We start from the raw sequence: 144,179 nt of genomic DNA, 5'->3' as shown, positions 1-144,179 counted from the left end.
TGGAAATATCTACACCACTGTCTCTATAATCATGGAAATATGTACACCGCTATGTGTATAAACATGGAAATATCTGCACCGCAATCTCTATAAACATGGAAATACCTACATAGACATCTGTTTAAACATGGAAATACCTACACAGTCATGTGTAGGAATATTTAAATATCTCCACTGCCTTCTGTATAAACATAGAAATATCTACACAGCCCTCTGTATAAATATGGAAATATCTGCATAGGCATCTGTGTAAACATGGAAATATCTGCACCGCTATCTGTATAAACATGGAAATACCTACACCGCTGTCTCTATAATCATGGAAATATGTACACCGCTATGTGTATAAACACGGAAATATCTCCACTGCTCTCTGTATAAACATGGAAATATCTCCACCGTTATCTGTATAAACGTGGAAATATCTACAGCGCCATCTCTAGAAACATTGAAATATCTACACTGCCATCTGTAAAAACATGGATATATCTACACAGTCATCTGAATAAACATGGAATTACCTTCACCACCATCTGTATAAACATGGAAATACCTACAATACCATCTGTATACACATGGAAATATCTACACAGACATCTGTATAAATATGGAAATATCTACACCGCCATCTGTATAAACATGGAAATATCTACACTGCCATCTGTAGAAAGATGGAACTATCTACACCGCTATCTCTATAAATATGGAAATATCTACACCGCCATCTCTATAAACATGAAAATATCTACACTGCCATCTCCATAAAGATGGAGGTATCTACTCTGCCATGTGTAAAAACACGGAAATATCTACACCACTATCTCTGTAAACATGGAAATATCTACACCGCTATCTGTTTAAACATGGAAATATCTACACCGCCATCTGCATCTCCATGGAAATATCTACGCCGCCATCTGTATAAACATGGAAATATCTACACTGCCATCTGTATAAACATGGAAATATCTACACAGCCATGTGTATATACATGGAAATATCTACACCGCTATCAATATAAACATGGAAATAACTACACCGCTATCTGTATAAACATGGAAATATCTACACCACCATCTACATATCCATGGAAATATCTGCGCCGCCATCTTTATAAACATGGAAATATCTACACGGCCATCTGTGTATAGATGGAAATATCAACACCGCCATCTGTAGAAACATGGAAATATCTACACCGCTATCTCTATAAACATGGAAATATCTGCACTGCCATCTGTAAAAACATGGAAATACGTAGACAGTCATCTGTATAAACGTGGAAATATCTACAATGCCATCTCTATACACATGGAAATATCTACACAGCCATCTGTATAAACATGTAAATATCTACACTGCTATCTCTACAAACATGGAAATATCTACAACGCCACCTTTATAAACATGAAAATATCTACACTGCCATCTCCATAAACATGGAACTAACTACTCTGCCATCTGTATGAACATGGAAACATCTACACCGCCATCTGTGTGAATAAGGAAATATCTACAATGCCATCTGTACAAAAATATAAATATCTGCACCGCGAGCTGTATAAACATGGAAATATCTACATCGCTGTCTGTATAAACGTGGAAATACCGACACCGCTGTCGGTATAAACATGGAAATATCTACAACGCCATCTATATAAACATGGAAATATCTACACCGCTATGTCTATAGACATGGAAATACCTACACCGCTATCTCTATAAACATGGAAATATCTACACCGCCATCTGTATAAACATGGAAATATCTACACAGCTATCTGTATAAACATGGAAATATCTACACCGCGATCTGTATAAACATGGAAATATCTACACCACGATCTGTATAAACATGGAAATATCTTCACCACGATCTCTATAAACATGGAAATATCTACACCGCTATCTGTATAAACATGGTAATATCTACACCACCATCTATATAAACATGGAAATATCTACACCACCATCTGTATAAACATGGAAATATCTACAATGCCATCTGTAGAAAGACGGAAATATCTACACCGCTATCTCTATGAACATGGAAATATCTACACCGCCATCTCTGTAAACATGGAAATATTTACACCACGATCAGTATAAAGATGGAAATATCTACACCGCGATCTGTATAAACATTGAAATATCTCCACTGCTATCTCTATAAACATCAAAATATCTACACCGCCATCTGTATAAACATGGAAATATCTACACTGCCATCTGTATAAACATGGAAATATCTACACCGCCACCTCTATAAACATGAAAATATCTACACTGCCATCTTCATAGACATGGAACTAACTTCTCTGCCATCTGTATAAACATGGAAACATCTACACCGCCATCTGTGTGAATAAGGAAATGTCTACAATGCCATCTGTACAAAAATATAAATACCTGCACCGTGACCTGTATAAACATGGAAATATCTACATCGCTATCTGTATAAACGTGGAAATACCGACAACGCTGTCGGTATAAACTTGGAAATATCTACAACGCCATCTATATAAACATGGAAATATCTACACCGCTATGTCTATAGACATGGAAATACCTACCCCGCTATCTCTATAAACATGGAAATATCTACACCGCTATCTGTATAAACCTGGAAATATCTACACCGCTATCTGTATAAGCATGGAAATATCTACACCACGATCTGTATGAACATGGAAATATCTACACCACGATCTGTATAAACATGGATATATCTTCACCACGATCTGTATAAACATGGAAATATCTGCACCGCTATCTGTATAAACATGGTAATATCTACACCACCATCTATATAAACATGGAAATATCTACACCACCATCTGTATAAACATGGAAATATCTACAATGCCATCTGTAGAAAGATGGAAATATTTACACCGCAATCTGTGTAAACATGGAAATATCTACACCGATATCTGTAAAAACATGGAAATATCTACACCGCTGTCTCTATAAACATGGAAATATCTACACCGCGATCTGTATAAACATGGAAATATCTACACCGCGATCTGTATAAACATGGAAATATCTACACCGCTATCTGTATAAACATGGAAATATCTACACAGCTACCAATATAAACATGGAAAATCTACACCGCCATCTGTATAAACATGGAAATACCTACAAAGTCATCTGTATAAACATGGAAATATCTACACAGCCATCTGTATAAACATGGAAAAATCTACACAGCCATCTGTATATACATGGAAATATCTACACCGCTATCTGTATAAACATGGAAATAACTACACCGCTATTAGTATAAACAAGGAAATATCTACACCGTGATCTGTAAAAAAATGGAAATATCTACACCGCTATCTCTATAAACATGTAAATATCTACACCCCTATCTGTATAAGCATGGAAATATCCACACCGCTATCTCTATAAACGTGGAAAAATCAACACCGCTATCTCTATGAACATGGAAATATCTACACCGCCATCTCTATAAACATGGAAATATCTACACCACGATCAGTATAAACATGGAAACATCTACACCGCTATCTGTATAAACATGGAAATATCTCCACTGCTATCTCTATAAACATCGAAATATCTACACCGCCATCTGTATAAACATGGAAATACTTACAAAGTTATCTGTATATACATGGAAATATCTACACTGCCATCTGTATAAACATGGAAATATCTACACAGCCATGTGTGTATACATGGAAATATCTACACCGCTATCTATGTAAACATGGAAATAACTACACCGCTATCTGTATAAACATGGAAATATCTACACCGCGGTCTGTATAAACATGGAAATATCTACACCGCTATCTGTATAAGCATGGAAATATCTACAATTCTATCTCTATAAACATGGAAATATCTACACGGTGATCTATATAAACATGGAAAAATTTACACCGCTATCTGTATAAACATGGAAATTTCTACACCGTTATCTGAATAAATATGGAAATATTTCCACCGCTATCTGTGTAAACATGGAAATATCTACACCGCTATCTGTATAAACATGGAAATATCTACACCGCGATCTGTATAAACATGGAAATATCTACACCACGATCTGTACAAACATGGAAATATCTTCACCACAATCTGTATAAACATGGAAATATCTACACCGCTACCTGCATAAACATGGTAATATCTACACCACCATCTATATAAACATGGAAATATCTACACCGCCATCTGCATAAACATGGAAATATCTACAATGCCATCTGTAGAAAGATGGAAATATCTACACAGCAATCTTTGTAAACATGGAACTATCTACACCGCTTTCTGTAAACACATGGAAATATCTACACTGCTATCTGTATAAACATGGAAATATCTACACCGCGATCTGTATAAACATGGAAATATCTAAACCGTGATCTGTATAAACATGGAAATATCTACACTGCTATCTGTATAAACATGGAAATACCTACACAGCTATCAATATAAACATGGAAAATCTGCACCGCCATCTGTATAAACATGGAAATACCTACAAAGTCATCTGTATAAACATGGAAATATCTACACAGCCATCTGTATAAACATGGAAATATCTACACAGCCATCTGTATATACATGGAAATATCTACACCGCTATCTCTATAGACATGGAAATAACTACACCGCTATTAGTATAAACAAGGAAATATCTACACCGTGATCTGTTAAAAATGGAAATATCTACACCGCTATCTCCATAAACATGGAAATAGCTACCCCCCTATCTGTATAAGCATGGAAATATCCACACCGCTATCTCTATAAACGTGGAAAAATCAACACCGCTATCTCTATGAACATGGAAATATCTACACCGCCATCTCTATAAACATGGAAATATCTACACCACGATCAGTATAAACATGGAAACATCTACACCGCTATCTGTATAAACATGGAAATATCTCCACTGCTATCTCTATAAACATCGAAATATCTACACCGCCATCTGTATAAACATGGAAATACTTACAAAGTTATCTGTATAAACATGGAAATATCTACACCGCCATCTGTATAAACATGGAAATATTTACACAGCCATGTGTATATACATGGAAATATCTACACCGCTATCTATATAAACATGGAAATAACTACACTGCTAACTGTATAAACATGGAAATATCTACACCACCATCTACATATCCATGGAAGTATCTGCGCCGCCATCTGTACAAATATGGAAATATCTACACGGTCATCTGTGTATAGATGGAAATATCAACACCGCCATCTGTACAAACATGGAAATATCTGCACTGCTATCTGTATAACTATGGAAATATCTACACCGCGGTCTGTATGAACATGGAAATATCTACACTGCTATCTGTATAAACATGGAAATATCTACACCGCTATCTCTATAAAGATGGAAATATCTACACCGTGATCTGTATAAACATGGAAAAATTTACACCGCTATCTGTATAAACATGGAAATTTCTACACCGTTATCTGTATAAATATGGAAATATCTACACCGCTATCTGTATAAACATGGAAATATCTACACCGCTATCTGTATAAACATGGAAATATCTACACCGCGATCTGTATAAACATGGAAATATCTACACCGCGATCTGTATAAACATGGAAATATCTTCCCCACAATCTGTATAAACATGGAAATATGTACACCGCTACCTGCATAAACATGGTAATATCTACACCACCATCTATATAAACATGGAAATATCTACACCGCCATCTGTATAAACATGGAAATATCTACAATGCCATCTGTAGAAAGATGGAAATATCTACACCGCAATCTGTGTAAACATGGAAATATCTACACCGCGATCTGTATAAACATGGAAATATCTTCACCACAATCTGTATAAACATGGAAATACCTACACTGCTACCTTTATAAACATGGTAATATCTTCGCCACCATCTATATAAACATGGAAAAATTTACACCGCTATCTGTATAAACATGGAAATTTCTACACCGTTATCTGTATAAATATGGAAATATCTACACCGCTATCTGTATAAACATGGAACTATCTACACCGCTATCTGTAAACACATGGAAATATCTACACCGCTATCTGTATAAACATGGAAATATCTACACCGCGATCTGTATAAACATGGAAATATCTACACCGTGATCTGTATAAACATGGAAATATCTACACCGCTATCTGTATAAACATGGAACTATCTACACCGCTATCTGTAAACACATGGAAATATCTACACCGCTATCTGTATAAACATGGAAATATCTACACCGCTATCTGTATAAACATGGAAATATCTACACCGCCATCTGTATAAACATAGAAATATCTACACAGCCATGTGTATATACATGGAAATATCTACACTGCTATCTATATAAACATGGAAATAACTACACCGCTATCTGTATAAACATGGAAATATCTAGACCACCATCTACATATCCATGGAAATATCTGTGCCGCCATCTGTATAAACATGGAAATATCTACATGGCCATCTGTGTATAGATGGAAATATCAACACCGCCATCTGTAGAAACATGGAAATATCTACACCGCTATCTCTTTAAACATGGAAATATCTGCACTGCCATCTGTACAAACATGGAAATACGTAGACAGTCATCTGTATAAACATGGAAATATCTACAATGCCATCTGTATACACATGGAAATATCTACACAGCCATCTGTTTAAACATGTAAATATCAACACTGCTATCTCTATAAACATGGAAATATCTACACCGCCACCTCTATAAACATGAAAATATCTACACTGCCATCTTCATAGACATGGAACTAACTTCTCTGCCATCTGTATAAACATGGAAACATCTACACCGCCATCTGTGTGAATAAGGAAATGTCTACAATGCCATCTGTACAAAAATATAAATATCTGCACCGTGACCTGTATAAACATGGAAATATCTACATCGCTATCTGTATAAACGTGGAAATACCGACACCGCTGTCGGTAAAAACTTGGAAATATCTACAACGCCATCTATATAAACATGGAAATATCTACACCGCTATGTCTATAGACATGGAAATACCTACCCCGCTATCTCTATAAACATGGAAATATCTACACCGCTATCTGTATAAACATGGAAATATCTACACCGCTATCTGTATAAGCATGGAAATATCTACACCACGATCTGTATGAACATGGAAATATCTACACCACGATCTGTATAAACATGGATATATCTTCACCACGATCTGTATAAACATGGAAATATCTGCACCGCTATCTGTATAAACATGGTAATATCTACACCACCATCTATATAAACATGGAAATATCTACACCACCATCTGTATAAACATGGAAATATCTGCAATGCCATCTGTAGAAAGATGGAAATATTTACACCGCAATCTGTGTAAACATGGAAATATCTACACCGATATCTGTAAAAACATGGAACTATCTACACCGCTGTCTCTATAAACATGGAAATAGCTACACCGCGATCTGTATAAACATGGAAATATCTACACCGCGATCTGTATAAACATGGAAATATCTACACCGCTATCTGTTTAAACATGGAAATATCTACACCGCCATCTGCATCTCCATGGAAATATCTACGCCGCCATCTGTATAAACATGGAAATATCTACACTGCCATCTGTATAAACATGGAAATATCTACACAGCCATGTGTATATACATGGAAATATCTACACCGCTATCAATATAAACATGGAAATAACTACACCGCTATCTGTATAAACATGGAAATATCTACACCACCATCTACATATCCATGGAAATATCTGCGCCGCCATCTTTATAAACATGGAAATATCTACACGGCCATCTGTGTATAGATGGAAATATCAACACCGCCATCTGTAGAAACATGGAAATATCTACACCGCTATCTCTATAAACATGGAAATATCTGCACTGCCATCTGTAAAAACATGGAAATACGTAGACAGTCATCTGTATAAACGTGGAAATATCTACAATGCCATCTCTATACACATGGAAATATCTACACAGCCATCTGTATAAACATGTAAATATCTACACTGCTATCTCTACAAACATGGAAATATCTACAACGCCACCTTTATAAACATGAAAATATCTACACTGCCATCTCCATAAACATGGAACTAACTACTCTGCCATCTGTATGAACATGGAAACATCTACACCGCCATCTGTGTGAATAAGGAAATATCTACAATGCCATCTGTACAAAAATATAAATATCTGCACCGCGAGCTGTATAAACATGGAAATATCTACATCGCTGTCTGTATAAACGTGGAAATACCGACACCGCTGTCGGTATAAACATGGAAATATCTACAACGCCATCTATATAAACATGGAAATATCTACACCGCTATGTCTATAGACATGGAAATACCTACACCGCTATCTCTATAAACATGGAAATATCTACACCGCCATCTGTATAAACATGGAAATATCTACACAGCTATCTGTATAAACATGGAAATATCTACACCGCGATCTGTATAAACATGGAAATATCTACACCACGATCTGTATAAACATGGAAATATCTTCACCACGATCTCTATAAACATGGAAATATCTACACCGCTATCTGTATAAACATGGTAATATCTACACCACCATCTATATAAACATGGAAATATCTACACCACCATCTGTATAAACATGGAAATATCTACAATGCCATCTGTAGAAAGACGGAAATATCTACACCGCTATCTCTATGAACATGGAAATATCTACACCGCCATCTCTGTAAACATGGAAATATTTACACCACGATCAGTATAAAGATGGAAATATCTACACCGCGATCTGTATAAACATTGAAATATCTCCACTGCTATCTCTATAAACATCAAAATATCTACACCGCCATCTGTATAAACATGGAAATATCTACACTGCCATCTGTATAAACATGGAAATATCTACACCGCCACCTCTATAAACATGAAAATATCTACACTGCCATCTTCATAGACATGGAACTAACTTCTCTGCCATCTGTATAAACATGGAAACATCTACACCGCCATCTGTGTGAATAAGGAAATGTCTACAATGCCATCTGTACAAAAATATAAATACCTGCACCGTGACCTGTATAAACATGGAAATATCTACATCGCTATCTGTATAAACGTGGAAATACCGACAACGCTGTCGGTATAAACTTGGAAATATCTACAACGCCATCTATATAAACATGGAAATATCTACACCGCTATGTCTATAGACATGGAAATACCTACCCCGCTATCTCTATAAACATGGAAATATCTACACCGCTATCTGTATAAACCTGGAAATATCTACACCGCTATCTGTATAAGCATGGAAATATCTACACCACGATCTGTATGAACATGGAAATATCTACACCACGATCTGTATAAACATGGATATATCTTCACCACGATCTGTATAAACATGGAAATATCTGCACCGCTATCTGTATAAACATGGTAATATCTACACCACCATCTATATAAACATGGAAATATCTACACCACCATCTGTATAAACATGGAAATATCTACAATGCCATCTGTAGAAAGATGGAAATATTTACACCGCAATCTGTGTAAACATGGAAATATCTACACCGATATCTGTAAAAACATGGAAATATCTACACCGCTGTCTCTATAAACATGGAAATATCTACACCGCGATCTGTATAAACATGGAAATATCTACACCGCGATCTGTATAAACATGGAAATATCTACACCGCTATCTGTATAAACATGGAAATATCTACACAGCTACCAATATAAACATGGAAAATCTACACCGCCATCTGTATAAACATGGAAATACCTACAAAGTCATCTGTATAAACATGGAAATATCTACACAGCCATCTGTATAAACATGGAAAAATCTACACAGCCATCTGTATATACATGGAAATATCTACACCGCTATCTGTATAAACATGGAAATAACTACACCGCTATTAGTATAAACAAGGAAATATCTACACCGTGATCTGTAAAAAAATGGAAATATCTACACCGCTATCTCTATAAACATGTAAATATCTACACCCCTATCTGTATAAGCATGGAAATATCCACACCGCTATCTCTATAAACGTGGAAAAATCAACACCGCTATCTCTATGAACATGGAAATATCTACACCGCCATCTCTATAAACATGGAAATATCTACACCACGATCAGTATAAACATGGAAACATCTACACCGCTATCTGTATAAACATGGAAATATCTCCACTGCTATCTCTATAAACATCGAAATATCTACACCGCCATCTGTATAAACATGGAAATACTTACAAAGTTATCTGTATATACATGGAAATATCTACACTGCCATCTGTATAAACATGGAAATATCTACACAGCCATGTGTGTATACATGGAAATATCTACACCGCTATCTATGTAAACATGGAAATAACTACACCGCTATCTGTATAAACATGGAAATATCTACACCGCGGTCTGTATAAACATGGAAATATCTACACCGCTATCTGTATAAGCATGGAAATATCTACAATTCTATCTCTATAAACATGGAAATATCTACACGGTGATCTATATAAACATGGAAAAATTTACACCGCTATCTGTATAAACATGGAAATTTCTACACCGTTATCTGAATAAATATGGAAATATTTCCACCGCTATCTGTGTAAACATGGAAATATCTACACCGCTATCTGTATAAACATGGAAATATCTACACCGCGATCTGTATAAACATGGAAATATCTACACCACGATCTGTACAAACATGGAAATATCTTCACCACAATCTGTATAAACATGGAAATATCTACACCGCTACCTGCATAAACATGGTAATATCTACACCACCATCTATATAAACATGGAAATATCTACACCGCCATCTGCATAAACATGGAAATATCTACAATGCCATCTGTAGAAAGATGGAAATATCTACACAGCAATCTTTGTAAACATGGAACTATCTACACTGCTTTCTGTAAACACATGGAAATATCTACACTGCTATCTGTATAAACATGGAAATATCTACACCGCGATCTGTATAAACATGGAAATATCTAAACCGTGATCTGTATAAACATGGAAATATCTACACTGCTATCTGTATAAACATGGAAATACCTACACAGCTATCAATATAAACATGGAAAATCTGCACCGCCATCTGTATAAACATGGAAATACCTACAAAGTCATCTGTATAAACATGGAAATATCTACACAGCCATCTGTATAAACATGGAAATATCTACACAGCCATCTGTATATACATGGAAATATCTACACCGCTATCTCTATAGACATGGAAATAACTACACCGCTATTAGTATAAACAAGGAAATATCTACACCGTGATCTGTTAAAAATGGAAATATCTACACCGCTATCTCCATAAACATGGAAATAGCTACCCCCCTATCTGTATAAGCATGGAAATATCCACACCGCTATCTCTATAAACGTGGAAAAATCAACACCGCTATCTCTATGAACATGGAAATATCTACACCGCCATCTCTATAAACATGGAAATATCTACACCACGATCAGTATAAACATGGAAACATCTACACCGCTATCTGTATAAACATGGAAATATCTCCACTGCTATCTCTATAAACATCGAAATATCTACACCGCCATCTGTATAAACATGGAAATACTTACAAAGTTATCTGTATAAACATGGAAATATCTACACCGCCATCTGTATAAACATGGAAATATTTACACAGCCATGTGTATATACATGGAAATATCTACACCGCTATCTATATAAACATGGAAATAACTACACTGCTAACTGTATAAACATGGAAATATCTACACCACCATCTACATATCCATGGAAGTATCTGCGCCGCCATCTGTACAAATATGGAAATATCTACACGGTCATCTGTGTATAGATGGAAATATCAACACCGCCATCTGTACAAACATGGAAATATCTGCACTGCTATCTGTATAACTATGGAAATATCTACACCGCGGTCTGTATGAACATGGAAATATCTACACTGCTATCTGTATAAACATGGAAATATCTACACCGCTATCTCTATAAAGATGGAAATATCTACACCGTGATCTGTATAAACATGGAAAAATTTACACCGCTATCTGTATAAACATGGAAATTTCTACACCGTTATCTGTATAAATATGGAAATATCTACACCGCTATCTGTATAAACATGGAAATATCTACACCGCTATCTGTATAAACATGGAAATATCTACACCGCGATCTGTATAAACATGGAAATATCTACACCGCGATCTGTATAAACATGGAAATATCTTCCCCACAATCTGTATAAACATGGAAATATGTACACCGCTACCTGCATAAACATGGTAATATCTACACCACCATCTATATAAACATGGAAATATCTACACCGCCATCTGTATAAACATGGAAATATCTACAATGCCATCTGTAGAAAGATGGAAATATCTACACCGCAATCTGTGTAAACATGGAAATATCTACACCGCGATCTGTATAAACATGGAAATATCTTCACCACAATCTGTATAAACATGGAAATACCTACACTGCTACCTTTATAAACATGGTAATATCTTCGCCACCATCTATATAAACATGGAAAAATTTACACCGCTATCTGTATAAACATGGAAATTTCTACACCGTTATCTGTATAAATATGGAAATATCTACACCGCTATCTGTATAAACATGGAACTATCTACACCGCTATCTGTAAACACATGGAAATATCTACACCGCTATCTGTATAAACATGGAAATATCTACACCGCGATCTGTATAAACATGGAAATATCTACACCGTGATCTGTATAAACATGGAAATATCTACACCGCTATCTGTATAAACATGGAACTATCTACACCGCTATCTGTAAACACATGGAAATATCTACACCGCTATCTGTATAAACATGGAAATATCTACACCGCTATCTGTATAAACATGGAAATATCTACACCGCCATCTGTATAAACATAGAAATATCTACACAGCCATGTGTATATACATGGAAATATCTACACTGCTATCTATATAAACATGGAAATAACTACACCGCTATCTGTATAAACATGGAAATATCTAGACCACCATCTACATATCCATGGAAATATCTGTGCCGCCATCTGTATAAACATGGAAATATCTACATGGCCATCTGTGTATAGATGGAAATATCAACACCGCCATCTGTAGAAACATGGAAATATCTACACCGCTATCTCTTTAAACATGGAAATATCTGCACTGCCATCTGTACAAACATGGAAATACGTAGACAGTCATCTGTATAAACATGGAAATATCTACAATGCCATCTGTATACACATGGAAATATCTACACAGCCATCTGTTTAAACATGTAAATATCAACACTGCTATCTCTATAAACATGGAAATATCTACACCGCCACCTCTATAAACATGAAAATATCTACACTGCCATCTTCATAGACATGGAACTAACTTCTCTGCCATCTGTATAAACATGGAAACATCTACACCGCCATCTGTGTGAATAAGGAAATGTCTACAATGCCATCTGTACAAAAATATAAATATCTGCACCGTGACCTGTATAAACATGGAAATATCTACATCGCTATCTGTATAAACGTGGAAATACCGACACCGCTGTCGGTATAAACTTGGAAATATCTACAACGCCATCTATATAAACATGGAAATATCTACACCGCTATGTCTATAGACATGGAAATACCTACCCCGCTATCTCTATAAACATGGAAATATCTACACCGCTATCTGTATAAACATGGAAATATCTACACCGCTATCTGTATAAGCATGGAAATATCTACACCACGATCTGTATGAACATGGAAATATCTACACCACGATCTGTATAAACATGGATATATCTTCACCACGATCTGTATAAACATGGAAATATCTGCACCGCTATCTGTATAAACATGGTAATATCTACACCACCATCTATATAAACATGGAAATATCTACACCACCATCTGTATAAACATGGAAATATCTGCAATGCCATCTGTAGAAAGATGGAAATATTTACACCGCAATCTGTGTAAACATGGAAATATCTACACCGATATCTGTAAAAACATGGAACTATCTACACCGCTGTCTCTATAAACATGGAAATAGCTACACCGCGATCTGTATAAACATGGAAATATCTACACCGCGATCTGTATAAACATGGAAATATCTACACCGCTATCTGTATAAACATGGAAATATCTACACAGCTATCAATATAAACATGGAAAATCTACACCGCCATCTGTATAAACATGGAAATACCTACAAAGTCATCTGTATAAACATGGAAATATCTACACAGCCATCTGTATAAACATGGAAAAATCTACACAGCCCTCTGTATATACATGGAAATATCTACACCGCTATCTGTATAAACATGGAAATAACTACACCGCTATTAGTATAAACAAGGAAATATCTACACCGTGATATGTAAAAAAATGGAAATATCTACACCGCTATCTCTATAAACATGGAAATATCTACACCCCTATCTGTATAAGCATGGAAATATCCACACCGCTATCTCTATAAACGTGGAAAAATCAACACCGCTATCTCTATGAACATGGAAATATCTACACCACCATCTCTATAAACATGGAAATATCTACACCACGATCAGTATAAACATGGAAACATCTACACCGCTATCTGTATAAACATGGAAATATCTCCACTGCTATCTCTATAAACATCGAAATATCTACACCGCCATCTGTATAAACATGGAAATACTTACAAAGTTATCTGTATATACATGGAAATATCTACACTGCCATCTGTATAAACATGGAAATATCTACACAGCCATGTGTGTATACATGGAAATATCTACACCGCTATCTATGTAAACATGGAAATAACTACACCGCTATCTGTATAAACATGGAAATATCTACACCACCATCTACATATCCATGGAAATATCTGCGCCGCCATCTGTATAAACATGGAAATATCTACACGGTCATCTGTGTATAGATGGAAATATCAACACCGCCATCTGTACAAACATGGAAATATCTGCACCGCTATCTGTATAACCATGGAAATATCTACACCGCGGTCTGTATAAACATGGAAATATCTACACCGCTATCTGTATAAACATGGAAATATCTACAATGCTATCTCTATAAACATGGAAATATCTACACCGTGATCTATATAAACATGGAAAAATTTACACCGCTATCTGTATAAACATGGAAATTTCTACACCGTTATCTGAATAAATATGGAAATATTTACACCGCTATCTGTGTAAACATGGAAATATCTACACCGCTATCTGTATAAACATGGAAATATCTACACCGCGATCTGTATAAACATGGAAATATCTACACCACGATCTGTACAAACATGGAAATATCTTCACCACAATCTGTATAAACATGGAAATATCTACACCGCTACCTGCATAAACATGGTAATATCTACACCACCATCTATATAAACATGGAAATATCTACACCGCCATCTGCATAAACATGGAAATATCTACAATGCCATCTGTAGAAAGATGGAAATATCTACACCGCAATCTGTGTAAACATGGAAATATCTACACCGCGATCTGTATAAACATGGAAATATCTTCACCACAATCTGTATAAACATGGAAATATCTACACCGCTACCTGTATAAACATGATAATATCTACACCACCATCTATATAAACATGGAAATATCTACACCGCCATCTGTATAAACATGGAAATATCTACAATGTCATCTGTAGAAATTTGGAAGTATCTACACCTCAATCTTTGTAAACATGGAACTATCTACACCGCTTTCTGTAAACACATGGAAATATCTACACCGCTATCTGTATAAACATGGAAATATCTACACCGCGATCTGTATAAACATGGAAATATCTACACCGTGATCTGTATAAACATGGAAATATCTACACCGCTATCTGTATAAACATGGAAATACCTACACAGCTATCAATATAAACATGGAATATCTGCAGCGCCATCTGTATAAACATGGAAATACCTACAAAGTCATCTGTATAAACATGGAAATATCTACACAGCCATCTGTATAAACATGGAAATATCTACACAGACATCTGTATATACATGGAAATATCTACACCGCTATCTCTATAGACATGGAAATAACTACACCGCTATTAGTATAAACAAGGAAATATCTACACCGTGATCTGTTAAAAATGGAAATATCTACACCGCTATCTCCATAAACATGGACATAGCTACACCCCTATCTGTATAAGCATGGAAATATCCACACCGCTATCTCTATAAACGTGGAAAAATCAACACCGCTATCTCTAAGAACATGGAAATATCTACACCGCCATCTCTATAAACATGGAAATATCTACACCACGATCAGTATAAACATGGAAACATCTACACCGCTATCTGTATAAACATGGAAATATCTCCACTGCTATCTCTATAAACATCGAAATATCTACACCGCCATCTGTATAAACATGGAAATACTTACAAAGTTATCTGTATAAACATGGAAATATCTACACCGCCATCTGTATAAACATGGAAATATCTACACAGCCATGTGTATATACATGGAAATATCTACACGGCTATCTATATAAACATGGAAATAACTACACCGCTAACTGTATAAACATGGAAATATCTACACCACCATCTACATATCCATGGAAGTATCTGCGCCGCCATCTGTATAAATATGGAAATATCTACACGGTCATCTGTGTATAGATGGAAATATCAACACCGCCATCTGTACAACCATGGAAATATCTGCACTGCTATCTGTATAACCATGGAAATATCTACACCGCGGTCTGTATGAACATGGAAATATCTACACTGCTATCTGTATAAACATGGAAATATCTACACCGCTATCTCTATAAAGATGGAAATATCTACACCGTGATCTGTATAAACATGGAAAAATTTACACCGCTATCTGTATAAACATGGAAATTTCTACACCGTTATCTGTATAAATATGGAAATATCTACACCGCTATCTGTATAAACATGGAAATATCTACACCGCTATCTGTATAAACATGGAAATATCTACACCGCGATCTGTATAAACATGGAAATATCTACACCGCGATCTGTATAAACATTTAAATATCTTCCCCACAATCTGTATAAACATGGAAATAAGTACACCGCTACCTGCATAAACATGGTAATATCTACACCACCATCTATATAAACATGGAAATATCTACACCGCCATCTGCATAAACATGGAAATATCTACAATGCCATCTGTAGAAAGATGGAAATATCTACACCGCAATCTGTGTAAACATGGAAATATCTACACCGCGATCTGTATAAACATGGAAATATCTTCACCACAATCTGTATAAACATGGAAATACCTACACTGCTACCTTTATAAACATGGTAATATCTTCGCCACCATCTATATAAACATGAAAAATTTACACCGCTATCTGTATAAACATGGAAATTTCTACACCGTTATCTGTATAAATATGGAAATATCTACACCACTATCTGTATAAACATGGAACTATCTACACCGCTATCTGTAAACACATGGAAATATCTACACCGCTATCTGTATAAACATGGAAATATCTACACCGCGATCTGTATAAACATGGAAATATCTACACCGTGATCTGTATAAACATGGAAATATCTACACCGCTATCTGTATAAACATGGAAATATCTACACCGCCATCTGTATAAACATGGAAATACCTATACAGTCATCTGTGTAAACATGGAAATATCTACACCACCATCTGTATAAACATGGAAATATCTTCAATGCCATCTGAATACACATGGAAATACCTACACGGCAATCTGTGTATAGATGGAAACATCAACACCTCCATCTGTACAAACATGGAAATATCTACACAGCAATCTCTATAAACATGGAAATATCTACACTGCGGTCTGTATAAACATGGAAATACCTACACTGGTATCTGTATAAACATAGAAATATCAACACAATGATCTGTATAAACATGGAAATATCTACACCGCTATCTGTATAAACATGGAAATATCTGCACCGCTATCTCTATAAACATGGAAATATCTACAAAGACATCTGTATAAACATGGAAATACCAACACAGTCATGTGTAGGAACATTTAAATATCTACACTGCCATCTGTCTAAACAAAGAAATATCTACAAAGCCCTCTGTATATATATGGAAGTATCTGCATAGGCATCTGTGTAAACATGGAAATATCTGCACCGCTATCTGTATAAACATGGAAATACCTACACCGCTGTCTCTATAAACATGGAAATATGTACACCGCTATATGTATAAACATGGAAATATCTCCACTGCTCTCTGTATAAACATGGAAATATCTCCACCGTTATCTGTATAAACATGGAAATATCTACAGCGCCAACTCTAAAAACATTGAAATATCTACACCACCACCTGTATAAACATGGAAATACCTACAATACCATCTGTATACACATGGAAATATCTACACAGACATCTGTATAAATATGGAAATAACTACACGGCCATCTGTATAAACATGCAAATATCTACACTGCCATCTGTAGAAAGATGGAAATATCTACACCGCTATCTCTATAAATATGGAAATATCTACACCGCCATCTCTATAAACATGAAAATATCTACACTGCCATCTCCATAAAGATGGAGGTATCTACTCTGCCATGTGTATAAACACGGAAATATCTACACCACTATCTGTGAAAACATGGGAATATCTATACCGCTATCTGTTTAAACATGGAAATATCCACACGGCCATCTGTGTATAGATGGAAATATCAACACCGCCATCTGTAGAAACATGGAAATATCTACACCGCTATCTCTATAAACATGGAAATATCTGCACTGCCATCTGTAAAAACATGGAAATACGTATACAGTAATCTGTATAAACATGGAAATATCTACAATGCCATCTGTATACACATGGAAATATCTACACAGCCATCTGTATAAACATGTAAATATCTACACTGCTATCTCTATAAACATGGAAATATCTACACCGCCATCTATATAAACATGCAATTATCTACACTGCCATCTCCATAAACATGGAACTAACTACTCTGTCATCTGTATAAACATGGAAACATCTAAACCGCCATCTGTGTGAATAAGGAAATATCTACAATGACATCTGTACAAAAATATAAATATCTGCACCGCAAGCTGTATAAACATGGAAATATCTACATCGCTATCTGTATAAACGTGGAAATACCGACACCGCTGTCGGTATAAACATGGAAATATCTACAACGCCATCTATATAAACATGGAAATATCTACACCGCTATGTCTATAAACATGGAAATACCTACACCGCTATCCCTATAAACATGGAAATATCTACACCGCTATCTGTATAAACATGGAAATATCTACACTGCTATCTGTATAAACATGGAAATATCTACACCGCGATCTGTATAAACATGGAAATATCTACAACACGATCTGTATAAACATGGAAATATCTTCACCACGATCTGTATAAACATGGAAATATCTACACCGCTATCTGTAAAAACATGGTAATAACTACACCACCATCTATATAAACATGGAAATATCTACACCACCATGTGTATAAACATGGAAATATCTACAATGCCATCTGTAGAAAGATGGAAATATCTACACCGCAAACTGTGTAAACATGGAAATATCTACACCGATATCTGTAAAAACATGGAAATATCTACACCGCTATCTCTATAAACATGGAAATATCTACACCGCGATCTGTATAAACATGGAAATATCTACACCGCGATCTGTATAAACATGGAAATATCTACACCGCTATCTGTATAAACATGGAAATATGTACACAGCTATCACTATAAACCTGGAAAATCTACACCGCCATCTGTATAAACATGGAAATACCTACAAAGTCATCTGTATAAACATGGAAATATCTACACAGCCATCTGTATAAACATGGAAATATCTACACAACCATCTGTATATACATGGAAATATCTACACCGCTATCTGTATAAACATGGAAATAACTACACCGCTATTAGTATAAACAAGGAAATATCTACACCGTGATCTGTATAAACATGGAAATATCTACACCGCAATCTCTATAAACAGGGAAATATCTACACCCCTATCTGTATAAGCATGGAAATATCCACACCGCTATCTCTATAAACGTGGAAAAATCAACACCGCTATCTCTATGAACATGGAAATATCTACACCGCCATCTCTATAAACATGGAAATATCTACACCACGATCAGTATAAACATGGAAACATCTACACCGCTATCTGTATAAACATGGAAATATCTCCACTGCTATCTCTATAAACATCGAAATATCTACACCGCCATCTGTATAAACATGGAAATACTTACAAAGTTATCTGTATATACATGGAAATATCTACACTGCCATCTGTATAAACATGGAAATATCTACAAAGCCATGTGTGTATACATGGAAATATCTACACCGCTATCTATGTAAACATGGAAATAACTACACCGCTATCTGTATAAACATGGAAATATCTACACCACCATCTACATATCCATGGAAATATCTGCGCCGCCATCTGTATAAACATGGAAATATCTACACGGTCATCTGTGTATAGATGGAAATATCAACACCGCCATCTGTACAAACATGGAAATATCTGCACCGCTATCTGTATAACCATGGAAATATCTACACCGCGGTCTGTATAAACATGGAAATATCTACACCGCTATCTCTATAAACATGGAAATATCTACACCGTGATCTATATAAACATGGAAAAATTTACACCGCTATCTGTATAAACATGGAAATTTCTACACCGTTATCTGAATAAATATGGAAATATTTACACCGCTATCTGTGTAAACATGGAAATATCTACACCGCTATCTGTATAAACATGGAAATATCTACACCGCGATCTGTATAAACATGGAAATATCTACACCACGATCTGTACAAACATGGAAATATCTTCACCACAATCTGTATAAACATGGAAATATCTACACCGCTACCTGCATAAACATGGTAATATCTACACCACCATCTATATAAACATGGAAATATCTACACCGCCATCTGCATAAACATGGAAATATCTACAATGCCATCTGTAGAAAGATGGAAATATCTACACCGCAATCTGTGTAAACATGGAAATATCTACAACGCGATCTGTATAAACATGGATATATCTTCACCACAATCTGTATAAACATGGAAATATCTACACCGCTACCTGTATTAACATGATAATATCTACACCACCATCTATATAAACATGGAAATATCTACACCGCCATCTGTATAAACATGGAAATATCTACAATGTCATCTGTAGAAAGTTGGAAGTATCTACACCGCAATCTTTGTAAACATGGAACTATCTACACCGCTTTCTGTAAACACATGGAAATATGTACACCGCTATCTGTATAAACATGGAAATATCTACACCACGATCTGTATAAACATGGAAATATCTACACCGTGATCTGTATAAACATGGAAATATCTACACCGCTATCTGTATAAACATGGAAATATCTACACTGCTATCTCTATAAACATGGAAATATCTACACCGTGATCTATATAAACATGGAAAAATTTACACCGTTATCTGTATAAACATGGAAATTTCTACACCGTTATCTGAATAAATATGGAAATATTTACACCGCTATCTGTGTAAACATGGAAATATCTACACCGCTATCTGTATAAACATGGAAATATCTACACCGTGATCTGTATAAACATGGAAATATCTACACCACGATCTGTACAAACATGGAAATATCTTCGCCACAGTCTGTATAAACATGGAAATATCTACACCGCTACCTGCATAAACATGGTAATATCTACACCACCATCTATATAAACATGGAAATATCTACAATGCCATCTGTAGAAAGATGGAAATATCTACACCGCAATCTGTGTAAACATGGAAATATCTACACCGCGATCTGTATAAACATGGAAATATCTTCACCACAATCTGTATAAACATGGAAATATCTACACCGCTACCTGTAAAAACATGATAATATCTACACCACCATCTATATAAACATGGAAATATCTACACCGCCATCTGTATAAACATGGAAATATCTACAATGCCATCTGTAGAAAGTTGGAAATATCTACACCGCAATCTGTGTAAACATGGAACTATCTACACCGCTTTCTGTAAACACATGGAAATATCTACACCGCTATCTGTATAAACATGGAAATATCTACACCGCGATCTGTATAAACATGGAAATATCTACACCGTGATCTGTATAAACCTGGAAATATCTACACCGCTATCTGTATAAACATGGAAATACCTACACAGCTATCAATATAAACATGGAAAATCTACACCGCCATCTGTATAAACATGGAAATACCTACAAAGTCATCTGTATAAACATGGAAATATCTACACAGCCATCTGTATAAACATGGAAATATCTACACAGCCATCTGTATATACATGGAAATATCTACACCGCTATCTCTATAGACATGGAAATAACTACACCGCTATTAGTATAAACAAGGAAATATCTACACCGTGATCTGTTAAAAATGGAAATATCTACACCGCTATCTCCATAAACATGGAAATAGCTACACCCCTGTCTGTATAAGCATGGAAATATCCACACCGCTATCTCTATAAACGTGGAAAAATCAACACCGCTATCTCTATGAACATGGAAATATCTACACCGCCATCTCTATAAACATGGAAATATCTACACCACGATAAGTATAAACATGGAAACATCTACACCGCTATCTGTATAAACATGGAAATATCTCCACTGCTATCTCTATAAACATCGAAATATCTACACCGCCATCTGTATAAACATGGAAATACATACAAAGTTATCTGTATAAACATGGAAATATCTACACCGCCATCTGTATAAACATGGAAATATCTACACAGCCTTGTGTATATACATGGAAATATCTACACCGCTATCTATATAAACATGGAAATAACTACACCGCTAACTGTACAAACATGGAAATATCTACACCACCATCTACATAGCCATGGAAGTATCTGCGCCGCCATCTGTATAAATATGGAAATATCTACACGGTCATCTGTGTATAGATGGAAATATCAACACCGCCATCTGTGTAAACATGGAAATATCTGCACCGCTATCTGTATAAACATGGAAATACCTACACCGCTGTCTCTATAAACATGGAAATATGTACACCGCTATGTGTATAAACATGGAAATATCTCCACTGCTCTCTGTATAAACATGGAAATATCTCCACCGTTATCTCTATAAACATGGAAATATCTACAGCGCCATCTCTAAAAACATTGAAATATCTACACTGCCATCTGTAAAAACATGGAAATAACTACACCGCCAACTGTATAAGCATGGAAATATCTACACCACCATCTGTATAAACATGTAAATACCTACAATACCATCTGTATACACATGGAAATATCTACACAGACATCTGTATAAATATGGAAATAACTACACGGCCATCTGTATAAACATGCAAATATCTACACTGCCATCTGTAGAAAGATGGAAATATCTACACCGCTATCTCTATAAATATGGAAATATCTACACCGCCATCTCTATAAACATGAAAATATCTGCACTGCCATCTCCATAAAGATGGAGGTATCTATACTGCCATGTGTATAATCACGGAAATATCTACAACACTATCTGTGAAAACATGGGAATATCTACACGGCTATCTGTTTAAACATGGAAATATCTACACGGCCATCTGTGTATAGATGGAAATATCAACACCGCCATCTGTAGAAACATGGAAATATCTACACCGCTATCTCTATAAACATGGAAATATCTGCACTGCCATCTGTAAAAACATGGAAATACGTATACAGTCATCTGTATAAACATGGAAATATCTACAATGCAATCTGTATACACATGGAAATATCTACACAGCCATCTGTATAAACATATAGATATCAACACTGCTATCTCTATAAACATGGAAATATCTACACCGCCATCTCTATAAACATGCAATTATCTACACTGCCAACTCCATAAACATGGAACTAACTACTCTGCCATCTGTATAAACATGGAAACATCTAAACCGCCATCTGTGTGAATAGGGAAATATCTACAATGACATCTGTACAAAAATATAAATATCTGCACCGCGAGCTGTATAAACATGGAAATATCTACATCGCTATCTGTATAAACGTGGAAATACCGACACCGCTGTCGGTATAAACATGGAAATATCTACAACGCCATCTATATAAACATGGAAATATCTACACCGCTATGTCTATAAACATGGAAATACCTACACCGCTATCCCTATAAACATGGAAATATCTACACCGCTATCTGTATAAACATGGAAATATCTACACTGCTATCTGTATAAACATGGAAATATCTACACCGCGATCTGTATAAACATGGAAATATCTACAACACGATCTGTATAAACATGGAAATATCTTCACCACGATCTGTATAAACATGGAAATATCTACACCGCTATCTGTAAAAACATGGTAATATCTACACCAGCATCTATATAAACATGGAAATATCTACACCACCATCTCTATAAACATGGAAATATCTACAATGACATCTGTAGAAAGATGGAAATATCTACACCGCAATCTGTGTAAACATGGAAATATCTACACCGATATCTGTATAAACATGGAAATATCTACACCGCGATCTGTATAAACATGGAAATATCTACACCGCTATCTGTATAAACATGGAAATATCTACACAGCTATCACTATAAACATGGAAAATCTACACTGCCATCTGTATAAACATGGAAATACCTACAAAGTCATCTGTATAAACATGGAAATATCTACACAGCCATCTGTATAAACATGGAAATATCTACACAACCATCTGTATATACATGGAAATATCTACACCGCTATCTGTATAAACATGGAAATAACTACACCGCTATTAGTATAAACAAGGAAATATCTACACCGTGATCTGTATAAACATGGAAATATCTACACCGCTATCTCTATAAACATGGAAATATCTACACCCCTATCTGTATAAGCATGGAAATATCCACACCGCTATCTCTATAAACATGGAAAAATCAACACCGCTATCTCTATGAACATGGAAATATCTACACCGAAATCTCTATAAACATGGAAATATCTACACCACGATCAGAATAAACACGGAAATATCTGCACCGCTATCTGTATAAACATGGAAATATCTCCACTGCTATCTCTATAAACATCGAAATATCTACTCCGCCATCTGTATAAACATGGAAATACTTACAAAGTTATCTGTATAAACATGGAAATAACTACACCGCCATCTGTGTAACCATGGAAATATCTAAACAGCCATGTGTACATACATGGAAATAACTACACCGCTATCTATATAAACATGGAAATAACTACACCGCTATCTGTATAAACATGGAAATATCTACACCGCCATCTACATATCCATGGAAATATCTGCGCTGCCATCTGTATAAACATGGAAATATCTACACGGTCATCTGTGTATAGATGGAAATATCAACACCGTCATCTCTACAAACATGGAAATATCTGCACCGCTATTTCTATAAACATGAAAATATCTACACCGCTGTCTGTATAAACATGGAAATATCTACACCGCTATCTGTATAAACATGGAAATATCTACACCGCTATCTCTATAAACATGGAAATATCTACACCGTGATCTGTATAAACATGGAAATATTTACACCGCTATCTGTATAAGCATGGAAATTTCTAAACCGTTATCTGTATAAATATGGAAATAACTACACCGCTATCTCTATAAACATGGAAATATCTACACCACCATCTGTATAAACATGGAAATACCTATACAGTCATCTGTGTAAACATGGAAATATCTACACCACCATCTGTATAAACATGGAAATATCTTCAATGCCATCTGTATACACATGGAAATACCTACAGGGCAATCTGTGTATAGATGGAAACATCAACACCGCCATCTGTACAAACATGGAAATATCTACACTGCTATCTCAATAAACATGGAAATATCTACACTGCGGTCTGTATAAACACGGAAATATCTACACCGCGATCTGTATAAACATGGAAATATCTTCACCACAATCTGTATAAACATGGAAATATCTACACCGCTACCTGTATAAACATGATAATATCTACACCACCATCTATATAAACATGGAAAATGTACACCGCCATCTGTATAAACATGGAAATATCTACAATGCCATCTGTAGAAAGATGGAAATATCTACACCGCAATCTGTGTAAACATGGAACTATCTACACCGCTATCAGTAAACTCATGGAAATATCTACACCGCTATCTGTATAAACACGGAAATATCTACACCGCGATCTGTATAAACATGGAAATATCTACACCGCCGTCTACATATCCATGGAAATATCGGCGCCACCATCTGTATAAACATGGAAATATCTACACGGTCATCTGTGTAGAGATGGAAATATCAAAAACGCCATCTGTACAAACATGGAAATATCTGCACCGCTATTTGTATAAACGTGAAAATATCTACACCGCGGTCTGTATAAACATGGAAATATCTACAAAGACATCTGTATAAACATGGCAATACCTACACAGTCATTTGTAGGAACATTTAAATATCTCCACTGCCTTCTGTATAAACATAGAAATATCTACACAGCCCTCTGTATAAATATGGAAATATCTGCATAGGCATCTGTGTAAACATGGAAATATCTGCACCGCTATCTGTATAAACATGGAAATATCTGCACTGCCATCTGTAAAAACATGGAAATACGTAGACAGTCATCTGTATAAACATGGAAATATCTACAATGCCATCTGTATACACATGGAAGTATCTACACAGCCATCTGTATAAACATGCAAATATCTACACTGCTATCTCTATAAACATGGAAATATCTACACCGCCACCTCTATAAACATGAAAATATCTACACTGCCATCTCCATAAACATGGAACTAACTACTCTGCCATCTGTATAAACATGGAAACATCTACACCGCCATCTGTGTGAATAAGGAAATATCTACAATGCCATCTGTACAAAAATATAAATATCTGCACCGCGAGCTGTATAAACATGGAAATATCTACATCGCTATCTGTATAAACGTGGAAATACCGACACCGCTGTCGGTGAAAACATGGAAATATCTACAACGCCATCTATATAAACATGGAAATATCTAAACCGCTATGTCTATAGACATGGAAATACCTACACCGCTATCTTTATAACCATGGAAATATCTACACCGCTATCTGTATAAACATGGAAATATCTACACCGCTATCTCTATAAACATGGAAATATCTACACCACGATCTGTATAAACATGGAAATATCTACACCACGATCTGTATAAACATGGAAATATCTTCACCACGATCTGTATAAACATGGAAATATCTACACCGCTATCTGTATAAACATGGTAATATCTACAAAACCATCTATATAAACATGGAAATATCTACACCACCATCTGTATAAACATGGAAATATCTACAATGCCATCTGTAGAAAGATGGAAATATCTACACCACAATCTGTGTAAACATGGAAATATCTACACCGATATCTGTAAAAACATGGAAATATCTACACTGCTATCTTTATAAACATGGAAATATCTACACCGCGATCTGTATAAACATGGAAATATCTACACCGCGATCTGTATAAACATGGAAATATCTACACCGCGATCTGTATAAACATGGAAATATCTACACAGCTATCAATATAAACATGGAAAATATACACCGCCATCTGTATAAACATGGAAATACCTACAAAGTCATCTGTATGAACATGGAAATATCTACACAGCCATCTGTATAAACATGGAAAAATCTACACAGCCATCTGTATATACATGGAAATATCTACACCGCTATCTTTATAAACATGGAAATAACTTCACCGCTATTAGTGTAAACAAGGAAGTATCTACACCGTGATCTGTAAAAAAATGGAAATATCTACACCGCTATCTCTATAAACATGGAAATATCTACACCCCTATCTGTATAAGCATGGAAATATCCACACCGCTATCTGTATAAACGTGGAAAAATCAACACCGCTATCTCTATGAACATGGAAATATCTACACTGCCATCTCTATAAACATGGAAATATCTACAACACGATCAGTATAAACATGGAAACATCTACACCGCTATCTGTATAAACATGGAAATATCTCCATTGCTATCCCTATAAACATCGAAATATCTACACCGCCATCTGTATAAACATGGAAATACTTACAAAGTTGTCTGTATAAACATGGAAATATCTACACCGCCATCTGTATAAACATGGAAATATCTACACAGCCATGTGTATATACATGGAAATATCTACACCGCTATCTATATATACATGGAAATAACTATAACGCTATCTGTATAAACATGGAAATATCTACACCACCATCTACATATCCATGGAAATATCTGCGCCGCCATCTGTATAAACATGGAAATATCTACACTGTCATCTGTGTATAGATGGAAATATCAACACCGCCATCTGTACAAACATGGAATTATCTGCACCGCTATCTGTATAACCATGGAAATATCTACACCGCGGTCTGTATAAACATGGAAATATCTACACTGCTATCTGTATAAACATGGAAATATCTACACCGCAAACTCTATAAACATAGAAATATCTACACCGTGATCTGTATAAACATGGAAAAATTTACACCGCTATCTGTATAAACATGGAAATTTCTACACCGTTATCTGTATAAACATGGAAATATCTACACCGCTATCTGTATAAAAATGGAAATATCTACACCGCTATCTGTATAAACATGGAAATATCTACACCGAGATCTGTATAAACATGGAAATATCTACACCGCGATCTGTATAAACATGGAAATATCCTCACCACAATCTGTATAAACCTGGTAATATCTACACCACCATCTATATAAACATGGAAATATCTACACCGCCATCTGTATAAACATGGAAATATCTACAATGCCATCTGTAGAAAGATGGAAATATCTACACCGCAATCTGTGTAAACATGAAAATATCTACCCCGCGATCTGTATAAACATGGAAATATCTTCACCACAATCTGTATAAACATGGAAATATCTACACCGCTAGCTGTATAAACATGGTAATATCTACACCACCGTCTATATAAACATGGAAATATCTACACCGCGATCTGTATAAACATGGAAATATCTACACCGCTATCTGTATAAACATGAAAATATCTACACAGCTATCAATATAAACATGGAAAATCTTCACCGCCATCTGTATAAACATGGAAATACCTACAAAGCCATCTGTATAAACATGGAAATATCTACACAGCCATCTGTATAAACGTGGAAATATCTACACAATCATCTGTATATACATGGAAATATCTACACCGCTATCTGTATAGACATGGAAATAACTACACCGCTATTAGTATAAACAAGGAAATATCTACACCATGATCTGTAAAAAAATGGAAATATCTACACCGCTAACTCTATAAACATGGAAATATCCACACCCCTATCTGTATAAGCATGGAAGTATCCACACCGCTATCTCTATAAATGTGGAAAAATCAACACCGCTATCTCTATGAACATGGAAATATCTACACCGCCATCCCTATAAACATGGAAATATCTACACCACGATCAGTATAAACATGGAAACATCTACACCGCTATCTGTATAAATATGGAAATATCTCCACTGCTATCTCTATAAACATCGAAATATCAACACCGCCATCTGTATAAACATGGAAATACTTACAAAGTTATCTGTATAAACATGGAAATATCTACACCGCCATCTGTATAAACATGGAAATATCTACACAGCCATGAGTATATACATGGAAATATCTACACCGCTATTTATATGAACATGGAAATAACTAAACCGCTATCTGTATAAACATGGAAATATCTACACCACCATCTACATATCCATGGAAATATCTGCGCCGCCATCTGTATAAACATGGAAATATCTACACGGTCATCTGTGTATAGATGGAAATATCAACACCGCCATCCGTACAAACATGGAAATATCTGCACCGCTACCTGTATAACCATGGAAATATCTACACCGCGGTCTGTATAAACATGGAAATATCTACACCGCTATCTGTATAAACATGGAAATATCTACACCGCTATCTCTATAAACATGGAAATATCTACACGACCATCTGCATCTCCACGGAAATATCTATGCCGCCATCTGTATAAACCTGGAAATATCCACACGGCCATCTGTGTATAGATGGAAATATCAACACCGCCATCTGTAGAAACATGGAAATATCTACACCGCTATCACCATAAACATGGAAATATCTGCACTGCCATCTGTAAAAACATGGAAATACGTACACAGCCATCTGTATAAACATGGAAATATCTACAATGCCATCTATATACACATGGAAATATATACACAGCCATCTGTATAAACATGTAAATATCTACACTGCTATCTCTATAAACATGGAAATATCTACACCGCCATCTCTATAAACATGAAATTATCTACAATGCCATCTCCATAAACATGGAACTAACTATTCTGCCATCTGTATAAACATGGAAACATCTAAACCGCCATCTGTGTGAATAAGGAAATATCTACAATGCCATCTGTACAAAAATATAAATATCTGCACCGCGAGCTGTATAAACATGGAAATATCTACATCGCTATCTGTATAAACGTGGAAATACCGACACCGCTGTCGGTATAAAGATGGAAATATCTACAACGCCATCTATATAAACATGGAAATATCTACACCGCTATGTCTATAAACATGGAAATACCTACACCGCTATCCCTATAAACAAGGAAATATCTACATCGCTATCTGTATAAACATGGAAATATCTACACTGCTATCTGTATAAACATGGAAATATCTACACCGCGATCTGTATAAACATGGAAATATCTACACCACGATCTGTATAAACATGGAAATATCTTCACCACGATCTGTATAAACATGGAAATATCAACACCGCTATCTGTATAAACATGGTAATATCTACACCACCATCTATATAAACATGGAAATATCTACACCACCATCTGTATTAACATGGAAATATCTACAATGCCATCTGTAGAAAGATGGAAATATCTACACCGCAATCTGTGTAAACATGGAAACATCTACACCGCTATCTGTATAAACATGGAAATATCTACACAGGTATCACTATAAACATGGAAAATCTACACCGCCATCTGTATAAACATGGAAATACCTACAAACTCATCTGTATAAACATGGAAATATCTACACAACCATCTGTATAAACATGGAAATATCTACTCAGCCATCTGTATATACATGGAAATATCTACACCGCTATCTGTATAAACATGGAAATAACTACACCGCTATAAGTATAAACAAGGAAATATCTACACCGTGATCTGTATAAACATGGAAATATCTATACCGCTATCTCTATAAACATGGAAATATCTACACCCCTATCTGTATAAGCATGGAAATATCCACACCGCTATCTCTATAAACATGGAAAAATCAACACTGCTTTCTCTATGAACATGGAAATATCTACACCGCCATCTCTATAAACATGGAAATATCCACACCACGATCAGAATAAACATGGAAATATCTAGACCGCTATATGTATAAGCATGGAAATATCCCTACTGCTATCTCTATAAACATCGAAATATCTACACCGCCATCTGAATAAACATGGAAATATCTACACAGCCATGTGTATATACATGGAAATAACTACACCGCTATCTATATAAACATGGAAATAACTACAACGCTATCTGTATAAATATGGAAATATCTACACCGCCATCTACATATCCCTGGAAATATCTGCGCTGCCATCTGTATAACCATGGAAAAATCTACACCGCGGTCGGTATAAACATGGAAATATATACACCGCTATCTGTATAAACATGGAAATATCTACACCGCTATCTCTGTAAACATGGAAATATCTACACCGTGATCTGTATAAACATGGAAAAATTTACACCGCTATCTGTATAAACATGGAAATTTCTACATCGTTATTGTTATAAATATGGAAATATCTACACCGCTATCTATATAAACATGGAAATATCTACACCGCTATCTGTATAAACATGGAAATATCTACGCTGCGATCTGTATAAACATGGAAATATCTACACCGCTACCTGTATAAACATGGTAATATCTACACCACCATCTATATAAAGATGGAAATATCTACACCGCCATCTGTATAAACATGGAAATATCTACAATGCCATCTGTAGAAAGATGGAAATATCTACACCACAATCTGTGTAAACATGGAAATATCTAAACCGCGATCTGTATAAACATGGAAATACCTTCACCACAAACTGTATAAACATGGAAATATATAAACCGCGATCTGTATAAACATGGAAATACCTTCACCACAAACTGTATAAACATGGAAATATCTACACCGCTTCCTGAATAAACATGTTAATATCTACACCACCATCTGTATAAACTTGGAAATATCTGCACCGCCATCTGTATAAACATGGAAATATCTACAATGCCATCTGTAGAAAGATGGAAATATCTACACCGCAATCTGTGTAAACATGGAACTATATACACCGCTATCTGTAAACACATGGAAATATCTACACCGCTATCTGTATAAAGATGGAAATATCTACACCGCGATCTGTATAAACATGGAAATATGTACACCGCGATCTGTATAAACATGGAAATATCTACACCGCTATCTGTATAAAGATGGAAATATCTACACCGCGATCTGTATAAACATGGAAATATCTACACCGCGATCTGTATAAACATGGAAATATCTACACCGCTATCTGTATAAACATGGAAATATCTACACAGCTATCTCTATAAACATGGAAATATCTACACCGCCATCTGTATAAACATGGAAATACCTATACAGTCATCTGTGTAAAGATGGAAATATCTACACCACCATCTGTAAAACATGGAAATATCTTGAATGCCATCTGAATACACATGGAAATACCTACACGGCAATCTGTGTATACATGGAAACATCAACACCACCATCTGTACAAAATGGAAACATCAACACCGCCATCTGTACAAACATGGAAATATCTACACTGCTATCTCTATAAATATGGAAATATCTACACTGCGGTCTGTATAAATATGGAAATATCCACACCGGTATCTGAATAAACATGGAAATATCTACACCATGATCTGTATAAACATGGAAATATATACACCGCTATCTGTCTAAACATGGAAATATCTGCACCGCTATCTCTATAAACATGGAAATATCTATAAAGACATCTCTATAAACATGGAAATACCTACACAGTCATGTGTAGGAACATTTAAATATTTACACTGCCATCTGTATAAACATAGAAATATCTCCAAAGCCCTCTGTATAAATATGGAAATATCTGCATAGGCATCTGTGTAAACATGGAAATATCTGCATCGCTATCTGTATAAACATGGAAATACCTACACTGCTGTCTCTATAAACATGGAAATATGTACACCGCTATGTGTATAAACATGGAAATATCTCCAATGCTCTCTGTATAAACATGGAAATATCTCCACCGTTATCTGTATAAACATGGAAATATCTAAAGCGCCATCTCCATAAACATTGAAATATCTACACTGCCATCTGTAAAAACATGGAAATATCTACACCGCTAACTGTGTAAGCATGGAAATATCTACACCACCATCTGTATAAACATGGAAATACCTACAATACCATCTGTATACACATGGAAATAACTACACGGCCATCTGTATAAACATGGAAATATCTACACTGCCATTTGCAGAAAGATGGATATATCAACACCGCTATCTCTATAAATATGGAAATATCTACACCGCCATCTCTATAAACATGAAAATATCTACACTGCCATCCCCATAAAGATGGAGGTATCTCCTCTGCCATGTGTATAAACACGGAAATATCTACACCACTATCTGTGTAAACATGGAAATATCTACACCACTATCTGTTTAAACATGGAAATATCTACACCGCCATCTGCATCTCCATGGAAATATGTACGCCGCCATCTGTATAAACATGGAAATTACTACACGGCCATCTGTGTATAGATGGAATTATCAACACCGCCATGTGTAGAAACATGGAAATATCTACACCGTTATCTCTATAAACATGGAAATATCTGCACTGCCATCTGTAAAAACATGGAAATACGTATACAGTCATCTGTATAAACATGGAAATATCTACAATGCCATCTGTATACCCATGGAAATATCTACACAGCCATCTGTATAAACATGAAATTATCTACACTGCTATCTCTATAAACATGGAAATATCTACACCGCCATCTCTATAAACATGAAAATATCTACACTGCCATCTCCATAAACATGGAACTAACTTCTCCGCCATCTGTATAAACATGGAAACATCTACACCGCCATCTCTGTGAACAAGGAAATATCTACAATGCCATCTTTATAAAAATATAAATATCTGCACCGCGAGCTGAATAAACATGGAAATATCAACATCGCTATCTGTATAAATGCGGAAATACCAACACCGCTATCGGTATAAATATGGAAATATCTACAATGCCATCAATATAAACATGGAAATATCTAAACCGCTATGTCTATAAATATGGAAATACCTACACTGCTATCTCTATAAACATGGAAATATCTACACCGCTATCTGTATAAACATGGAAATATCTACACACCCATGTGTTCAAAGATGGAAATATTTACTCCACTATATATATAAACATGGAAATAACTACACCGCTATCTGTATAAACATGGAAATATCTACTCCGCCATCTACATATCCATGGAAATATCTGTGCCACCATCTGTATAAACATGGAAATATCTACACGGTCATCTGGGTATAGATGGAAATATCAACACCGCCATCTGTACAAACATGGAAATATCTGCACCGCTATCTGTATAAACATGGAAATATCTACACCGCGGTCTGTATAAACATGGAAATATCTACTCAGCTATCTGTATAAACATGGAAATATCTGCACTGCTATCTGTAAAAACATGGAAATACCTATACAGTCATCTGTATAAACATGGATATATCTACAAAGCCATCTGTATACACGTGGAAATATCTGCACAGCCATCTGTATAACCATGTAAATATCTACACTGCTATCTCTCTAAACATGGAAATATCTACATCGCTATATGTATAAACATGGAAATATCTACACCGCGATCTGTATAGACATGGAAATATCTACACCGTGATCTGTATAAACATGGAAATATCTTCACCACGAGCTGTATAAACATGGAAATTTCTACACCGCTATCTGTATAAACATGGTAATATCTACACCACCATCTATATAAACCTGGAAATATCTACACCGCCATCTGTATAAACATGGAAATATCTACAATGCCGTCTGTAGAAAGATGGAAATATCTACACCGCAATCTGTGTAAACATGGAAATATCTACACCGATATCTGTAAAAACATGGAAATATCTACACTGCTATCTGTATAAACATGGAAATATCTACACCGCGATCTGTATAAACATGGAAGTATCTACACGGCGATCTGTATAAACTTGGAAATATCTACACCGCTATCTGTATAAACATGGAAATATCTACACAGCTATCTCTATAAACATGGAAATATCTACACCGCCATCTGTATAAACATGGAAATACCTACAAAGTCATCTGTATAAACATGGAAATATCTACAAAGCCATCTGTATAAACATGGAAATATCTACTCAGCCATCTGTATATACATGGAAATATCTACACCACTATCTGTATAAACATGGAAATAACTACACCGCTATTTGTATAAACTAGGAAATATTCACACCGTGATCTGTATAAACATGGAAATATTTACACCGCTATCTGTATAATCATGGAAATTTCTACACCGTTATCTGTATAAATATGGAAATATCTACTCCGCTATCTCTATAAACATGGAAATATCTACACCGCCATCTGTATAAACATGGAAATACCTATATAGACATCAGTGTAAACATGGAAATATCTACACCACCATATGTATAAACATGGAAATATCTACAATGCCATCTGTATACACATGGAAATACCTACACGTCAATCTATGTATAGATGGAAACATCAACACCGCCATCTGTACAAACTTGGAAATATCTACACTGCTATCTCTATAAACATGGAAATATCTACACTGCGGTCTGTATAAACATGGAAATATCTACACCGGCATCTGTATAAACACGGAAATATCTACACCACGATCTGTATAAACATGGAAATATCTAAACCTCGATCTGTATAAACATGGAAATATCTGCACCGCTATCTCTATAGACATGGAAATATCTACAAAGCCATCTGTAAAACATGGAAATACCTACACAGTCATGTGTAGGAACATGGAAATATCTACACTGCCATCTGTATAAACATAGAAATATCTACACAGCCCTCTGTATAAATATGGAGATAACTGCATAGGCATCTGTATAAACATGGAAATATCTGCACCGCTATCTGTATAAACATGGAAATTCCTACACTGCTGTCTCTATAAACATGGAAATATGTACACCGCTATGTGTATAAACATGGAAATATCTTCACCAAGATCTGTATAAACATGGAAATATCTACACCGCTATCTGTATAAACATGGTAATATCTACACCACCATCTATAAAATCATGGAAATATCTACACCGCCATCTGTATAAACATGGAAATATCTAGAATGCCATCTATAGAAAGATGGATATATCTACACCGCAATCTGTGTAAACATGGAAATAACTACTCCGATATCTGGAAAAACATGGAAATATCTACACTGCTATCTGTATAAACATGGAAATATCTACACCGCTATCTTTATAAACATGGAAATATCTACACCACGATCTGTATAAACATGGAAATATCTACACAGCTATCTCTATAAACATGGTAATATCTACACCGCCATCTGTATAAACATGGAAATACCTACAAAGTCATCTGTATAAACATGGAAATAACTACAAAGCCATCTGCATAAAAATGGAAATATCTACAAAGCCATCTGTGTATACATGGAAATATCTACGCAGCTATCTGTATAAACATGGAAATAACTACACCGCTAGTTGTATAAACAAGGAAATATCTAAACCGTGACTTGTAAAAACATGGAAATATTTACACCGCTATCTGTATAAACATGGAAATTTCTACATCGTTATCTCTATAAATATGGAAATATCAACACCGCTATCTCTATAAACATGGAAATATCTACACCGCCATCTGTATAAACAAGGAAATAACTATACAGTCATCTGTGTAAACATGGAAATATCTACACCACCATCTGTGTAAACATGGAAATATCTACACCAAGATCTGTATAAACATGGAAATATATACACCGCTATCAGTATAAACATGGAAATATCTGCACCGCTATCTCTATAAACATGGAAATATCTACAAAGCCATTTGTATAAACATGGAAATACCTACACAGTCATGTGTAGGAACATGGAAATATCTACACTGCCATCTGTATACACAAAGAAATATCTACACAGCCCTCTGTATAAATATGGAGATATCTGCATAGGCATTTCTATAAACATGGAAATATCTACACCGCTATCTGTATATACATGGAAATATCTACACAGCTATCTGTATAAATATGAAATATCTAAACCGCTATCTCTATAAAAGTGGAAATATCTCCACTGCTATCTATATAAACTAGGAAATATCTTCAATTCTATCTGTATACACATTGAAATATCTACACCACCATCTGTATAAACATGGAAATATCTCCACTGCTATCTCTATAAACTTCGAAGTATCTACACCGCCATCTGTATAAACATGGAAATACTTACAAAGTTATCTGTATAAACATGGAAATATCTATACCGCTATCTGTATAAACATGGAAATATCTACACAGCCATGTGTATATAGATGGAAATATCTATACCGCTATCTATATAAACATGGAAATAACTACACCGCTATCTGCATAAACATGGAAATATCTTCAATGCCATCTGTGTACACATGGAAATATCTACACAGCCATCTGTATAAACATGTTAATATCTACACTGCTATCTCTATAAACATGGCAATATCTACACCGCCATCTCTATAAACATGAAAATATCTACACTACCTTCTCCATAAACATGGAACTAACTACTCTGCCAGCTGTATAAAGATGGAAACATCTACACCGCCATTAGTGTGAATAAGGAAATATCTACAATGCCATCTGTATAAAGATATAAATATCTGCACCGCGAGCTGTATAAACATGGAAATATCTACATCGCTATCTGTATAAACGTGGAAATACCAACACCGCTATCGGTATAAACATGGAAATACCTACACAGCTATCTGTATAAACATGGAAATATCTCCACTGCTATCTCTGTAAACATTGAAATATCTACACCGCCATCTGTATAAACATGGAAATACTTACAAACTTATCTGTATAAACATGGAAATATCTACACCGGTATCTGTATAAACATGGAAATATCTACACCACGATCTGTATAAAGATGGAAATATTTACACCGCTATCTGTATAAACCTGGAAATTTCTACACTGCTGTCTCTATAAATATGGAAATATCTACACCGCCATCTGTATAAACATGGAAATAATTACACAGTCATGTGTAGGAACATGGAAATATCTACACCACCGTTTGTATAAAGATGGAAAGATCTACAACGTTATCTGTATAAACATGGAAATATCTACATCGCTATCTGTATAAACAGGGAAATATCTCCACCGCTAACTGTGTAAACATGGAAATATCTACACCGCTGTCTGTATATAAATGGAAATATATACACCACTATCTGTATAAACAAGGAAATATCTACACCGCCGTCTTTAGAAACATGGAAATATCTACACCACCATCTGTATAAACATGGAAATACCTACACCGCTACCTGTATAAATATGGAAATGTCTACACTGCTATCTCTATAAATAAGGAAATACCTACACCACTTGCACTATAAACATGGAAATATCTTCACTGCAATCTATATATACATGGAAATATCTACACCACCATCTCTATAAACATGAAAATATCTACACCGACATTTTCAGACACATGGATGTATCTACACCGCCATCTGTATAAACTTGGAAATATCTACACCACTATCTGTATAAACATGGAAATATTTCAATTCTATCTGTATAAACATGGAAATACCTACACCGCCATCTGTATAAAGATGGAAGTATCTACACCCCTATCTGTATAAATATTGAAATACCTACGCCGCTATCTCTATAGACATGGAAATATCTACACCGCTATCTGTATACACATGGAAATATCTCCACTCCCATCTGTATAAAGATGGAAATATCTACACTGCGAGCTGTATAAACATGGAAATATCTACACCGCTATCTGTATAAACATAGAAGTATCAACACCGCTATCTGTATAAACATGGAAATATCTACACCGCTATCTCTATAAACATGAAAATACATACACCACCATCTCTACAAACATGGAAATATTTACACCGCTATCTCTAGAGACATGGAAATATCTACACCGCCATCTGTATAAACATGGAAATATCTAGACCACTCTCTGTATAAAGATGGAAATATTTAAACCGCTATCTCTATAAACATGGAAATATCTACACCGCTATCTCTATAAACATGGAAATATCTACACCGCCATCTGTATTAACATGGAAATATCTACAGAGTCATCTGAATAAACATGGAAATATCTACACTGTCATGTATATAACCATGGAAATATCTGCTGAGAACTCTCCATAAACATGGAAATATCGGCACAGCCATCTGTATAAACATGGAAATATCTTCACCGCTATCTGTATAAACATGGAAATATCTACACCGCTATGTGTATTAACGTGGAAATATCTCCATTGCTATCTGTATAAACATGGACAAATCTCCACCACAATCTGTATAAACATGAAAATATCTACACCGCTATCTCTATAAACATGGAAATATCTACACTGCCATCTGTACAAACATGGAAATATCTACACCGCTATCTCCATCAACATGGAAATACTCACCGCCATCTCTTTAAACATGGAGGTATCTACAACGCCATCTACATAAACAAGAAAATATCTACACTGCCATATATATAAACCTGTAAATATCTACACTGCCATTTGTAGAAAGATGGAAATATCTACACCGCCATCTGCATTAACGTGGAAATATCTACACCGCTATCTGTTTAAACACGGAAATATCTACACCGCAATCTGTATAAACATGGAAATATCTACACCGCTATCTGTATAAATATGAAATATCTAAACCGCTATCTCTATAAAACTGGAAATATCTACACTGCTATCTGTATAAACATGGAAATATATACACAGACATCTATTTATTCATGGAAATATCTACACCGCTATCTGTATAAACATGCTAATAACTACACCGCTATCTGTATAAATGTGGAAATATTTGCACCGCTATCCCTATAAACATGGTAATATCAACACCGCAATCTGTATAAACATGGAAATATCTACACCATGATCTGTATAAACATGGAAATATCCACAAAGCTATCTCTATAAACATGGACAAATCAACACCTCTATCTCTATGAACATGGAAATATTTACACCTCCATCTTTATAAACATGGAAATATCTACACCGCGATGAATATAAACATGGAAATATCTACACCGGTATCTGTATAAACATGGAATTATCTCCATTGCTATCTCTATAAACATCGAAATATCTACACCGCCATCAGTATAAACATGGAAATACTTACAATATTATCTGTATAAACATGTAAATATCTACACCGCCATCTGTATAAACATGGATATATCTACACAGCCATGTGTATATACATGGAAATATCTACATCGCTATCTATATAAACATGGAAATAACTACACCGCTATCTGTATAAACATGGAAATATCTACACTGCTATCTCTATAAACATCGAAATATCTACACCGCCATCTGTATATACATGGAAATACTTACAAAGTTATCTGTATAAACATGGAAATGTCTACACCGCCATCTGTATAAACATGGAAATATCTACAGAGCCATGTGTACATACATGGAAATACCTACACCGCTGTCTATATAAACATGGAAATAAGTACAGCGCTATCTGTATATACATGGAAATATCTACACCACCATCTACATATCCTTAGAAATATCTGCGCCGCCATCTGTATAAACATGGAAATATCTACACGGTCGTCTGTGTACAGATGGAAATATCAACACCGCGATCTGTACAAACTTGGGAATATCTGCACCGCTATCTGTAAAAACATGGAAATATCTACACCGCAGTCTGTATAAACATGGAAATACCTTCTCCCCTATCTGTATAAACATGGAAATACCTACACCGCTATCTCTATAAACATGGAAATATCTACACCGTGATCTGTATAATCATGGAAATATTTACACCGCTATCTGTACAAACATGGAAATTTCTACACCGTTATCTGTATAAATATGGAAATATCTACACCGCTATCTGTTTAAACATGGAAATATCTACACCGCCAGCTGTATAAACATGGAAATACCTATACAGTCATCTGTGCAAACATGGAAATATCTACACCACCCTCTGTATAAACATGGAAATATCTACAATGCCATCTGTATACACATGGAAATATCTACACAGACATCTGTATAAATATGGAAATATCTACACCGCCATCTGTATAAACATGGAAATATCTACACTGCCATCTGTAGAAAGATGGAAATATCTACACCGCTATCTTTATAAATGTGGAAATATCTACACCGCCACCTCTAAAAACATGAAAATATCTACACTGCCATCTCCATAAAGATGGAAGTATCTAATCCGCCATAAACACGTAAATATCTGCACCACCATCTGTGTAAACATGGAAATATATACACGGCTATCTGTATAAACATGGAAATATCTTCACTGCCATCGGCATGTCCATGGAAATAACTACGCCGCCATCTGTTTAAACATGGAAATATCTACAATGCCATCTGTATACACATGGAAATAACTACACAGCCATCTGTATAAACATGTAAATATCTACACTGCTATCTCTATAAACATGGAAATATCTACACAGCCATCTCTATAAACATGAAAATATCCACACTGCCATCTCCATAAACATGGACCTAACTACTTTGCCATCTGTATAAACATGGAAACATCTACACCGCCATCTGTGGGAATAAGGAAATATCTACAATGCCATCTGTATAAAGATACAAATATCTGCACCGTGAGCTGTATAAACATGGAAATATCTACATCGCTATCTGTATAAACGTGGAAATACCAACACTGCTATCGGTATAAACATGGAAATATCTACAACGCCATCTACATAAATATGGAAATATCTACACCGCTATGTCTATAAACATGGAAATAACTACACCGCTATCTCTATAAACATGGAAATATCTACACCGCTATCTGTATAAACATGGAAATATCTACACCACCATCTGTATAAACATGGAAATACCTACAATACCATCTTTATACTCATGGAAATATCTACAAAGACATCTGAATAAATATGGAAATATCTACACCGCTATCTCTATAAACGTGGAAATATCTACACAGCCATCTGTATAAACATGGAAATAACTATACAGTCATCTGTGTAAACATGGAAATATCTACACCACCATCTGTATAAACATGGAAATACCTGCAAACTCATCTGTATATACATGGAAATATCTACACAGCCATCAGTATAAACATGGAAATATCTACACAGCCATCTGTATATATATGGAAATATCTACACCGCTATCTGTATAAACATGGAAATAACTACACCGCTATTTGTATAAACAAGGAAATATCTACACTGTGATCTGTATAAACATGGAAATATCTACACCGCCATCTCTATAAACACGGAAATATCTACACCCCTATCTGTATAAACATGGAAATATCTACACCACTATCTCTATAAACATGGAAATATCTACACCGTGATCTGTATAAACATGTAAATATTTACACCGATATCTGTATAAACATGGAAATATCTACACTGTTATCTGTATAAACATTGAAATACCTACAACGCCATCTGTAGAAACATGGAAATATCTACACCACCATCTGTATAAACATGGAAATATCTACAATGCCATCTGTATACACAAGGAAATACCTACACGGCAATCTGGGTATAGATGGAAACATCAACACCGCCATCTGTATAGACATGGAAATATCTACACTGTGGTCTGTATAAACATGGAAATATCTACACCGGTATCTGTATAAACATGGAAATATCTACACAACGATCTGTATAAAACATGGAAATATTTACAACGCTATCTGTATAAACATGGAAATATCTACACCTCTATCTCTATAAACAAGGAAATACCTGCAAAGCCATCTGTTTAAACATGGAAATACCTACACAGTCATGTGTAGGAACATGGAAATATCTACAATGCCATCTGTATAATCATGGAAATATCTACACAGCGCTCTGTATAAATATGGAAATATCTGCATAGGCATCTGTATAAACATGGAAATATCCGCACCGCTATCTGTATAAACGTGGAAATACCTACACCGCTGTCTCTATAAACATGGAAATATGTACACCGCTATCTGTATAAACATGCTAATATCTGCACTGCTGTCTGTATAAACATGGAAATATCTCCACCTTTATCTGTATAAACATGGAAATATCTACAGCGCCATCTCTATAAACTTTGAAATATCTACACTGCCATCTGTAAAAACATGGAAATATCTACATAGTCATCCGAATAAACATTGAAATATCTACACCACCATCTGTATAAACATGGAAGTACCTACAATACCATCTGTATACACATGGAAATATATACACAGACATCTGTATAAATATGGAAATATCTACACTTCTATCTGTATAAACATGGAAATACCTACACCGTGATCAGTATAAATATGGAAATATCTACACCGCTATCTGCATAAACATGGAAATATCTCCACTGCTATCTCTATAATGAACCAAATATCTACACCGCCATCTGTATAAACGTGGAAATACTTACAAGTTATCTGTATAAACATGGAAATATCTACACCGCCATTTGTATAAACATGGAAATATCTACACAGCCATGTTTATATACATGGAAATATCTACACCGCTATCTATACAAACATGGAAATAACTACACCGCTATCTGTATAAACATGGAAATATCTACCCCGCCATATACATATGTATAGAAATATCTGTGCCGCCATCTGTATAAACATGGAAATATCTACACGGTCGTCTGTGTATAGATGGAAATATCGGCACCGCTATCTGTATAAACATGGAACTAACTACAACGCTATTTGTATAAACAAGTAAATGTCTACACCGCCATCTGTTTAAACATGGATATATATACACAGACATCTGTTTATACACGGAAATATCTACACCGCTATCTGTATAAACATGCTAATAACTACACCGCTACCTGTATAAATTTGGAAATATTTGCACCGCTATCCCTATAAACATGGTAATATCAACACAGCGGTCTGTATAAACATGGAAATATCTACACCATGATCTGTATAAACATGGAAACTTCTACACCGTGATCTGTATAAACATGGAAATATCTACACCGCCATCTCTATAAACATGGAAATATCTACACCCCTATCTGTATAAATATGGAAATATCCACACCGCCGTCTCTATAAACATGGAAAAATCAACACCGCTATCTCTGTGAACATGGAAATATCTACACCGCCATCTCTATAAACATGGAAATATCTACACCGCGATCAGTATAAACATGGAAATATCTACACCGCTATCTGAATAAACATGGAAATATCTCCACTGCAATCTCTATAAACATCGAAATATCTACACCGCCATCTGTATAAACATGGAAATACTTAAAAGTTATCTGTATAAACATGGAAATATCTACACCGCCATCTGTATAAACATGGAAATATCTACACAGCCATGTGTATATACATGGAAATATCTACACCGCTATCTATATAAACATGGAAATAACTACACCGCTTTCTGTATAAACATGGAAATATTTACACCACGGTCTATATAAACATGGAAATTTCTACACCGTTATCTGTATAAATATGGAAATATCAACACCGCTATCTCTATAAACATGTAAATATCTACACTGACATCTATATGAACATGGAAATATCTACACTGCTATCTCTATAAACATGGAAATAACTACTATGACATCTGTAAAAACATGGAAATACCTAAACAGTTATCAGTATAAACATGGAAATATCTACACCACAATCTGTATAAACATGGAAATATCTACAATGCAATCTGTATACACATGGAAATACCTACACGGCAATCTGTGTATAGATGGAAACATCAACACCGCCATCTGTACAAACATGGAAATATCTACACCGCTATCTCTATAAACATGGAAATATCTACACTGCGGTCTCTATAAACATGGAAATATCTACACCGGTATCTGTATAAACATGGAAATATCTACACCACGATCTGTATAAACATGGAAATATCTACACCGCCATCTGTATAAACATGGAAATATCAACAAAGCCATGTGTACATACATGGAAATATCTACACCGCTCTCTATATAAACATGGAAACAACTACACCGTTATCTGTACATACATGGAAATATCTACACCGCCATCTACATATCCATAGAAATATCTGTGCCGCCATCTGTATAAACATGGAAATATCTACACGGTCATGTGTGTATAGATGGAAATATCAACAACGCAATCTGTATAAACATGGAAATATCTGCACCGCTATCTGTATAAACATGGAAATATCTACACCGCAGTCTGTATAAACATGGAAATATCTACACCGCTATCTGTATAAACATGGAAATATATACACCGCTATCTCTATAAACATGGAAATACCTACACCGTGATCTGTATCAACATGGAAATATTTACACAGATATCTGTATAAACATGGAAATTTCTACACCGTTATCTGTATAAATATGGAAATTTCTGCAAAGCTATCTCTATAAACATGGAAATATCTACACCGCCATCTGTATAAACATGGAAATACCTATACAGTCATCTGTGTAAACATGGAAATATCTAAACAACCATCTGTATAAACATGGAAATATCTACAATGCCATCCGTATACACATGGAAATACCTACCCTGCAATCTGTGTATAGATGGAAACATCAACACCGCCATCTGTACAAACATGTAAATATCTACACTGCTATCTCTATAAACATGGAAATATCTACAATGCGGTCTGTATAAACATGGAAATATCTACACCGGTATCTGTATAAACATGGAAATATCTACACTACGCTCTGTATAAACATGGAAATATATACACCGCTATCTGTATAAACATGGAAATATCTGCACCGCTATCTCTATAAACATGGAAATATCTACAAAGCCATCTGTTTAAACATGGAAATACCTACACAGTCATGTGTAGGAACATGGAAATATCTACACTGCCATCTGTATAAACATAGAAATAACTACACAGCCCTCTGTATAAATATGGAAATATCTGCATAGGCATCTGTATAAACATGGAAATAGCTGCACCGCTATCTGTATAAACATGGAAATACCTACACCGCTGTCTCTATTAATATGGAAATATGTACACGGCTATGTGTATAAACATGGAAATATCTCCACTGCTGTCTGTATAAACATAGAAATATCTCCACCGTTACCTGTCTAAACATGGAAATATCTACACCGCCAAAAGTATAAACATGGAAATATCTTCACCGAAATCTGTATAAAAATGGAAATATCTACACCGCTATCTCTATAAACATGCAAATATCTACACCACCATCGGTATAAACATGGAAATATCTACACCACGATCTGTATAAACATGGAAATATCTACACCGCCATCTGTATAAACATGGAAATATCTACAAAGCCATGTGTACATACATGGAAATATCTAAACCGCTCTCTATATAAACATGGAAACAACTACACCGTTATCTGTATATACATGGAAATATCTACACCGCCATCTACATATCCATAGAAATATCTGCGCCGCCATCTGTATAAACATGGAAATATCTACACGGTCATCTGTGTGTAGATGGAAATATCAACAACGCAATCTGTACAAACATGGAAATATCTGCACCGATATCTGTATAAACATGGAAATATCTTCACCGCAGTCTGTATAAACATGGAAATATCTACACCGCTATCTGTATAAACATGGAAATATATACACCGCTATCTCTATAAACATGGAAATACCTACACCGTGATCTGTATAAACATGGAAATATTTACACAGATATCTGTATAAACATGGAAATTTCTACACCGTTATCTGTATAAATATGGAAATTTCTGCAAACCTATCTCTATAAACATGGAAATATCTACACCGCCATCTGTATAAACATGGAAATACCTATACAGTCATCTGTGTAAACATGGAAATATCTAAACCACCATCTGTATAAACATGGAAATATCTACAATGCCATCCGTATACACATGGAAATACCTACACGGCAATCTGTGTATAGATGGAAACATCAACACCGCCATCTGTACAAACATGTAAATATCTACACTGCTATCTCTATAAACATGGAAATATCTACACTGCGGTCTGTATAAACATGGAAATATCTACACCGGTATCTGTATAAACATGGAAATATCTACAGTACGATCTGTATAAACATGGAAATATATACACCGCTATCTGTATAAACATGGAAATATCTGCACCGCTATCTCTATAAACATGGAAATATCTACAAAGCCATCTGTTTAAACATGGAAATACCTACAGAGTCATGTGTAGGAACATGGAAATATCTACACTGACATCTGTATAAACATAGAAATATCTACACAGCCCTCTGTATAAATATGGAAATATCTGCATAGGCATCTGTATAAACATGGAAATAGCTGCACCGCTATCTGTATAAACATGGAAATACCTACACCGCTGTCTCTATTAATATGGAAATATGTACACGGCTATGTGTATAAACATGGAAATATCTCCACTGCTGTCTGTATAAACATAGAAATATCTCCACCGTTACCTGTCTAAACATGAAAATATCTACACCGCCAAAAGTATAAACATGGAAATATCTTCACCGAAATCTGTATAAAAATGGAAATATCTACACAGCTATCTCTATAAACATGCAAATATCTACACCACCATCTGTATAAACATGGAAATATCTACACTGTGATCTGTATAAACATGGAAATAACTACACCATCTTCTGTATAAATATGGATATATCTACACTTCTATCAGTATAAACATGTAAATACCTACACCGCTATCTATATAAACATGGAAATATCTACACCAACATGTGTATAAATATGGAAATATCTACACGGCTATCTCTATAAGCATGGAAATATCTACACCGCCATCTGTGTAAACATGGAAATATCTACACCGCTGTCTCTATAAACATGGAAATACCTTCACCGACATCAGTAAAAACATGGAAATATCTACACTGTTATCTGTATAAACATCGAAATATCTACACCACGATCTGTATAAACATGGAAATATCTACACCGCTATCTGTATAAACATGGAAATATCTACCCCTATATCTGTATAAATATGGAAATATCTACACTGCTATCTGTATAAACATGGAAATAACTTCACCGCTGTCTGTATAAACATGGAAATATCTACACAACGATCTATATAAACATGGAAAGATCTACACCACTATCTGTATAAACATGGAAATATCTACACCATTATTTGTATAAACATGGAAATACCTACACCGCTATCTGCATAAAACTGGAAATATCTACACCACCATCTGTATAACTATGGAAATATTTACACCGCTATCTCTATAAACATGGAAATACCTTCACCACCATTTGCATAAACATGAAATTATCTTCACTGCTATCACTGTAAACATGGAAATATCTAAACCGCCATCTGCTTCAACCTGGATATATCTACAACGCCATCTGTAAAAACATGGAAATATCCACACCACCATCTGTAAAAACATGGAAATATCTACACAGTCATCTGTATAAACATGGAAATATCTACACCACCATCTGTATAAACATGGAAATATCTACAATGCCATCGGTATTCACATGGATATATCTACACGGCCGTCTGTAAACATGGAAATACCTACACCCCTATCTCTTTAAACATGGAAATATCTACACCGCCATCTCTATAAACATGAAAATATCTAAACTGCCATCTCCATAAACGTGGAACTAACTACAATGCCATCTCTATAAACATGGAAATATCTATACCGCCATATGTATAAACTTGGAAATATCTACGCCGCCATCTGAAGAAAAATGGAAATATCTACACTGCTATCTGTATAAACATGGATATACCTACACCGCTATCTGTATAAACATGGAAATATCTACACAGCTATCTGTATGGACATGGAAATACCTACACCGCTATCTGTATAAACATGGAAAGATCTACACCACGATCTTTATAAACATGGAAATAACAACCCCGCTATCTGTATAAACATGGAAATATCTACAACGCTATCTGTGTAAACATGGAAATGTCTACACCGCTATCTGTGTAAACATGGAAATGTCTACACCGCTATCTGTGTAAAGATGGAAATATTTACACCGCTTTCATTGTAAAAATGGAAATATCTATACCGCTATCTGTGTAAACATGGAAATATCTACTCTGCTATCTGTATGAACATGGAAATATCTACACCGCTATCTGTATAAACATGGAAATATCTCCACAGCTATCTGTATAAACATGGGAATATCTACACCGCGATCTATATAAACATGAAAATATCTACACCGATATCTGTATAAAAATGCAATTATCTACACCGCTATCTGTACAAACATGGAAATACCTACATCGCTATCTTTATAAACATGGAAATATCTACATTGCTATCACTATGAAGATGGAAATACCTACACCGCCATCTGTATAAACATGCAAATATCTCCACCGCTATCTGTATAAACTTGGAAATATCTACAACAATATCTGTGTAAACGTGGAAATATCTACACAACTATCTGTGTAAACATGGAAATGTCTTCACCGCTATATGTGTAAAGATTCAAATTTCTACACCGTAAGCTCTGCAAAGATGGAAATATCTACACCGCTATCTGTGTAAACATGGAAAGAAGTAAAACGCTATCTGTATAAACATGGAAATATCTACAACGCCATCTGTATAAACATGGAAATATCTTCACCGTCATCTGTATAAAGATGGGAATATCTGCACCGCTAGCTGTACAAACATGGAAATATCTACACCGCTATCTGTGTAAACATGGAAATATCTATACAGCTAACTGTGTAAACATGGAAATATCTACACTGATATCTGTAAAAACATGGAAATATCCACACCATGATCTGCGTAAACATAGAAATATCCACATCGCTATCTGTATAAACAATGAAATATCTACACCGCTATCTGTATAAACATGGAAATATCTAAACTGCTATCTCTATAAACTTGGAAATATCTACAACGCTTTCTGTGTAATCATGGAAATATCTACACAGCTATCTGTGTAAACATGGAAATATCTACACCGCTATCTGCGTAAAGATGGAAATATCTACACCGCAATCTGTGCAAAGATGGAAATCTCTACATCGCTATCTCTATAAACATGGAAATATTTGCATTGCTATCTGTATAAACAGGAAAATATCTACACCACTATCTCTATAAACATGGAAATACCTACACCACAATATGTATAAACATGGAAATATCTAGGCAGTCATCTGTATAAACATGGAAATATCTACACCGCCATCTCTATAAACTTGGAAATATCTACACGGCCATCTGTATGAACATGGAAAAATCTACACCGCGATCTGTATAAACATGGAAATATCTCCACCGCTATCTGTTTAAATATGGAAATATCTACACAGTCGTCTGTATATACATGGAAATATCTACAACACCATCTCTACAAACATGGAAATATCTACACTGCCGTCTGTATACACATGGAAATATCTACACAGCCATCAGTATATACATGGAAACATCTGCACCGCTATCTCTGTACACATGGAAATACCTACACTGCAATCTCTATAAACATGGAAATATCTACACCACAATCTTTATAAACATGGAAATATCCACACCGCCGTCTCTATAAACATGAAAATATCTACAACGCTATCTCCATAAATATGGAAATATCTACACCGCCATCTCTGTAAACATGGAAATATCTACACTGCTATCTGTATAAACATGGAAATATCCACACTGCCATCCGTATAAAGATGGAAATATCTACACCGCGAGCTGTATAAACATGGAAATATCCACACCGCTATCTGCACAAACATGGAAATACCTACACCGCCATCTCTATAAACATGGAATTATCTACACCGCTATCTCTATAAACATAGAAATATCTACATCGCCATGTCTATAAACATGGAAATATCTACACTTCCATCTGGATATTCATGGAAATATCTATATCGCCCTCTGTGTAAACTTAGAAATATCTACACCGCCATCTGTATAAACATAGAAATATTTTCACTGCCATCTGTAGAAAGATGGAAATATCTACACCGCGATCTGCATAAACATGGAAATATCTACACCTCTACCTGTATAAACATGGAAATATCTTCACTGTTCTCTGTATAAATATGGAAATATCTACACTGCTCTCTGTATAAACATGGAAATGTCTACACCACTATCAGTACAAACATGGAAATATCCACATGGCTATTTCTATAAACATAGAAATATCTACACCGCCATCTGTGTAAGCATGGAAATAACTACACAGTTATCTGTATAAACATGGAACTATCTACACCGCCATCTGAATAAACAAGGAAATATCTACATCAGTATTTGTATGAATATGGAAATATCTGCACCGCTATCTCTATAAACATGGAAACCTCCACAGTGTTATCAGTATAAAGATGGAAATATCTACACTGCTGTCTGTATAAACATGGAAATATCTACACCGCTATCTGTATAAACATGGAAATATCTACACTGCTATCTGTATAAACATGGAAATATCTTCACCGCTATCTGTATAAATATGGAAATATCTACAACGCTATCTGAGTAAACATGTAAATATCTAAACAGCTATCTGTGTAAAAATGGAAATATCTATAACGCTATCAGTATAAACATGGAAATAGCTACTCCGATATCTGTATAAAGACTGAATTATGTACACCGCCATCTGTATAAACATGGAAATAACTACACCGCCATCTGAATAAACATGGAAATACCTACACCGCTATCAGTATAAGCATGGAAATATCTACACTGCTATCTCTATAAAGATAGAAATAACTACACCACTGTCTGTATAAACATGGAAATATCTACACTGCTGTCTCTATAAACATGGAAATATCTATGCCGCAATCATTATAAACATGGATATATCTACACAGCTGTCTCTAAAAACACGGATATATCTTCACCGCTGTCTCTATAAACATGCAAATATCTACACCGCTGTCTCCATAAACTTGGAAATATCTACACGGCTATCTCTATAAAGGTGGAAGTATCTACACCGCTGTCTCTGTAAACATGGAAATATCTACACCGCTATCTCTATAAACTTGGAAATATCTACACCGCTATCTCTATAAACGTGGAAATATCTACACCGCTATCAGTATAAACTTGTAAATGTCTACACCGCTACCTGTATAAACATGCAAATACTACACCGCTATCTCTATAAAATGGAAATATTTACACCGCTATGTGTATACACGTGGAAATATCTACACCGCTACCTGTATAAACGTGGAAATATCTACACCGCTATCTCTGTAAACGTGGAAATATCTACACCACATTCTGTATAAACGTGGAAATATCTACTCCGATATCTCTGTAAATGACTAAACATTTAAACGGCTATCTGTATAAACAAGGAAATATTTACACTGCTATCTCTATAAACATGGAAGTATTTACTACGCTATGTGTATAAACATGGAAATATGTACACCGCTATCTCTATAAACTTGGAAATAGCTACACTGCCATCTGTATAAAGATGGAAATATCAAGACCACGAGCTGTATAAACATGGAAATATCTACACTGCTATCTGTAAAAACATGGAAAAACCAACTCCGCCATCTGTATAATCATGGAAATATCCACACTGCTATCTCTATAAACATCGAAATATCTACACCGACATCTGTAATAACAAGGAAATATGTACACAGTCATCTGTACAAACATGGAAATATCCACACCTCCACCAGAATAAACATGGAAATATTTCACCTGCCATCTGTATACACATGGAAAAATCTACACAGCCATCAGTATAAACATGGAAATATCTGCACCGCTATCTCTGTAAACGTGGAAATATCTAAACCGCTATCTGTATAAACCTGGAAATATCTTCAACGCTATCGGTATAAACATGGAAATATCTACACCGCTATCTGTCTTAACATGAATATATCTACACCGCCATCTGTATAAACATGGTAAAATCTCCACCGCAATCTCTATAAACCTGGAAATATCTACAACGCTATCTGTGTAAAGATGGAAATATCTACACAGCTATCTGTGAAAACATAGAAATATCTACACCGGTATCTGTATAAACATGGAAATAGCTACACTGCTGTCTCTATAAACATGGAAAGATCTACACCGCTATCTTTATTTATATGGAAATATCTATGACGCTGTCTCTAAAAACATGGAAATAACTACACCGCTGTCTCTATGAACATGTAAATATTTACACCGCTTTCCCCATAAACTTGGAAATATCTACACGGCTATCTCTATAAAGGTGGAAGTATCTACAGGGCTGTCTCTATAAACATGGAAATATCTACACCGCTATCTCTGTAAACGTGCAAATATATACAACGGTGTCTCTGTAAACATGGAAATATCTACACCGCTATCTCTACAAACATGGAAATATCTACACAGCTATATCTATAAACGTGGAAATATCTACACAGATATCAGTATAATCGTAGAAATATCTACACCGCTATCTGTATAAACTTGCAAATATCTTCACCGCTATCTCTGTAAACGTGGAAATATCTACACCGCTATGTGTATAAACGTGGAAATATCTACACCACTATCTCTATAAACGTGGAAATATCTGCACCGCTATCTCTGTAAACGTGGAAATATCTAAACCACTTTCTGTATAAACGTGGAAATATCTACACCGCTATCTCTGTAAAGGTGTAAACATTTAAACCGCTCCCTGAATAAACATGGAAATATTTACACAGATGTCTCTATAGACATGGAAATATTTACCACGCTATTTGTATAAACATGGAAATATGTACACCGCTATCTCTATTAACATGGAAATACCTACACTTCCATATGTATAAAGATGGAAATATCAACACTGCGAGCTGTATAAACACGGAAATATCTACACCGCTGTCTGTATAAACATGGAAATACCAACACCGCTACCTGTATAAACACGGAAATATCTTCAACGCTATCTGTATAATCATGGAAATATCCACACCGCTATCTGTATAAACATGGAAATATCTACACCGCTATCTGTATAAACATGGAAATATGTACACCGCTCTCTGTGTAAATATGGAAATACCTACACCGCTATCTGTGTAAAGATGGAAATAACCACACCGCAATCTGTGCAAATATGGAAATATCTACACCGCTATCACTGTAAGCATGGGTATATCTACACCGCTATCTGTTCAAACATGGAAATATCTACACCGCTATCTGTATAAGCATGGAAATATCTGGAACACGATCTGTATAAACATGGTAATATCTACACATGTATCTTTATAAACATGGAAATATCTGTGCTGCTATCTGTATAAACATGGAAATACCTACTCCGCTATCTGTAAAAATATGGAAATATCTACAACGCTATCTGTATAAACATGGAAATGTCTACACCGCTATCTGTATAAACATGGAAATACCTACACAGTCATCTGTGTAAACGTGGAAATATCTACACCACTATCTGTGTAAACATGGAAATATCTACACTGCCATCTATATATACATGGAAATATCTACAGAGCTATCTCTATAAATATGGAAATATCTACACTGCTATCTCTATAAAATGGAAATAGCCACACCGCTATCTGTATAAACATGGTAATATCTACACCATCATCTGTAAAACAAGGAAATATCTACACTGTCATCTGTATAAATATTGAAATCTCTACACCTCCCTCTGTATAAACATGGAAATATCTACACTGCCATCTGTATACACATGGAAATATCTACACAGCCATCTGTATAAACATGGAAATATCTACAGCGCTATCTGCATAAACATGGAAATATCTACACCGCTATCTGTATAAACATGGACATATCTACAACACTTTCTGTGTAAACATGGAAATATCAACACAGCTATCTGTGTAAACATGGAATTATGTACAGTGCTATCTGTGTAAAGATGGAAAAATCTACACCACAATCTGTGCAAATATGGAAATTTCTACACCGCTATCTCTGTAAACATGGAAATATCTACACCGCTGTCTGTATAAACATGGAAATATCTACACCGCTATCTGTATAAACATGGAAATATCTACACCGCCATCTCTATAAACATTGAAATATCTACACTGCTATCTGTATAAACATGGAAATATATACACTGCTATCTGATTAAATATGGAAATAGCTTCACCGCTATCGCTATAAACATGGAAATGCCTACACAGCTATCTCTACAACCATGGAAATATCTACATGGCTATCTCTATAAACATGGAAATATCTATACCGACATCTGCATAAACATGGAAATACCTACACAGTCATCTGTATAAACATGGAAATATTTACACCGCTATCTGTATAAACATGGAAATATCTACACAGCAGTCTGTAAAAACATGGAATTATCTACACAGTCATCTGTATAAACGTGGAAATATCTACACATCCATCTGTATAAAAATTTAAATATCTACACAGCCATCTGTATAAACATGTAAATATCTACACCGCTATCTCTATAAACATGGAAATAACTACACGGCAATCTCTATAAAAATGGAAATATCTACTCCGCTATCTGTAGAAACATGGAAATATCTACACCGCGATCTGTATAAACTTGGAAATATCTACACCGCCATCTGTATAAACATGGAAATATCTCCACCGCCATCTGTATAAACATGGAAATATCTACAGCGCTATCTGCATAAACATGGAAATATCTACACAGTCATCTGCATATACATGGAAATATCTTCACCGCAATCTCTATAAACACGGAAATAGCCACACCGATATCTGTATAAACATGGAAATATCTACAACGCCAACTTTAAAAACATGCAAATATCTACACAGTCGTCTGAATAAACATGGGAATATCTACACCTCCCTCTGTATAAACATGGAATTACCTACACTGCCGTCTGTATAAGCACGGAAATACCTACACCGCCATCTCTATAAACATGGAATTATCTACACCGCTATCTCTATAAACATAGAAATATCTACACCGCCATCTCTATAAATATGGAAATATCTAAACTTCCATCTGGATAAACATGGAAATATTTATACCGCCCTCTGTGTAAATTTGGAAATATCTACACCACCATCTGTATAAACATTGAATAATCTACACTGCTCTGTAGAAAGATGGAAATATCTACAACGCGATCTGCATAAACATGGAAATATCTACACCTTTACGTGTATAAACATGAAAATATCTACACTGCTCTCTGTATAAATATGGAAATATCTGCACCGCTAACTGCATAAACATGGAAATGTCTACACCGGTATCTGTATAAACATGGAAATATCCACATGGCTATTTCTATAAACATGGAAATATCTACACCGCCATCTGTATAAACATGGAAATACCCACACAGTTTTAGGTATAAACATGGAAATATCTACACCGCTATCTCTATAAACATGGAAATATCTACACTGCTATCTGTATAAACATGGAAATATCTGCACCGCAATCTGTGCAAAGATGGAAATATATACAGCGCTATCTGTATAAACATGAAAATATCTACACAGTCATCTGAATATACATGGTAATATCTTCACAACCATCTCTATAACCAGGAAAATATCTAAACTGCCATTCGTATACACATGGAAATATCTACACAGCCATCAGTATAAACATGGAAACATCTGCACCGCTATCTCTATACAGATGGAAATACCTACACTGCAATCTACATAAACATGGAAATATATACACTGCAATCTCTATAAACATGGAAATATCTACAACTCCATCTCTAAAAACATGAAAATATCTACAACGCCATCTCCATAAACATGGAACTATCTACACCGCCATCTGGGTAAACATGGAAATATCTACACCACTATCTCTATAAACATGGAAATACCTACACTGCCACCTGTATAAAGATGGAAATATTTACACGGTGAGCTGTATAACCATGGAAATACCTACACCGCTATCTGTATACAGATGGAAATAACATCACCAATATCTGTAGAAACATGGAAATATCTACACGGCTATCTGTATAAACTTGGAAATATCTACACCGTTATTGGTATAAACATGAAAATATCTACAACTCCATCTGTATAAACATGGAAATATCTCCACTGCTATCTGCATAAACATGGAACTATCTCCACCACTATCTGTATAAATATGGAAATATCTACACCACTATCTGTATAAGCATGGAAATATCTACACCACTATCTGTATAAACATGGAAATATATACACCACTATCTGTATAAACATGGAAACATCTGCATTGCTATCTGTATAAACACGGAAATATCTCCACCGCTATCTGTATAATCTTGGAAATATCTGCACAGCTATCTGTATAAATATGGAAATATCTACACCGCTATCAGTATAAACATGGAAATACCTACACTGCTATCAGTATAAACATGGAATTATCTACACCGCTATCTGTGTAAAGATGGAAATATCTACACCGCAATCTGTGCAAAGATGGAAATTTTTACACTACTATCTGTATAAACATGGAAATATCCACAGTGCCATCTGTATAAACATGTAAATATCTACACAGCCGTGTTTATAAACGGGGAAATATCTACACAGCCATCTCTATAAACATGGAAGTATCCTCACCGCTATCTGTATAAACATGGAAAAAGCCACACCGCTATCTGTATAAACATGGAAATATCTACACTGCCATCTGTATACACATGGAAATATCTACACTGCCATCAGTATAAACATGGAAATATCTACACCGCTGTCTCTATAAACATGGAAATACCTACACCACTATCTGTATAAACTTGGAAATATCTACACTGCTATCTGTATAAATTTGGAAATATCTACACGGCCATCTGTATGAACATGGAAAAATCTCCACAGCGATCTGTATAAACATGGAAATATCTACACAGTCATCTGTATATACATGGAAATATCTACAACACCATCTCTACAAACATAGAAATATCTACACTGCCGTCTGTATACACATGGAAATACCTACACAGCCATCAGTATATACATGGAAACATCTGCACCGCTATCTCTGTACACATGGAAATACCTACACTGCAATCTCTATAAACATGGAAATATCTACACCACAATCTTTATTAACATGGAAATATCTACACCGCCGTCTCTATAAACATGAAAATAACTACAACGCCATCTCCATAAACATGGAAATATCTACACCGCCATCTCTGTAAACATGGATATGTCTACACTGCTATCTTTATAAACTTGGAAATATCCACCAAGACATCTGTATAAAGATGGAAATATCTACACCGCGAGCTGTATAAAAATGGAAATATCAACACCGCTATCTGCACAAACATGGAAATACCTACACCGCCATCTCTATAAACATGGAATTATCTACTCCGCTATCTCTATAAACATAGAAATATCTACACCGCCATGTCTATAAACATGGAAATATCTACATTTCCATCTGGATAAACATGAAAATATCTATACCGCACTCTGTGTAAACTTGGAAATATCTACACCGCCATCTATATAAACATAGAAATAATTTACACTGCCATCTGTAGAAAGATGGAAATTTCTACACCGCGATCTGCATAAACATGGAAATATCTACACTTCTACTTGTTTAAACATGGAAATATCTACACTGCTCTCTGTATAAATATGGAAATATCTACACCGCTATCTGTATAAACATGGAAATGTCTACACCTCTATGTGTATAAACATGGAAATATCCACATGGCTATTTCTATATACATGGAAATATCTACACCGCCATCTGTATAAGCATGGAAACACCTACACAGTTATCTGTATAAACATGGAAATAACTACACCGCTATCTCTATAAACATGGAAATATCTACACTGCTATCTGTATAAACATGGAAATACCTTCACCGCAATCTGTGCAAAGATGGAAATATATAGAGCGCTATCTCTATAAAGATGGAAATATCTACACCGCCATCTGTATAAACATGGAAATATCTACACAGTCATCTGTATATACATGGAAAAACCTTCACAGCCATCTCTATTAACATGAAAATAACTACACTGCCATTCTTATACACATGAAAATATCTACACACCCATCAGTATAAACATAGAAACATCTGCACCGGTATCTCTATACACATGGAAATACCTACACAGCAATCTCTATAAACATGGAAATATATACACCGCCATCTCTATAAACATGAAAATATCTACACCGACATCTCCATAAACATGGAATTATCTACACTGCCATCAGGGTAAACATGGAAATATCTACTCCTCTATCTCTATAAACATGGAAATATCTACACTGCCATCTGTATAAAGATGGAAATATCTACACTGTGAGCTGTATAAACATGGAAATATCTACACCGCTATCTGTATACACAGGGAAATACCAACACCAATATCTGTATAAACATGGAAATATCTACACGGCTATCTGTATAAACTTGGAAATATCTCCACCGCTATCTTCATAAACCTGGAAATATCTCCACCGCTATTTGTATAAATATGGAAATATCTACACCACTATCTGTATAAGCATTGAAATATCTACACCACTCTCTGTATAAACATGGAAATATATACACCGCTATCAGTATGAACATGAAAATACCTACATCGCTATATGTATAAACCTGGAAATATCTCCACGGCTATCTGTATAAACATGGAAATACCTACACCACTATCTCTTTAAACATGGAAATATTTACACCGTTATCTGCATAAATATGGAAATATTTACAACGCTATCTGTGTAAACTTGGAAATATCTACACAGCTACCTGTGAAAACATGGAATTATCTACTCCGTTATCTGTATAAACATTGAAATATCTACACCAACGTCTGTATATACATGGAAATATCCACACTGCCCTCTGTATAAACATGGAAATATCTACACCGTTATCAGTATAAACATGGAAATATCTACACCGCTATCTCTATAAACATGGAAATAATTACACCACCATATCTATAAACATGGAATTATCTACACCGCTATCTCTGTAAATATACAAATATCTACACCGCCATCTCTATAAACATGGAATTATCTACACCGCCATCTGAATAAACATGGAAATATTTACACCGCCATCTGTATAAATATGGAAATATCTACACCGCCATCTCTATGAACATGGAAATATCTTCACTGCCTTCTGTAGAAAGATGGAAATATCTACACCGCGATCTGTATAAAGATGGAAATTTCTACACCGCTTCCTGTATAAACATGGAATTACCTACACCGCTATCTGTATAAACATGGAATTATCCACACCACGATTCGTATAAACATGAAAATATCTACACCGCTATCTGTATAAACATGCAAATATCTACACCGCTATCTTTATAAACTTGGAAATATCTACACCGCTATCTGTATAAATATGGAAATATCTACACCGTTATCTCTGTAAACATGGAAATGTCTACACCGCTAACTGTATAAACATGGAAATATCTAAACCGCTGTCTCTATAAACATGGAAATATTACACAGCCATCTCTATACACATGGAAATATCTACACCGCTATCTCTATAAACATAGAAATAACCACACCCCTACCTGTATAAACATGAGAATTTCTACACCGCTATCTGTATAAATATGGAAATAACTACACCTCTATATCTATAAACATGGAAATGTCTACAAAACTATCTGTATAAACATGGAAATATCTAAACCGCTATCTCTGTAAACATGGAAATATCTACAACGCTATCTGTGTAAACAAGGAAATATCTACAGGGTTATCTGTGTAAACATGGAAATGTCTACACCGCCATCCGTATAAACATAGAAATATCCACACTGCAATCTGCAGAAAGGTAGAAATATCTACACCGTGATCTGTATAAACATGGAAATATCTACACCGCTATCTGTATAAACCTGGAAATATCTACAACGCTATCTGTATAAACATGGAAATATCTACAATGCTATCTCTATAAACATGGAAATGTCTACACCGCCATCCGTATAAACACGGAAATAACCACACAGTCATCTGTATAAACATGGAAATATCTACACCACCATCTGTATTAACATGGAAATATCAACACCGCCATCTGTGTACACATGGAAATATCTACACACCCATCTGTATAAACATGGAAATGTCTAAACCGCTATCTGTATAAACATGGAAATATCTACACCGCCATCTCCATCAACATAGAGCTATCTACACCCCCATCTGTATAAACATGGAAATATCTACACCGCTATCTGTATATACATGGAAATATCTACACTGCCATCTGTATAAACACGGAAATACCAACACCGCTATCTGTATAAACATGGAATTACCAACACCGCAATCTGTATAAACATGGAAATATCTACACCGCCATCTTTATAAACATGGAAATATCTACACCGCTATCTCTATAAACATGGAGATATCTACACCACGATCTCTATAAACATCGAAATATCTACACCGCTATCTGTGTAAACATGGAAATATCTACACCGCTATCTGTATAACCATGGAAATATATACAATGCTATCTGTGTAAACATGGGAATATGTACACAGCTATCTGTGTAAACTTGGAAATATCTACACAGCTATCTGTGTAAAAATGGAAATATCTACACTGCCATCTGTATAAACATGGAAATATCTACAGTGCCATCTGTATAAACATGGAAATATCTACACTGCCATCTGTACACACATGGAAATATCTACACAGCCATCTGTATAACCAGGGAAATATCTCCACCGCTATCAGTATAAACATGGAAATATCTACACCGCTATCTGTATAAACATGGAAATATCTACACCGCTATCTGTATAACCATGGAAATATATACAATGCTATCTGTGTAAACATGGGAATATGTACACAGCTATCTGTGTAAACTTGGAAATATCTACACAGCTATCTGTGTAAAAATGGAAATATCTACACAGCAATCTGTGCAAAGATGGAAATATCTACACCGCCATCTGTATAAATGTAGAAATATCTACACCGCTATCTGTATAAACATGGAAATATCTACACCGCAATCTGTATAAACATGGAAATATCTACACCGCTATCGAAATAAATATGAAATATCTAAACATCCATCTCTATAAAAATGGAAATATCTACACTGCTATCTGTATAAACATGGAAATATCCTCACTGCTATCTCTATGAACATGGATATATCTACACCGCTATCTCTATAAACATGGAAATATCTACACCGCCATCTCTTTAAACATGGAAATATCTACACCGCCATCTGTATAAACATGGAAATATCTTCTCCGTTATCTGTATAAACATGGAAATACCTACACCACGATCCATATAAACACGGAAATATCTATACCGTGATCTGTATAAACATGGAAATATCTAGACCGCTATCTGTATAAACATGGAAATATATACACAGCTATCTCTATAAACATAGAAATATCTACACGGCCATCTGTATAAACATGGAAATACCTACAAAGTCATCTGTATAAATATGGAAATATCTACACAGCCATCTGTATATACATGGAAATATCTACACCGCTATCTGTATAAACATGGAAATATCTACACCGCTATGTGTATAAACATGGAAATATCTACACCGCCATATGTTTAAACTTGGAAATATATACACAGACATCTGTTTATACATGGAAATATCTACACCGCTATCTGTATAAACATGCTAATAACTACACCGCTATCTGTATAAATGTGGAAATATTTGCAACGCTATCCATATAAACATGGTAATATCAACACCGCGATCTGTATAAACATGGAAATATCTACACCATGATCTGTATAAACATGGAAACATCTACACCGCGATCTCTATAAACATGGAAAAAGCTACACCGTGATCTGTATAAACATGGAAATATCTACACAGCCACATCTATAAACATGGAAATATCTACACCCCTATCTGTATAAACATGGAAATATCCACACAGCTATCTCTATAAACGTGGAAAAATCAACACCGCAATCTCTATGAACAAGGAAATATCTACACCGCCATCTCTATAAACATGGAAATATCTACACCGTGATCAGTATAAACATGGAAATATCTACACCGCTATCTGCGTAGACATGGAAATATCTCCACTGCTATCTCTATAAACATCGAAATATCTACACCGCCATCTGTATAAACATGGAAATACTTAAAAAGTAATCTGCATAAACATGGAAATATCTACACCGCCATCTGTATAAACATGGAAATATCTACTCAGCCATGTGTATATACATGGAAATATTTACACAGCTATCTATATAAACATGGAAAGAACTACACCGCTATCTGTATAAACATGGAAATACCTCCACTGGTATCTCTATAACCATCGAAATATCTACACCGCCATCTGTATAAATATGGAAATACTTACAAAATTATCTGCATAAACATGGAAATATCTACACGGCCATCTGCATAAACATGGAAATATCTACAATGCCATCTGTAGAATGATGGAAATATCTACACCGCAATCTGTGTAAACATGGAAATAACTACACAAATATCTGTAAAAACATGGAAATATCTACACCGCTATCTGTATAAACATGGAAATATCTACACCGCGATCTGTATAAACATGGAAATATCTACAGCGCCATCTCTATAAACATTGAAATATCTACACTGCCATCTGTAAAAACATGGAAATATCTAAACAGTCACCTAAATAAACATGGAAATATCTACACCACCATCTGTATAAACATGGAAATACCTACAATACCATCTGTATACACCTGGAAATATCTACACAGACATCTGTATAAATATGGAAATATCTACACCGCCATCAGTATAAACGTGGAAATATCTACACTGCCATCTGTAGAAAGATGGAAATATCTACCCCGCTATCTCTATAAATATGGAAATATCTACACCGCCATCTTTATAAACATGAAAATATCTACACTGCCATCTCCATAAAGATGGAAGTGTCTACTCCGCCATGTGTATAAACACGGAAATATCTACACCACCATCTGTGAAAACATGGAAATATCTACACCGCTATCTGTATAAACATGGAAATATCTACAACGCCATCTGCATATCCATGGAAATATCTACGCTGCCGTCTTTATAAACACGGAAATATCGACACGGCCATCTGTTTATAGATGGATATATCAATACCGCCATCTGTAAACACATGGAAATACCTGTACAGTCATCTTTATAAACATGGAAATATCTACAATGCCATCTATATACACATGGAAATATCTACACAGCCATCTGTATAAACATGTAAATATCTACACTGCTATCACTATAAACATGGAAACATCTACACCGCCATCTCTATGAACATGAAAATATCTACGCTGCCATCTCCATAAAGATGGAATTATCTACTCCGCCATGTGTATAAACACGGAAATATCTACACCACCATCTGTGAAAACATGGAAATATCTACACCGCTATCTGTATACACATGGAAATATCTACACCGCCATCTGCATGTCCATGGAAATATCTACGCCGCCATCTGTATAAACATGGAAATATCTACACGGCCATCTGTGTATAGATGGAAATATCAACACCGCCATCTGTATAAACATGGAAATATCTACACCGCTATCTGTATAAACATAGAAATATCTGCACTGCTATCTGTAAAAACATGGAAATACCTATACAGTCATCTGTATAAACATGGAAATATCTACAATGCCATCTGTATACACATGGAAATATCTACACAGCCATCTGTATAAACATGTAAATATCTACACTGCCATCTCCATAAACATGGAAATATCAACACCGACATCTCTATAAACATGAAAATATCTACACTGCCATCTCCATAAACATGGAAATAACTACTCTGCCATCTGTATAAACATGGAAACATCTACACCGCCGTCAGTGTGAATAAGGAAATATCTACAATGCCGTCTGTATAAAGATATAAATATCTGCACCGTGAGCTGTATAAACATGGAAATATCTACATCGCTATCTGTATAAACGTGGAAATACCAACACATTTATCGGTATAAACATGGAAATATCTACACCAGTATCTGTATAAACATGGAAATATCTACACTGCTATCTGTATAAACATGCTAATAACTACACCGCTATCTGTAGAAATGTGGAAATATTTGCACCGCTATCCCTATAAACATGGTAATATCAACACCGCGATCTGTATAAACATGGAAATATCTACTCAATGATCTGTATAAACATGGAAATATCTACACCGTGATCTGTATAAACATGGAAATATCTACACCGTGATCTGTATAAACATGGAAATACCTACACCGCCATCTCTATCAACATGGAAATATCTACACGCCTATCTGTACAAACATGGAAATATCCACACCGCTATCTCTATAAACATGGAAAAATCAACACCGCTATCTCTATGAACATGGAAATATCTACACCGCCATCTCTATAAACATGGAAATATCTACACCGCGATCAGTATAAACGTGGAAATATCTACACCGCTATCTGTATAAACATGGAAATATCTCCACTGCTATCTCTATAAACATCGAAATATCTACACCGCCATGTGTATACACATGGAAATACTTACAAAGTTATCGGTATAAACATGGAAATATCTACAATGCCATCTGTATGAACATGGAAATATCTACACAGCCATGTGAATATATATGGAAATATCTACACCGCTATCTATATAAACATGGAAAAACTACACCGCTATCTGTGTAAACATGGAAATATCTACACAGTCATCTGTGTATAGATGGAAATATCAACACTGCCATCTATAGAAACATGGAAATATCTGCACCGCTATCTGTATAAACATGGAAATATCTACACCGCGGTCTGTATAAACATGGAAATATCTAAACCGCTATCTGTATAAACATGGAAATATCTACAACGCCATCTCTATAAACATGGAAATATCTACACCGTGATCTGTATAAACATGGAAATATTTACACCGCTCTCTGTATAAACATGGAAATTTCTACACCGTTATCTGTATACACATGGAAATATCTACACCGCTATCTCTATAAACATGGAAATATCTACACCGTGATCTGTATAAACATGGAAATATTTACACCGCTCTCTGTATAAACATGGAAATTTCTACACCGTTATCTGTATAAATATGGAAATATCTACACCGCTATCTCTATAAACATGGAAATATCTACACCGCCATCTGTATAAACGTGGAAATACCTATACAGTCATCTGTGTAAACATGGAAATATCTACACCACCATCTGTATAAACATGGAAATATCTACAATGCCATCTGTATACACATGGAAATACCTACACGGCAATCTGTGTATAGATGGAAACATCAACACCGCCATCTGTACAAACTTGGAATTATCTACACTGCTATCTCTATAAACATCGAAATATCTACACTGCGGTCTGTATAAACATGGAAATATCTACACCGGTATCTGTATAAACATGGAAATATCTAAACCACGATCTGTATAAACATGGAAATATATAAAACACTATCTGTATAAACATGGAAATATCTGCACTGCTATCTCTATAGACATGGAAATATCTACAAAGCCATCTGTATAAACATGGAAATACCTACACAGTCATGTGTAGGAACATGGAAATATCTACACTGCCATCTGTATAAACTTAGAAATATCTACACAGCCCTCTGTATAAATATGGAGATATCTTCATAGGCATCTATAGAAACATGGAAATATCTGCACCGCAATCTGTATAAACATGGAAATATGAACACCGCGGTCTGTATAAACATGGAAATATCTAAACCGCTATCTGTATAAACATGGAAATATCTACACCGCTATCTCTATAAACATGGAAATATCTACACCGTGATCTGTATAAACATGGAAATATTTACACCGCTCTCTGTATAAACATGGAAATTTCTACACCGTTATCTGTATAAACATGGAAATACCTACTCCGCTGTCTGCATAAACATGGAAATATGTACACCGCTATGTGTATAAACATGGAAATATCTCCATTGCTGTCTGTATAAACATGGAAATATCTCCACCGTTATCTGTATAAACATGGAAATATCTACAGCGCCATCTCTATAAACATTGAAAAATCTACACTGCCATCTGTAAAACATGGAAATATCAACACAGTCATCTGAATAAACATGGAAATATCTACACCATCATCTATATAAACATGGAAATACCTACAATACCATCTGTATACACATGGAAATATCTACACAGACATCTGTATAAACATGGAAATATCTACACTGCCATCAGTAGAAAAATGGAAATATCCACACCGCTATCTCTATAAATATGGAAATATCTACACCGCCATCTCTATAAACATGAAAGTATCTACACTGCCATCTCCATAAAGATGGAATTATCTACTCCGCCATGTGTATAAACACGGAAATATCTACACCACCATCTGTGAAAACATGGAAATATCTACACCGCTATCTGTATAAACATGGAAATATCTACACCGCCGTCAGTGTGAATAAGGAAATATCTACAATGCCGTCTGTATAAAGATATAAATATCTGCACCGTGAGCTGTATAAACAAGGAAATATCTACATCGCTATCTGTATAAACGTGGAAATACCAACACATTTATCGGTATAAACATGGAAATATCTACACCAGTATCTGTATAAACATGGAAATATCTACACTGCTATCTGTATAAACATGCTAATAACTACACCGCTATCTGTATAAATGTGGAAATATTTGCAACGCTATCCCTATAAACATGGTAATATCAACACCGCGATCTGTATAAACATGGAAATATCTACTCAATGATCTGTATAAACATGGAAATATCTACACCGTGATCTGTATAAACATGGAAATATCTACACCGTGATCTGTATAAACATGGAAATACCTACACCGCCATCTCTATCAACATGGAAATATCTACACGCCTATCTGTACAAACATGGAAATATCCACACCGCTATCTCTATAAACATGGAAAAATCAACACCGCTATCTCTATGAACATGGAAATATCTACACCGCCATCTCTATAAACATGGAAATATCTACACCGCGATCAGTATAAACGTGGAAATATCTACACCGCTATCTGTATAAACATGGAAATATCTCCACTGCTATCTCTATAAACATCGAAATATCTACACCGCCATGTGTATACACATGGAAATACTTACAAAGTTATCGGTATAAACATGGAAATATCTACAATGCCATCTGTATGAACATGGAAATATCTACACAGCCATGTGAATATATATGGAAATATCTACACCGCTATCTATATAAACATGGAAAAACTACACCGCTATCTGTGTAAACATGGAAATATCTACACAGTCATCTGTGTATAGATGGAAATATCAACACTGCCATCTATAGAAACATGGAAATATCTGCACCGCTATCTGTATAAACATGGAAATATCTACACCGCGGTCTGTATAAACATGGAAATATCTAAACCGCTATCTGTATAAACATGGAAATATCTACACCGCTATCTCTATAAACATGGAAATATCTACACCGTGATCTGTATAAACATGGAAATATTTACACCGCTCTCTGTATAAACATGGAAATTTCTACACCGTTATCTGTATACACATGGAAATATCTACACCGCTATCTCTATAAACATGGAAATATCTACACCGTGATCTGTATAAACATGGAAATATTTACACCGCTCTCTGTATAAACATGGAAATTTCTACACCGTTATCTGTATAAATATGGAAATATCTACACCGCTATCTCTATAAACATGGAAATATCTACACCGCCATCTGTATAAACGTGGAAATACCTATACAGTCATCTGTGTAAACATGGAAATATCTACACCACCATCTGTATAAACATGGAAATATCTACAATGCCATCTGTATACACATGGAAATACCTACACGGCAATCTGTGTATAGATGGAAACATCAACACCGCCCTCTGTACAAACTTGGAATTATCTACACTGCTATCTCTATAAACATCGAAATATCTACACTGCGGTCTGTATAAACATGGAAATATCTACACCGGTATCTGTATAAACATGGAAATATCTAAACCACGATCTGTATAAACATGGAAATATATAAAACACTATCTGTATAAACATGGAAATATCTGCACTGCTATCTCTATAGACATGGAAATATCTACAAAGCCATCTGTATAAACATGGAAATACCTACACAGTCATGTGTAGGAACATGGAAATATCTACACTGCCATCTGTATAAACATAGAAATATCTACACAGCCCTCTGTATAAATATGGAGATATCTTCATAGGCATCTATAGAAACATGGAAATATCTGCACCGCAATCTGTATAAACATGGAAATATGAACACCGCGGTCTGTATAAACATGGAAATATCTAAACCGCTATCTGTATAAACATGGAAATATCTACACCGCTATCTCTATAAACATGGAAATATCTACACCGTGATCTGTATAAACATGGAAATATTTACACCGCTCTCTGTATAAACATGGAAATTTCTACACCGTTATCTGTATAAACATGGAAATACCTACTCCGCTGTCTGCATAAACATGGAAATATGTACACCGCTATGTGTATAAACATGGAAATATCTCCATTGCTGTCTGTATAAACATGGAAATATCTCCACCGTTATCTGTATAAACATGGAAATATCTACAGCGCCATCTCTATAAACATTGAAAAATCTACACTGCCATCTGTAAAACATGGAAATATCAACACAGTCATCTGAATAAACATGGAAATATCTACACCATCATCTGTATAAACATGGAAATACCTACAATACCATCTGTATACACATGGAAATATCTACACAGACATCTGTATAAACATGGAAATATCTACACTGCCATCAGTAGAAAAATGGAAATATCCACACCGCTATCTCTATAAATATGGAAATATCTACACCGCCATCTCTATAAACATGAAAGTATCTACACTGCCATCTCCATAAAGATGGAATTATCTACTCCGCCATGTGTATAAACACGGAAATATCTACACCACCATCTGTGAAAACATGGAAATATCTACACCGCTATCTGTATAAACATGGAAATATCTACACCGCCGTCAGTGTGAATAAGGAAATATCTACAATGCCGTCTGTATAAAGATATAAATATCTGCACCGTGAGCTGTATAAACAAGGAAATATCTACATCGCTATCTGTATAAACGTGGAAATACCAACACATTTATCGGTATAAACATGGAAATATCTACACCAGTATCTGTATAAACATGGAAATATCTACACTGCTATCTGTATAAACATGCTAATAACTACACCGCTATCTGTATAAATGTGGAAATATTTGCACCGCTATCCCTATAAACATGGTCATATCAACACCGCGATCTGTATAAACATGGAAATATCTACTCAATGATCTGTATAAACATGTTAATATCTATACCGTGATCTGTATAAACATGGAAATATCTACACCGTGATCTGTATAAACATGGAAATACCTACACCGCCATCTCTATCAACATGGAAATATCTACACGCCTATCTGTACAAACATGGAAATATCCACACCGCTATCTCTATAAACATGGAAAATCAACACCGCTATCTCTATGAACATGGAAATATCTACACCGCCATCTCTATAAACATGGAAATATCTACACCGCGATCAGTATAAACGAGAAATATCTACACCGCTATCTGTATAAACATGGAAATATCTCCACTGCTATCTCTATAAACATCGAAATATCTACACGGCCATCTGTATAAACATGGAAATACTTACAAAGTTATCGGTATAAACATGGAAATATCTACAATGCCATCTGTATGAACATGGAAATATCTACACAGCCATGTGAATATATATGGAAATATCTACACCGCTATCTATATAAACATGGAAAAACTACACCGCTATCTGTGTAAACATGGAAATATCTACACGGTCATCTGTGTATAGATGGAAATATCAACACTGCCATCTATAGAAACATGGAAATATCTGCACCGCTATCTGTATAAACATGGAAATATCTACACCGCGGTCTGTATAAACATGGAGATATCTAAACCGCTATCTGTAGAAACATGGAAATATCTACACCGCTATCTCTATAAACATGGAAATATCTACACCGTGATCTGTATAAACATGGAAATATTTACACCGCTCTCTGTATAAACATGGAAATTTCTACACCGTTGTCTGTATAAACATGGAAATATCTACACCGCTATCTCTATAAACATGGAAATATCTACACCGTGATCTGTATAAACATGGAAATATTTACACCGCTCTCTGTATAAACATGGAAATTTCTACACCGTTATCTGTATAAATATGGAAATATCTACACCGCTATCTCTATAAACATGGAAATATCTACACCGCCATCTGTATAAACATGGAAATACGTATACAGTCATCTGTGTAAACATGGAAATATCTACACCACCATCTGTATAAACATGGAAATATCTACAATGCCATCTGTATACACATGGAAATACCTACACGGCAATCTGTGTATAGATGGAAACATCAACACCGCCATCTGTACAAACTTGGAATTATCTACACTGCTATCTCTATAAACATCGAAATATCTACACTGCGGTCTGTATAAACATGGAAATATCTACACCGGTATCTGTATAAACATGGAAATATCTAAACCACGATCTGTATAAACATGGAAATATATACAACACTATCTGTATAAACATGGAAATATCAGCACTGCTATCTCTATAGACATGGAAATATCTACAAAGCCATCTGTATAAACATGGAAATACCTACACAGTCATGTGTAGGAACATGGAAATATCTACACTGCCTTCTGTATAAACATAGAAATATCTACACAGCCCTCTGTATAAATATGGAGATATCTTCATAGGCATCTGTATAAACATGGAAATATCTGCACCGCTATCTGTATAAACATGGAAATACCTACTCCGCTGTCTGCATAAACATGGAAATATGTACACCGCTATGTGTATAAACATGGAAATATCTCCACTGCTGTCTGTATAAACATGGAAATATCTCCACCGTTATCTGTATGAACATGGAAATATCTACAGCGCCATCTCTATAAACATTGAAAAATCTACACTGCCATCGGTAAAACATGGAAATATCAACACAGTCATCTGAATAAACATGGAAATATCTACACCATCATCTGTATAAACATGGAAATACCTACAATACCATCTGTATACACATGGAAATATCTACACAGACATCTGTATAAACATGGAAATATCTACACTGACATCTGTAGAAAAATGGAAATATCTACACCGCTATCTCTATAAATATGGAAATATCTACACCGCCATCTCTATAAACATGAAAGTATCTACACTGCCATCTCCATAAAGATGGAAGTATCTACTCCGCCATGTGTATAAACACGGAAATATCTACACCACCATCTGTGAAAACATGGAAATATCTACACCGCTATCTGTATAAACATGGAAATATCTACACCGCCATCTGCATGTCCATGGAAATATCTACGCCACCATCTGTATAAACATGGAAATATCTACACCGCTATCTCTATAAACATAGAAATATCTGCACTGCCATCTGTAAAAACATGGAAATACCTATACAGTCATCTGTATAAACATGGAAATATCTACAATGCCATCTGTATACACATGGAAATATCTACACAGCCATCTGTATAAACATGTAAATATCTACACTGCCATCTCCATAAACATGGAAATATCAACACCGACATCTCTATAAACATGAAAATATCTACACCGCCATCTCCATAAACATGGAAATAACTACTCTGCCATCTGTATAAACATGGAAACATCTACACCGACGTCAGTGTGAATAAGGAAATATCTACAATGCCGTCTGTATAAAGATATAAATATTTGCACCGTGCGCTGTATAAACATGGAAATATCTACATCGCTATCTGTATAAACGTGGAAATACCAACACATCCATCGGTATAAACATGGAAATATCTACAACGCCATCTATATAAACATGGAAATATCAACACCGCTATGTCTATAAACATGGAAATACCTACACCGCTATCTCTATAAACATGGAAATATCTACACCGCCATCTGCATGTCCATGGAAATATCTACGCCGCCATCTGTATAAACATGGAAATATCTACACGGCCATCTGTGTATAGATGGAAATATCAACACCGCCATCTGTATAAACATGGAAATATCTACACCGCTATCTCTATAAACATGGAAATATCTGCACTGCCATCTGTAAAAACATGGAAATACCTATACAGTCATCTGTATAAACATGGAAATATCTACAATGCCATCTGTATACACATGGAAATATCTACACAGCCATCTGTATAAACATGTAAATATCTACACTGCCATCTCCATAAACATGGAAATATCAACACCGACATCTCTATAAACATGAAAATATCTACACTGCCATCTCCATAAACATGGAAATATCTACTCTGCCATCTGTATAAACATGGAAACATCTACACCACCGTCAGTGTGAATGAGGAAATATCTACAATGCCATCTGTATAAAAATATAAATATCTGCACCGTGAGCTGTAAAAACATGGAAATATCAACATCGCTATCTGTATAAACGTGGAAATATCAACACCGCTATCGGTGTAAACATGGAAATATCTACAACGCCATCTATATAAACATGGAAATATGTACACCGCTATGTCTATAAACATGGAAATACCTACACCGCTATCTCTATAAACATGGAAATATCTACACCGCTATCTGTATAAACATGGAAATATCTACACCGCTATCTGTATAAACATGGAAATATCTACACCGCGATCTGTATAAACATGGAAATATCTACACTGCGATCTGCATAAACATGGAAATATCTTCACCATGATCTGTATAAACATGGAAACATCTACACCGCTATCTGTATAAACATAATAATATCTACACCACAATCTATATAAACATGGAAATATCTACACCGCCATCTGTATAAACATGGAAATATCTTCACCGCTATCTCTATAAACATGGAAATATCTGCACTGCCATCTGCAAAAACATGGAAATACCTATACAGTCATCTGTATAAACATGGAAATATCTACAATGCCATCTGTATACACATGGAAATATCTACAAAGCCATCTGTATAAACATGTAAATATCTACAGAGCCATCTCCATAAACATGGAAATATCAACACCGAAATCTCTATAAACATGAAAATATCTACACTGCCATCTCCATAAACATGGAAATAACTACTCTGCCATCTGTATAAACATGGAAACATCTACACCGCCGTCAGTGTGAATAAGGAAATAACTACAATGCCATCTGTATAAAAATATAAATATCTGCACCGCGAGCTGTAAAAACATGGAAATATCAACATCGCTATCTGTATAAACGTGGAAATAGCAACACCGCTATCGGTGTAAACATGGAAATATCTACAACGCCATCTATATAAACATGGAAATATGTACACCGCTATGTCTATAAACATGGAAATACCTACACCGCTATCTCTATAAACATGGAAATATCTACACCGCTATCTGTATAAACATGGAAATATCTACACCGCTATCTGTATAAACATGGAAATATCTACACCGCGATCTGTATAAACATGGAAATATCTACACTGCGATGTGCATAAACATGGAAATATCTTCACCATGATCTGTATAAACATGGAAACATCTACACCGCTATCTGTATAAACATGATAATATCTACACCACCATCTATATAAACCTGGAAATATCTACACCGCCATCTGTATAAACATGGAAATATCTACACTGCCATCTGTAGAAAGATGGAAATATCTACACCGCTATCTCTATAAATATGGAAATATCTACACCGCCATCTCTATAAACATGAAAATATCTACACTGCCATCTCCATAAAGTTGGAAATATCTACTCCGCCATGTGTATAAACACGGAAATATCAACACCACCATCTGTGAAAACATGGAAATATCTACACCGCTATCTGAATAAACATGGAATTATCTACACCACCATCTGCATGTCCATGGAAATATCTACGCTGCCATCTGTGCAAAGATGGAAATATCTACACGTCCATCTGTGTATAGATGGAAATATCAACAACCACATCTGTACAAACATGGAAATATCTACACCGCTATCTCTATAAACATGGAAATATCTGCACAGCCATCTGTAAAACATGGAAATATCTCTACAGTCATCTGTATAAACATGGAAATATCTTCAATGCCATCTGTATACACATGGAAATATCTACACACCCATCTGTATAAACATGTAAATATCTACACTGCTATCTCTATAAACATGGAAATATCTATACCGCCATCTCTATAAACATGAAAATATCTACACTGCCATCTCCATAAACATGGAACTAACTACTCCGCCATCTGTATAAACATGGAAACACCAACACCGAAATCTGTGTGAATAAGGAAATATCTACAACGCCGTCTGTAGAAATACATAAATATCTGCACCGTGAGCTGTATAAACATGGAAATATCTACATCGCTATCTGTATAAACGTGGAAATACCAACACATCTATCGGTATAAACATGGAAATATCTACAACGCCATCTATATAAACATGGAAATATCTACACCGCTATGTCTATAAACATGGAAATACCTACACCGCTATCTCTATAAACATGGAAATATCTACACCGCTATCTGTATAAACATGGAAATATCTACACCACTATGTGTGTAAACATGGAAATATCTACACCGCTATCTCTATAAACATGGAGATATCTACACCGCGATCTGTATAAACATGGAAATATCTTCAACACGATCTGTATAAACATGGAAATATCTACAACGCTATCTGTATAAACATGGTAATATCTACACCACCATCTATATAAACATGGAAATATCTACACCGCCATCTGGATAAACATGGAAATATCTACAATGCCATCTGTAGAAAGATGGAAATATCTACACCGCAATCTGTGTAAACATGGAAATATCTTCACCGTGATCTGTATAAACATGGAAATATCTACACCGCCATCTCTATAAACATGGAAATATCTACACCGTGATCAGTATAAACGTGGAAATATCTACACCGCTATCTGTATAAACATGGAAATATCTCCACTGCTATCTCTATAAACATCGAAATATCTACACCGCCATCTGTATAAACATGGAAATACTTACAAAGTTATCGGAATAAACATGGAAATATCTACAATGCCATCTGTATGAACATGGAAATATCTACACAGCCATGTGAATATACATGGAAATATCTACACCGCTATCTATATAAACATGGAAAAACTACACCGCTATCTGTGTGAACATGGAAATATCTACACGGTCATCTGTGTATAGATGGAAATATCAACACCGCCATCTATAGAAACATGGAAATATCTGCACCGCTATCTGTATAAACATGGAAATATCTACACCGCGGTCTGTATAAACATGGAAATATCTAAACCGCTATCTGTATAAACATGGAAACATCTACACCGCTATCTCTATAAACATGGAAATATCTACACCGTGATCTGTATAAACATGGAAATATTTACACCGCTCTCTGTATAAACATGGAAATTTCTACACCGTTATCTGTGTAAATATGGAAATATCTACACCGCTATCTCTATAAACATGGAAATATCTACACCGTGATCTGTATAAACATGGAAATACCTATACAGTCATCTGTGTGAACATGGAAATATCTCCACTGCTATCTGTATAAACATCGAAATATCTACACCGCCATCTGTATAAACATGGAAATACTTACAAAGTTATCGGTATAAACATGGAAATATCTACACCGCCCTCTGTATAAACATGGAAATATCTACACAGCCATGTATATATACATGGAAATATCTACACCGATATCTATATAAAAATGGAAATAACTACACCGCTATCTGTGTAAACATGGAAATATCTACACTGCCATCTACATATCCATGGAAATACCTGCGCCGCCATCTGTAAAAACATGGAAATATCTACACGGTCATCTGTGTATAGATGGAAATATCAACACCGCCATCTATAGAAACATGGAAATATCTGCACCGCTATCTGTATAAACATGGAAATATCTACACCGCGGTCTGTATAAACATGGAAATATCTAAACCGCTATCTGTATAAACATGGAAATATCTACACCGCTATCTCTATAAACATGGAAATATCTACACCGTGATCTGTATAAACATGGAAATATTTACAACGCTCTCTGTATAAACATGGAAATTTCTACACCGATATCTGTGTAAATATGGAAATATCTACACCGCTATCTCTATAAACATGGAAATATGTACACCGCCATCTGTATAAACATGGAAATACCTATACAGTCATCTGTGTAAACATGGAAATATCTCCACCGCTATCTCTATAAACATCGAAATATCTACACCGCCATCTGTATAAACATGGAAATACTTACAAAGTTATCGGTATAAACATGGAAATATCTACACTGCCCTCTGTATAAACATGGAAATATCTACACAGCCATGTATATATACATGGAAATATCTACACCGATATCTATATAAAAATGGAAATAACTACACCGCTATCTGTGTAAACATGGAAATATCTACACTGCCATCTATATATCCATGGAAATACCTGCGCCGCCATCTGTAAAAACATGGAAATATCTACACGGTCGTCTGTGTAAAGATGGAAATATCAACACTGCAATCTATACAAACATGGAAATATCTGCACCGCTATCTGTATAAACATGGAAATATCTACACCGCGGTCTGTATAAACGTGGTAATTTCTACACCGTTATCTGTATAAATATGGAAGTAACTACACCGCTATCTCTATAAACATGGAAATATCTACACCGCCATCTGTATAAAAATGGAAATACCTATACAGTCTTCTGTGTAAACATGGAAATATCTACACCACAATCTGTATAAACATGGAAATATCTACAATGCCATCTGTATACACATGGAAATAAATACCTACACGGCAATCTGTGTACAGATGGAAACATCAACACCGCCATCTTTACAAACTAGGAACTATCTACACTGCAATCTCTATAAGCATCGAAATATCTACACAGCGGTCTGTATAAACATGGAAATATCTACACCGGTATCTGTATAAACATGGAAATATCTACACCGCTATCTGTATAAACATGCTAATAACTACACCGCTATCTGTATAAATGTGGAAATATTTGCACCGCTATCCCTATAAACATGGTAATATCAACACCGCGATCTGTATAAACATGGAAATATCTACTCCATGATCTGTATAAACATGGAAATATCTACACCGTGATCTGTATAAACATGGAAATATCTACACAGTGATCTGTATAAACATGGAAATACCTACACCGCCATCTCTATAAACATGGAAATATCTACACACCTATCTGTACAAACATGGAAATATCCACACCGCTATCTCTATAAACATGGAAAAATCAACACCGCTATCTCTATGAACATGGAAATATCTACACCGCCATCTCTATAAACATGGAAATACCTACACCGCGATCAGTATAAACGTGGAAATATCTACACCGCTATCTGTATAAACATGGAAATATCTCCACTGCTATCTCTATAAACATCGAAATATCTACACCGCCATCTGTATAAACATGGAAATACTTACAAAGTTATCGGTATAAACATGGAAATATCTACAATGCCATCTGTATGAACATGGAAATATCTACACAGCCATGTGAATATACATGGAAATATCTACACCACTATCTATATAAACATGGAAAAACTACAACGCTATCTGTGTAAACATGGAAATATCTACACGGTCATCTGTGTATAGATGGAAATATCAACACCGCGATCTATGGAAACATGGAAATATCTGCACCGCTATCTGTATAAACATGGAAATATCTACACCGCGGTCTGTATAAACATGGAAATATCTGCACCGCTATCTGTATAAACATGGAAATACCTACTCCGCTGTCTGCATAAACATGGAAATATGTACACCGCTATGTGTATAAACATGGAAATATCTCCAGTGCTGTCTGTATAAACATGGAAATATCTCCACAGTTATCTGTATAAACATGGAAATATCTACAGCGCCGTCTGTATAAACATTGAAAAATCTACACTGCCATCTGTAAAACATGGAAATATCAACACAGTCATCTGAATAAACATGGAAATATCTACACCACCATCTGTATAAACATGGAAATACCTACAATACCATCTGTAAACACATGGAAATATCTACACAGACCTCTGTATAAACGGAAATATCTACACTGCCATCTGTAGAAAAATGGAAATATCTACACCGCTATCTCTATAAATATGGAAATATCTACACCGCCATCTCTATAAACATGAAAATAACTACACTGCCATCTCCATAAAGATGGAAGTATCTACTCCGCCATGTGTATAAACACGGAAATATCTACACCACCATCTGTGAAAACATGGAAATATCTACACCGCTATCTGTATAAACATGGAAATATCTACACCGCCATTTGCATATCCATGGAAATATCTACGCCGCCATCTGTATAAACATGGAAATATCTACACGGCCATCTGTGTATAGATGGAAATATCAACACCGCCATCTGTGTAAACATGGAAATATCTACACCGATATCTCTATAAACATGGAAATATCTGCACAGCCATCTGTAAAACATGGAAATACCTCTACAGTCATCTGTATAAACATGGAAATATCTTCAATGCCATCTGTATACACATGGAAATATCTACACACCCATCTGTATAAACATGTAAATATCTACACTGCTATCTCTATAAATATGGAAATATCTACACCGCCATCTCTATAAACATGAAAGTATCTACACTGCCATCTCCATAAACATGGAACTACTCCGCCATCTGTATAAACATGGAAACACCAACACCGCCATCTGTGTGAATAAGGAAATATCTACAATGCCGTCTGTATAAAGATATAAATATCTTCACCGTGAGCTGTATAAACATGGAAATATCTACATCGCTATCTGTATAAACGTGGAAATACCAACACATCTATCGGTATAAACATGGAAATATCTTCAACGCCATCTATATAAACATGGAAATATCTACACCGCTATGTCTATAAACATGGAAATACCTACACCGCTATCTCTATAAACATGGAAATATCTACACCGCTATCTGTATAAACATGGAAATATCAACACCACTGTCTGTATAAACATGGAAATATCTACACAGCGATCTGTATAAACATGGAAATATCTACACCGCGATCTGTATAAACATGGAAATATCTTCACCACGATCTCTATAAACATGGAAATATCTACACCGCTATCTGTATAAACATGGAAATATCTACACCACCATCTATATAAACAGGGAAATATCTACACCCCCATCTGCATAAACATGGAAATATCTACAATGCCATCTGTAGAAAGATGGAAATATCTACACCGCAATCTGTGTAAACATGGAAATATCTTCACCGTGATCTGTATAAACATGGAAATATTTACACCGCTATCTGTATAAACGTGGAAATTTCTACACCGTTATCTGTATAAATATGGAAATAACTACACCGCTATCTCTATAAACATGGAAATATCTACACCGCCATCTGTATAAAAATGGAAATACCTATACAGTCATCTGTGTAAACATGGAAATATCTACACCACAATCTGTATAAACATGGAAATATCTACAATGCCATCTGTATACACATGGAAATAAATACCTATACGGCAATCTGTGTATAGATGGAAACATCAACACCGCCATCTTTACAAACTTGGAAATATCTACACTGCAATCTCTATAAACATTGAAATATCTACACTGCGGTCTGTATAAACATGGAAATATCTACACCGGTATCTGTATAAACATGGAAATATCTACACCGCTATCTGTATAAACATGCTAATAACTACACCGCTATCTGTATAAATGTGGAAATATTTGCACCGCTATCCCTATAAACATGGTAATATCAACAGCGCGATCTGCATAAACATGGACATATCTACTCCATGACCTGTATAAACATGGAAATATCTACACCGTGATCTGTATAAAAATGGAAATATCTACACTGTGATCTGTATAAACATGGAAATACCTACACCGCCATCTCTATAAACATGGAAATATCTACACGCCTATCTGTACAAACATGGAAATATCCACACCGCTATCTCTATAAACATGGAAATATCAACACCGCTATCTCTATGAACATGGAAATATCTACACCGCCATCTCTATAAACATGGAAATAACTACACCGTGATCAGTATAAACGTGGAAATATCTACACCGCCATCTGTATAAACATGGAAATACTTTCAAACTTATCTTTATAAACATGGAAATATCTCCACTGCTGTCTGTATAAACATGGAAATATCTCCACCGTTATCTGTATAAACATGGAAATATCTACAGCGCCATCTCTATAAACATTGAAAAATCTACACTGCCATCTGTAAAACATGGAAATATCAACACAGTCATCTGAATAAACATGGAAATATCTACACCACCATCTGTATAAACATGGAAATACCTACAATACCATCTGTATACACATGGAAATATCTACACAGACATCTGTATAAACATGGAAATATCTACACTGCCATCTGTAGAAAAATGGAAATATCTACACCGCTATCTCTATAAATATGGAAATATCTACACCGCCATCTCTATAAACATGAAAGTATCTACACTGCCATCTCCATAAAGATGGAAAGTATATACACCGCCATGTGTATAAACACGGAATTATCTACACCACCATCTGTGAAAACATGGAAATATCTACACCGCTATCTGTATAAACATGGAAATATCTACACCGCCATCTGCATGTCCATGGAAATATCTACGCCGCCATCTGTATAAACATGGAAATATCTACATGGCCATCTGTGTATAGATGGAAATATCAACACCGCCATCTGTATAAACATGGAAATATCTACACCGCTATCTCTATAAACATAGAAATATCTTCACTGCCATCTGTAAAAACATGGAAATACCTATACAGTCATCTGTATAAACATGGAAATATCTACAATGCCATCTGTATACACATGGAAATATCTACACAGCCATCTGTATAAACATGTAAATATCTACACTGCCATCTCCATAAACATGGAAATATCAACACCGACATCTCTATAAACATGAAAATATCTACACTGCCATCTCCATAAACATGGAAATAACTACTCTGCCATCTGTATAAACATGGAAACATCTACACCACCGTCAGTGTGAATAAGGAAATATCTACAATGCCAACTGTATAAAATTATAAATATCTGCACTGCGAGCTGTAAAAACATGGAAATATCAACATCGCTATCTGTATAAACGTGGAAATACCAACACCGCTATCGGTGTAAACATGGAAATATCTACAATGCCATCTATATAAACATGGAAATATGTACACCGCTATGTCTATAAACATGGAAATACCTACACCGCTATCTCTATAAACATGGAAATATCTACACTGCGATCTGCATAAACATGGAAATATCTTCACCACGATCTGTATAAACATGGAAACATCTACACCGCTATCTGTATAAACATGATAATATCTACACCACCATCTATATAAACATGGAAATATCTACACCGCCATCTCCATAAACATGGAAATAACTACTCTGCCATCTGTATAAACATGGAAACATCTACACCGACGTCAGTGTGAATAAGGAAATATCTACAATGCCGTCTGTATAAAGATATAAATATTTGCACCGTGCGCTGTATAAACATGGAAATATCTACATCGCTATCTGTATAAACGTGGAAATACCAACACATCCATCGGTATAAACATGGAAATATCTACAACGCCATCTATATAAACATGGAAATATCAACACCGCTATGTCTATAAACATGGAAATACCTACACCGCTATCTCTATAAACATGGAAATATCTACACCGCCATCTGCATGTCCATGGAAATATCTACGCCGCCATCTGTATAAACATGGAAATATCTACACGGCCATCTGTGTATAGATGGAAATATCAACACCGCCATCTGTATAAACATGGAAATATCTACACCGCTATCTCTATAAACATGGAAATATCTGCACTGCCATCTGTAAAAACATGGAAATACCTATACAGTCATCTGTATAAACATGGAAATATCTACAATGCCATCTGTATACACATGGAAATATCTACACAGCCATCTGTATAAACATGTAAATATCTACACTGCCATCTCCATAAACATGGAAATATCAACACCGACATCTCTATAAACATGAAAATATCTACACTGCCATCTCCATAAACATGGAAATATCTACTCTGCCATCTGTATAAACATGGAAACATCTACACCACCGTCAGTGTGAATGAGGAAATATCTACAATGCCATCTGTATAAAAATATAAATATCTGCACCGTGAGCTGTAAAAACATGGAAATATCAACATCGCTATCTGTATAAACGTGGAAATATCAACACCGCTATCGGTGTAAACATGGAAATATCTACAACGCCATCTATATAAACATGGAAATATGTACACCGCTATGTCTATAAACATGGAAATACCTACACCGCTATCTCTATAAACATGGAAATATCTACACCGCTATCTGTATAAACATGGAAATATCTACACCGCTATCTGTATAAACATGGAAATATCTACACCGCGATCTGTATAAACATGGAAATATCTACACTGCGATCTGCATAAACATGGAAATATCTTCACCATGATCTGTATAAACATGGAAACATCTACACCGCTATCTGTATAAACATAATAATATCTACACCACAATCTATATAAACATGGAAATATCTACACCGCCATCTGTATAAACATGGAAATATCTTCACCGCTATCTCTATAAACATGGAAATATCTGCACTGCCATCTGCAAAAACATGGAAATACCTATACAGTCATCTGTATAAACATGGAAATATCTACAATGCCATCTGTATACACATGGAAATATCTACAAAGCCATCTGTATAAACATGTAAATATCTACAGAGCCATCTCCATAAACATGGAAATATCAACACCGAAATCTCTATAAACATGAAAATATCTACACTGCCATCTCCATAAACATGGAAATAACTACTCTGCCATCTGTATAAACATGGAAACATCTACACCGCCGTCAGTGTGAATAAGGAAATAACTACAATGCCATCTGTATAAAAATATAAATATCTGCACCGCGAGCTGTAAAAACATGGAAATATCAACATCGCTATCTGTATAAACGTGGAAATAGCAACACCGCTATCGGTGTAAACATGGAAATATCTACAACGCCATCTATATAAACATGGAAATATGTACACCGCTATGTCTATAAACATGGAAATACCTACACCGCTATCTCTATAAACATGGAAATATCTACACCGCTATCTGTATAAACATGGAAATATCTACACCGCTATCTGTATAAACATGGAAATATCTACACCGCGATCTGTATAAACATGGAAATATCTACACTGCGATGTGCATAAACATGGAAATATCTTCACCATGATCTGTATAAACATGGAAACATCTACACCGCTATCTGTATAAACATGATAATATCTACACCACCATCTATATAAACCTGGAAATATCTACACCGCCATCTGTATAAACATGGAAATATCTACACTGCCATCTGTAGAAAGATGGAAATATCTACACCGCTATCTCTATAAATATGGAAATATCTACACCGCCATCTCTATAAACATGAAAATATCTACACTGCCATCTCCATAAAGTTGGAAATATCTACTCCGCCATGTGTATAAACACGGAAATATCAACACCACCATCTGTGAAAACATGGAAATATCTACACCGCTATCTGAATAAACATGGAATTATCTACACCACCATCTGCATGTCCATGGAAATATCTACGCTGCCATCTGTGCAAAGATGGAAATATCTACACGTCCATCTGTGTATAGATGGAAATATCAACAACCACATCTGTACAAACATGGAAATATCTACACCGCTATCTCTATAAACATGGAAATATCTGCACAGCCATCTGTAAAACATGGAAATATCTCTACAGTCATCTGTATAAACATGGAAATATCTTCAATGCCATCTGTATACACATGGAAATATCTACACACCCATCTGTATAAACATGTAAATATCTACACTGCTATCTCTATAAACATGGAAATATCTATACCGCCATCTCTATAAACATGAAAATATCTACACTGCCATCTCCATAAACATGGAACTAACTACTCCGCCATCTGTATAAACATGGAAACACCAACACCGAAATCTGTGTGAATAAGGAAATATCTACAACGCCGTCTGTAGAAATACATAAATATCTGCACCGTGAGCTGTATAAACATGGAAATATCTACATCGCTATCTGTATAAACGTGGAAATACCAACACATCTATCGGTATAAACATGGAAATATCTACAACGCCATCTATATAAACATGGAAATATCTACACCGCTATGTCTATAAACATGGAAATACCTACACCGCTATCTCTATAAACATGGAAATATCTACACCGCTATCTGTATAAACATGGAAATATCTACACCACTATGTGTGTAAACATGGAAATATCTACACCGCTATCTCTATAAACATGGAGATATCTACACCGCGATCTGTATAAACATGGAAATATCTTCAACACGATCTGTATAAACATGGAAATATCTACAACGCTATCTGTATAAACATGGTAATATCTACACCACCATCTATATAAACATGGAAATATCTACACCGCCATCTGGATAAACATGGAAATATCTACAATGCCATCTGTAGAAAGATGGAAATATCTACACCGCAATCTGTGTAAACATGGAAATATCTTCACCGTGATCTGTATAAACATGGAAATATCTACACCGCCATCTCTATAAACATGGAAATATCTACACCGTGATCAGTATAAACGTGGAAATATCTACACCGCTATCTGTATAAACATGGAAATATCTCCACTGCTATCTCTATAAACATCGAAATATCTACACCGCCATCTGTATAAACATGGAAATACTTACAAAGTTATCGGAATAAACATGGAAATATCTACAATGCCATCTGTATGAACATGGAAATATCTACACAGCCATGTGAATATACATGGAAATATCTACACCGCTATCTATATAAACATGGAAAAACTACACCGCTATCTGTGTGAACATGGAAATATCTACACGGTCATCTGTGTATAGATGGAAATATCAACACCGCCATCTATAGAAACATGGAAATATCTGCACCGCTATCTGTATAAACATGGAAATATCTACACCGCGGTCTGTATAAACATGGAAATATCTAAACCGCTATCTGTATAAACATGGAAACATCTACACCGCTATCTCTATAAACATGGAAATATCTACACCGTGATCTGTATAAACATGGAAATATTTACACCGCTCTCTGTATAAACATGGAAATTTCTACACCGTTATCTGTGTAAATATGGAAATATCTACACCGCTATCTCTATAAACATGGAAATATCTACACCGTGATCTGTATAAACATGGAAATACCTATACAGTCATCTGTGTGAACATGGAAATATCTCCACTGCTATCTGTATAAACATCGAAATATCTACACCGCCATCTGTATAAACATGGAAATACTTACAAAGTTATCGGTATAAACATGGAAATATCTACACCGCCCTCTGTATAAACATGGAAATATCTACACAGCCATGTATATATACATGGAAATATCTACACCGATATCTATATAAAAATGGAAATAACTACACCGCTATCTGTGTAAACATGGAAATATCTACACTGCCATCTACATATCCATGGAAATACCTGCGCCGCCATCTGTAAAAACATGGAAATATCTACACGGTCATCTGTGTATAGATGGAAATATCAACACCGCCATCTATAGAAACATGGAAATATCTGCACCGCTATCTGTATAAACATGGAAATATCTACACCGCGGTCTGTATAAACATGGAAATATCTAAACCGCTATCTGTATAAACATGGAAATATCTACACCGCTATCTCTATAAACATGGAAATATCTACACCGTGATCTGTATAAACATGGAAATATTTACAACGCTCTCTGTATAAACATGGAAATTTCTACACCGATATCTGTGTAAATATGGAAATATCTACACCGCTATCTCTATAAACATGGAAATATGTACACCGCCATCTGTATAAACATGGAAATACCTATACAGTCATCTGTGTAAACATGGAAATATCTCCACCGCTATCTCTATAAACATCGAAATATCTACACCGCCATCTGTATAAACATGGAAATACTTACAAAGTTATCGGTATAAACATGGAAATATCTACACTGCCCTCTGTATAAACATGGAAATATCTACACAGCCATGTATATATACATGGAAATATCTACACCGATATCTATATAAAAATGGAAATAACTACACCGCTATCTGTGTAAACATGGAAATATCTACACTGCCATCTATATATCCATGGAAATACCTGCGCCGCCATCTGTAAAAACATGGAAATATCTACACGGTCGTCTGTGTAAAGATGGAAATATCAACACTGCAATCTATACAAACATGGAAATATCTGCACCGCTATCTGTATAAACATGGAAATATCTACACCGCGGTCTGTATAAACGTGGTAATTTCTACACCGTTATCTGTATAAATATGGAAGTAACTACACCGCTATCTCTATAAACATGGAAATATCTACACCGCCATCTGTATAAAAATGGAAATACCTATACAGTCTTCTGTGTAAACATGGAAATATCTACACCACAATCTGTATAAACATGGAAATATCTACAATGCCATCTGTATACACATGGAAATAAATACCTACACGGCAATCTGTGTACAGATGGAAACATCAACACCGCCATCTTTACAAACTAGGAACTATCTACACTGCAATCTCTATAAGCATCGAAATATCTACACAGCGGTCTGTATAAACATGGAAATATCTACACCGGTATCTGTATAAACATGGAAATATCTACACCGCTATCTGTATAAACATGCTAATAACTACACCGCTATCTGTATAAATGTGGAAATATTTGCACCGCTATCCCTATAAACATGGTAATATCAACACCGCGATCTGTATAAACATGGAAATATCTACTCCATGATCTGTATAAACATGGAAATATCTACACCGTGATCTGTATAAACATGGAAATATCTACACAGTGATCTGTATAAACATGGAAATACCTACACCGCCATCTCTATAAACATGGAAATATCTACACACCTATCTGTACAAACATGGAAATATCCACACCGCTATCTCTATAAACATGGAAAAATCAACACCGCTATCTCTATGAACATGGAAATATCTACACCGCCATCTCTATAAACATGGAAATACCTACACCGCGATCAGTATAAACGTGGAAATATCTACACCGCTATCTGTATAAACATGGAAATATCTCCACTGCTATCTCTATAAACATCGAAATATCTACACCGCCATCTGTATAAACATGGAAATACTTACAAAGTTATCGGTATAAACATGGAAATATCTACAATGCCATCTGTATGAACATGGAAATATCTACACAGCCATGTGAATATACATGGAAATATCTACACCACTATCTATATAAACATGGAAAAACTACAACGCTATCTGTGTAAACATGGAAATATCTACACGGTCATCTGTGTATAGATGGAAATATCAACACCGCGATCTATGGAAACATGGAAATATCTGCACCGCTATCTGTATAAACATGGAAATATCTACACCGCGGTCTGTATAAACATGGAAATATCTGCACCGCTATCTGTATAAACATGGAAATACCTACTCCGCTGTCTGCATAAACATGGAAATATGTACACCGCTATGTGTATAAACATGGAAATATCTCCAGTGCTGTCTGTATAAACATGGAAATATCTCCACAGTTATCTGTATAAACATGGAAATATCTACAGCGCCGTCTGTATAAACATTGAAAAATCTACACTGCCATCTGTAAAACATGGAAATATCAACACAGTCATCTGAATAAACATGGAAATATCTACACCACCATCTGTATAAACATGGAAATACCTACAATACCATCTGTAAACACATGGAAATATCTACACAGACCTCTGTATAAACGGAAATATCTACACTGCCATCTGTAGAAAAATGGAAATATCTACACCGCTATCTCTATAAATATGGAAATATCTACACCGCCATCTCTATAAACATGAAAATAACTACACTGCCATCTCCATAAAGATGGAAGTATCTACTCCGCCATGTGTATAAACACGGAAATATCTACACCACCATCTGTGAAAACATGGAAATATCTACACCGCTATCTGTATAAACATGGAAATATCTACACCGCCATTTGCATATCCATGGAAATATCTACGCCGCCATCTGTATAAACATGGAAATATCTACACGGCCATCTGTGTATAGATGGAAATATCAACACCGCCATCTGTGTAAACATGGAAATATCTACACCGATATCTCTATAAACATGGAAATATCTGCACAGCCATCTGTAAAACATGGAAATACCTCTACAGTCATCTGTATAAACATGGAAATATCTTCAATGCCATCTGTATACACATGGAAATATCTACACACCCATCTGTATAAACATGTAAATATCTACACTGCTATCTCTATAAATATGGAAATATCTACACCGCCATCTCTATAAACATGAAAGTATCTACACTGCCATCTCCATAAACATGGAACTACTCCGCCATCTGTATAAACATGGAAACACCAACACCGCCATCTGTGTGAATAAGGAAATATCTACAATGCCGTCTGTATAAAGATATAAATATCTTCACCGTGAGCTGTATAAACATGGAAATATCTACATCGCTATCTGTATAAACGTGGAAATACCAACACATCTATCGGTATAAACATGGAAATATCTTCAACGCCATCTATATAAACATGGAAATATCTACACCGCTATGTCTATAAACATGGAAATACCTACACCGCTATCTCTATAAACATGGAAATATCTACACCGCTATCTGTATAAACATGGAAATATCAACACCACTGTCTGTATAAACATGGAAATATCTACACAGCGATCTGTATAAACATGGAAATATCTACACCGCGATCTGTATAAACATGGAAATATCTTCACCACGATCTCTATAAACATGGAAATATCTACACCGCTATCTGTATAAACATGGAAATATCTACACCACCATCTATATAAACAGGGAAATATCTACACCCCCATCTGCATAAACATGGAAATATCTACAATGCCATCTGTAGAAAGATGGAAATATCTACACCGCAATCTGTGTAAACATGGAAATATCTTCACCGTGATCTGTATAAACATGGAAATATTTACACCGCTATCTGTATAAACGTGGAAATTTCTACACCGTTATCTGTATAAATATGGAAATAACTACACCGCTATCTCTATAAACATGGAAATATCTACACCGCCATCTGTATAAAAATGGAAATACCTATACAGTCATCTGTGTAAACATGGAAATATCTACACCACAATCTGTATAAACATGGAAATATCTACAATGCCATCTGTATACACATGGAAATAAATACCTATACGGCAATCTGTGTATAGATGGAAACATCAACACCGCCATCTTTACAAACTTGGAAATATCTACACTGCAATCTCTATAAACATTGAAATATCTACACTGCGGTCTGTATAAACATGGAAATATCTACACCGGTATCTGTATAAACATGGAAATATCTACACCGCTATCTGTATAAACATGCTAATAACTACACCGCTATCTGTATAAATGTGGAAATATTTGCACCGCTATCCCTATAAACATGGTAATATCAACAGCGCGATCTGCATAAACATGGACATATCTACTCCATGACCTGTATAAACATGGAAATATCTACACCGTGATCTGTATAAAAATGGAAATATCTACACTGTGATCTGTATAAACATGGAAATACCTACACCGCCATCTCTATAAACATGGAAATATCTACACGCCTATCTGTACAAACATGGAAATATCCACACCGCTATCTCTATAAACATGGAAATATCTACACCGCCATCTCTATAAACATGAAAGTATCTACACTGCCATCTCCATAAAGATGGAAAGTATATACACCGCCATGTGTATAAACACGGAATTATCTACACCACCATCTGTGAAAACATGGAAATATCTACACCGCTATCTGTATAAACATGGAAATATCTACACCGCCATCTGCATGTCCATGGAAATATCTACGCCGCCATCTGTATAAACATGGAAATATCTACATGGCCATCTGTGTATAGATGGAAATATCAACACCGCCATCTGTATAAACATGGAAATATCTACACCGCTATCTCTATAAACATAGAAATATCTTCACTGCCATCTGTAAAAACATGGAAATACCTATACAGTCATCTGTATAAACATGGAAATATCTACAATGCCATCTGTATACACATGGAAATATCTACACAGCCATCTGTATAAACATGTAAATATCTACACTGCCATCTCCATAAACATGGAAATATCAACACCGACATCTCTATAAACATGAAAATATCTACACTGCCATCTCCATAAACATGGAAATAACTACTCTGCCATCTGTATAAACATGGAAACATCTACACCACCGTCAGTGTGAATAAGGAAATATCTACAATGCCAACTGTATAAAATTATAAATATCTGCACTGCGAGCTGTAAAAACATGGAAATATCAACATCGCTATCTGTATAAACGTGGAAATACCAACACCGCTATCGGTGTAAACATGGAAATATCTACAATGCCATCTATATAAACATGGAAATATGTACACCGCTATGTCTATAAACATGGAAATACCTACACCGCTATCTCTATAAACATGGAAATATCTACACTGCGATCTGCATAAACATGGAAATATCTTCACCACGATCTGTATAAACATGGAAACATCTACACCGCTATCTGTATAAACATGATAATATCTACACCACCATCTATATAAACATGGAAATATCTACACCGCCATCTGTATAAACATGGAAATATCTACACTGCCATCTGTAGAAAGATGGAAATATCTACACCGCTATATCTATAAATATGGAAATATCTACACCGCCATCTCTATAAACATGAAAATATCTACACTGCCATCTCCATAAAGATGGAAATATCTACTCCGCCATGAGTATAAACACGGAAATATCAACACCACCATCTGTGAAAACATGGAAATATCTACACCGCTATCTGTATAAACATGGAAATATCTACACCGCCAACTGCATGTCCATGGAAATATCTACGCTGCCATCTGTGCAAACATGGAAATATCTACACGTCCATCTGTGTATAGATGGAAATATCAACAACGCCATCTGTAGAAACATGGAAATATCTACACCGCTATCTCTATAAACAAAGAAATATCTGCACAGCCATCTGTAAAACATGGAAATACCTCTACAGTCATCTGTATAAACATGGAAATATCTTCAATGCCATCTGTATACACATGGAAATATCTACACACCCATCTGTATAAACATGTAAATATCTACACTGCTATCTCTATAAACATGGAAATATCTACACCGCCATCTGTATCAACATGAAAATATCTACACTGCCATCTCCATAAACATGGAACTAACTACTCCGCCATCTGTATAAACATGGAAACACCAACACCGCCATCTCCGTGAATAAGGAAATATCTACAATGCCGTCTGTATAAAGATATAAATATCTGCACCGTGAGCTGTATAAACATGGAAATATCTACATCGCTATCTGTATAAACGTGGAAATTCCAACACATCTATCGGTATAAACATGGAAATATCTACAACGCCATCTATATAAACATGGAAATATCTACACCGCTATGTCTATAAACATGGAAATACCTACACCGCTATCTCTATAAACATGGAAATATCTACACCGCCATCTGCATGTCCATGGAAATATCTACGCCGCCATCTGTATAAACATGGAAATATCTACACGGCGATCTGTGTATAGATGGAATTATCAACACCGCCATCTGTATAAACATGGAAATATCTACACCGCTATCTCTATAAACATGGAAATATCTGCACTGCCATCTGTAAAAACATGGAAATACCTATACAGTCATCTGTATAAACATGGAAATATATACAATGCCATCTGTATACACATGGAAATATCTACACAGCCATCTGTATAAACATGTAAACATCTACACTGCCATCTCCATAAACATGGAAATATCTACACCGCCATCTGTATAAACATGGAAATATCTACAATGCCATCTGTAGAAAGATGGAAATATCTACACCGCTATCTCTATAAATATGGAAATATCTACACCGCCATCTCTATTAACATGAAAATATCTACACTGTCATCTCCATAAAGATGGAAATATCTACTCCGCCATGTGTATAAACACGGAAATATCAACACCACCATCTGTGAATACATGGAAATATCTACACCGCTATCTGTATAAACATGGAAATATCTACACCGCCATCTGCATGTCCATGGAAATATCTACGCTGCCATCTGTGCAAACATGGAAATATCTACACGTCCATCTGTGTGTAGATGGAAATATCAACAACGCCATCTGTACAAACATGGAAATATCTACACCGCTATCTCTATAAACATGGAAATATCTGCACAGCCATCTGTAAATCATGGAAATACCTCTACAGCCATCTGTATAAACATGGAAATATCTTCAATGCCATCTGTATACACATGGAAATATCTACACACCCATCTGTATAAACATGTAAATATCTTCACTGCTATCTCTATAAACATGGAAATATCTACACCGCCATCTCTATAAACATGAAAATATCTACACTGCCATCTCCATAAACATGGAACTAACTACTCCGCCATCTATATAAACATGGAAACACCAACACCGCCATCTGTGTGCATAAGGAAATATCTACAATGCCGTCTGTATAAAGATATAAATATCTGCACCGTGAGCTGTATAAACATGGAAATATCTACATCGCTATCTGTATAAACGTGGAAATACCAACACATCTATCGGTATAAACATGGAAATATCTACAACGCCTTCTATATAAACATGGAAATATTTACACCGCTATGTCTATAAACATGGAAATACCTACACCGCTATCTCTATACACATGGAAATATCTACACCGCTATCTGTATAAACATGGAAATATCTACACCGCTATCTGTATAAACATGGAAATATCTACACCGCGATCTGTATAAACATGGAAATATCTACACCGCGATCTGTATAAACATGGAAATATCTTCACCGCGATCTGTATAAACATGGAAATATCTACACCGCTATCTGTATAAACATGGTAATATCTACACCACCATCTATATAAACATGGAAATATCTACACCGCCATCTGCATAAACATGGAAATATCTACAATGCCATCTGTAGAAAGATGGAAATATCTACACCGCAATCTGTGTAAACATGGAAATATCTTCACCGTGATCTGTATAAACATGGAAATATTTACACCGCTATCTGTATAAACGTGGAAATTTCTACACCGTTATCTGTATAAATATGGAAATAACTACACCGCTATCTCTATAAACATGGAAATATCTACACCGCCATCTGTATAAAAATGGAAATACCTATACAGTCATCTGTGTAAACATGGAAATATCTACACCACAATCTGTATAAACATGGAAATATCTACAATGCCAACTGTATACACATGGAAAGAAATACCTACACGGCAATCTGTGTATAGATGGAAACATCAACACCGCCATCTTTACAAACTTGGAAATATCTACACTGCAATCTCTATAAACATCGAAATATCTACACTGCGGTCTCTATAAACATGGAAATATCTACACCGGTATCTGTATAAACATGGAAATATCTACACCGCTATCTGTATAAACATGCTAATAACTACACCGCTATCTGTATAAATGTGGAAATATTTGCACCGCTATCCCTATAAACATGGTACCATCAACACCGCGATCTGCATAAACGTGGAAATATCTACTCCATGATCTGTATAAACATGGAAATATCTACACCGTGATCTGTATAAACATGGAAATATCTACACCGTGATCTGTATAAACATGGAAATACCTACACAGCCATCTCTATAAACATGGAAATATCTACACCCCTATCTGTACAAACATGGAAATATCCACACCGCTATCTCTATGAACATGGAAATATCTACACCGCCATCTCTATAAACATGGAAATATCTACACCGTGATCAGTATAAACGTGGAAATATCTACACCTCTATCTGTATAAACATGGAAATACCTCCAATGCTATCTCTATAAACATCGAAATACCTACAGCGCCATCTGTATAAACATGGAAATATCTCCACTGCTATCTCTATAAACATCGAAATATCTACACCGCCATCTGTATAAACATGGAAATACTTACAAAGTTATCTTTATAAACATGGAAATATCTACAATGCCATCTGTATGAACATGGAAAAATCTACACAGCCATGTGAATACACATGGATATATCTACACCGCTATGTATATAAACATGGAAAAACTACACCGCTATCTGTGTAAACATGGAAATATCTACACGGTCATCTGTGTATAGATGGAAATATCAACACCGCCATCTATAGAAACATGGAAATATCTGCACCGCTGTCTGTATAAACATGGAAATATTAACACCGCTATCTGTATAAACGTGGAAATATCTACACCGCTATCTCTATAAACATGGAAATATCTACACCGTGATCTGTATAAACATGGAAATATTTACACCGCTCTCTGAATAAACATGGAAATTTCTACACCGTTATCTGTATAAATATGGAAATATCTACACCGCTATCTCTATAAACATGGAAATATCTACACCGCCATCTGTATAAACATGGAAATACCTATACAGTCATCTGTGTAAACATGGAAATATCTCCACTGCTATCTCTATAAACATCGAAATATCTACACCGCCATCTGTATAAACATGGAAATATCTACACAGCCATGTATATATCCATGGAAATACCTGCGCCACCATGTGTAAAAACATGGAAATATCTACTCGGTCATCTGTGTATAGATGGAAATATCAACACCGCCATCTATACAAACATGGAAATATCTGCACCGCTATCTGTATAAACATGGAAATATCTACACCGCGGTCTGTATAAACATGGAAATATCTAAACCGCTATCTGTATAAACATGGAAATATCTCCACCGCTATCTCTATAAACATGGAAATATCTTCACCGTGATCTGTATAAACATGGAAATATTTACACCGCTATCTCTATAAACGTGGAAATTTCTACACTGTTATCTGTATAAATATGGAAATAACTACACCGCTATCTCTATAAACATGGAAATATCTACACCGCCATCTATATAAAAATGGAAATACCTACACAGTCATCTGTGTAAATATGGAAATATCTACACCACAATCTGTATAAACATGGAAATCTCTACAATGCCATCTGTATACACATGGAAATAAATACCTACACGGCAATCTGTGTATAGATGGAAACATCAACACCGCCATCTTTACAAACTTGGAAATATCTACACTGCAATCTCTATAAACATCGAAATATCTACACTGCGGTCTGTATAAACATGGAAATATCTACACCGGTATCTGTATAAGCATGGAAAGATCTACACTGCTATCTGTATAAACATGCTAATAACTACACCGCTATCTGTATAAATGTGGAAATATTTGCACCGCTATCCCTATAAACATGGTAATATCAACACCGCGATCTGTATAAACATGGAAATATCTACTCCATGATTTGTATAAACATGGAAATATCTACACCGTGATCTGTATAAACATGGAAATATCTACACCGTGATCTGTATAAACATGGAAATACCTACACCGCCATCTCTATCAACATGGAAATATCTACACCCCTATCTGTACAAACATGGAAATATCCACACCGCTATCTCTATAAAAATGGAAAAATCAACACCGCTATCTCTATGAACATGGAAATATCTACACCACCATCTCTATAAACATGGAAATATCTACACCGCGATCAGTATAAACGTGGAAATATCTACACCGCTATCTGTATAAACATGGAAATATCTCCACTGCTATCTCTATAAACATCGAAATATCTACACCGCCATCTGTATAAACATGGAAATACTTACAAAGTTATCGGTATAAACATGGAAATATCTACAATGCCATCTGTATGAACATGGAAATATCTACACAGCCATGTGAATATATATGGAAATATCTACACCGCTATCTATATAAACATGGAAAAACTACACCGCTATCTGTGTAAACATGGAAATATCTACACGGTCATCTGTGTATAGATGGAAATATCAACACTGCCATCTATAGAAACATGGAAATATCTGCACCGCTATCTGTATAAACATGGAAATATCTACACCGCGGTCTGTATAAACATGGAAATATCTAAACCGCTATCTGTATAAACATGGAAATATCTACACCGCTATCTCTATAAACATGGAAATATCTACACCGTGATCTGTATAAACATGGAAATATTTACACCGCTCTCTGTATAAACATGGAAATTTCTACACCGTTATCTGTATAAACATGGAAATATCTACACCGCTATCTCTATAAACATGGAAATATCTACACCGTGATCTGTATAAACATGGAAATATTTACACCGCTCTCTGTATAAACATGGAAATTTCTACACCGTTATCTGTATAAATATGGAAATATCTACACCGCTATCTCTATAAACATGGAAATATCTACACCGCCATCTGTATAAACATGGAAATACCTATACAGTCATCTGTGTAAACATGGAAATATCTACACCACCATCTGTATGAACATGGAAATATCTACAATGCCATCTGTATACACATGGAAATACCTACACGGCAATCTGTGTATAGATGGAAACATCAACACCGCCATCTGTACAAACTTGGAATTATCTACACTGCTATCTCTATAAACATCGAAATATCTACACTGCGGTCTGTATAAACATGGAAATATCTACACCGGTATCTGTATAAACATGGAAATATCTAAACCACGATCTGTATAAACATGGAAATATATACAACACTATCTGTATAAACATGGAAATATCTGCACTGCTATCTCTATAGACATGGAAATATCTACAAAGCCATCTGTATAAACATGGAAATACCTACACAGTCATGTGTAGGAACATGGAAATATCTACACTGCCATCTGTATAAACATAGAAATATCTACACAGCCCTCTGTATAAATATGGAGATATCTTCATAGGCGTCTGTATAAACATGGAAATATCTGCACCGCTATCTGTATAAACATGGAAATACCTACTCCGCTGTCTGCATAAACATGGAAATATGTACACCGCTATGTGTATAAACATGGAAATATCTCCACTGCTGTCTGTATAAACATGGAAATATCTCCACCGTTATCTGTATAAACATGGAAATATCTACAGCGCCATCTCTATAAACATTGAAAAATCTACACTGCCATCTGTAAAACATGGAAATATCAACACAGTCATCTGAATAAACATGGAAATATCTACACCATCATCTGTATAAACATGGAAATACCTACAATACCATCTGTATACACATGGAAATATCTACACAGACATCTGTATAAACATGGAAATATCTACACTGCCATCTGTAGAAAAATGGAAATATCTACACCGCTATCTCTATAAATATGGAAATATCTACACCGCCTTCTCTATAAACATGAAAGTATCTACACTGCCAACTCCATAAAGATGGAAGTATCTACTCCGCCATGTGTATAAACACGGAAATATCTACACCACCATCTGTGAAAACATGGAAATATCTACACCGCTATCTGTATAAACATGGAAATATCTACACCGACATCTGCATGTCCATGTAAATATCTACGCCTCCATCTGTATAAACATGGAAATATCTACACGGCCATCTGTGTATAGATGGAAATATCAACACCGCCATCTGTATAAACATGGAAATATCTACACCGCTATCTCTATAAACATAGAAATATCTGCACTGCCATCTGTAAAAACATGGAAATACCTATACAGTCATCTGTATAAACATGGAAATATCTACAATGCCATCTGTATACACATGGAAATATCTACACAGCCATCTGTATAAACATGTAAATATCTACACTGCCATCTCCATAAACATGGAAATATCAACACCGACATCTCTATAAACATGAAAATATCTACACTGCCATCTCCATAAACATGGAAATAACTACTCTGCCATCTGTATAAACATGGAAACATCTACACCGCCATCAGTGTGAATAAGGAAATATCTACAATGCCGTCTGTATAAAGATATAAATATTTGCACCGTGCGCTGTATAAACATGGAAATATCTACATCGCTATCTGTATAAACGTGGAAATACCAACACATCTATCGGTATAAACATGGAAATATCTACAACGCCATCTATATAAACATGGAAATATCTACACCGCTATGTCTATAAACATGGAAATACCTACACCGCTATCTCTATAAACATGGAAATATCTACACCGCCATCTGCATGTCCATGGAAATATCTACGCCGCCATCTGTATAAACATGGAAATATCTACACGGCCATCTGTGTATAGATGGAAATATCAACACCGCCATCTGTATAAAGATGGAAATATCTACACCGCTATCTCTATAAACATGGAAATATCTACACCGCTATCTGTATAAACATGGAAATATCTACACCGCTATCTGTATAAACATGGAAATATCTCCACTGCTATCTCTATAAACATCGAAATATCTACACCGCCATCTGTATAAACATGGAAATACTTACAAAGTTATCGGTATAAACATGGAAATATCTACAATGCCATCTGTATGAACATGGAAATATCTACACAGCCATGTGAATATATATGGAAATATCTACACCGCTATCTATATAAACATGGAAAAACTACACCGCTATCTGTGTAAACATGGAAATATCTACACGGTCATCTGTGTATAGATGGAAATATCAACACTGCCATCTATAGAAACATGGAAATATCTGCACCGCTATCTGTATAAACATGGAAATATCTACACCGCGGTCTGTATAAACATGGAAATATCTAAACCGCTATCTGTATAAACATGGAAATATCTACACGGCCATCTGTGTATAGATGGAAATATCAACACCGCCATCTGTATAAACATGGAAATATCTACACCGCTATCTCTATAAACATAGAAATATCTGCACTGCCATCTGTAAAAACATGGAAATACCTATACAGTCATCTGTATAAACATGGAAATATCTACAATGCCATCTGTATACACATGGAAATATCTACACAGCCATCTGTATAAACATGTAAATATCTACACTGCCATCTCCATAAACATGGAAATATCAACACCGACATCTCTATAAACATGAAAATATCTACACTGCCATCTCCATAAACATGGAAATAACTACTCTGCCATCTGTATAAACATGGAAACATCTACACCGCCGTCAGTGTGAATAAGGAAATATCTACAATGCCGTCTGTATAAAGATATAAATATTTGCACCGTGCGCTGTATAAACATGGAAATATCTACATCGCTATCTGTATAAACGTGGAAATACCAACACATCTATCGGTATAAACATGGAAATATCTACAACGCCATCTATATAAACATGGAAATATCTACACCGCTATGTCTATAAACATGGAAATACCTACACCGCTATCTCTATAAACATGGAAATATCTACACCGCCATCTGCATGTCCATGGAAATATCTACGCCGCCATCTGTATAAACATGGAAATATCTACACGGCCATCTGTGTATAGATGGAAATATCAACACCGCCATCTGTATAAAGATGGAAATATCTACACCGCTATCTCTATAAACATGGAAATATCTACACCGCTATCTGTATAAACATGGAAATATCTACACCGCTATCTGTATAAACATGGAAATATCTACACTGCGATCTGCATAAACATGGAAATATCTTCACCATGATCTGTATAAACATGGAAACATCTACACCGCTATCTGAATAAACATGATAATATCTACACCACAATCTATATAAACATGGAAATATCTACACCGCCATCTGTGTAAACATGGAAATATCTACACCGCTATCTCTATAAACATGGAAATATCTGCACTGCCATCTGTAAAAACATGGAAATACCTATACAGTCATCTGTATAAACATGGAAATATCTACAATGCCATCTGTATACACATGGAAATATCTACACAGCCATCTGTATAAACATGTAAATATCTACAGTGCCATCTCCATAAACATGGAAATATCAACACCGAAATCTCTATAAACATGAAAATATCTACACTGCCATCTCCATAAACATGGAAATAACTACTCTGCCATCTGTATAAACATGGAAACATCTACACCGCCGTCAGTGTGAATAAGGAAATATCTACAATGCCATCTGTATAAAAATATAAATATCTGCACCGCGAGCTGTAAAAACATGGAAATATCAACATCGCTATCTGTATAAACGTGGAAATAGCAACACCGCTATCGGTGTAAACATGGAAATATCTACAACGCCATCTATATAAACATGGAAATATGTACACCGCTATGTCTATAAACATGGAAATACCTACACCGCTATCTCTATAAACATGGAAATATCTACACCGCTATCTGTATAAACATGGAAATATCTACACCGCTATCTGTATAAACATGGAAATATCTACACCGCGATCTGTATAAACATGGAAATATCTACACTGCGATCTGCATAAACATGGAAATATCTTCACCATGATCTGTATAAACATGGAAACATCTACACCGCTATCTGTATAAACATGATAATATCTACACCACCATCTATATAAACATGGAAATATCTACACCGCCATCTGTATAAACATGGAAATATCTACACTGCCATCTGTAGAAAGATGGAAATATCTACACCGCTATCTCTATAAATATGGAAATATCTACACTGCCATCTCTATAAACATGAAAATATCTACACTGCCATCTCCATAAAGTTGGAAATATCTACTCCGCCATGTGTATAAACACGGAAATATCAACACCACCATCTGTGAAAACATGGAAATATCTACACCGCTATCTGAATAAACATGGAAATCTCTACACCACCATCTGCATGTCCATGGAAATATCTACGCTGCCATCTGTGCAAAGATGGAAATAGCTACACGTCCATCTGTGTATAGATGGAAATATCAACAATGCCATCTGTACAAACGTGGAAATATCTACACCGCTATCTCTATAAACATGGAAATATCTGCACAGCCATCTGTAAAACATGCAAACATCTCTACAGTCATCTGTATAAACATGGAAATATCTCCAATGCCATCTGTATACACATGTAAATATCTACACACCCATCTGTATAAACACGTAAATATCTACACTGCTATCTCTATAAACATGGAAATATCTACACCGCCATCTCTATAAACATGAAAATATCTACACTGCCATCTCCATAAACATGGAACTAACTACTCCGCCATCTGTATAAACATGGAAACACCAACACCGCCATCTGTGTGAATAAGGAAATATCTACAACGCCGTCTGTATAAAGACATAAATATCTGCACCGTGAGCTGTATAAACATGGAAATATCTACATCGCTATCTGTATAAACGTGGAAATACCAACACATCTATCGGTATAAACATGGAAATATCTACAACGCCATCTATATAAACATGGAAATACCTACACCGCTATGTCTATAAACATGGAAATACCTACACCGCTATCTCTATAAACATGGAAATATCTACACCGCTATCTGTATAAACATGGAAATATCTACACCACTATCTGTGTAAACATGGAAATATCTACACCGCTATCTCTATAAACATGGAGATATCTACACCGCGATCTGTATAAACATGGAAATATCTTCAACACGATCTGTATAAACATGGAAATATCTACAACACTATCTGTATAAACATGGTAATATCTACACCACCATCTATATAAACATGGAAATATCTACACCGCCATCTGGATAAACATGGAAATATCTACAATGCCATCTGTAGAAAGATGGAAATATCTACACCGCAATCTGTGTAAACATGGAAATATCTTCACCGTGATCTGTATAAACATGGAAATATCTACACCGCCATCTCTATAAACATGGAAATATCTACACCGTGATCAGTATAAACGTGGAAATATCTACACCGCTATCTGTATAAACATGGAAATATCTCCACTGCTATCTCTATAAACATCGAAATATCTACACCGCCATCTGTATAAACATGGAAATACTTACAAAGTTATCGGAATAAACATGGAAATATCTACAATGCCATCTGTATGAACATGGAAATATCTACACAGCCATGTGAATATACATGGAAATATCTACACCGCTATCTATATAAACATGGAAAAACTACACCGCTATCTGTGTAAACATGGAAATATCTACACGGTCATCTGTGTATAGATGGAAATATCAACACCGCCATCTATAGAAACATGGAAATATCTGCACCGCTATCTGTATAAACATGGAAATATCTACACCGCGGTCTGTATAAACATGGAAATATCTAAACCGCTATCTGTATAAACATGGAAAAAGCTACACCGCTATCTCTATAAACATGGAAATATCTACACCGTGATCTGTATAAACATGGAAATATTTACACCGCTCTCTGTATAAACATGGAAATTTCTACACCGTTATCTGTGTAAATATGGAAATATCTACACCGCTATCACTATAAACATGGAAATATCTACACCGCCATCTGTATAAACATGGAAATACCTATACAGTCGTCTGTGTGAACATGGAAATATCTCCACTGCTATCTCTATAAACATCGAAATATCTACACCGCCATCTGTAAAAACATGGAAATACTTACAAAGTTATTGGTATAAACATGGAAATATCTACACCGCCCTCTGTATAAACATGGAAATATCTACACAGCCATGTATATATACATGGAAATATCTACACCGATATCTATATAAAAATGGAAATAACTACACCGCTATCTGTGTAAACATGGAAATATCTACACTGCCATCTACATATCCATGGAAATACCTGCGCCGCCATCTGTAAAAACATGGAAATATCTACACGGTCATCTGTGTATAGATGGAAATATCAACACCGCCATCTATACAAACTTGGAAATATCTGCACCGCTATCTGTATAAACATGGAAATATCTACTCCACGGTCTGTATAAACATGGAAATATCTATACCGCTATCTGTATAAACATGGAAATATCTACACCGCTATCTCTATAAACATGGAAATATCTTCACCGTGATCTGTATAAACATGGAAATATTTACACCGCTATCTGTATAAACGTGGAAATTTCTACACCGTTTTCTGTATAAATATGGAAGTAACTACACCGCTATCTCTATAAACATGGAAATATCTACACCGCCATCTGTATGAAAATGGAAATACCTATACAGTCTTCTGTGTAAACATGGAAATATCTACACCACAATCTGTATAAACATGGAAATATCTACAATGCCATCTGTATACACATGGAAATAAATAACGACACGGCAATCTGTGTACAGATGGAAACATCATCACCGCCATCTTTACAAACTAGGAAATATCTACACTGCAATCTCTATAAGCATCGAAATATCTACACTGCGGTCTGTATAAACATGGAAATATCTACACCGGTATCTGTATAAACATGGAAATATCTACACCGCTATCTGTATAAACATGCTAATAACTACACTGCTATCTGTATAAATGTGGAAATATTTGCACCGCTATCCCTATAAACATGGTAATATCAACACCGCGATCTGTATAAACATGGAAATATCTACTCCATGATCTGTATAAACATGGAAATATCTACACCGGTATCTGTATAAACATGGAAATATCTAAACCACGATCTGTATAAACATGGAAATATATACAACACTATCTGTATAAACATGGAAATATCTGCACTGCTATCTCTATAGACATGGAAATATCTACAAAGCCATCTGTATAAACATGGAAATACCTACACAGTCATGTGTAGGAACATGGAAATATATACACTGCCATCTGTATAAACATAGAAATATCTACACAGCCCTCTGTTTAAATATGGAGATATCTTCATAGGCATCTGTATAAACACGGAAATATCTGCACCGCTATCTGTATAAACATAGAAATACCTACTCCGCTGTCTGCATAAACATGGAAATATGTACACCGCTATGTGTATAAACATGGAAATATCTCCACTGCTGTCTGTAAAAACATGTAAATATCTCCACCGTTATCTCTATAAACATGGAAATATCTACAGCGCCATCTCTATAAACATTGAAAAATCTACACTGCCATCAGTAAAACAAGGAAATATCAACACAGTCATCTGAATAAACATGGAAATATCTACACCACCATCTGTATAAACATGGAAATACCTACAATACCATCTGTAAACACATGGAAATATCTACACAGACATCTGTATAAACATGGAAATATCTACACTGCCATCTGTAGAAAAATGGAAATATCTACACCGCTATCTCTATAAATATGGAAATATCTACACCGCCATCTCTATAAACATGAAAATATCTACACTGCCATCTCCATAAAGATGGAAGTATCTACTCCGCCATGTGTATAAACACGGAAATATCTACACCACCATCTGTGAAAACATGGAAATATCTACACCGCTATCTGTATAAACATGGAAATATCTACACCGCCATCTGCATGTCCATGGAAATATCTACGCCGCCATCTGTATAAACATGGAAATATCTACACGGCCATCTGTGTATAGATGGAAATATCAACACCGCCATCTGTATAAACATGGAAATATCTACACCGCTATCTCTATAAACATAGAAATATCTGCACAGCCATCTGTAAAAACATGGAAATACCTGTACAGTCATCTGTATAAACATGGAAATATCTACAATGCCATCTGTATACACATGGAAATATCTACACAGCCATCTGTATAAACATGTAAATATCTACACTGCCATCTCCATAAACATGGAAATATCAACACCGACATCTCTATAAACATGAAAATATCTACACTGCCATCTCCATAAACATGGAAATAACTACTCTGCCATCTGTATAAACATGGAAACATCTACACCGCCGTCAGTGTGAATAAGGAAATATCTACAATGCCAACTGTATAAAAATATAAATAACTCCACCGCGAGCTGTAAAAACATGGAAATATCAACATCGCTATCTGTAAACGTGGAAATACCAACACCGCTAACGGTGTAAACATGGAAATATCTACAACGCCATCTATATAAACATGGAAATATGTACACAGCTATGTCTATAAACATGGAAATACCTAAACCGCTATCTCTATAAACATGGAAATAACTACACCGCTATCTGTATAAACATGGAAATATCTACACTGCTATCTCTATAAACATGGAAATATCTACACCGCCATCTCTATAAACATGAAAATATCTACACTGCCATCTCCATAAACATGGAACTAACTACTCCGCCATCTGTATAAACATGGAAACAACAACACCGCCATCTGTGTGAATAAGGAAATATCTACAATGCCGTCTGTATAAAGATATAAATATCTGCACCGTGAGCTGTATAAACATGGAAATATCTACATCGCTATCTGTATAAACGTGGAAATACCAACACATCTATCGGTATAAACATGGAAATATCTACAACGCCATCTATATAAACATGGAAATATCTACACCGCTATGTCTATAAACATGGAAATACCTACACCGCTATCTCTATAAACATGGAAATATCTACACCGCTATGTGTATAAACATGGAAATATCTACACCACTATCTGTATAAGCATGGAAATATCTACACCGCGATCTGTATAAACATGGAAATATCTACACCGCGATCTGTATAAACATGGAAATGTCTTCACCACGATCTGTATAAACATGGATATATCTACACCGCTATCTGTATAAACATGGTAATATCTACACCACCATCTATATAAACATGGAAATATCTACACCGCCATCTGCATAAACATGGAAATATCTACAATGCCATCTGTAGAAAGATGTGAATATCTACACCGCAATCTGTGTAAACATGGAAATATCTTCACCGTGATCTGTATAAACATGGAAATATTTACACCGCTATCTGTATAAACGTGGAAATTTCTACAACGTTATCTGTATAAATATGGAAATAACTACACCGCTATCTCTATAAACATGGAAATATCTACACCGCCATCTGTATAAAAATGGAAATACCTATACAGTCATCTGTGTAAACATGGAAATATCTACACCACAAACTGTGTAAACATGGAAATATCTACAATGCCATGAGTATACACATGGAAATAAATACCTACACGGCAAACTGTGTATAGATGGAAACATCAACACCGCCATCTTTACAAACTTGGAAATATCTACACTGCAATCTCTATAAACATTGAAATATCTACACTGCGGTCTGTATAAACATGCTAATATCTACACCGCTATCTGTATAAATGTGGAAATATTTGCACCGCTATCCCTATAAACATGGTAATATCAACACCGCGATCTGCATAAACATGGAAATATCTACTCCATGATCTGTATAAACATGGAAATATCTACACCGTGATCTGTGTAAACATGGAAATATCTACACTCTGATCTGTATAAACATGGAAATACCTACACCGCCATCTCTATAAACATGGAAATATCTACACGCCTATCTGTACAAACATGGAAATATCCACACCGCTATCTCTATAATCATGGAAAAATCAACACCGCTATCTCTATGAACATGGAAATATCTACACCGCCATCTCTATAAACATGGAAATATCTACACCGTGATCAGTATAAACGTGGAAATATCTACACCGCTATCTGTATAAACATGGAAATATTTCCACTGCTATCTGTATAAACATCGAAATATCTACACCGCCATCTGTATAAACATGGAAATACTTACAAAGTTATCGGTATAAACATGGAAATATCTACAATGCCATCTGTATGAACATGGAAATATCTACACAGTCATGTGAATATACATGGAAATATCTACACCGCTATCTAAATAAACATGGAAAAACTACACCGCTATCTGTGTAAACATGGAAATATCTACACGGTCATCTGTGTATAGATGGAAATATCAACACCGCCATCTATAGAAACATGGAAATATCTGCACCGCTATCTGTATAAACATGGAAATATCTACACCGCGGTCTGTATAAACATGGAAATATATAAACCGCTATCTGTATAAACATGGAAATATCTACACCGCTTTCTCTATAAACATGGAAATATCTACACCGTGATCTGTATAAACATGGAAATATTTACACCGCTCTCTGTATAAACATGTTAATTTCTACACCGTTATCTGTATAAATATGGAAATATCTACACCGCAATCTCTATAAACATGGAAATATCTACACCGCCATCTGTATAAACATGGAAATACCTATACAGTCATCTGTGTAAACATGGAAATATCTCCACTGCTATCTCTATAAACATCGAAATATCTACACCGCCATCTGTATAAACATGGAAATACTTACAAAATTATCGGTATAAACATGGAAATATCTACACCGCCCTCTGTATAAACATGGAAATATCTACACAGCCATGTATATATACATGGAAATATCTACACCGATATCTATATAAAAATGGAAATAACTACACCGCTATCTGTGTAAACATGGAAATATCTACACTGCCATCTACATATCCATGGAAATACCTGCGCCGCCATCTGTAAAAACATGGAAATATCTACACGATCATCTGTGAATAGATGGAAATATCAACATCGCCATCTATACAAACATGGAAATATCTGCACCGCTATCTGTATAAACATGGAAATATCTACACCGCGGTCTGTATAAACATGGAAATATCTAAGCCGCTATCTGTATAAACATGGAAATATCTACACCGCTATCTCTATAAACATGGAAACATCTACACCGCTATCTCTATAAACATGGAAATATCTTCACCGTGATCTGTATAAACATGGAAATATTTACACCGCTATCTGTATAAACGTGGAAATTTCTACACCGTTATCTGTATAAATATGGAAATAACTACACCGCTATCTCTATAAACATGGAAATATCTACACCACCATCTGTATAAAAATGGAAATACCTATAGAGTCATCTGTGTAAACATGGAAATATCTACACCACAATCTGTATAAACATGGAAATATCTACAATGCCATCTGTATACACATTGAAATAAATACCTACACGGCAATCTGTGTATAGATGGAAACGTCAACACCGCCATCTTTACAAACTTGGAAATATCTACACTGCAATCTCTATAAACATCGAAATATCTACACTGCGGTCTGTATAAACATGGAAATATCTACACCGGTATCTGTATAAACATGGAAATATCTACACCGTTATCTGTATAAACATGCTAATAACTACACCGCTATCTGTATAAATGTGGAAATATTTGCACCACTATCCCTATAAACATGGTAATATCAACACCGCGATCTGTATAAACATGGAAATATCTACTCCATGATCTGTATAAACATGGAAATATCTACACCGTGAACTGTATAAACATGGAAATATCTACACCGTGATCTGTATAAACATGGAAATACCTACACCGCCATCTCTATAAACATGGAAATATCTACACCCCTATCAGTACAAACATGGATATATCCACACCGCTATCTCTATAAACATGGAAAAATCAACACCGCTATCTCTATGTACATGGAAATATCTACACCGCCATCTTTATAAACATGGAAATATCTACACCGCGATCAGTATAAACGTGGAAATATCTACACCGCTATCTGTATAAACATGGAAATATCTCCACTGCTATCTCTATAAACATCGAAATATCTACACCGCCATCTGTATAAACATGGAAATACTTACAAAGTTATCGGTATAAACATGGAAATATCTACAATGCCATCTGTATGAACATGGAAATATCTACACAGCCATGTGAATATACATGGAAATATCTACACCACTATCTATATAAACATGGAAAAACTACACCGCTATCTGTGTAAACATGGAAATATCTACACGGTCATCTGTGTATAGATGGAAATATCAACACCGCCATCTATAGAAACATGGAAATATCTGCACCGCTATCTGTATAAACATGGAAATATCTACACCGCGGTCTGTATAAACATGGAAATATCTAAACCGCTATCTGTATAAACATGGAAATATCTACACCGCTATCTCTATAAACATGGAAATATCTATACCGTGATCTGTATAAACATGGAAATATTTACACCGCTCTCTGTATAAACATGGAAATTTCTACACCGTTATCTGTATAAATATGGAAATATCTACACCGCTACCTCTTTAAACATGGAAATATCTACACCGCCATCTGTATAAACATGGAAATACCTATACAGTCATCTGTGTAAACATGGAAATATCTACACCACCATCTGTATAAACATGGAAATATCTACAATGCCATCTGCATACACATGGAAATACCTACACGGCAATCTGTGTATAGATGGAAACATCAACACTGCCATCTGTACAAACTTGGAATTATCTACACTGATATCTCTATAAACATCGAAATATCTACACTGCGGTCTGTATAAACATGGAAATATCTACACCGGTATCTGTATAAACATGGAAATATCTATACCACGATCTGTATAAACATGGAAATATATACAACACTATCTGTAAAAACATGGAAATATCTGCACTGCTATCTCTATAGACATGGAAATATCTACAAAGCCATCTGTATAAACATGGAAATACCTACACAGTCATGTGTAGGAACATGGAAATATCTACACTGCCATCTGTATAAACATAGAAATATCTACACAGCCCTCTGTATAAATATGGAGATATCTTCATAGGCATCTGTATAAACATGGAAATATCTGCACCGCTATCTGTATAAACATGGAAATACCTACTCCCCTGTCTGCATAAACATGGAAATATGTACACCGCTATGTGTATAAACATGGAAATATCTCCACTGCTGTCTGTATAAACATGGAAATATCTCCACCGTTATCTGTATAAACATGGAAATATCTACAGCGCCATCTCTATAAACATTGAAAAACCTACACTGCCATCTGTAAAACATGGAAATATCAACACAGTCATCTGAATAAACATGGAAATATCTACACCACCATCTGTATAAACATGGAACTACCTACAATACCATCTGTATACACATGGAAATATCTACACAGACATCTGTATAAACATGGAAATATCTACACTGCCATCTGTAGAAAAATGGAAATATCTACACCGCTATCTCTATAAATATGGAAATATCTACACCGCCATCTCTATAAACATGAAAATATGTACACTGCCATCTCCATAAAGATGGAAGTATCTACTCCGCCATGTGTATAAACACGGAAATATCCATACCTCCATCTGTGAAAACATGGAAATACCTACACCGCTATCTGTATAAACATGGAAATATCTACACCGCCATCTGCATGTCCATGGAAATATCTACGCCGCCATCTGTATAAACATGGAAATATCTACACGGCCATCTGTGTATAGATGGAAATATCAACACCGCCATCTGTATAAACATGGAAATATCTACACCGCTATCTCTATAAACATAGAAATTTCTGCACTGCCATCTGTAAAAACATGGAAATACCTATACAGTCATCTGTATAAACATGGAAATATCTACAATGCCATCTGTATACACATGTAAATATCTACACAGCCATCTGTATAAACGTGTAAATATCTACACTGCCATCTCCAGAAACATGGAAATATCAACACCGACATCTCTATAAACATGAAAATATCTACACTGCCATCTCCATAAACATGGAAATAACTACTCTGCCATCTGTATAAACATGGAAACATCTACACCGCCGTCAGTGTGAATAAGGAAATATCTACAATGCCATCTGTATAAAAATATAAATATCTGCACCGCGAGCTGTAAAAACATGGAAATATCAACATCGCTATCTGTATAAACGTGGAAATACCAACACCGCTATCGGTGTAAACATGGAAATATCTACAACGCCATCTATATAAACATGGAAATATGTACACCGCTATGTCTATAAACATGGAAATACCTACACCGCTATCTCTATAAACATGGAAATATCTACACCGCTATCTGTATAAACATGGAAATATCTACACCGCTATCTGTATAAACATGGAAATATCTACACCGCGATCTGTATAAACATGGAAATATCTACACTGCGATCTGCATAAACATGGAAATACCTTCACCACGATCTGTATAAACATGGAAACATCTACACCGCTATCTGTATAATCATGATAATATCTACACCACCATCTATATAAACATGGAAATATCTACACCGCCGTCTGTATAAACATGGAAATATCTACACTGCCATCTGTAGAAAGATGGAAATATCTACACCGCCATCTGCATGTCCATGGAAATATCTACGCTGCCATCTGTATAAACATGGAAATATCTACACGTCCATCTGTGTATAGATGGAAATATCAACAACGCCATCTGTACAAACATGGAAATATCTACACCGCTATCTCTATAAACATGGAAATATCTGCAGAGCCATCTGTAAAACATGGAAATACCTCTACAGTCATCTCTATAAACATGGAAATATCTTCAATGCCATCTGTATACACATGGAAATATCTACACAGCCATCTGTATAAACATGTAAATATCTACACTGCAATCTCTATGAACATGGGAATATCTACACCGCCATCTCTCTAAACATGAAAATATCTACACTGCCATCTCCATAAACATGGAACTAACTACTCCGACATCTGTATAAACATGGAAACATCTACACCGCCATCTGTGTGAATAAGGAAATATCTACAATGCCATCTGTATAAAGATATAAATATCTGCACCGCGAGCTGTATAAACATGGAGATATCTACATCGCTATCTGTATAAACGTTGAAATACCAACACATCTATCAGTATAAACATGGAAATACCTACAACGCCATCTATATAAACATGGAAATATCTACACCGCTATGTCTATAAACATGGAAATACCAACACCGGTATCTCTATAAACATGGAAATATCTACACCGCATTCTGTATAAATATGGAAATATCTACAACGCTATCTGTATAAACATGGAAATATCTACACCGCTATCTGTATAAACATGGAAATATCTACACCGCGATCTGTATAAACATGGAAATATCTTCACCACGATCTGTATAAACATGGAAATATCTACACCGCTATCTGTATAAACATGGTAATATCTACACCACCATCTATATAAACATGGAAATATATACACCGCCATCTGCATAAACATGGAAATATCTTCAATGCCATCTGTAGAAAGATGGAAATATCTACACCGCAATCTGTGTAAACAAGGAAATATCTACACCGATATCTGTAAAAACATGGAAATATCTACACCGCAATCTGTATAAACATGGAAATATCTACACCGCGATCTGTATAAACATGGAAATATCTACAGCGCCATCTCTATAAACATTGAAATATCTACACTGCCATCTGTAAAAACATGGAAATATCTACACAGTCATCAGAATAAACATGGAAATATCTACACCACCATATGTTTAAACATGGAAATACCTACAATACCATCTGTATAAACATGGAAATATCTACACAGACATCTGTATAAGCATGGAAATATCTACACCGCCATCTGTATAAACATGGAAATATCTACACTGCCATCTGTAGAAAGATGGAAATATCTACACCGCTATCTCTATAAATATGGAAATATCTACACCGCCATCTCTATAAACATGAAAATATCTACACTGCCATCTCCATAAAGATGGAAGTATCTACTCCGCCATCTGTATAAACACGGAAATATCTACACCACCATCTGTGAAAACATGGAAATATCTACACCGCTCTCTGTATAAACATGGAAAATCTACACCGCGATCTTTATAAACATGGAAATATCTTCACCACGATCTGTATAAACATGGAAATATCTACACCGCTATCTGTGTAAACATGGTAATATCTACACCACCGTCTATATAAACATGGAAATATCTACAATGCCATCTGTAGAAAGATGGAAATATCTACACCACAATCTGTGTAAACATGGAAATATCTACACCGCTATCTGTAAAAACATGGAAATATCTACACCGCTATCTGTATAAACATGGAAATATCTACACCGCGATCTGTATAAACATGGAAATATCTACAGCGCCATCTCTATAAACATTGAAATATCTACACTGCCATCTGTAAAAACATGGAAATATCTACACAGTCATCAGAATGAACATGGAAATATCTACACCACCATATGTATAAACATGGAAATACCTACAATACCATCTGTATACACATGGAAATATCTACACAGACATCTGTATAAGTATGGAAATATCGACACCGCCGTCTGTATAAACATGGAAATATCTACACTGCCATCTGTAGAAAGATGGAAATATCTACACCGCTATCTCTATAAATATGGAAATATCTACACCGCCATCTCTATAAACATGAAAATATCTACACTGCCATCTCCATAAAGATGGAAGTATCTACTCCGCCATGTGTATAAACACGGAAATATCTACACCACCATCGGTGAAAACATGGAAATATCTACACCGCTATCTGTATAAACATGGAAATTTCTACACCGCCATCTGCATGTCCATGGAAATATCTACGCTGCCATCTGTATAAACATGGAAATATCTACACGGCCATCTGTGTATAGATGGAAATATCAACAACGCCATCTGTACAAACATGGAAATATCTACACCGCTATCTCTATAAACATGGAAATATCTGCGCAGCCATCTGTAAAGCATGGAAATACCTCTACAGTCATCTGTATAAACATGGAAATATCTACAATGCCATCTGTATACACATGGAAATATCTACACAGCCATCTGTATAAACATGTAAATATCTACACTGCAATCTCTATGAACATGGGAATATCTACACCGCCATCTCTACAAACATGAAAATATCTACACTGCCATCTCCATAAACATGGAACTAACTACTCCGCCATCTGTATAAACATGGAAACATCTACACCGCCATCTGTGTGAATAAGGAAATATCTACAATGCCATCTGTATAAAGATATAAATATCTGCACCGCTAGCTGTATAAACATGGAAATATCTACATCGCTATCTGTTTAAACGTTGAAATACCAACACATCTATCGGTATAAAGATGGAAATATCTACAACGCCATCTATATAAACATGGAAATATCTACACCGCTATGTATATAAACATGGAAATACCTACACCGCTATCTCTATAAACATGGAAATATCTACACCGCTATCTGTATAAACATGGAAATATCTACAACGCTATCTGTATAAACATGGAAATATCTACACCGCTATCTGTATAAACATGGAAATATCTACACCGCGATCTGTATAAACATGGAAATATCTTCACCACGATCTGTATAAACATGGAAATATCTACACCGCTATCTGTATAAACATGGTAAAATCTACACCACCATCTATATAAACATGGAAATATATACACCGCCATCTGCATAAACATGGAAATATCTACAATGCCATCTGTAGAAAGATGGAAATATCTACACCGCAATCTGTGTAAACATGGAAATATCTACACCGATATCAGTAAAAACATGGAAATATCTACACCGCTATCTGTATAAACATGGAAATATCTACACCGCGATCTGTATAAACATGGAAATATCTACAGCGCCATCTCTATAAACATTGAAATATCTACACTGCCATCTGTAAAAACATGGAAATATCTACACAGTCATCAGAATAAACATGGAAATATCTACACCACCATATGTATAAACATGGAAATACCTACAATACCATCTGTATACACATGGAAATATCTACACAGACATCTGTATAAGTATGGAAATATCGACACCGCCATCTGTATAAACATGGAAATATCTACACTGCCATCTGTAGAAAGATGGAAATATCTACACCGCTATCTCTATAAATATGGAAATATCTACACCGCCATCTCTATAAACATGAAAATATCTACACTGCCATCTCCATAAAGATGGAAGTATCTACTCCGCCATGTGTATAAACACGGAAATATCTACACCACCATCTGTGAAAACATGGAAATAACTACACCGCTCTCTGTATAAACATGGAAATATCTACACCGCCATCTGCATGTCCATGGAAATATCTACGCTGCCATCTGTATAAACATGGAAATATCTACACGGCCATCTGTGAATAGATGGAAATATCAACAACGCCATCTGTACAAACATGGAAATATCTACACCGCTATCTCTATAAACATGGAAATATCTGCAGAGCCATCGGTAAAACATGGAAATACCTCTACAGTCATCTGTATAAACATGGAAATATCTACAATGCCATCTGTATACACACGGAAATATCTACACAGCCATCTATATAAACATGTAAATATCTACACTGCTATCTCTATAAACATGGAAATATCTACACCGCCATCTCTATAAACATGAAAATATCTACACTGCCATCTCCATAAACATGGAACTAACTACTCCGCCATCTGTATAAACATGGAAACATCTACACCGCCATCTGTGTGAATAAGGAAATATCTACAATGCCATCTGTATGAAGATATAAATATCTGCACCGCGAGCTGTATAAACATGGAAATATCTACATCGCTATCTGTATAAACGTGGAAATACCAACACATCTATCGGTATAAACATGGAAATATCTACAACGCCATCTATATAAACATGGAAATATCTACACCGCTATGTCTGTAAACATGGAAATATCTACACCGCTATCTCTATAAACATGGAAATATCTACACCGCTATCTGTACTAACATGGAAATATCTACACCGCTATCTGTATAAACATGGAAAGATCTACACCGCGATCTGTATACACATGGAAATATCTACACCACTATCTGTATGAACATGGAAATACCTTCACCACGATCTGTATAAACATGGAAATATCTACACCGCTATCTGTATAAACATGGTAATATCTACACCACCATCTATATAAACATGGAAATATCTACACCGCCATCTGCATAAACATGGAAATACCTACAATGCCATCTGTAGAAAGATGGAAATATCTACACCGCAATCTTTGTAAACATGGAAATATCTACACCGATATCAGTAAAAACATGGAAATATCTACACCGCTATCTGTATAAACATGGAAATATCTACACCGCCATCTGCATGTCCATGGAAATATCTACGCTGCCATCTGTATAAACATGGAAATATCTACACGGCCATCTGTGTATAGATGGAAATATCAACAACGCCATCTGTACAAACATGGAAATATCTACACCGCTATCTCTATAAACATGGAAATATCTGCGCAGCCATCTGTAAGACATGGAAATACCTCTACAGTCATCTGTATAAACATGGAAATATCTACAATGCCATCTGTATACACATGGAAATATCTACACAGCCATCTGTATAAACATGTAAATATCTACACTGCAATCTCTATGAACATGGGAATATCTACACCGCCATCTCTATAAACATGAAAATATCTACACTGCCATCTCCATAAACATGGAACTAACTACTCCGCCATCTGTATAAACATGGAAACATCTACACCGCCATCTGTGTGAATAAGGAAATATCTACAATGCCATCTGTATAAAGATATAAATATCTGCACCGCGAGCTGTATAAACATGGAGATATCTACATCGCTATCTGTATAAACGTTGAAATACCAACACATCTATCAGTATAAACATGGAAATACCTACAACGCCATCTATATAAACATGGAAATATCTACACCGCTATGTCTATAAACATGGAAATACCAACACCGCTATCTCTATAAACATGGAAATATCTACACCGCATTCTGTATAAATATGGAAATATCTACAACGCTATCTGTATAAACATGGAAAAATCTACACCGCTATCTGTATAAACATGGAAATATCTACACCGCGATCTGTATAAACATGGAAATATCTTCACCACGATCTGTATAAACATGGAAATATCTACACCGCTATCTGTATAAACATGGTAATATCTACACCACCATCTATATAAACATGGAAATATATACACCGCCATCTGCATAAACATGGAAATATCTTCAATGCCATCTGTAGAAAGATGGAAATATCTACACCGCAATCTGTGTAAACAAGGAAATATCTACACCGATATCTGTAAAAACATGGAAATATCTACTCCGCAATCTGTATAAACATGGAAATATCTACACCGCGATCTGTATAAACATGGAAATATCTACAGCGCCATCTCTATAAACATTGAAATATCTACACTGCCATCTGTAAAAACATGGAAATATCTACACAGTCATCAGAATAAACATGGAAATATCTACACCACCATATGTTTAAACATGGAAATACCTACAATACCATCTGTATAAACATGGAAATATCTACACAGACATCTGTATAAGCATGGAAATATCTACACCGCCATCTGTATAAACTTGGAAATATCTACACTGCCATCTGTAGAAAGATGGAAGTATCTACACCGCTATCTCTATAAATATGGAAATATCTACACCGCCATCTCTATAAACATGAAAATATGTACACTGCCATCTCCATAAAGATGGAAGTATCTACTCCGCCATGTGTATAAACACGGAAATATCTACACCACCATCTGTGAAAACATGGAAATATCTACACCGCTCTCTGTATAAACATGGAAAATCTACACCGCGATCTTTATAAACATGGAAATATCTTCACCACGATCTGTATAAACATGGAAATATCTACACCGCTATCTGTGTAAACATGGTAATATCTACACCACCGTCTATATAAACATGGAAATATCTACAATGCCATCTGTAGAAAGATGGAAATATCTACACCACAATCTGTGTAAACATGGAAATACCTACAATACCATCTGTATACACATGGAAATATCTACACCGCCATCTGTATAAACATGGAAATATCTACACTGCCATCTGTAGAAAGATGGAAATATCTACACCGCTATCTCTATACATATGGAAATATCTATACCGCCATCTCTATAAACCTGAAAATATCTACACTGCCATCTCCATAAAGATGGAAGTATCTACTCCGCCATGTGTATAAACACGGAAATATCTACACCACCATCTGTGAAAACATGGAAATATCTACACCGCTCTCTGTATAAACATGGAAATATCTACACCGCCATCTGCATGTCCATGGAAATATCTACGCTGCCATCTGTATAAACATGGAAATATCTACACGGCCATCTGTGTATAGATGGAAATATCAACAACGCCATCTGTACAACATGGAAATATCTACACCGCTATCTCTATAAACATGGAAATACCTACACCGCTATCTCTATAAACATGGAAATATCTACACCGCTATCTATATAAACATGGAAATATCTACAACGCTATCTGTATAAACATGGAAATAACTACACCGCGATCTGTATAAACATGGAAATATCTACACCGTGATCTGTATAAACATGGAAATATCTTCAACACGATCTGTTTAAACATGGAAATGTCTACACCGCTATCTGTATAAACATGGTAATATCTACACAACCATCTATATAAACATGGAAATATATACAACGCCATCTGCATAAAGATGGAAATATCTACAATGCCATCTGTAGAAAGATGGAAATACCTACAGCGCTATCTGTGTAAACATGGAAATATCTACACCGATATCTGTAAAAACATGGAAATATCTACACCGCTATCTGTATAAACATGGAAATATCTACACCGCGATCTGTATAAACATGGAGATATCTACAGCGCCATCTCTATAAACATTGAAATATCTACACCGCGATCTGTAAAAATATGGAAATATCTACACAGTCTTCTGAATAAACATGGAAATATCTACACCACCATCTGTATAAACATGGAAATACCTACAATACCATCTGTATAGACATGGAAATATCTACACAGACATCTGTAAAAGTATGGAAATATCTACACCGCCGTCTGTATAAACATGGAAATATCTTCACTGCCATCTGTAGAAAGATGGAAATATCTACACCGCTATCTCTATAAATATGGAAATATCTACACCGCCATCTCTATAAACATGAAAATATCTACACTGCCATCTCCATAAAGATGGAAGTATCTAATCCGCCATGTGTATAAACACGGAAATATCTACACCACCATCTGTGAAAACATGGAAATATCTACACCGCTATCTGTATAAACATGGAAATATCTACACTGCCATCTGCATGTCCATGGAAATATCTACGCTGCCATCTGTATAAACATGGAAATATCTACACGGCCATCTGTGTATAGATGGAAATATCAACAACGCCATCTGTACAAACATGGAAATATCTACACCGCTATCTCTATAAACATGGAAATATCTGCGCAGCCATCTGTAAAACATGGAAATACCTCTACAGTCATCTGTATAAACATGGAAATATCTACAATGCCATCTGTATACACATGGAAATATCTACACAGCCATCTGTATAAACATGTAAATATCTACACTGCAATCTCTATGAACATGGGAATATCTACACCGCCATCTCTATAAACATGAAAATATCTACACTGCCATCTCCATAAACATGGAACTAACTACTCCGCCATCTGTATAAACATGGAAACATCTACACCGCCATCTGTGTGAATAAGGAAATATCTACAATGCCATCTGTATAAAGATATAAATATCTGCACCGCGAGCTGTATAGACATGGAAATATCTACATCGCTATCTGTTTAAACGTTGAAATACCAACACATCTATCGGTATAAAGATGGAAATATCTACAACGCCATCTATATAAACATGGAAATATCTACACCGCTATGTATATAAACATGGAAATACCTACACCGCTATCTCTATAAACATGGAAATATCTACACCGCTATCTGTATAAACATGGAAATATCTACAACGCTATCTGTATAAACATGGAAATATCTACACCGCTATCTGTATAAACATGGAAATATCTACACCGCGATCTGTATAAACATGGAAATATCTTCACCACGATCTGTATAGACATGGAAATAACTACACCGCTATCTGTATAAACATGGTAAAATCTACACCACCATCTATATAAACATGGAAATATATACACCGCCATCTGCATAAACATGGAAATATCTACAATGCCATCTGTAGAAAGACGGAAATATCTACACCGCAATCTGTGTAAACATGGAAATATCTACACCGATATCAGTAAAAACATGGAAATATCTACACCGCTATCTGTATAAACATGGAAATATCTACACCGCGATCTGTATAAACATGGAAATATCTACAGCGCCATCTCTATAAACATTGAAATATCTACACTGCCATCTGTAAAAACATGGAAATATCTACACAGTCATCAGAATAAACATGGAAATATCTACACCACCATATGTATAAACATGGAAATACCTACAATACCATCTGTATACACGTGGAAATATCTACACAGACATCTGTATAAGTATGGAAATATCGACACCGCCGTCTGTATAAACATGGAAATATCTACACTGCCGTCTGTAGAAAGATGGAAATATATACACCGTTATCTCTATAAATATGGAAATATCTACACCGCCATCTCTATAAACATGAAAATATCTACACTGCCATCTCCATAAAGATGGAAGTATCTACTCCGCCATGTGTATAAACACGGAAATATCTACACCAACATCGGTGAAAACATGGAAATATCTACACCGCTATCTGTATAAACATGGAAATATCTACACCGCCATCTGCATGTCCATGGAAATATCTACGCTGCCATCTGTATAAACATGGAAATATCTACACGGCCATCTGTGTATAGATGGAAATATCAACAACGCCATCTGTACAAACATGGAAATATCTACACCGCTATCTCTATAAACATGGAAATATCTGCGCAGCCATCTGTAAAACATGGAAATACCTCTACAGTCATCTGTATAAACATGGAAATATCTACAATGCCATCTGTATACACATGGAAATATCTACACAGCCATCTGTATAAACATGTAAATATCTACACTGCAATCTCTATGAACATGGGAATATCTACACCGCCATCTCTATAAACATGAAAATATCTACACTGCCATCTCCATAAACATGGAACTAACTACTCCGCCATCTGTATAAACATGGAAACATCTACACTGCCATCTGTGTGAATAAGGAATTATCTACAATGCCATCTGTATAAAGATATAAATATCTGCACCGCGAGCTGTATAAACATGGAAATATCTACATCGCTATCTGTTTAAACGTTGAAATACCAACACATCTATCGGTATAAAGATGGAAATATCTACAACGCCATCTATATAAACATGGAAATATCTACACCGATATTTATATAAACATGGAAATACCTACACCGCTATCTCTATAAACATGGAAACATCTACACCGCATTCTGTATAAACATGGAAATATCTTCAACGCTATCTGTATAAACATGGAAATATCTACACCGCTATCTGTATAAACATGGAAATATCTACACCGCGATCTGTATAAACATGGAAATATCTTCACCACGATCTGTATAAACATGGAAATATCTACACCGCTATCTGTATAAACATGGTAAAATCTACACCACCATCTATATAAACATGGAAATATATACACCGCCATCTGCATAAACATGGAAATATCTACAATGCCATCTGTAGAAAGATGGAAATATCTACACCGCAATCTGTGTAAACATGGAAATATCTACACCGATATCAGTAAAAACATGGAAATATCTACACCGCTATCTGTATAAACATGGAAATATCTACACCGCGATCTGTATAAACATGGAAATATCTACAGCGCCATCTCTATAAACATTGAAATATCTACACTGCCATCTGTAAAAACATGGAAATATCTACACAGTCATCAGAATAAACATGGAAATATCTACACCACCATATGTATAAACATGGAAATACCTACAATACCATCTGTATACACATGGAAATATCTACACAGACATCTGTATAAGTATGGAAATATCGACACCGCCATCTGTATAAACATGGAAATATCTACACTGCCATCTGTAGAAAGATGGAAATATCTACACCGCTATCTCTATAAATATGGAAATATCTACACCGCCATCTCTATAAACATGAAAATATCTACCCTGCCATCTCCATAAAGATGGAATATCTACTCCGCCATGTGTATAAACACGGAAATATCTACACCACCATCTGTGAAAACATGGAAATAGCTACACCGCTCTCTGTATAAACATGGAAATATCTACACCGCCATCTGCATGTCCATGGAAATATCTACGCTGCCATCTGTATAAACATGGAAATATCTACACGGCCATCTGTGTATAGATGGAAATATCAACAACGCCATCTGTACAAATATGGAAATATCTACACCGCTATCTCTATAAACATGGAAATATCTGCACAGCCATCTGTAAAACATGGAAATACCTCTACAGTCATCTGTATAAACATGGAAATATCTACAATGCCATCTGTATGCACATGGAAACATCTACACAGCCATCTGTATAAACATGTAAATATCTACACTGCTATCTCTATAAACATGTAAATATCTACACCGCCATCTCTATAAACATGAAAATATCTACACTGCCCTCTCCATAAACATGGAACTAACTACTCCGCCATCTGTATAAACATGGAAACATCTACACCGCCATCTGTGTGAATAAGGAAATATCTACAATGCCATCTGTATAAAGATATAAATATCTGCACCGCGAGCTGTATAAACATGGAGATATCTACATCGCTATCTGTATAAACGTTGAAATACCAACACATCTATCGGTATAAACATGGAAATACCTACAACGCCATCTATATAAACATGGAAATATCTACACCGCTATGTCTATAAACATGGAAATACCAACACCGCTATCTCTATAAACATGGAAATATCTACACCGCATTCTGTATAAATATGGAAATATCTACAACGCTATCTGTATAAACATGGAAATATCTACACCGCTATCTGTATAAACATGGAAATACCTACACCGCGATCTGTATAAACATGGAAATATCTTCACCACGATCTGTATAAACATGGAAATATCTACACCGCTATCTGTATAAACATGGTAATATCTACACCACCATCTATATAAACATGGAAATATCTACACCGCCATCTGCATAAACATGGAAGTATCTACAATGCCATCTGTAGAAAGATGGAAATATCTACACCGCAATCTGTGTAAACATGGAAATATCTATACCGATATCTGTAAAAACATGGAAATATCTACACCGCTATCTGTATCAACATGGAAATATCTACACCGCGATCTGTATAAACATGGAGATATCTACAGCGCCATCTCTATAAACATAGAATTATCTACACTGCCATCTGTAAAAACATGGAAATATCTACACAGTCATCTGAATAAACATGGAAATATCTACACCACCATCTGTATAAACATGGAAATACCTACTGTACCATCTGTATACACATGGAAATATCTACACAGACATCTGTATAAGTATGGAAATATCTACACCGCCATCTGTATAAACATGGAAATATCTACACTGCCATCTGTAGAAAGATGGAAATATCTACACCGCTATCTCTATAAATATGGAAATATCTACACCGCCATCTCTATAAACATGAAAATATCTACACTGCCATCTCCATAAACATGGAACTAACTACTCCGCCATCTGTATAAACATGGAAACATCTACACCGCCATCTGTGTGAATAAGGAAATATCTACAATGACATCTGTATAAAGATATAAATATCTGCACCACGAGCTGTATAAACATGGAGATATCTACATCACTATCTGTATAAACGTTGAAATACCAACACATCTATCGGTATCAACATGGAAATAACTACAACGCCATCTATATAAACATGGAAATATCTACACCGCTATGTCTATAAACATGGAAATACCTACACCGCTATCTCTATAGACATGGAAATATCTACAACGCATTCTGTATAAACATGGAAATATCTACAACACTATCTGTATAAACATGGAAATATCTACACCGCTATCTGTATAAACATGGAAATATCTACACCGCTATCTGTATAAACATGGAAATATCTACACCGCCATCTGTATAAACATGGAAATATCTACACTGCCATCTGTAGAAAGATGGAAATATCTACACCGCTATCTCTATAAATATGGAAATATCTACACCGCCATCTCTATAAACATGAAAATATCTACCCTGCCATCTCAATAAAGATGGAAGTATCTACTCCGCAATGTGTATAAACACGGAAATATCTACACCACCATCTGTGAAAACATGGAAATATCTACACCGCTATCTGTATAAACATGGAAATATCTACACCGCGATCTGTATAAACATGGAAATATCTACAGCGCCATCTCTATAAACATTGAAATATCTACACCGCTATGTCTGTAAACATGGAAATATCTACACCGCTATCTCTATAAACATGGAAATATCTACACCGCTATCTGTACTAACATGGAAATATCTACACCGCTATCTGTATAAACATGGAAATATCTACACCGCGATCTGTATACACATGGAAATATCTACACCACGATCTGTATGAACATGGAAATACCTTCACCACGATCTGTATAAACATGGAAATATCTGCACCGCTATCTGTATAAACATGGTAATATCTACACCACCATCTATATAAACATGGAAATATCTACACCGCCATCTGCATAAACATGGAAATATCTACAATGCCATCTGTAGAAAGATGGAAATATCTACACCGCAATCTGTGTAAACATGGAAATATCTACACCGATATCAGTAAAAACATGGAAATATCTACACCGCTATCTGTATAAACATGGAAATATCTACATCGCTATCTGTATAAACGTGGAAATACCAACACATCTATCGGTATAAACATGGAAATATCTACAACGCCATCTATATAAACATGGAAATATCTACAACGCTATGTCTGTAAACATGGAAATACCTACACCGCTATCTCTATAAACATGGAAATATCTACACCGCTATCTGTACTAACATGGAAATATCTACACCGCTATCTGTATAAACATGGAAATATCTACACCGCGATCTGTATACACATGGAAATATCTACACCACGATCTGTATGAACATGGAAATACCTTCACCACGATCTGTATAAACATGGAAATATCTACACCGCGATCTGTATAAACATGGAAATATCTTCACCACGATCTGTATAAACATGGAAATATCTACACCGCTATCTGTATAAACATGGTAATATCTACACCACCATCTATATAAACATGGAAATATATACACCGCCATCTGCATAAACATGGAAATATCTACAATGCCATCCGTAGAAAGATGGAAATATCTACACCGCAATCTGTGTAAACAAGGAAATATCTACACCGATATCTGTAAAAACATGGAAATATCTACACCGCAATCTGTATAAACATGGAAATATCTACACCGCGATCTGTATAAACATGGAAATATCTACAGCGCCATCTCTATAAACATTGAAATATCTACACTGCCATCTGTAAAAACATGGAAATATCTACACAGTCATCAGAATAAACATGGAAATATCTACACCACCATATGTTTAAACATGGAAATACCTACAATACCATCTGTATAAACATGGAAATATCTACACAGACATCTGTATAAGTATGGAAATATCTACACCGCCATCTGTATAAACATGGAAATATCTACACTGCCATCTGTAGAAAGATGGAAATATCTACACCGCTATCTCTATAAATATGGAAATATCTACACCGCCATCTCTATAAACATGAAAATATCTACACTGCCATCTCCATAAAGATGGAAGTATCTACTCCGCCATGTGTATAAACACGGAAATATCTACACCACCATCTGTGAAAACATGGAAATAGCTACACCGCTCCCTGTATAAACATTTAAATATCTACACCGCCATCTGCATGTCCATGGAAATATCTACGCTGCCATCTGTATAAACATGGAAATATCTACACGGCCATCTGTGTATAGATGGAAATATCAACAACGCCATCTGTACAAATATGGAAATATCTACACCGCTATCTCTATAAACATGGAAATATCTGCACAGCCATCTGTAAAACATGGAAATACCTCTACAGTCATCTGTATAAACATGGAAATATCTACAATGCCATCTGTATGCACATGGAAACATCTACACAGCCATCTGTATAAACATGTAAATATCTACACTGCTATCTCTATAAACATGGAAATATCTACACCGCCATATCTATAAACATGAAAATATCTACACTGCCATCTCCATAAACATGGAACTAACTACTCCGCCATCTGTATAAACATGGAAACATCTACACCGCCATCTGTGTGAATAAGGAAATATCTACAATGCCATCTGTATAAAGATATAAATATCTGCACCGCGAGCTGTATAAACATGGAAATATCTACACCGCTATCTGTATAAACATGGAAATATCTACACCGCGATCTGTATAAACATGGAAATATCTTCACCACGATCTGTATAAACATGGAAATATCTACACCGCTATCTGTATAAACATGGTAATATCTACACCACCATCTATATAAACATGGAAATATATACACCGCCATCTGCATAAACATGGAAATATCTACAATGCCATCTGTAGAAAGATGGAAATATCTACACCGCAATCTGTGTAAACAAGGAAATATCTACACCGATATCTGTAAAAACATGGAAATATCTACACCGCAATCTGTATAAACATGGAAATATCTACACCGCGATCTGTATAAACATGGAAATATCTACAGCGCCATCTCTATAAACATTGAAATATCTACACTGCCATCTGTAAAAACATGGAAATATCTTCACAGTCATCAGAATAAACATGGAAATATCTACACCACCATATGTTTAAACATGGAAATACCTACAATACCATCTGTATAAACATGGAAATATCTACACAGACATCTGTATAAGTATGGAAATATCTACACCGCCATCTGTATAAACATGGAAATATCTACACTGCCATCTGTAGAAAGATGGAAATATCTACACCGCTATCTCTATAAATATGGAAATATCTACACCGCCATCTCTATAAACATGAAAATATCTACACTGCCATCTCCATAAAGATGGAAGTATCTACTCCGCCATGTGTATAAACACGGAAATATCTACACCACCATCTGTGAAAACATGGAAATATCTACACCGCTCTCTGTATAAACATGGAAAATCTACACCGCGATCTTTATAAACATAGAAATATCTTCACCACGATCTGTATAAACTTGGAAATATCTACACAGCTATCTGTATAAACATGGTAATATCTACACCACCGTCTATATAAACATGGAAATATCTACACCGCCATCTGCATAAACATGGAAATATCTACAATGCAATCTGTAGAAAGATGGAAATATCTGCACCACAATCTGTGTAAACATGGAAATATCTACACCGCTATCTGTAAAAACATGGAAATATCTACACCGCTATCTGTATCAACATGGAAATATCTACACCGCGATCTGTATAAACATGGAGATATCTACAGCGCCATCTCTATAAACATAGAATTATCTACACTGCCATCTGTAAAAACATGGAAATATCTACACAGTCATCTGAATAAACATGGAAATATCTACACCACCATCTGTATAAACATGGAAATACCTACTGTACCATCTGTATACACATGGAAATATCTACACAGACATCTGTATAAGTATGGAAATATCTACACCGCCATCTGTATAAACATGGAAATATCTACACTGCCATCTGTAGAAAGATGGAAATATCTACACCGCTATCTCTATAAATATGGAAATATCTACACCGCCATCTCTATAAACATGAAAATATCTACACTGCCATCTCCATAAACATGGAACTAACTACTCCGCCATCTGTATAAACATGGAAACATCTACACCGCCATCTGTGTGAATAAGGAAATATCTACAATGCCATCTGTATAAAGATATAAATATCTGCACCACGAGCTGTATAAACATGGAGATATCTACATCACTATCTGTATAAACGTTGAAATACCAACACATCTATCGGTATCAACATGGAAATAACTACAACGCCATCTATATAAACATGGAAATATCTACACCGCTATGTCTATAAACATGGAAATACCTACACCGCTATCTCTATAGACATGGAAATATCTACAACGCATTCTGTATAAACATGGAAATATCTACAACACTATCTGTATAAACATGGAAATATCTACACCGCTATCTGTATAAACATGGAAATATCTACACCGCTATCTGTATAAACATGGAAATATCTACACCGCCATCTGTATAAACATGGAAATATCTACACTGCCATCTGTAGAAAGATGGAAATATCTACACCGCTATCTCTATAAATATGGAAATATCTACACCGCCATCTCTATAAACATGAAAATATCTACCCTGCCATCTCAATAAAGATGGAAGTATCTACTCCGCAATGTGTATAAACACGGAAATATCTACACCACCATCTGTGAAAACATGGAAATATCTACACCGCTATCTGTATAAACATGGAAATATCTACACCGCGATCTGTATAAACATGGAAATATCTACAGCGCCATCTCTATAAACATTGAAATATCTACACCGCTATGTCTGTAAACATGGAAATACCTACACCGCTATCTCTATAAACATGGAAATATCTACACCGCTATCTGTACTAACATGGAAATATCTACACCGCTATCTGTATAAACATGGAAATATCTACACCGCGATCTGTATACACATGGAAATATCTACACCACGATCTGTATGAACATGGAAATACCTTCACCACGATCTGTATAAACATGGAAATATCTGCACCGCTATCTGTATAAACATGGTAATATCTACACCACCATCTATATAAACATGGAAATATCTACACCGCCATCTGCATAAACATGGAAATATCTACAATGCCATCTGTAGAAAGATGGAAATATCTACACCGCAATCTGTGTAAACATGGAAATATCTACACCGATATCAGTAAAAACATGGAAATATCTACACCGCTATCTGTATAAACATGGAAATATCTACATCGCTATCTGTATAAACGTGGAAATACCAACACATCTATCGGTATAAACATGGAAATATCTACAACGCCATCTATATAAACATGGAAATATCTACACCGCTATGTCTGTAAACATGGAAATACCTACACCGCTATCTCTATAAACATGGAAATATCTACACCGCTATCTGTACTAACATGGAAATATCTACACCGCTATCTGTATAAACATGGAAATATCTACACCGCGATCTGTATACACATGGAAATATCTACACCACGATCTGTATGAACATGGAAATACCTTCACCACGATCTGTATAAACATGGAAATATCTACACCGCGATCTGTATAAACATGGAAATATCTTCACCACGATCTGTATAAACATGGAAATATCTACACCGCTATCTGTATAAACATGGTAATATCTACACCACCATCTATATAAACATGGAAATATATACACCGCCATCTGCATAAACATGGAAATATCTACAATGCCATCCGTAGAAAGATGGAAATATCTACACCGCAATCTGTGTAAACAAGGAAATATCTACACCGATATCTGTAAAAACATGGAAATATCTACACCGCAATCTGTATAAACATGGAAATATCTACACCGCGATCTGTATAAACATGGAAATATCTACAGCGCCATCTCTATAAACATTGAAATATCTACACTGCCATCTGTAAAAACATGGAAATATCTACACAGTCATCAGAATAAACATGGAAATATCTACACCACCATATGTTTAAACATGGAAATACCTACAATACCATCTGTATAAACATGGAAATATCTACACAGACATCTGTATAAGTATGGAAATATCTACACCGCCATCTGTATAAACATGGAAATATCTACACTGCCATCTGTAGAAAGATGGAAATATCTACACCGCTATCTCTATAAATATGGAAATATCTACACCGTCATCTCTATAAACATGAAAATATCTACACTGCCATCTCCATAAAGATGGAAGTATCTACTCCGCCATGTGTATAAACACGGAAATATCTACACCACCATCTGTGAAAACATGGAAATAGCTACACCGCTCCCTGTATAAACATGGAAATATCTACACCGCCATCTGCATGTCCATGGAAATATCTACGCTGCCATCTGTATAAACATGGAAATATCTACACGGCCATCTGTGTATAGATGGAAATATCAACAACGCCATCTGTACAAATATGGAAATATCTACACCGCTATCTCTATAAACATGGAAATATCTGCACAGCCATCTGTAAAACATGGAAATACCTCTACAGTCATCTGTATAAACATGGAAATATCTACAATGCCATCTGTATGCACATGGAAACATCTACACAGCCATCTGTATAAACATGTAAATGTCTACACTGCTATCTCTATAAACATGGAAATATCTACACCGCCATATCTATAAACATGAAAATATCTACACTGCCATCTCCATAAACATGGAACTAACTACTCCGCCATCTGTATAAACATGGAAACATCTACACCGCCATCTGTGTGAATAAGGAAATATCTACAATGCCATCTGTATAAAGATATAAATATCTGCACCGCGAGCTGTATAAACATGGAAATATCTACACCGCTATCTGTATAAACATGGAAATATCTACACCGCGATCTGTATAAACATGGAAATATCTTCACCACGATCTGTATAAACATGGAAATATCTACACCGCTATCTGTATAAACATGGTAATATCTACACCACCATCTATATAAACATGGAAATATATACACCGCCATCTGCATAAACATGGAAATATCTACAATGCCATCTGTAGAAAGATGGAAATATCTACACCGCAATCTGTGTAAACAAGGAAATATCTACACCGATATCTGTAAAAACATGGAAATATCTACACCGCAATCTGTATAAACATGGAAATATCTACACCGCGATCTGTATAAACATGGAAATATCTACAGCGCCATCTCTATAAACATTGAAATATCTACACTGCCATCTGTAAAAACATGGAAATATCTACACAGTCATCAGAATAAACATGGAAATATCTACACCACCATATGTTTAAACATGGAAATACCTACAATACCATCTGTATAAACATGGAAATATCTACACAGACATCTGTATAAGTATGGAAATATCTACACCGCCATCTGTATAAACATGGAAATATCTACACTGCCATCTGTAGAAAGATGGAAATATCTACACCGCTATCTCTATAAATATGGAAATATCTACACCGCCATCTCTATAAACATGAAAATATCTACACTGCCATCTCCATAAAGATGGAAGTATCTACTCCGCCATGTGTATAAACACGGAAATATCTACACCACCATCTGTGAAAACATGGAAATATCTACACCGCTCTCTGTATAAACATGGAAAATCTACACCGCGATCTTTATAAACATGGAAATATCTTCACCACGATCTGTATAAACTTGGAAATATCTACACAGCTATCTGTATAAACATGGTAATATCTACACCACCGTCTATATAAACATGGAAATATCTACACCGCCATCTGCATAAACATGGAAATATCTACAATGCAATCTGTAGAAAGATGGAAATATCTGCACCACAATCTGTGTAAACATGGAAATATCTACACCGCTATCTGTAAAAACATGGAAATATCTACACCGCTATCTGTATAAACATGGAAATATCTACACCGCGATCTGTATAAACATGGAAATATCTACAGCGCCATCTCTATAAACATTGAAATATCTACACTGCCATCTGTAAAACATGGAAATATCTACACAGTCATCTGAATAAACATGGAAATATCTACACCACCATCTGTATAAACATGGAAATACCTACAATACCATCTGTATACACATGGAAATATCTACACCGCCATCTGTATAAACATGGAAATATCTACACTGCCATCTGTAAAAAGATGGAAATATCTACACCGCTATCTCTATAAATCTGGAAATATCTATACCGCCATCTCTATAAACCTGAAAATATCTACACTGCCATCTCCATAAAGATGGAAGTATCTACTCCGCCATGTGTATAAACACGGAAATATCTACACCACCATCTGTGAAAACATGGAAATATCTACACCGCTCTCTGTATAAACATGGAAATATCTACACCGCCATCTGCATGTCCATGGAAATATCTACGCTGCCATCTGTATAAACATGGAAATATCTACACGGCCATCTGTGTATAGATGGAAATATCAACAACGCCATCTGTACAACATGGAAATATCTACACCGCTATCTCTATAAACATGGAAATACCTACACCGCTATCTCTATAAACATGGAAATATCTACACCGCTATCTATATAAACATGGAAATATCTACAACGCTATCTGTATAAACATGGAAATAACTACACCGCGATCTGTATAAACATGGAAATATCTACACCGTGATCTGTATAAACATGGAAATATCTTCAACACGATCTGTTTAAACATGGAAATGTCTACACCGCTATCTGTATAAACATGGTAATATCTACACCACCATCTATATAAACATGGAAATATATACAACGCCATCTGCATAAACTTGGAAATATCTACAATGCCATCTGTAGAAAGATGGAAATACCTACAGCGCTATCTGTGTAAACATGGAAATATCTACACCGATATCTGTATAAACATGGAAATATCTACACCGCGATCTGTATAAACATGGAAATATCTACAGCTCCATCTCTATAAACATTGAAATATCTACACTGCCATCTGTAAAAACATGGAAATATCTACACAGACATCTGAATAAACATGGAAATATCTACACCACCATGTGTATAAACATGGAAATACCTACAATACCATCTGTATACACATGGATATATCTACACAGACATCTGTATAAGTATGGAAATATCTACACCGCCATCTGTATAAACATGGAAATATCTACACTGCCATCTGTAGAAAGATGGAGATATCTACACCGCTATCTCTATAAATATGGAAATATCTACACCGCCATCTCTATAAACATGAAAATATCTACACTGCCGTCTCCATAAAGATGGAAGTATCTACTCCGCCATGTGTATAAACACGGAAATATCTACACCACCATCTGTGAAAACATGGAAATAGCTACACCGCTCTCTGTATAAACATGGAAATATCTACACCGCCATCTGCATGTCCATGGAAATATCTACGCTGCCATCTGTATAAACATGGAAATATCTACACGGCCATCTGTGTATAGATGGAAATATCAACAACGCCATCTGAACAAACATGGAAATATCTACACCGCTATCTCTATAAACATGGAAATATCTGCACAGCCATCTGTAAAACATGGAAATAACTCTACAGTCATCTGTATAAACATGGAAATATCTACAATGCCATCTCTATACACATGGAAATATCTACACCGCCATCTCTATAAACATGAAAATATCTACACTGCCATCTCCATAAACATGGAACTAACTACTCCGCCGTCTGTATAAACATGGAAACATCTACACCGCCATCTGTGTGAATAAGGAAATATCTACTATGCCATCTGTATAAAGATATAAATATCTGCACCGCGAGCTGTATAAACATGGAAATATCTACATCGCTATCTGTATAAACGTGGAAATACCAACACATCCATCGGTATAAACATGGAAATATCTACAACGCCATCTATATAAACATGGAAATATCTACACCGCTATGTCTATAAACATGGAAATACCTACACCGCTCGCTCTATAAACATGGAAATATCTACACCGCTATCTGTATAAACATGGAAATATCTACACCGATATCTGTATAAACATGGAAATATCTACACCGCGATCTGTATAAACATGGAAATATCTACACCGCGATCTGTAGAAACATGGAAATATCTTCACCACGATCTGTGTAAACATGGAAATATCTACACCTCTATCTGTATAAACATGGTAATATCTACACCACCATCTATATAAACATGGAAATATCTACACCGCCATCTGCATAAACATGGAAGTATCTACAATGCCATCTGTAGAAAGATGGAAATATCTACACCGCAATCTGTGTAAACATGGAAATATCTACACCGATATCTGTAAAAACATGGAAATATCTACACCGCTATCTGTATCAACATGGAAATATCTACACCGTGATCTGTATAAACATGGAGATATCTACAGCGCCATCTCTATAAACATTGAAATATTTACACCGCGATCTGTAAAAATATGGAAATATCTACACAGTCATCTGAATAAACATGGAAATATCTACACCACCATCTGTATAAACATGGAAATAGCTACAATACCATCTGTATACACATTGAAATATCTACACAGACATCTGTATAAGTATGGAAATATCTACACCGCCGTCTGTATAAACATGGAAATATCTACACTGCCATCTGTAGAAAGATGGAAATATCTACACCGCTATCTCTATAAATATGGAAATATCTACACCGCCATCTCTATAAACATGAAAATATCTACACTGCCATCTCCATAAAGATGGAAGTATCTACTCCGCCATGTGTATAAACACGGAAATATCTACACCACCATCTGTGAAAACATGGAAATATCTACACCGCTATCTGTATAAACATGGAAATATCTACACCGCCATCTGCATGTCCATGGAAATATCTACGCTGCCATCCGTATAAACATGGAAATATCTACACGGCCATCTGTGTATAGATGGAAATATCAACAACGCCATCTGTACAAACATGGAAATATCTACACCGCTATCTCTATAAACATGGAAATATCTGCGCAGCCATCTGTAAAACATGGAAATACCTCTACAGTCATCTGTATAAACATGGAAATTTCTACAATGCCATCTGTATACACATGGAAATATCTACACAGCCATCTGTATAAACATGTAAATATCTACACTGCAATCTCTATGAACATGGGAATATCTACACCGCCATCTCTATAAACATGTAAATATCTACACTGCTATCTCTATAAACATGGAAATATCTACACCGCCATCTCTATAAACATGAAAATATCTACACTGCCATCTCCATAAACATGGAACTAACTACTCCGCCATCTGTATAAACATGGAAACATCTACACCGCCATGTGTGTGAATAAGGAAATATCTACAATGCCATCTGTATAAAGATATAAATATCTGCACCGCGAGCTGTATAAACATGGAAATATCTACATCGCTATCTGTATAAACGTGGAAATACCCACACATCTATCGGTATAAACATGGAAATATCTACAACGCCATCTATATAAACATGGAAATATCTACACCGCTATGTCTGTAAACATGGAAATACCTACACCGCTATCTCTATAAACATGGAAATATCTACACCGCTATCTGTACTAACATGGAAATATCTACACCGCTATCTGTATAAACATGGAAATATCTACACCGCGATCTGTATACACATGGAAATATCTACACCACGATCTGTATGAACACGGAAATACCTTCACCACGATCTGTATAAACATGGAAATATCTACACCGCTATCTGTATAAACATGGTAATATCTACACCACCATCTATATAAACATGGAAATATCTACACCGCCATCTGCATAAACATGGAAATATCTACAATGCCATCTGTAGAAAGATGGAAATATCTACACCGCAATCTGTGTAAACATGGAAATATCTACACCGATATCAGTAAAAACATGGAAATATCTACACCGCTATCTGTATAAACATGGAAATATCTACACCGCGATCTGTATAAACATGGAAATATCTACAGCGCCATCTCTATAAACATTGAAATATCTACACTGCCATCTGTAAAAACATGGAAATATCTACACAGTCATCAGAATAAACATGGAAATATCTACACCACCATATGTATAAACATGGAAATACCCACAATACCATCTGTATACACATGGAAATATCTACACAGACATCTGTATAAGTATGGAAATATCGACACCGCCATCTGTATAAACATGGAAATATCTACACTGCCATCTGTAGAAAGATGGAAATATATACACCTCTATCTCTATAAATATGGAAATATCTACACCGCCATCTCTATAAACATGAAAATATCTACACTGCCATCTCCATAAAGATGGAATTATCTACTCCGCCATGTGTATAAACACGGAAATATCTACACCACCATCTGTGAAAACATGGAAATAGCTACACCGCTCTCTGTATAAACATGGAAATATCTACACCGCCATCTGCATGTCCATGGAAATATCTACGCTGCCATCTGTATAAACATGGAAATATCTACACGGCCATCTGTGTATAGATGGAAATATCAACAACGCCATCTGTACAAACATGGAAATATCTACACCGCTATCTCTATAAACATGGAAATATCTGCAGAGCCATCGGTAAAACATGGAAATACCTCTACAGTCATCTGTATAAACATGGAAATATCTACAATGCCATCTGTATACACATGGAAATATCTACACAGCCATCTGTATAAACATGTAAATATCTACACTGCTATCTCTATAAACATGGAAATATCAACCCCGCCATCTCTATAAACATGAAAATATCTACACTGCCATCTCCATAAACATGGAACTAACTACTCCGCCATCTGTATAAACATGGAAACATCTACACCGCCATCTGTGTGAATAAGGAAATATCTACAATGCCATCTGCATAAAGATATAAATATCTGCACCGCGAGCTGTATAAACATGGAAATATCTACATCGCTATCTGTATAAACGTGGAAATACCAACACATCTATCGGTATAAACATGGAAATATCTACAACGCCATCTATATAAACATGGAAATATCTACACCGCTATGTCTGTAAACATGGAAATACCTACACCGCTATCTCTATAAACATGGAAATATCTACACCGCTATCTGTACAAACATGGAAATATCTACACCGCTATCTGTATAAACATGGAAATATCTACACCGCGATCTGTATACACATGGAAATATCTACACCGCGATCTGTATACACATGGAAATATCTACACCACGATCTGTATGAACATGGAAATATCTTCACCACGATCTGTATAAACATGGAAATATCTACACCGCTATCTGTATAAACATGGTAATATCTACACCACCATCTATATAAACATGGAAATATCTACACCGCCATCTGCATAAACATGGAAATATCTACAATGCCATCTGTAGAAAGATGGAAATATCTACACCGCAATCTGTGTAAACATGGAAATATCTACACCGATATCTGTAAAAACATGGAAATATCTACACCGCTATCTGCATAAACATGGAAATATCTACACCGCGATCTGTATACACATGGAAATATCTACACCACAATCTGTATGAACACGGAAATACCTTCACCACGATCTGTATAAACATGGAAATATCTACACCGCTATCTGTATAAACATGGTAATATCTACACCACCATCTATATAAACATGGAAATATCTACACCGCCATCTGCATAAACATGGAAATATCTACAATGCCATCTGTAGAAAGATGGAAATATCTACACCGCAATCTGTGTAAACATGGAAATATCTACACCGATATCTGTAAAAACATGGAAATATCTACACCGCTATCTGCATAAACATGGAAATATCTACACCGCGATCTGTATAAACATGGAAATATCTACAGCGCCATCTCTATAAACATTGAAATATCTACACTGCCATCTGTAAAAACATGGAAATATCTACACAGTCATCAGAATAAACATGGAAATATCTACACCACCATATGTATAAACATGGAAATACCTACAATACCATCTGTATACACATGGAAATATCTACACAGACATCTGTATAAGTTTGGAAATATCGACACCGCCATCTGTATAAACATGGAAATATCTACACTGCCATCTGTAGAAAGATGGAAATATCTACACCGCAATCTCTATCAATATGGAAATATCTACACCGCCATCTCTATAAACATGAAAATATCTACACTGCCATCTCCATAAAGATGGAAGTATCTACTCCGCCATGTGTATTAACACGGAAATATCTACACCACCATCTGTGAAAACATGGAAATAGCTACACCGCTCTCTGTATAAACTTGGAAATATCTACACCGCCATCTGCATGTCCATGGAAATATCTACGCTGCCATCTGTATAAACATGGAAATATCTACACGGCCATCTGTGTATAGATGGAAATATCAACAACGCCATCTGTACAAACATGGAAATATCTACACCGCTATCTCTATAAACATGGAAATATCTGCAGAGCCATCGGTAAAACATGGAAATACCTCTACAGTCATCTGTATAAACATGGAAATATCTACAATGCCATCTGTATACACATGGAAATATCTACACAGCCATGTGTATAAACATGTAAATATCTACACTGCTATCTCTACAAACATGGAAATATCTACACCGCCATCTCTATAAACATGAAAATATCTACACTGCCATCTCCATAAACATGGAACTAACTACTCCGCCATCTGTATAAACATGGAAACATCTACACCGCCATCTGTGTGAATAAGGAAATATCTACAATGCCATCTGCATAAAGATATAAATACCTGCACCGCGAGCTGTATAAACATGGAAATATCTACATCGCTATCTGTATAAACGTGGAAATACCAACACATCTATCGGTATAAACATGGAAATATCTACAACGCCATCTATATAAACATGGAAATACCTACACCGCTATGTCTGTAAACATGGAAATACCTACACCGCTATCTCTATAAACATGGAAATATCTACACCGCTATCTGTACAAACATGGAAATATCTACACCGCTATCTGTATAAACATGGAAATATCTACACCGCGATCTGTATAAACATGGAAATATCTACACCACGATCTGTATGAACATGGAAATATCTTCACCACGATCTGTATAAACATGGAAATATCTACACCGCTATCTGTATAAACATGGTAATATCTACACCACCATCTATATAAACATGGAAATATCTACACCGCCATCTGCATAAACATGGAAATATCTACAATGCCATCTGTAGAAAGATGGAAATATCTACACCGCAATCTGTGTAAACATGGAAATATCTACACCGATATCTGTAAAAACATGGAAATATCTACACCGCTATATGTATAAACATGGAAATATCTACACCGCGATCTGTATAAACATGGAAATATCTACAGCGCCATCTCTATAAACATTGAAATATCTACACTGCCATCTGTAAAAACATGGAAATATCTACACAGTCATCGGAATAAACATGGAAATATCTACACCACCATATGTATAAACATGGAAATACCTGCAATACCATCTGTATACACATGGAAATATCTACACAGACATCTGTATAAGTATGGAAATATCGACACCGCCATCTGTATAAACATGGAAATATCTACACTGCCATCTGTAGAAAGATGGAAATATCTACACCGCTATCTCTATAAATATGGAAATATCTACACCGCCATCTCTATAAACATGAAAATATCTACACTGCCATCTCCATAAAGATGGAAGTTTCTACTCCGCCATGTGTATAAACACGGAAATATCTACACCACCATCTGTGAAAACATGGAAATATCTACACCGCTCTCTGTATAAACATGGAAATATCTACACCGCCATCTGCATGTCCATGGAAATATCTACGCTGCCATCTGTATAAACATGGAAATATCTACACGGCCATCTGTGTATAGATGGAAATATCAACAACGCCATCTGTACAAACATGGAAATATCTACACCGCTATCTCTATAAACATGGAAATATCTGCAGAGCCATCGGTAAAACATGGAAATACCTCTACAGTCATCTGTATAAACATGGAAATATCTACAATGCCATCTGTATACACATGGAAATATCTACACAGACATCTGTATAAACATGTAAATATCTACACTGCTATCTCTATAAACATGGAAATATCTACACCGCCATCTCTATAAACATGAAAATATCTACACTGCCATCTCCATAAACATGGAACTAACTACTCCGCCATCTGTGTAAACATGGAAACATCTTCACCGCCATCTGTGTGAATAAGGAAATATCTACAATGCCATCTGTATAAAGATATAAATATCTGCACCGCGAGCTGTATAAACATGGAAATATCTACATCGCTATCTGTATAAACGTGGAAATACAAACACATCTATCGGTATAAACATGGAAATATCTACAACGCCATCTATATAAACATGGAAATATCTACACCGCTATGTCTGTAAACATGGAAATACCTACACCGCTATCTCTATAAACATGGAAATATCTACACCGCTATCTGTACTAACATGGAAATATCTACACCGCTATCTGTATAAACATGGAAATATCTACACCGCGATCTGTATACACATGGAAATATCTACACCACGATCTGTATGAACACGGAAATACCTTCACCACGATCTGTATAAACATGGAAATATCTACACCGCTATCTGTATAAACATGGTAATATCTACACCACCATCTATATAAACATGGAAATATCTACACCGCCATCTGCATAAACATGGAAATATCTACAATGCCATCTGTAGAAAGATGGAAATATCTACACCGCAATCTGTGTAAACATGGAAATATCTACACCGATATCAGTAAAAACATGGAAATATCTACACCGCTATCTGTATAAACATGGAAATATCTACACCGCGATCTGTATAAAATGGAAATATCTACAGCGCCATCTCTATAAACATTGAAATATCTACACTGCCATCTGTAAAAACATGGAAATATCTACACAGTCATCAGAATAAACATGGAAATATCTACACCACCATATGTATAAACATGGAAATACCTACAATACCATCTGTATACACATGGAAATATCTACACAGACATCTGTATAAGTATGGAAATATCGACACCGCCATCTGTAT

The sequence above is a fragment of the Pan paniscus genome, chromosome 20 (assembly GCF_029289425.2).
Source record: "Pan paniscus chromosome 20, NHGRI_mPanPan1-v2.0_pri, whole genome shotgun sequence".
Taxonomy (NCBI): domain Eukaryota; kingdom Metazoa; phylum Chordata; class Mammalia; order Primates; family Hominidae; genus Pan; species Pan paniscus.
This window is presented reverse-complemented; position numbering follows the sequence as displayed.